The sequence below is a fragment of the Pan paniscus genome, chromosome 5 (assembly GCF_029289425.2).
Source record: "Pan paniscus chromosome 5, NHGRI_mPanPan1-v2.0_pri, whole genome shotgun sequence".
Taxonomy (NCBI): Eukaryota; Metazoa; Chordata; class Mammalia; order Primates; family Hominidae; genus Pan; species Pan paniscus.
In genome coordinates, this window is record NC_073254.2 from 45,624,796 (window position 1) to 45,740,545 (window position 115,750).

At 49.4% G+C, this 115,750-nt stretch overlaps 7 protein-coding genes and 2 non-coding genes across 18 annotated transcripts; 4 read left to right on the forward strand and 5 right to left on the reverse strand.

Annotated features, from left to right (window-relative positions):
- The first annotated feature begins 20,095 nt into the window (after positions 1-20,095).
- LOC112440193 (U6 spliceosomal RNA) lies at positions 20,096-20,197 on the forward strand. Its single transcript, XR_003028379.2, has one exon. It is a non-coding gene; the product is annotated as a U6 spliceosomal RNA (small nuclear RNA).
- Positions 20,198-48,261: 28,064 nt separating this feature from the next.
- Positions 48,262-49,680, reverse strand: C5H6orf15 (chromosome 5 C6orf15 homolog). 2 transcript variants are annotated; one of them, XM_063605070.1, is made up of 3 exons: positions 49,594-49,680; positions 48,689-49,396; positions 48,262-48,622 (listed from the first exon to the last, which is right to left on the reverse strand). In XM_063605070.1, exons 1-3 carry the CDS (start codon positions 49,658-49,660, stop codon positions 48,420-48,422), a joined length of 978 nt encoding a protein of 325 aa, XP_063461140.1. In that variant the 5' UTR covers positions 49,661-49,680; the 3' UTR covers positions 48,262-48,419. The 2 variants fall into 2 exon arrangements, with proteins under 2 accessions (XP_063461140.1, XP_063461139.1); XM_063605069.1 differs by having other exon boundaries at positions 48,420-49,396; positions 49,594-49,660.
- A 2,497-nt stretch (positions 49,681-52,177) lies between these two features.
- Positions 52,178-58,062, reverse strand: CDSN (corneodesmosin). The gene is made up of 2 exons (XM_003807332.7): positions 57,428-58,062; positions 52,178-54,617 (listed from the first exon to the last, which is right to left on the reverse strand). Exons 1-2 carry the CDS (start codon positions 57,786-57,788, stop codon positions 53,113-53,115), a joined length of 1,866 nt encoding a protein of 621 aa, XP_003807380.3. The 5' UTR covers positions 57,789-58,062; the 3' UTR covers positions 52,178-53,112.
- A 16,664-nt stretch (positions 58,063-74,726) lies between these two features.
- Positions 74,727-76,752, forward strand: LOC129397943 (uncharacterized). The gene is made up of 3 exons (XR_010112265.1): positions 74,727-74,760; positions 75,438-75,538; positions 76,720-76,752. It is a non-coding gene; the product is annotated as an uncharacterized LOC129397943 (transcript).
- Positions 74,758-76,145, reverse strand: PSORS1C2 (psoriasis susceptibility 1 candidate 2). The gene is made up of 2 exons (XM_003807335.4): positions 76,051-76,145; positions 74,758-75,385 (listed from the first exon to the last, which is right to left on the reverse strand). Exons 1-2 carry the CDS (start codon positions 76,103-76,105, stop codon positions 75,030-75,032), a joined length of 411 nt encoding a protein of 136 aa, XP_003807383.1. The 5' UTR covers positions 76,106-76,145; the 3' UTR covers positions 74,758-75,029.
- A 302-nt stretch (positions 76,753-77,054) lies between the features above and the next one.
- Positions 77,055-79,208, forward strand: LOC112440089 (RNA polymerase II, I and III subunit L). The gene is given in 2 exon segments (XM_063604785.1): positions 77,055-77,924; positions 77,926-79,208. Coding segments are annotated over 2 exon segments (240 nt in total). The 5' UTR covers positions 77,055-77,762; the 3' UTR covers positions 78,004-79,208.
- Positions 79,209-79,526: 318 nt separating this feature from the next.
- CCHCR1 (coiled-coil alpha-helical rod protein 1) lies at positions 79,527-95,367 on the reverse strand. 7 transcript variants are annotated; one of them, XM_055113369.3, is made up of 18 exons: positions 95,292-95,367; positions 94,144-94,276; positions 93,852-94,065; positions 91,607-91,910; positions 88,046-88,209; positions 87,812-87,947; positions 87,542-87,652; positions 87,153-87,302; positions 85,703-85,813; positions 85,490-85,596; positions 82,786-82,898; positions 82,538-82,583; positions 82,254-82,390; positions 81,973-82,161; positions 81,775-81,876; positions 80,350-80,501; positions 80,051-80,222; positions 79,527-79,804 (listed from the first exon to the last, which is right to left on the reverse strand). In XM_055113369.3, the coding sequence occupies exons 2-18, from the start codon at positions 94,157-94,159 to the stop codon at positions 79,680-79,682; spliced, it is 2,349 nt and encodes a 782-aa protein (XP_054969344.1). In that variant the 5' UTR covers positions 94,160-94,276; positions 95,292-95,367; the 3' UTR covers positions 79,527-79,679. The 7 variants fall into 7 exon arrangements, with proteins under 7 accessions (XP_054969344.1, XP_008957690.1, XP_054969345.1 ...); XM_008959442.7 differs by having other exon boundaries at positions 94,144-94,210; positions 95,292-95,357; XM_055113370.2 differs by having other exon boundaries at positions 95,296-95,342.
- Positions 95,368-95,471: 104 nt separating this feature from the next.
- On the forward strand, positions 95,472-100,905 carry TCF19 (transcription factor 19). 3 transcript variants are annotated; one of them, XM_063604784.1, is made up of 5 exons: positions 95,472-95,847; positions 96,022-96,160; positions 96,268-96,832; positions 98,570-99,128; positions 99,600-100,905. In XM_063604784.1, exons 3-5 carry the CDS (start codon positions 96,595-96,597, stop codon positions 99,838-99,840), a joined length of 1,038 nt encoding a protein of 345 aa, XP_063460854.1. In that variant the 5' UTR covers positions 95,472-95,847; positions 96,022-96,160; positions 96,268-96,594; the 3' UTR covers positions 99,841-100,905. The 3 variants fall into 3 exon arrangements, with proteins under 3 accessions (XP_063460854.1, XP_063460853.1, XP_063460852.1); XM_063604783.1 differs by having other exon boundaries at positions 96,022-96,832; XM_063604782.1 differs by lacking the exon at positions 96,022-96,160.
- A 512-nt stretch (positions 100,906-101,417) lies between these two features.
- Positions 101,418-107,468, reverse strand: POU5F1 (POU class 5 homeobox 1). Its single transcript, XM_003807331.5, has 5 exons — positions 107,001-107,468; positions 102,940-103,060; positions 102,576-102,706; positions 102,133-102,291; positions 101,418-101,948 (listed from the first exon to the last, which is right to left on the reverse strand). The coding sequence occupies exons 1-5, from the start codon at positions 107,403-107,405 to the stop codon at positions 101,682-101,684; spliced, it is 1,083 nt and encodes a 360-aa protein (XP_003807379.1). The 5' UTR covers positions 107,406-107,468; the 3' UTR covers positions 101,418-101,681.
- Between the last annotated feature and the right edge of the window lie 8,282 nt (positions 107,469-115,750).

Consider the following 115,750-nt stretch of genomic DNA (forward strand, 5'->3'; position numbering starts at 1 on the left):
AAAAAGAAAAAAAGAAAGAAAGAAAGAAAAAGGCTGGGCACAGTGGCTCACGCTTGTAATCCCAACACTTCGGGAGGCTGAGGCAGGAGGATTGCTTGAGGCCTGGAGTTCAAGACCAGCCTGGGCAACATAGTGAGACCTCGTCTCTACAAAAAAATAAAAAATTAGCTGGGTATGGTAGTGTATGCCTGTAGTCCCAGCTACTTGGGAGGCTGAGGTGAGAGGATTGCTTGAGCCCAGGAGGTCGAGGCAGCAGTGAGCTGTGATCATGTCACTGCCCTCCAGCTTGGGCAACAGAGAGAGACCTTGTCTCGAAAAGAAAAATAAAAGAAAGAAAATGTTAATTTCTGCTCCTGTCAGATTAGAGGGAAATTCAATCTCAGTCTTTTTGCTGCTCTCCAAAGATCCCAGAGTTTTACATAGGATCGAAGCATAAGGAACATCCTTAAAGTCAATAGCAACCGGCCTGTACTAATTATTCCCAGGATACGCATATCCCTTTGTGGCAGCAGTTCTGCCAGAGGCACAGAGGCTTTGCCCAGTCAGTCTCCTTCAACTTGCCACGTAGCTTTCTCCAGAATAAGTCCACCCCCTCAGGGTGCTACCGTGAAGGAGAGTATGGTTTTGGCATTTGAAAGCCCAGAGAGATATACATGAGGATCTGGTCTCTGGAGAGTATTGAAGGTAGAAAAGACAAGGAGAAGATGCTGCAGAACACCCAGAAGGGAAGAAAAAAAAAATGAAGCCTCAGTGAATAAGGGAAATACCTTTCTAACCACTCCTGGGACCCTGAACTACAAGATTTGGTAGTTGACTCTCAAACCATAATATACTCATATTCAGATGACACTTGTAAGTTGTCACACATATCTGTGCATTCCATGCCTTTGGTAAATGCATACAGTTAATCATACAGCTAATCCTCCTTTTCTCTTTATGAAGTCCAGTGTTTAAAGGACCTCTTCAGGTGTTATCAAGGTGTCATACCAGGTCCAGCTGAACCCAACTTGCACATGTCCAGATTGAGGACACCAGGCAAGTAAGCACAACCCTCTAGATTGTGCCTGAACAGGATTTATGCCTTTTGGGGAGTGTCAGCTCTCATTAAAACGTCTGCGAATGCACACTCTGGTCCAGTCCCCTGTCTTTCTAAACAAGAATGTTTGGTGAAGCAACAGTGATTCAACACTCTCCCTTAGCGAGGTATTGTTTGACACCTTAGAAAACACGTAGTTATTTTTCTGATCTATTCAGGACCTTTCTTGTGATTCATCTAAAACAAACCCCTCTCTTCAGTCTCTACAGATTACAATATTTATTTTCTTTATGGAGCTGATGACAAGCTGAACTTATGCTTATTTACGTGTTAACTTATTTGTTTTATGTCTGTCTCCTTCCACTAGAATGTCAGTTCCTTGAGAATAGGGGTTTTGAGGACAATATATGAGATAGATTAGATATTTAATAATCATATGCTTCATTGAGCCTCTGATGCACATCTTCCCCATTGGATCATAATCTAAAATGGAGATGTTGGATGGGCACAGTGGCTCACACCTGTAACCCCAGCACTTTGGGAGGCTGAGGCAGGTGGATCACTTGACGTCAGGAGTTGGAGACCAGCCTGGCCAACATAGTGAAACCCCGTCTCTACTAAAAATACAAAAATTAGCTGGGCGCTGGTGGCACACACCTGTAGTCCCAGCTACTCAGGAAGCTGAGGCAGGAGAATCACTTGAACCTGGGAGGCGGAGGTTGCAGTGAGCCGAGATTGCACCACTGCACTCGAGCCTGGGTGACAGAGTGAGATGCTGTCTCAAAAAAAAATAATAAAAATAAAACGGAGATGTCCACTGGCTGCAGTGGTTCAGGCCTGTAATCCCAGGCCTTTTGGAGGACAAGGTGGGAGGACTGCCCAGAGCTAGGAGTTATAGACCTGCCTGGGCAACATCGCAAGACACTGCCTAAAAAAAAAAAAGCCAAGAAACGTTTAAAAATGGAAAAGTGTCTTACACTTGATAGCACATCATGAACCAGTCGGTAGCACTCTTTCTTCCTTAGTGGGGCATAAGTAATGCTGCATCTTGCATTCAATGTCATCTTAGGTGGGATGAAATACACATTTTGGAATAAACGAATAAATGTATGCTTTCTTTTGGTGCTATTTCTTCTGTTTTGGTCTTATTTGTAAACATAAGGAAATTAGGATTCCTTTTTTTTTTTTTTTTTTTTGAGACAGAGTCTCACTCTGTCACCCAGGCTGGATTGCAATGGTGTGGTCTCAGCTCACTGCAACCTCCACCTCCCAGGCTCAAGCAATTCTGCCTCAGCCTCCTGAGTAGCTGGCGCGTGCCACCACACCCGGCTAATTTTTGTATTTTTAGGAGAGACAGGGTTTCACTATGATGGCTAGGCTGATCTCAAACTCCTGACCTTGTGATCCACTCACCTTGGCCTCCCAGAGTGCTGGGATTACAGGTATGAGCCACTGCACCTGGCCTAGGATTCCTTTAGTAACTGTCTAGTATGGTGCTGGGAATTCTTTGGGAACAGAGGCAGCCAACTAACAGAAGTGAATGACATAGTTCTTGCCCTCAAGGACAAGAAAACCAGCAATTACAGTGCAACATGCTAAGTGCTACAATAAAGGAATGCTTTCGGGCAGAGCCCAGAGAAGGGATCTCATTCAGGCTGTGCAGATCCTGGAAAGCTTCCCAAGGGATAGGGTAACTGACCGGAGACTTGTGACATATTTGTGGGGCACTTTGAGCTGCTGTCACATATGTGGATTCTTTTGATCTTCACATCACCTCTGTGAGGTAGGAGAACCATCCTGTCTTAGAAATGCAAAGACTGAAGTTCAGAGAAGTTAAATAAATTGTCCCCAAACCTGCTTAATGGTAAGTGGCAGGGAGGGGTGGGGGGTGAGGGAGTTAAACTCAGGTTTCCTGGCTCCAGGATTACTCACTTTTTATCTCATTTGGGCTGAATCTCAAGTGATGAACTGTTCTGCACTGTCTTTACAAAAATCACTCACAGGTATGAACACTTTTATCTTTCAGTCTTCTCTTCTTTAGGCTTGCAATGGCAGGCTCTCGGATCTTTCCTCCAATCTGTATTGGGTTTTGAGCCAAGCAAGAAAAACCAGACACAGTCCCAACTCTTGAGGAGGCCCCAGTCTGAAAACAAGTCGTGGATACACAGAAAAAACATTCTTGTGTGTGTGATGGATGGTAGGGAACGTGTCATCAATTGTGACATTTATGGCATTTATTTGCCTTTACTAGTGAGTTCTGCTTTTTAAGATGTTTGCGACTTCTCAGGCCTCACCCTCAAAAGAATTTGAAAATTGAACACAAGCAGAGATGTTTTGTTTTCAACTCAGGACCTCACCCAGAGTTTTTTAGGCAGCAGCCCTGAACCAAGTTGGCTTTGAGGTATTCGTGAGTTTCTATACCCAGAAGAATTTTTCAGCTTCTACCTTCTACCCATGAAAGGAGGTGGCATGGATGTTTCCTTTTTTTTTTTTTTTTTTTAGTATTTATTGATCATTCTTGGGTGTTTCTTGGAGAGGGGGATTTGGCAGGGTCATAGGACAATAGTAGAGGGAAGGTCAGCAGATAAACAAGTGAACAAGGGTCTCTGGTTTTCCTAGGCAGAGGACCCTGAGGCCTTCTGCAGTGTTTGTGTCCCTGGGTACTTGAGATTAGGGAGTGGTAATGACTCTTAACGAGCATGCTGCCTTCAAGCATCTGTTTAACAAAGCACATGGTGCACCGCCCTTAATCCATTTAACCCTGAGTGGACACAGCACAGGTCTCAGAGAGCAGGGGGTTGGGGGTAAGGTTATAGATTAACAGCATCCCAAGGCAGAAGAATTTTTCTTAGTACAGAACAAAATGGAGTCTCCTACGTCTACTTCCCTCTACACAGACACAGCAACAATCTGATTTCTCTATCTTTTCCCCACATTTCCCCCTTTCTATTCGACAAAACCGCCATCGTCATCATGGCCTGTTCTCAATGAGCTGTTGGGTACACCTCCCAGACGGGGTGGCTGCTGGGCAGAGGGGCTCCTCACTTCCCAGACGGGGCTGCCGGGCAGAGGCGCCCCCCACCTCCCGGTCGGGGCGGCGGCCGGGCGGAGGCGCCCCCCACCTCCCGGACGGGGCGGCTGGCCGGGCGGGGGCTGCCCACCACCTCCCGGACGGGGCGGCTGCGGGGCAGAGACGCTCCTCACTTCCCAGACGGGGCGGCTGCCAGGCAGAGGGGCTCCTCACTTCACAGACGGGGCGGCTGCCGGGTGGAGGGGCTCCTCACTTCACAGACGGGGCGGCTGCCGGGCGGAGGGGCTCTTCACTTCTCAGACGGGGCGGCCGGGCAGAGACGCTCCCCACCTCCTAGACGGGGTCGCGGCCGGGCAGAGGCGCTCCTCACATCTCAGATGATGGGCGGCCCAGCAGAGATGCTCCTCACTTCCTAGACGGGATGGCGGCCGGGAGGAGGCGCTCCTCACTTTCCAGACTGGGCGGCTGGGCAGAGGGGCTCCTCACATCCCAGACGATGGGCGGCCAGGCAGAGATGCTCCTCACTTCCCAGACGGGGTGGCGGCCCGGCAGAGGCTGCAATCTCGGCACTTTGGGAGGCCAAGGCAGGCGGCTGGAAGGTGGAGGTTGTAGCCAGCCGAGATCACGCCACTGCACTCCAGCCTGGGCAACACTGAGCACTGAGTGAGTGAGACTCCGTCTGCAATCCCGGCACCTCGGCAGGCCGAGGCTGGCAGATCACTCGTGGTTAGGAGCTGGAGACCAGCCCGGCCTACACAGCGAAACCCCGTCTCCACCAAAAAAATATGAAAACCAGTCAGGTGTGGCAGTGCACGCCTGCAATCCCAGGCACTCGGCAGGCTGAGGCAGGAGAATCAGGCAGGGAGGTTGCGGTGAGCCGAGATGGCAGCAGTACAGTCCAGCTTCAGCTCGGCATCAGAGGGAGACCGTGGGGAGGGGGAGGGGGAGAGGGGGAGAGGGAGAGGGAGAAGGGATGTTTCCTTCGATCATCTATCACATCTTTGCCGAGGACATATAAGCCTGTGCATGGCTATGAGGACACAGTGGAGAGCCATGTAAATAGCTTTTGCCTTCAAGGTGCCTGGCAGAAGCGAATGAATATTGCTGTCATGTACATGCAAACGTTGTGAAATGCTTCAATGTTCCACATCTTCTTTGGAGACCTTTAAGAAATTCATGGAGCTTTCAGCAGTGATATTTACCACCAACAATGTAATCAAATGGGGCAGCAAGCAAAATGAGCTACTACTAATGCACCATGGAGCAGAGGAATTTTCTCTTGCGCTGACACCACAACAGACCCATTCTTTCATTTGGATTAGTATTCACTACTTGTGCTTAGTTGCTTGCAGTGGATACCCAATTTGTGAAGTGAGCTGAGGTATAATGCAGTATTGTATACTGGAACACAGGGGCTGCAAAAGCAGAACTCACTAACAAAGTCAAATGCCATGAATGTCACAATTGATGAAAACTGGCCATTTGAAAAATCTAGAAATGATAAAATTGTTAAATTGATGAGGATGAAGATTGGATTATAGTATATATTCAGCATGCAAAAACAGATAATGAGGGGAAATGCAGTGACAGTCAAAGCAACTATGGAAACAATATCCATGGCAACAAATAGCCTGGTCGGAAGAGAGGCCCAAGGACTGCCTGTGTCTTCCTGATGAAATGTCTGGTAAGCCCCCTAGTGGCAATGACCGGGTAGTGGCCCTCTGTGAGATGGGCGCCTCTCTGGAGATTGAGCGCCACTTCTGAGGGCCTGGAGAAGTTGACTTGTTTTGCATCCCACGGGGTCACCCCCACCTCCCCCTTTCCTTGCACTCACTGACATGAGACACGACGTATGTCCACAGACAACTGCTGCTCCTCATTGCATCTAAAGCTCCGTTGCCGGAAAACATACCATTATTTCATGCGGCACTAAGAGAAAAACACAGCGGATTAAACTATGACACGCCATTGATTGTAAGACGCATCCCTATTCAAGAGATGATAAATGGGAAAATAAATATATGTCTTACAATCTATAAAATATAAATGACTTTCGGCATTTATATTATATTACAGGGTGAGGTGGCTCACACCTGTAATCCCAGCACTTTGGGAGGCCGAGGCGAGTGGTTTGTTTGAGCTCAGGAGTTGGAGACCAGCTCGGATAACATAGCGAGACTCTGTATTTAAAAAAAAATATATATATATATACACACACACACACACACATATATATAAATGACTTTCAGTGATTCATTTAACATTTTCAGATACTTGTTCCCTCACTTACAAACTAAACAACTAAACAATTAATTAATTAATTCACTCATTCTACTCACATTTATTAAGTGTGGATTATTGGACAAGCACACTGACGTCAACACTGAGGATACAGCAGTGAGCTGGTGTCCTGTCTTTAGGGGGCTTTTGTTACAGTGACTTGGTTTCTGATTATCTTTGTCACACTGAATCTGTGAGTCAGTGAGTCTGTGACCCTAAGTGAGTTTCAGAGTGAAAACAGACACCAGATAAGAAGCCAGAAAACCTGGGTTCTAGTCTAGTTCTTCCCCTTAATAGTTTATTTAATCTGTCTCAACCTTATTTTATCTACTTATAGTCTATCACGGTTAAATTGAGAAATAGTTATATTTTTCTTATAGCAGAGTCCTTCAAACAATACGCAATGACAATCAAAATAGCAAAGTAGCTGTGGAAACGGTGTCCATGGCAACCAATGGTCCCATCTTTTCTTTCTTTCTTTTTTTCTTTCTTTCTTTCTTTCTTCTTCTTTTTCTTTCTTTTTCAAGGTCTCTGAGTTTCAAGTCAAGGCTAAAAAAATTTTTTTTAAGTTTTTTTAATTTGCTGGAATGCAGTGGCATGATCATGGCTCATAGAAGCCTCAATCTCATTGGCTCAAGTAATCTTCCCACCTCAGCTTCCCAAATAGCTGGGATCATAGGTATGCACTACCATGCCCTGCTACGTTTTATTTTTATTTTTTCAATAAAGATTAGGTCTCACCATGTTGCCCAGGCTGGCCTTGAACTCCTGGACTCAAGGTATCTTCCAGCCTCAGCCTCCCAAAGTGCTGGGATTACAGGCATGAGCCACAGCACATGGACCTCATCTTTCTTTCATGTCACTAGATCAAGAAAGCTCCAGAGTTTTTCTTGTTCCCTTCAGGTGTCAAGCAATATCATTTTACGTATATAAACATCTAATTCAGAATAGTTTCACTCTTTTTTCCTATTGTCCTGCATAAAGCTTCCCCCTCCCCAGTGGACAGACTGCAATGGGCTGGCATCTGACATTTGTCTGCAGACCTCATGGTAGGAGACAGGCTGGTTTTCTGCCCTGGGAGTGGGAGTGTAGGAAAGGAGGAAGCACTGGGGACCTGTATCCCAGGTTTTCAGGGCAAGGCTGTGTAAGTGTTTCCAGCAGACTAGTGTGAGGCATGCTAGGAAGTGAGCTGATGTGGAGCCGAGCTAATCCTGTCTGATGTGGCCACCTACAGGCATCAACAGGCCTCAGCAGAGAGAAGCTGAAGTGATTACTGCATTCCTATGAGCTGTGGGAGGAATAAATCGTGGAAAGAAATCCTCATTTGCAACTGTATGGCATTAGGGGTGAGAGGTCTCGGAAGAAGCACCCAAGGAGGAGGAATCCCCTGTAAGCACCTACCAGTCCCAGAGAATGCAAAGCCCTCTTGCAAACCGTGCCTGCTCCACGCCCCAGACCACTCCTTCCCCCAACCCTTCCCCATTCTACTCAACCTTGGAGGGTTAGAAACCACCATTAGCAAGACAGGAGAAGAAGGATAGATGCAGAATGTTGAGGACCTGTTTCCCCATTTTTCATCTTCCCATCCTTGCAAAGCCCTTGCTGGAGGAAAGGAGACTTACCTTTGGAACTAGACGTTGAGTTTCTGAATTGGCATTGTGTTTGGTAATATAAAATAACTACAGGACCTAAGAAAGATCAGAACAGTCTTAGTACTGTCCATATTTTCATCTTGGAATGGGGAAAATTGGCTCCACTGAGCAAGTTAAGGACGTCATAGACTGATCTGTAGATGTTCAATGAAATCTGTAATTCAAGACTAAATAACGTATTCTTGGCTGGGCGCAGTGGCTCACGCCTGTAATCCCAGCACTTTGGGAGGCCGAGGAGGCGGGCAGAGGGCAGATCACCCGAGGGCAGGAGTTTGAGATCAGCCTGGCCAAAGTGGTGAAACCCCATCTCTATTAAAAATACAAAAATTAGCCAGGCGTGTTGGTGTGCACCTGTAATCTCAGCTACTCGGGAGGCTGAAGCAGGAGAATCACTTGAACCCAGGAAACAGAGGTTGCAGTGAGCCAAGATCATGCCACTGCACTCCAGCCTGGGCTACAAGAGCAAGACTCCGTCTCAAGGAAAAAAAACTAATAATAATAATAATAACGTATTCTTGAGACACATGTGATGCAAGACAAGTATTTATTGCTAGGCTCTCCTCAGGTAAGCTGTGCAGTAAGTCTGTGCTGTCCTACACGGTAGCCATTAGCCACATGTAGCAACTGAGCACATGAAGTGTGGCTAGTCCAAATACAAATGTGCTCTTAAGTGCAAGACACACGTGAGATTTCAAAGACTTAGTACAAAAACAGTAAAATATCTCACTAATAATTTTATATTTATTACTTGTCAAAATCACAATATTTTGGATATGCTGTGTTAAATAAAATTTACTATTAGAATTAATTTCACCTGTTGTTTTTTACCTTTTTGATGTGACTACTAGAACTTTGTAAATTACACGGAGCTCGCTTTCTGTGGACATGTAGTCTCTCTCACAGAGAAATACATGTATATTTCTGCTGGACATGTAGTCTCTCTCACAGGTCATAAGGCACTGAGGTCACAGGCCATAGGTTGGGACGTTTCTCCTCCAGAGAGTAGCTCATTCTCACTTTAAATCATCCTAAAGAACACAGGTACTGGTAGGTAGGTGGGCCGCAAGCTGGATTGAGTGGGGAAACTTCCTGCTGTCTTTGAACCAGAACAATGACAGAGTTGGGAGCCTGTATTTTGCATAGTGAAGGCACACTCAAGGGAGCCACCTATCTTGGGGAGTTATGCTGGCCCCCAAAACTCAGAGCATGCTAAAGGTGAGGCAGAGAAGCCTCCTGTAGGAGGTGCATACAGGGAGGGGCGTGGGCCTCTGAAATCTGAAAGCACCATGTCTCATTTCCAGTTTTAAGTGTACCTGGAATTCTCTTCTGTTATCCCTAAGTCTTTAGTGGAGCCTGATTAAACTTGAGGCTGAGGGCAGCTGTGGGAGCTGAGGGTGGATTCTGTGCCCACTCGTGGCCCCCCACTGGCCATGGGTTCCTCCCCAGCAGGCCTCGACAGCAGTCTTTGGAGTCTCTGGCCCAGCTTGCTGCGGGTCGCTGCTGTTCTGTTGGTGTCTCTTAGCCTGTGACTTCGATGCAGTCATCTCATTTCTGGGAATCTATCCAATTCTCAATTGTGTAAAAAGCTTTATAAACAAAAAAAGTCCATCACAATTTACTATCTTAACAAAATATTGGAAGCAGCAGAAACATTTAACGGGAAAAACTATAAATTATAGACTATGTACTTTGTGCATCACTGGGGAGCCACTTAAGTGACTTTTATTAAAACTTATATTAACAAAGAAGACAATAGTGTCATAATAATTTATTTAAAAAGAATTAAAGGCCAGGCACAGTGGCTCATGCTGTAATCTCAGCACTTCGGGAGGCCAAGGCTGGCAGATCACTTGAGGTCATGGTGAAACCCCATCTCTACTAAAAATACAAAAATTAGCCAGGCGTGGTGGCGGGTGCCTGTAATTCCAGCTACTTGGGAGGCTGAGGCAGGAGAATCTCTTGAACCCGGGAGGCAGAGGTTGCAGTGAACAGAGATCACGCCACTTTACTCTATCCGGGGTGACAGAACAAGACTGTTTAAAAAATAAATAAATAAATAAATATAAGGAATTAAGGAACACACAATTATATATGCAATTGGTGACAATAAAATACAACCCCTCAAAAAGAACAAAAACAAAAACCCTAACCAACAACCACCACCTAGGTATAAAGAAAAGACTAGAAAAAAATGTTTTAAAATGAAACCATAACTGTATTAGGGTTCTCCAGAGAAACAGAACTAAAACCTCTCTCTCTCTCTGTCTCTCTCTCTCTCTCATATAAATGAGAAGACACACTCAAAGGAGCTCATATAGGTGAGAGAGAGATTTTAAGGAATTGGCTCACATGATTGTGGAGATTGGCAAGTCCAAAATTTGCAGGGAAAACCGGCAGGCTTGGAGACAAGAGTTAATGTCTAACTGGAGGCAACCTGGCCTAAAGACAACCTGGAGGCAGAATTCCCTCTTCCTTGGGGGATGTCAGACCCACTCACATACGGGAGGGTAATTTGCTTTATTCAAAGTCCATCCATTTAAATGTTGATTTCATCTACAAAATACCTTAGTAGAAAACATCTACAATAATGTTTGACCAAATATTTGGGTACCATGGTTTAAGCATACTGACACATGAAATTAATCTTTGGCTGGGCACAGCAGCTCATCCCTGTAATCTCAGCACTTTGGGAGGTTTAGATGGGTGGATTGCTTGAGCCCAGGAGTTCAAGACCAGCCTGGGGAACATAGTGAGACTGTGTCCCTACAAAAAACAACGAGAAAAAATTAGCTAGGCATGGTGGCGAGTGCCTGTGGTCCCAGCTGCTCGGGAGGCTGAGGTGGGAGGATCTCTTGAGCCTGAGAAGTTGAGGCTGCAGTGAGCCGTGATTGTGCCACTGCATTCCAGCCCGAGTGACAGAGCAAGATCATGACTCAAAAAATTAATTAATTAAATTTAATAAATATTTTTAAAAATTAACTTTCACAATGATCTAAGGCTTACTACTTTAGGATTTGCTTTTGAAATACTTTTCTGTGTTTTCCAAAATACATAAAATAATAAAGATGTACTTATGATGGAAAAGGCCTGTGTAAACACATTTTAAAACACAGCCTCCTTGGGGTAGCCCCAGAGTCCCAGGGCTCTCCATGGCCCCTTCGACACCTTTCACAGCTCTCCTCACCTCTGTCTTCTACCATTATTATGCATGTCTGAATGTGTCTTCCTCTGCTAAACATCAGAGTTTTAGGACTGGGATTCTAGAAAGTGAGAGAAGGAAGGCGCGGAGGAGGCAGTGGGAGCCTGCCTGAGGGCATTAACGTCAGTCCTGGGCTATGTGCTGGCTCCTCAGGACCGCCCTTCTGAGGGGCACAGACATGTGAGTGGAGGGAGCTCATGTTCCAGTTTCTTTGCAAAAATCAACTTGATAAAGTTTTTCCTGTCTTGTTAAAATTGCCTAAACTTTTTTAGCAATACTTCATTTGATTTTCTCTAATGGTTTCTGTCATTTCTTTGAGTTTTAATTTATTGCTCATGCTTTAACATCCCAGTTTATGTCTTGCTTAATTTAATGTCCATATAGTTGACCCTTGAGCAACATGGATTTGAACTGCATAGGTCCACTTAGGTCCACTTATGCATGGGTTATTTTCAATCAAATGCAGATCACAAACACAGTAATGGTGACATGTGAAACCCATGTATACAAAGGGCCAACTTTACATATATTTGGGATCCAGAGGGTTGACTGTGGGACTTGAATATGTGTGGGTTTTGGTATACACAGGAGTCTTGGAACCAATCCCCCTCATATACCAAGGGACTACTGTATATCTGCTTTGTTTATTTCTTTTTTTTTTTTTGAGATGGAGTCTCACTCTGTTGCCCAGGCTGGAGTGCAGTGGCGCCATCTCGGCTCACTGCAACCTCCGGCTCCCAGGTTCAAGTGATTCTCCTGCCTCAGACTCTCAAGCATCTGGGACTACAGTCACCCGCCATGCCCAGCTAATTTTTTGTATTTTTAGTAGAGACGGGGATTCACCATGTTGGCCAGGTTGATCTCCAACTCCTGACCTCAAGTGATCCGCCAGCCTCAGCCTCCCAAAGTGCTGGGATTACAGTTGTGAGCCACGGCAGCCAGTCTCATTACCATTTGTTAAGAACTCATTTGGGCAGGCAACAGGTATACATCACCTCATGAAAACTGAGTCACTCAGCCTGTGCTCCCACCTGGACAGAACACCATGCAGCCTCTGCTTAGAGATGCTCCACAGGAGCCAGTGTGGAAACACCAGGGCCAGGCATCCTTTAGAAAACCATTTTGGGATTGCTCCAGCTCATGAACCAGCAGTTAACTGAGTCACCAGCCATATCATAAAGCATGACCACAACTACGCAGGCCTGGTCCCTAACCCCATGTTGTTACAGCAAAATATAACCCATTCTTATTTCAGAAAAAAAAAAAAAAGCTAGATGTGATGGCACATGCCTGTAGTCCCAGCTACTTGCGGGGCTGAGTCAGAGGATCACTTGAGCCCAGGAGTTCAAGGTCACAGTCAGCTGATTGCGCCACTGCATCCCAGCCTGGGCAACAGAGGGAGACCATCTCTAAATAAAATAAGACAAAAACAACAACAAAAAAAAAAAAAAGAAGAAGAAAATATACCAAAATGTTAACAATGTCTTCTATCTTTATTTATTGGGGTTAGAAATTACTTTTGTTTTCTTATATTATGTATATTTTATTTCAAACCCAATAATTTTTTTTTTTCCTTTTTGAGACAGGATCTCGCTCTGTTGCCCAGGCTGGAGGGCAGTGGTGCGATCTTGGCTCATTGCAGCCTCAGCCTCCCAGGCTCAGGCAATCCTCCCACCTCAGCTCCCTGAGTAGCTGGGGCTACAAGAACACACCACCATGCCTGGCTAATTTTGTTCGCTTTTTGTAGAGATGGAGATCTCACTACGTTGTCCAGGCTGGTTTCAAACTCCTGGACTCAAGCCCTCCTGCCTCGGCCTCCCAAAGTGCTGGGATTACAGGCGTGAGCCACCATGTCCAGCCAATGTTATTTAATTTATTTATTTTTATTTATTTGTTTTTTGAGACAGGGTCTCATTCTGTTGTCCAGACTAGAGTGCAGTGGTGCAATCATGGCTTATCGCAACCTCAACTTCCCTGGGCTGAGGTGATCCTCCTACCTTAGCCTCCCAAGCAGCTGGGACTACAGGTGTGAGCCACCACACCTGGCTAATTTTTGTATTTTTTGTAGAGATGGGGGTCTTACTATGTTGCTCAGGCTGGTCTTGAACTCCTGGACTCAAGTTATCCTCCCACCTCGGTGTCCCAAAGTGCCGGTATTACAGATGTGAGCCACCATGTCCAGCCTTATTTTTAAAAGAAGGAGAAAATTATTGAGCAAGAGAGTCTCTCTGCAGTTCTTAAGATGGCTGTCAGAACCACCTCAATACTCTTTCTGCAGTCTGTGCTTTGAGCAGCAATATAAAAATGCAGCATTTTATGAGCATTAATAGCAGGGAATGTAAATTAGCCTATTTGTTTTGGCTCTGCTTTGCTTCTGATCATTAGAGGCCAGCAAAAATAGAATGAGAACTGCAAACTCCCTCTTGTTCCCGGAAGATCTCTCCACAGCATGGCATATCAGTCAGATTTCTGGGCTGTCTCATCTCCGTCTCCATAAGAAAGGATCTTGTTGGAAATACATTGAGGCATACACTGAAGCAGAGGCCCCAGTGCCACCTGGGCAGAGGCAAGCCAGAGAAAACAGAGAGAAATGAAAAGAAAGACTTCCTGGTATTCACTTCTACATACTGCCAGCTAAGCTGCGCTGGGTACCCAGAGCCCACCCACCACATCTACACCACAAATTCAACTGGGACTTCGGGCTTTTTTTTTTTTTTTTGAGTCTGAGTTTCGCTCTTGGTTCCCAGGCTGGAGTACAGTGGCACGATCTTGGCTCACCACAACCTCCGCCTCCTGGGTTCAAGTGATTCTCCTGCCTCAGCCTTCCTGAGTAGCTGGGATTACAGGCATGCGCCACCACGGCTGGCTAAGTTTTTTTTTTTTTTTTTTTTAGTATAGACGGGGTTTCTCCATGTTGGTTAGGCTGGTCTTGAACTCCTAACCTCAGATGATCTGCCCACCTTGGCCTCCCAAAGTGCTGGGATTACAGGCCTGAGCCACTGTGCCTGGCCGGGCCTTCAGGCTTTATGTGGCTGATTGAACACAACCATCTCTGCTCCCAGCAGAAATCCCACCAAAATGTGATAAAGGGGTTTTAAAAGGCAAGGACTGACAAGAACAAAAAGGGGAGGGGGGGAGAGAGAGAGAGAGAAACTGACTACACAATCTAAATAAATAGAGAATAATGATCTAGATAACAAATAGACAAATGTCTTAGCAGTTAAGAGAAATTTAAAGGTAAAATGTCAGTGGGAGAATCCCAGAAGCAGGCTGATTTCACATAGCAGGACCACAGTAAGGAATGGAGAAACCAAGTATCCCAAACGTGAGTGTGCAAGAGGCCTGGAACCAGAGGCTGATGGTCTATGTAAGAAGCCACTAGAACCCTAGATCTCCTAACTCAACACACATGGCAGGGTGACCCCCTATATTCCACCCTAATGAGTGGTTTGCTGGCTGGAGGTGTTGAACCATGCCACATCCTGGGAACCACAATGAAAATCATTTAAGGCTGGGCGTGATAGCTCATGCTTATAATCCTAGCACTTTGGGAGGCCAAGGCAGGAGGATCACTTGAGTCCAGGAATTCAAGACCAGCCTAGGCAACAGAGCAAGATCCCCAGCTCTACCAAAAAAAAAAAAATTACATATATATATATATATATATATATATATATATATATATATATCCTATGGCCTTCTGGCTTTATGTGGCCAGAAGAAAAGAAAACAAAATGAAATAATAAAAAAAAAAGAAAATAAGTAATAATAAAAGAAATAAAATAAAAGAAGCAATAAAAGAAAAGAAAAAGTCATTTAGGTTTATGTAAAAGCCTGCCTATCGAACAGTAAGGCTTCCTGGTCCCCTCCATGAAGTTGGTTCTGAGAACTCCAGCAGCCAGACTTGCCCCAGGCGGATTAATAGAGAAACCTTCTCTGGAGAAACTGACCAGACAAGGAAAAACACCTAGGAACACAGGAGTAAGGGGGTTCTGATGGATATTAAGCTACTGTCACTTGACTTCAAAACCCTCTTCCACTCTCTCCTTCCCAGCTGGCTCCCTCTTAGGTGTAGAGGGAGGTGTCAGCACTGGAGGAAGAAGGGATCCCTTCCCTTGTTGGTCTCCCAATCCTGCCGGCATCACCACAGCCGAGGATCTTCAGCCCTGCAGCAACAGCTGGTCCAGCAGCAGTAGCAGGTCCCAAACTGTGGTTCTTCCCCACTCCCGGCAAAGGCCTCTTCCCGTGGCCTCAGGGATACCGGCTCACTGGCCAGGCTCCTCCTTAGGAAACAGTTCTAGCTCCGTGGGGCCATCCTCCCAGATTCTCCCATTGAATAATACTGACCTCTTCCCTCAGTTCCCCAACCCTGAGGGAGAGGCAGTTGCCCCATTCCTGATTCCCACTCGTTCTACCTCTGCGGTATCTCAGTGCTCTTTTTGTCTTTTTAGATCTCCATATGTGGTTAACAATCCTTTATATAAAATTACCTCTGTCTGGGCGCGGAGGCTCACGCTTGCAATCCCAGCACTTTGGGAGGCCGAGGCAGGTGGATCACCTGAGGTCAAGAGTTTGAGACCAGCCTGGCCAATATGGTGAAACCCTGTCTCTACTAAAAATACAAAACTTAGCTGGGTGTGGTGGCAGTTGCCTGTAATCCCACTACTTGGGAGGCTGAGGCAGAAGAATCATTTGAACCCGGGAGACCGAGGTTGCAGTGAGCCGAGATTGTGCCACTGCACTCCAGCCTGGGCAACAGAGTGAAACTCCTTTTCAAATAGAATAAAATAAAACAAAATTACCTCTGTTTAAATATTTGGATTTTTTTCTTTCACCTGACTAGACCCTAATACAAGGGTCTTCTGGAGAAACAGTTCAGCCCATTTGCACTATGGTGAAGCCCACTGAAACCTCCCCCCCCCCCCATCCCCACCACACACACCTGGAGTTTCCAAACAGCTTAAGATCTAACTAAGCCAAGGATTACTGTATCATTCACAAAGCCCAAGCCCCAATTTGAGCAGAGAAAGTTTATTATTAGAAAGAATTATTGGCTGTAACAGGCTAAAAAGACGTGCAGAGAACTCCAAAGAATGCTGTAGGGCCGCGGGAGAGTACCCAAAGAAGGACACACGTGGAAGCATCCCCACCCCAAAGCTGGATTCAGAACTCAAGGCAGAAAGGTGCATGTGCCCACCAGGTGCCATTTTATTTCCCTGGGATGCCCAGGGCAAAGCCTGTGCACAGTCATGAGCAAGCAGGAAACTGGGGGGGTTGCGGCATCGGGAGCCCACTCACTGCATGCAAGGCCTGGGGCATGCAGGGTCCACGTCAGGGCCAGCTCGCTGGGGGAACGCATGCTGTCAGCACGCAGCTAGGACAGAGACCACCGGATGTTCCCACCTGGCCACTGATGGGCCCTGCCGCAGGAGCAACAAGAATCACAAACCATAGCTCCCGGAACCAGAGATAAAAGAAATTCTTTCCTCTGGCAGTGTCCCTCTGGCGCCCTCTACTGAGAAAGCTTAATATTGTGCTGGCTGCGAAGGAGAACCGCTTAATTCAATACAGATCAGTTAAGAGGATGGATTTACGGTTGAGAGGCAATACATTGATAAGAAACTGGTCATTATGGGATGAAAACCACTGACATGAAAGACAGGTATTGAAAACACAAGAATTAAGGAATATAAAGCCAGGCGCGGTGGCTCACGCCTGTAATCTCAGTGCCTTCGCAAGCCAAGCTGGGCGGATCGCTTGAGCCCAAGAGTTCAAGAACAGCCTGAGCAAAATGGCGAGATTCTGTGTCTACAAAAAGTACAAAAATTAGCCGGGCGCGGTGGCGTGCACCTATAGTCTCAGCTGCTCGGGAGGGTGAGATGGGAGGATCACTTGAGTCCGAGAGGTCGAAGCTTCATTGAGCTGTGATTAAGCCATTGCCCTGGACCACAACAGAGAGACCCTGTCAAAAAAAAAAAAAAAAAAAAAGAAGAAGAAGAAGAATGGCCGGGCGTGGTGGCTCACGCCTGTAATCCCAGCACTTTGGGAGGCTGAGGCGGGCGGATCACGAGGTCAGGAGATCGAGACCAGCCTGGCTAACACGGTGAAACCCCGTCTGTACTAAAAAAAAAAATACAAAAAACTAGCCGGGCGTGGTGGCGGGCGCCTGTAGCCCCAGCTACTCGGGAGGCTGAGGCAGGGGAATGGCGTGAACCCAGGAGGCGGAGCTTGCAGTGAGCCTAGATCGCGCCACTGCACTCCAGCCTGGGCGACAGAGCAAGACTCCGTCTCAAAAAACAACAAAAACAAAAACAAAAAAAAGAAGAAGAAGAAGAGGAAATTTAGAGAATGCAAAGAGCCAAATAATAAAATCCACTGCAATTAATATTTTAATAAACATGAGACGATATTTTCTCCATGGTAAAAGAACACATTATTAAATAAAAAATTTAAAGTTGAAAAAAATCTTCTAAAAAGAAGCAAAGGATAAAGAAATGTAGATGGGACCGGGCACAGTAGCTCAGGCCTGTAATCCCAGCACTTTGAGATGCCGAAGTGGGTGGATCACTTGAGATTAGGAGTTCGAGACCAGCCTTGCCAACATAGTGAAACCCTGTCTCTACTAAAAATACAAAAATTAGCCAGGCGTGGTGGCATACGCCTGTAATCCCAGCTACTTGGGAGGCTAAGGCAGGAGAATCGCTGGAACCCGAGAGAGGTGGAGGTTGGAGTGAGCCGAGATAGTGCCACTACACTCCAACCTGGGTGACTCCGTCTCAAAAGAAAAAAAAAAGGAAAAGAAATGTAGATGGTATAGAAAATATATGAAAATTAGATCATCTGGATGAACAGGAGGATTTCTAGAAAGAATAGACAGAGGGAACAGAAGGGATGAAATTATCAAAGAACTAATTCAAGAACTTTTCTCAGAACTGAGAGATATGGTTCCAAAGTGAGATAGACCTCAAGTGTCTAACAGAAGTGTCTAACAAAAGGAATGAAATCCAAGGCATAGTACCATAATTTTAAAAATACTGAGGACAAAAAGAAAAATCCCAAAATTGGACAAAAAGAAAAAAACAGGTCACATAAAAAAGATCAAAACTCAAATGGTATAGGGCTTTCTCTTTTTTTTCTTTTTCTTTTCCTCTTTTTTTTTTTTTTTTTTTGAGACAGGATCTCACTCTGTCACCCAGGCTGGAGTGTAGTGATACAATCATGGCTCACTGCAGCCTTGAACTCCTGGGCTCAAGGGATCGTCCCCTCTCAGCCTTCTGAAAACTACAGACACGTACCACCATGCCCAGCTAATTTTTAAATTTAATTTTATTTTTTGTAGAGACGAAATCTTACTACGTTGCCCAGGCTGGTCTTGAACTCCTGGGCTCAAGCAATCCTCCCACTTTGGCTTCCCAAAGTGCTGGTATTACAGGTGTGTACCATAACACCTAGCTGAGGACTTTTCAACAGTAGCACTGGAAGCTGGAAGATAGTGGAGCAGTGCTTTCCTAATTTAGGTGTAAATTTTACAACTTGGAATTTTATTTTCGGTAAAACTATTAATCAGATGTAATAATAATATAAAAGACATTTTCAGACAAAATTTCAAAAATTGCCCTCCCTTGCCCCTTTCCTTAGGAAGTTCCATCAAAGTAAGGGATTAGATCAAGAGAGATAAAGATGTGGGATCCTCCAAAGAGTGAGGAGAATGAAAATCCCAGGAGGTTGCTGTGTAGGAGAACTAGGGATCCGCAGGTCCAGATTAAAATGGTTTGGAAGCCAGGCATGGTGGCTTCTGCTTATAATCCCAGCACTTTCTGAAGCCAAGGCGGGTGGATCACCTGAGGCTAGGAGTTTGAGACCAGGCCGGCCAACATAGTGAAACCCCGTCTCTACCAAAAACACACAAAAGAATTAGCTGGGCATGGTGGCACATGCCTGTAATTCCAACTACTCAAGAGGCGGAGGCAGAGAATTTCTTGAACCCAGAAGGCAGAGGTTGCAGTGAGCCAAGATTTCACCACTGCACTTCTGCCTGGGTGACAGAGTGGATCTCAAAAAGAAAAAAGAAAAAAGAAAAAAAAAAAAGGCTTGGGGCCAAAACCTCAGGGATTAAGAAAATTCCTTTACCTGGTTACAGAAAGATATTACCAAGAAAAAGAGGGAATTGATTAATTGTAATACATTAGACTGCAGAGAAAAAATAGACTTCTATAGAATCTGCTGACAAATTTGTGATAAATTCATAGACAAATGATCAAAAGAAAACCTAGTAGATCTGTATAGTTCTGGATATCATTCCATAAAGCCCAGCTTAGAACCTGTGCCCTCAGCCCTTATAAAGATTTCAAAAGCTCTTAATACCCTTTGTAAAACGTCTTCCTGTTAATTTACCTAGCGTAATCTCTAGTTGCTGCACTGAACCCTGACTGATATAACTTGTTATTAAGAAACAGGAAGATAAAAACTAATTGAGCATCGAAGTGCTTTTACTTCTAGGAAGAGAGAATTAGGGGTTGGTACCGGACTATAGCTTTTGTTCTGTCTTTGGCTTTTGAAATTACATATCTGTAATTTATATATATACACACACACATATATATTTGGCTTTTAAAATTACATATCTGTATAAATCTGATAAAAGTTTTAAATAGTTACATAAAAACTCATTTAGGAGATAATATATTAGAATACTAAGATGTGTGCTGAGTTTAAAAAACAAAGAGGCCAGGAGCGGTGGCTCACACCTGTAATCCCAGCATTTTGGGAGGCCAAGGTGGGTGGATCACCTGAGGTCAGGAGTTTGAGACCAGCCTGACCAACATGGTGAAACCCTGTCTCTACTAAAAATACAAAAAAATCAGCTGGGGATGGTGGCAGGTGCCTGGGTAACAGAGTGAGACTCCGTCTAAAAATGAAAGTGGCATCTGATACAGAGAAGATTAGCATGGCCCCTGCTCAAGGATGACACACAAATTTGTGAAGGGTTCCATTTAAAAAAAAAAAAAAGTCTGAGTGAGGTGGCTCAGTCCTGTAATCCCAGCACTTCGGGAGGCCAAGGCGGGAGGATCACTTGAGGTCAGGGGTTCAAGTCCAGCCTGGCCAACATGGCGAAACTCCGTCTGTACTAAAGTACAGAAAAATTAGCTGGGCATGGTGGTGCATGCCTGTAGTCCCAGCCCCAGCTACTCCGGAGGCTGAGGCAGCAGAATTGCTTGAACTCAGGAGGCGGAGGTTGCAGTGAGCTGAGATCATGCCATTGCACTCCAGCCTGGGCAAGAAGAGCAAAATTCCATCTCAAAAAAAAAAAGGGCATCTGAATATATACAATTACAATGTCAATAAAAATAGATAAATGAATAAATACAGTTAGCCTTTTTTTTTTTTAATGGCATCTGGACATTCCTACATTCTGGAAGATTTACAAATACATAGTGGGGATACCTCTCATAAATGTATAAGCCTCTCAGTTTTTCCTTCCAATGCATTGCAGATTGTCTTTATTTAGCCCTTTCCCCTGGGATCCTGAGACTGAGCGCAGTGCAAGCTATGCTTTTTTTGTAAACACAGCACCTCACATTTCTAGAAGACAACCCTAAGTAAACTTCAGGGCCCTACGTCGGTCACCATTCCATCTGCTCTTCTCTGCTCTGATTCTTCCTATCCCTCAGAAACCCAAGGCCTCCTTAGCCAAACGGAGCTGCTGTGGTCACAAATAGCCTTGTGCCCCTGGGAACCTGTGAGATGCAATATGTCATCAGTCTCCCTCAATCTTGGCCTGAGTCCAAGAGAAAGGCAGCTGCTCTGAGGTTCGAGACTTTCCAGTGACTCAGCTCTCTAATTCCCAGTACTCTGTGCATATGCCCTCCTCAATTCCATCTCCTAGACTTGCCAGATGTAGGTCGAGTCCTCAAAGATGAGATAACCAAGATGCAAAATCCTAAAATCCTCCATTAAGCACCTACCAGCTGCAGAGGCCCTGCTGGGGCCCTGAGGGAGATGTGTGTGGCAGACTGCAGGCCAAGTAAGTCCTTCTTTAAGGCTGGTGTCATGAGAATTACTCAATGCCGCCTCCTGCTGGGGAAGGACACTTCACCCCTTTTATGGAAACCCAACGGGAAGGACTCATGGGACAGGGCAGGCTGCCCTGTCTCTTTTTTAGGCAGTCACTGCAATCACACATGCTCACTAATCCAGTTCACTAAGGTAGGAAGCCACAATAAAGTTTGGAGCCAAAACTGTAGATATAAAGAGAGTTCCTTTATCTGGAATGGCCTCGATTTTTGAATAAGGAGTTTTTTGTTGTTGTTTTGTTTTGTTTTGTTTTTGAGACAGAGTTTCACTCTTTTGCCCAGGCCGGAGTGAAGTGGCAAGATCTCTGCTCACTGCAGCCTCCGCCTCCCGGGTTCAAGCAATTCTCCTGCCTCAGCCTCCTGAGTAGCTGGGATTACAGGCGCCTGCCACCACGCCTGGCTAATTTTTGTACTTTTAGTAGAGATGGGGTTTCGCCATGATGGCTAGGCTGGTCTCGAACTCCTGCCCTCACGTGATCCGCCGGCCTCGGCCTCCCAAAATGCTGGGATTACAGACGTGAGCCACCGAGCCCATCCATAAGGCTATATTTTTTAATGTCCTGCCTCCTCCTCTTTTTTTTTCTTCTTTTTTTGTTTTCAAATAATTAAAGATGCACAGAAAGTTGCAAAATTAGTACCGAGATGTCCTGTGCACTCTTCACGCAGCTTCCCCAGTGGTAAGCTCTTACATACTACAGTACATTATCAGAACAAGCAATTGATGCATATTTTCTCAATGCATTGCAGTAGGTGGATTTGGTACTTGAGACCCTCAACAATCTCTTTCCGCATATCATGACTAACAGTATAGGCTCATGGTTTTTAAAGGACTGCCCTTTGAAGGAACTGGATGGAATTTTGTTTGCAAAGAGCTGAGAATCACTGGAGAGGCAATAAATGGAAATGTTCCTGTAGATTGTCACTATAGAGAGCAGGGCTGATGGATGTCAAAGGATATCCAGGGATATAAGCCCTCAGCAGGGAGGAGAGCAAAAAGGCCAGTGTGTTTGGTTATTGGAGAAGTTATTTGGATAGTTTTTAATTAGAGACATCTCTTGCATGAATGGATTTCCTAATGAAATCAAATTTTGATTGTGGAAAGCATCATTAACATGTAGGAAACATCAGTATATTCTAGGACCTGAGAGTAAAGGATGAAGTCCCTTTTAGAGAGATACATTGTTCTCTTTTAGGAAGATGGGCATAGAAGTGCAGGAAGTCAACTAGACGTGTTAAAATATAAATTTTTGGCTGCTTGTAACAGAGACACAAATGCCACTGGTTTAAATTAGGTAGAAAATGTTTTCCCACCCTTGGATCCAAGCACATGAGGACCCTGCCCGGGCTCCATGATCTAGAGGGACCTGCTCTATCATTCCCCCAACTTACAGGACAAAAAGTCCGAGAAGCCAAAGGGATAGACCTACCCATGGAGGTTGCATCTCTTCTACAAGTACTACAGTCTAGGTACTTGGAACCCCTGAATTCCTGGCACTACTGGCCCCCAAGCCTGCTTCCAAGTTTGCATGGGCTTCCTCCTGGGGCCATCCTCCCGGGGGTTATGCCTCGCTGCTGTCGTGCATGCTCTGAGACCCCAAAATGTGGCTGTTTTCAGAGAAGGATATGGGTCTGGAGATTTTAGGGACTTGAATTTTCAGGAAAAGAAAGTAGGGCAGATAGATGCAGGTAGAGGACCCAGAGCTAGTTTTCCTCACTCAGCCATATTCTGCCATGGAACCTAGGGGAGTCTCAGAATTCTAAATTCCAGCCTGGCTGTCTTAGCCTGGATTCCCCAGAAAACAGATTCTCAGATAGATTTATCTGCAGAAGTTTTATTGGGGAACAATCTTGGGATAAACACCTTTAAAAGCTGAGAGAAACGGGACAGGGAAAGGGAGCAGTTGAACTGTAATGAAGCCGTAAAGAGGACTGAGCTGATCTCATGGGTTGTGGAGGCCTCTGGCACTGGAAAAGTCCTTTAAATTTGGCCAAACTCGGCCGGGCGCGGTGACTCACGCCTGTAATCCCAGCACTTTGGGAGGCCGAGTAGGGGAGGATTATCTGAGGTCAGCAGTTCAAGACCAGCCTAGTTAACATGGTGAAACCCCGTTTCTACTAAAAATACAAAAAATTAGCCGGGCATGGTGGCATGCGCCTGTAATCCCAGCTACTCAGGAGGCTGAGGCTGGAGAATCGCTTGAACCCAGGAGGCGGAGGTTGCAGTGAGCAGAGATTGTGCCATTGCACTCCAGCTCGGGCAACAAGAGCGAAAGTCCATCTCAAACAAACAAACAAACAAACAAAAAGATGGCCAAACTTGAAGCAAGGTAACCAGGACTTTGTATGTTCTTATCTTATCTATCAGTCATTGGATGTGGCTGCCCCCAGGGAGGGGAGGTATAACCTTGGGCAAGGCAGCTCTTTTCAGCTAAGGGCAATTCCCAGAGACAGAGCTGTCACAACCAACACCCCTGGCAGCTGGGGAATAAGTGACAATGTTGAAGGTAGGATTTGGGTGGCACACAACAGTATCTGCTACACTAGCCTTCAAGATCAGTATGAAGGTATATTTATCAAGACAAAAGCTGGAACATGTTTTATTCAATAATTCATTTGTTTGACTTATAACAATAAACCATCTCTAACACACATTTCCCTTCCTGATATCAGACAGCTGCTCTGAGGGATACCCGAGACCCACATTCAGGAAGTAAGATAGACATCAGCCTGGACTGCTGAATAGATGCCCTGTGATTTATCTTCAGACATGACTCAGTGGAAATGCAGTTGACTCCATTCTAAAACCTCTCTTGAGAATATTTCCAGGCCCAGTCAACTTATCTTGGTCTCACTATAAGGAAAGGAACTGAGATCAGCTGCACCCTGAGAGGCTAAGATCCTGACAGGGAGCAGGTGAAATCAGGTTGGAAAATAGACAAGACAAAGGCAGGCAGATGTAAGAGGTATTCAAAAGCCCAGTTGTGCTCTATTTTTGCCTTCCACGAGGAATCTTACGGGGAGCTTCCACATTACCCGGTTATTGGTCACGGCGGTGAGTTAAGGCTGTTTTATTGAATGAAATCATCAACCCCCCTCCTTTTCCTGCTAAAATGCAATCTGTTTCCAAGACTTTCCTAATGTAGAGTGATTTTATTGAGCCTAGACCATGGATTTCCCATCTGATAACTCTTTAAGAGGGATGAGATAGAACATAATGTGAGAAAATAACATTGTTCCAAGATTTGTAAATGCTAATAATTGTTGAAGTCCCATGGTAGGTAAATAGAGGTATTTTCTTTATTTTTGCGTAAGTTTGAAAATTTCCATAATAAAAAGTGTTATAAATTGTCTTAGCAGGTCACATAACTAATAATAAAGGTAAAATTTTTGTTGGTCTTAATGAGAGAGAATTTAGAAAGTGGAGATAAGCGGGGCTTTGGAGCTCCTAAACTATTCAGGCTGTGTTTTGACTCAGCGAGCTCAAAGTGGGAGGGCAGGAGAGCTCGCTTTTTAAAAGATCGACAGCGCCATCTACCGGTAAGAGCGCCCAACTCCCTTGCTAAGGATGATATCATTATGCTAGGGTGATACTAGCAAGCCTCATTGTTAGTCACCTAAGAAGTTAAGACAATAAGAAATCATTCAAAAAATAAAATGGTGGCAGGACGAGGTGGCTCACGCCTGTAATCCCAGCATTTTGGGAGGCCGAGAGGGGAGGATCGCTTGAGCCCAGGAGTTTGAGACCAGCCTGGGCAACATAGTGAGGTCCAAATCGCTACCAAAAAAAAAAAAAAGAGAGAGAGAGAAAAAAAAAAGAAAGGCGTTAAAATTAATTTAAAGATACACAATAATGAAAATATTACAAAGTACTATTATTCAGCCATAAAAAAGAAATTACATTCTATTTATTTATTTTATTTTATTTTATTTTATTTTGCAGACAGAGTCTTGCTCTGTCACCCAGGCTGGAGCGCAGTGGCGCAATCTTGGCTCACTGCAACGTCCGCCTCCCCGGTTCAAGGGTTTCTCCTGTCTCAGCCTCCTGAGTAGCTGGGATTACAGGCACGCGCCATCACGCCCAGCTAATTTTTGTATTTTTTTTTAGTAGAGACGGGGTTTCACCATGCTGGCCAGGCTGGTCTCCAACTCCTGACCTCAGGCGATCTGCCCGCCTCGGCCTCCCAAAGTGCTGGGATTACAGGCATGAGCCACCGCGCCCAGCAGAAATTACATTCTGATACATGCTACAACATGGATGAACACTGAAAAAATTATGTAAAATGAAATAAGCGAGACACAAAAGGACAAATATTGTATGATTTCGCTTACGTTAGATATTTAAAATGGGGGAATCTGGTTTGCCAGCACAGCAGGAAAAAAAATAAATAAAAGTAAAATACGAAAATCATAGAGGTGAAAAGTCAATTTGGCCAGGTGCCGTGGCTTATGCCTGTAATCCCAGCACTCTGAGAGGCTGGTTTGAGGCCAAGAGTTCGAGACCAACCTGGGCAACATGGTGAGACACCCACCCCCACCACCTCTAAAAAAAAAAAAAAAGAAAAGAAAAGAAGTCGATTAGAGGTTACCAGGGGCTGGGCGGAAAGGAGAATGGGGAGTTATTGCTTAATGGGTAATGAGTTTCTGTTTGGAGTAATGAAAAAAATTTGGAAACAGAGATAGTGGTTGACAGCTGCACAACAACATCAAATGTAATTAATGCCAATGAATTATACATTTAAAATGGTTAGGCTGGGTGCAGTGGCTCAGGCCTGTAATCCCAGCACTTTGGGAGGCCGAGGTGGGAGGATCACCTGAGGTCAGGAGTTCAAGACCAGCCTGGCCAACATGGTGAAACCCCATCTGTACTAAAAATACAAAAATTAGCCAGGCATAGTGGCAGGCACCTGTAATCCCAGCTACTCAGGAGTCTGAGGCAGAAGAATTGCTTGAACCTAGGAGGTGGAGGTTGCAGTGAGCCGAGATCGTGCCACTGCACTCAAGCGTGGGCAACAGAACAAGACTCCGTCTTGAGAAAATAAAATAAAATAAAATAAAATGGTTAAATGGGAAATCTTACCTTATATACATTTTCATATATATAACATACACACACACACACACACATATATATATACACACACCACACACACATACAAGTATGAGCCACCACACCTGGCTAAATTGACTTTTCACCTCTATGATTTTCCTATTTTATTTTTATTTATTTTTTTCCCTGCTGTGTTGACAAACCAGATTTCCCCATTTTAAATATCTGATGTAAGTGAAATCATGCAATATTTGTCCTTTTGTTTCTGGCTCATTTCATTTTGCATAATTTTTTTTCAATATTCATCCATGTTGTAGCATGTATCAGAATGTAATTCCTTGTTTATAGCTGAATTATATATATGTTTATTTTTACCACAGTAAAAGAAATTTTAGGCCAGGCATGGTGGCTCATGCCTATAATCCCAGCACTTTGGGAGGCCAAGGCAGGTGGATCACTTGAGCTCAGGAGTTTGAGACCAACCTGGGCAACATGGCGAAACCCTGTCTGTACTAAAAATACAAAAATTAGCCGGGCGTGTTGGTGCACGTATCCAGTTCAGCTACTTGGGAGGCTGAGGTGGGAGGATCATTTGAGCCAGCCAAGTCCAGGCTGCAGTGAGCTGTGATTGTGCCACTGCACTCCAGCCTGGGTGATAGAGCCAGACCTTGTCTCATAATAATAATAATAATGATTAATTAATTTAATTAATTATTTTTTTAAATTTTTTATTTTTTGAGGCGCAGTTTCAGTCTTGTTGCCCAGGCTGGAGTACAATGGCATGATCTCGGCTCACCGCAACCTCCGCCTCCCGGGTTCAAGTGGTTGTCCTGCCTCAGCCTCCCTAGTAGCTGGTATCACAGGCATGTGTCACCACACCCGGCTAATTTTTGTATTTTTAGTAGAGACAGGGTTTCTCCAGGTTAGTCAGGCTGGTCTCGAACTCCCGACCTCTGGTGATCTGCCCACCTCGGCCTCCCAAAGTGCTGGGATTACAGGTGTGAGCCACTGCACCTGGCTAAAAAAAGAAATTTGTAATGAAATTGACTTCAAAATAATTTAAAAGTTAAGAAAAAAACCACATTACACAAATATGATATAAACTTAAAAGAATGACATAAAAAAAAACCACACAAGAGCAAAAAAGGACGCAATGAAATATGGAAACTAGTGAATGGAAACAGTGAAATGACAAAATAACTAAATAAACTAGTAGCAAGATACCTGAAAGGAAAAGTTGACTGCCAATCAAAATACGTTGCTGGGTGACCAAGAAATCAAAGTTAAGAGAGGTAGATATTTTAGGAGTATTTCATCCAGGTCATAGTAAAACCCAGTCCAGGAATAAAACATTGTATGTATCTATACCAGCCTTGTTTTAAACAAAATCTAAAATAGCTTAAACACAATACAACAGAATTAAAAATTACAACTAAGGCTGAGCCTGGTGGTGCCTGCCTGTAACCCCACCTACTCTGGAGGCTGAGGCAGGAGGATTGCTTGAGGCCAGGAGTTTGAGACTGCCCAGCCTGGACAACATAGCCAGATCTCATCTCTAAAAAAGCAATAAAATGAATTAGCCAGGCTGTTGGGGCACATGCCTGTAGTCCTAGCTACTTCCTCAGAAGGCTGAGGCTGGAGGATCACTTGAGCCCAGGAGTTTGAAGCTGCAGTGAGCTATGAGTGAGACCCCAAAATCTCTAAGAAAAAGAAAAAAAAATACGAAGGCAAGTAAAGAGTTAGAAAAATCAGATAAAACCAGTAAGATTACTATAAACATCATGCTGTGCTGGGGGTGGGTGTCGCAGGTTTGGAACTGAGCTCTCTAGAAGCCAATTCAAAGAGGGAAACACAATCATCACATGGCTTCCAGGGTCCACAAGGTAGAGAGACCAAAGTCTCAGAAGTAGTGAGACAGCCAGGTGGGAGGGGCTCCCTGGAGAAATGCCAACCAGCCTGCCCACTGAGGTGGAGCCTCAGGAAGTTTGCGGCCTTTGCAGCAGGGAGCAGCCTGGCCCCTCTTCTTAGTGTGTGGATCCTGGGATTTGAATGGCGGGTGGGAAGCGCTCTAGCAGGGACTCTGGCCTAGCGACAGTCCCTGTTTCTCCGTTTTCTTCCTTTTCATCCAATAAAACCCGTCTCATTCACCATTCAAATTGTCTGCGAGCCTGAATTTTCGTGGCCGTGGGACAAAGAACCCGTCTTTAGCTGAACTAAGGAAAAGTCCCGCAACAGTAGCACAACTATTCCTTCCCTGAGACCAGGAAGCAGTTTTCTTCTGGTCTCCCTTGACCAGAAGGGGTGTGATAAAGTGAACAACATCTCAACCACACCACTGCCATAAATACAAGTTTTCATAGGATTTATTCATTTCTTCAGTGTTCCTGTTACAGCTGGTGGCACCACGTTCCGGCAGAATCAGTCAGATCAGTGCAGTCCCATGCTGTGTGTCCATGCCACTGGTCTGGCTTAATCCAGGGATGAATTCTAGTGTACATGAAATAGATGGCAGACATATTCTTCCATCAAACTGACAGAAGAAGTCTCTCTCCACCCATCTTTTGATATGTAGAGCATGACTGTGAGTTCAATGTTATTATACACTTGATGTCACAGCCATTTTGAAGCTGCTGATTAAAAGTAGGTTATGGCTGGGCGTGGTGGCTTATGCCTGCAATCTCTTAGGGAGGCTGAGGTGGGAGAATCGCTTGAGCCCAGGAGATCAGCCTGGGTAACATACCAGACCCTGTCTCTATTAAAGAAAATTAAGAAAATAAAATTAAAATAGGTTACAACAGAATACTCATGGCCAGAACATACCTGTCTGCATGTTCCCCTGCAGGGAACAATGACTAAACAGCTCACGATTCTTGTCCCTTGAGCCCCACTTTCCTAGATTCCATAAAGGCCACCCTCTTCTGCATCCACATTCTTCAGTTGGCGCCTAGTACCATGGATTTGATTTTTGCTTCCTTAGGTCTAGTCTTTATCCATGCATGCTTCCCCTGGGCTCCCTTTGATTGGATTTATTTACTCCCCAATTTCCTTAGCACTATCTACAGTGTCTTTTCTAGTTAGTGCCTCTCATTCACTGTGCACAGATTCCCCACAGCTTTCATTCGTAGGTGATTAACTTTCATGTAATGTCCCAGGAAACCCTTTACTAGCTGTGTGACTTTAGGCAAATTACTTAACCTCTCTGAGCCATATTTTCATCATTTATAAAGCTCATAATGCCTACCTTGGAAGGATGTTTGGAATTAAAGTAAGTTAGAGGCTGGGTGCAGTGGCTCACACCTGTAATCCCAGCACTTTTGGAGGCCAAGGTGGGCAGATCACCTGAGGTCAGGAGTTCTAGACCAGCCTGGTCAACATGGTGAGACCCCCGTCTCTTCTAAAAATACAAAAATTAGGCTGGGCACGGTGGCTCACACCTGTAATCCCAACACTTTGGGAGGCTGAGGTGGGCGGATCACCTGAAGTCAGGAGTTCAAGACCAGCCTGGCCAGCATGGTGAAACCCCATCTCTACTAAAAATACAAAAATTAGTTGGGCATGATGGCGGACGCCTGTAATCCCAGCTATTCGGGAGTCTGAGGCAGGAGAATCGCTTGAACTTGGGAGGCGTATGTTGCAGTGAGCCGAGATCGCACCACTGCACTCTAGGTGACAGAGCGAGTCTCAAAAAAAAAAAAAAAAAAAAAAAAAAAATTAACCGGGGGCGTATTCCCAGCTACTCAGGAGGCTAAGGCAGGAGAATCCTTTGAAGCCAGCAGGTGGAGGTTGCAGTCAGCCAAGATCGTGCCACTGCACTCTAGCCTGGGGGACAGAGTGACACTCTGTCACTCAAAAAATAACATAAAATAAATTATAATAATAATGGTAACAACAGCAAATTGTTATTGAGTTCTTATCGTGCCAGACACGATGCTAAGAATTTCATATACAAATATTTGGTTGAGTCATCTCAACAACCCTATCACATGGGAACTCTGACTATCCCCACTTTACAGATAAGGAAGATGAGGCTTAGAGAGCTTAGTGCTGGGCCCATTAGTTACAGTAGTTATAACTATAATTATTCAATGTCCTTCAATGTCATGAGAAAGTCACCACCAGCCTGGGAGTTCAGTGGGAGGGTCAGGAAAGACTTGAACAATGAGTTGTTTGCAGATGAATGGGCTTTTGTGTTTGTTTTGTTTTTATTATAAACCTAGTACTATACAGGTCTTTGTAAAAGTACAAAGTACAAAGTTGAAAAGTCCTGAAAAGCTTCTACCACCAAGGAATAACCGCCGAAATAACATCTCATCAGAACTTTCTCCATAAATACACTTTTTAAAAATTATCACCAGCAGTTTCATGGAACACAAACACTCTGTTTAAAAAAGAGATAAGCTTTTATGTCTATATTACTTTATTTTTTCTGAGTATTATTTTTTCCCCTGATTTTCACCGAAAGGGTTGCTCTCTATGTTATTGTTTCAGCCCTTCCAGTAGTTTAAAACATGCATCTTTAGTTCTAGTCTAATTCATGATTTCCCTTACATCTATTTAAAGCTATAATTTTATTTAACATCAAAGGTTATTCAGTAGCTTTAGTCTTTCCCCTGAACCAAACACACTTATTTATTTATTTATTTATTTTTGAAATTGGAGTCTCACTCTGTCACCCAGGCTAGAGTGCAGTAGTGCGATCTCAGCTCACTGCAACATCTGCCTCTGGGGTTCAAGTGATTCTCGTGCCTCAGCTTTCCGAGTAGCTAGGATTACAGTTGCCCGCCACTACGCCCAGCTAATTTTTATATTTTTAGTAGAGATGGGGTTTTGCCATGTTGACCAGGCTGGTCTTGAATTCCTGATCTCAAGTGATCCGCCCACCTCGGCCTCCCAAAGTGCTGGGATTACAGGCATGAGCCACTGCGTCTGGCCACCAAATACATTTTAACTTCTTTCCTCTTTCCGTTCCTCTTACTGTACCCTTCTAGGATTCCCTGGGTTTTGTTAAAAGCTTCTGGAACTGGAATGTAGCAAATGAATGTTCCATTTAACAGGCAGAGAAAGAGGAGGTGGGCAAATCACAGAACCAAAGTGCAGAGTGGTGAAGAGCTCCAGTTGCGTGCAGGGTGGGGTGGCTGCCAGGGCCCTGGTGCCTTCAGTCATTAGTTCTGCAAATGTTCATGAGTTCCACCAGTGGTGTCTGCCCGGCAGAGAGCAGGAGCAGGGGTGAGGGTGAGGACAAGAGACAGACAGAGCCTGGAGGGGCAGTCAGCTGCACAAGAACGACCTTCTGTGCAAGCTGCAGGCTCTGCACCCAGCCAGTACCTGAGCAGGGTAGAGGTCTGATGAGCTGACTTATAGGATGGGCTGGAGGATGCAGAGCCTGTGGGTATGAGGCCAATTAGGAGAGTGCTGTCACCACCCAGGCAGGAGGCCATGAGCATCCCCATATGAGAAAGAAGGGCATAAACAGGAAACAAATTTAACAATTAAATAAAAGCACCTCCCTCATGCAGGAAACTCGCCCTGTGCCAGGCCCTGCAGCACCATCTGCAGAGTCATTTCCTCTCTTGGCAACTTGGCAGCCCCTAGCAAACACAATGCATCTTGGCTTGCCATCAGTGCAACCCTAGTTCTTCAGATACAGATAAAACGCCAAATCCCTAAGAAGGCCTAGAAGGCTCTGCAGTGTCAGCACCAGCACCCCCACCCCTTGGCCCCTCTCTGTGGTCACTTTCTTGGGTCCTGCAGATGCTCCAGGCTCCACTCAAATTCTATTGGATTAAGGCTCACCCTAATGACCTCATTTTAACTTGATTAACTCTATAAAGACCCTATTTCCTAATCAGATCACATTCTGAGGTACCAGGGATTAAGATTTCAGCATATCTTTTGGGGGTGGGGGACACATGGTCACATCCTGAATGACTATAGCTCAAACAGGTCTTTGTTAGGTAAAAATAACAGGTGGAAAAATCACTGAGCACTTCACCTTATCTCAAACTTATGACTTCAAAATCTCTACAGTGGACTGGTTTCCCAGCTGACCTCACCTTATGTGGAGTGTTGCCCAATTCACACTCTCCAGCCTTCCCTACACTGACTTTAACTTCCACATGTTCCTTCACTTCATTCCTGCATAAACCTGGGTATGGTCCCTTCATTGTCTCTCAGTGATGTGGAAAGTTTTCATGATGAGTCTACCCTGCTTTCTCTAATACAAGTAGGATACAACAAACAGCATGTTAAGTTAGCAAATTTGACATTAACGTCTATCTTAAAAAGTGGCCAACTATGGGCCAGGCACAGTGGATCACACTTGTAATCCCAGCATTTTGGGAGGCTGAGATGGGCAGATGGCTTCAGCCCAGGAGTTTGAGACCAGCCTGGGCAACATGGCGAAACCCTGTCTCTATTTAAAAAAAAAAAAAAAAAAAAAAATTAGCCAGGCATGGTGGTGCACTTGTAGTCCTAGCTACTCGGGAGGCTGAGGTGGGAGGATTGCTTGAGCCTGGGAGGTTGAGGTTTCACTAAGCCAAGATGGCACCATTGCACTCCAGCCTGGCAACACAGCAAGACTCTGTCTTAAACAAACAAACAAACAAACAAACAAAAAAGTGGCCAACAGAGGAGGTAGTAGTTTTGTCACTAGCTGTCATGTGGAACCCCAGGACCTAGACTTTGGTTTCAAATACTGTTCTTCATTTATAGAAACTAGGACCCCTTAGAATGCAAGGCTTAGGTGACAACTGATTCCATGTCTCAGAGAAGGAAAGAATCAGGACAGGACTTGAATGTTCTGTTGTTGCCATAGAGCAAGGATGACTTCAAGAATGTGAAGGACAGGCTGGGCACGTGGCTCATGCCTGTAATCCCAGCACTTTGGGAGGCCGAGATGGACAGATAACTTGAGCACAGGGGTTCAAGACCAGCCTAGGCAACGTGGCGAAACCCCATCTCTACAAAAAATACAAAAAGTAGCTGGGCATGGTGATGCATGCCTGTAGTCCCAGCTATGTGGGAGGCTGAAATGAGAGGATCATCTGATGCTGGGAAGGTCAAGACTGCAGTGAGCTGTGACTGTGCCACTCCAACCTGGGCAACAGTGAGACCCTGTCTCAAAAAAGAAAGAAAAGAAAGAGAGAGAGAGAGAAGGAAGGAAGGAAAGAAGGAAGGAAGGAGGGAAGGAAGGAAAGAAAGTAAGTCAAGGACAGTGCTTAAAAAGACAAAGGAGCCAACTTCAAAGAGCTCCCATTGTTCAAGTTGACAGTCGGGCACGAAAGAAAGAAGATGGGGGGAGGAATGATAATTATGGTTAATTGAAGTAAATTGAATCTGTGGCAGGCCATGAAATCACGATAATAACAGATAAAAATTCACATAAAGGGCACAAAAGATGACTGTAATAGAGAAGAATTGAGTTTTAAAATTTTATTTTGATAAAAAGGGAACTATTCATTTTTGTCTCTTCTATTAATTATGTGTCTGTTTATAAAGCAAAGATAGGTGCTTGCTTTTGTCTGTGTAAGCAGAAAACCCACAGAGAATGCTGAGAAAGCCAAGTAGCCCTGTTATAGTAGGCAGCTAGTCAGGCACGAGCAGAGCAGGGGAGGGCTTCCTGCCACACACACCCACCAGGAATGTCAGGCGAGCATCAGGTGATGGCCAGGTGGTTATTAACTGTTTCTCTAAAATAATAACTGGTAGCAGCTGGCGCCAGGGACAGGCAGCTCCCAATACATAGAAAAAACCTGAAACTGGTGATCAGCAGCTTCCTGATAAGATCTCAGGAGTTGGGCGAGTGGACTCAAGCATGCTCACTAAGAGGCAAAACTGTGGAGTTTAACTGGTGTATGTCCTTCCTCTAGGAATTTTAGACTGGCAAGGGAAGAACGCCTCAAGTGAGCATGCGTACAACTCCAGTAAACACACTGTGCATGCAGACCTTTCCAAGGGCTGGCAGACCACTGCACATATGGACAGCCCAGCCCAAGGGAAGAATCAAGGGAGAAGGAACACCAAGACCCCCGAAGCATGCAATGTATAAAACCTCAAGTCAGGCCGGGTGCAGTGGCACACCTGTAATCCCAGCACTTTGGGAGGCCAAGGTTGGCAGATCACCTGAGATTAGGAGTTTGAGATCAGCCTGTCCAACATGGTGAAACCCCGTCTCTACTAAAAATACAAAAATTAGCCAGGCTTGGTGGTGCACACCTGTAATCCTAGCTACTTGGGAGGCTGAGGCAGGAGAATCGCTTGAACCCGGGAGGTGGAGGTTGCAGTGAGCCAAGATTGCACCACTGCACTCCAGCCTGGGTGACAGGGAGAGACTCCATCTCAAAAAAAAAAAACAAAAAACAAACAAAAAAAAACCCAAGTCAAAAGATCAAACCACACACTTGATCTCTAAAGTCGTCCACTTGGCCCTCTTCCAAATGTACTTTCCTTCCTGCTCTAAAGCCTTTTAATAAACTTTCACTCCTGCTCTAAAACTTGCCTCGTTGTCTCCTTCTGCCTTATGCCCCTCAGTCAAATTCTTTATTCTGAGGAGGTAAGAATTGAGGTTGCTGCAGACACCTACGGATTCACCGCCAGTAACAGCCCTGCTGTAAATATGAACGTTAGCAGAAATAAGAACGTCTGACATGAGATGATGTCAGAGGCAATAATGAAAGAGAAGGGAGTTTCAATAGTAGGTACCAAGACAATAAATTAACCAAAAATATCACTAAAAAGAAGAGCTAACCAAGTCAACCGAATTCTTCATCTTCTAGAATATTGAATATTTAAATTCCCCTACTAGTTATAATAGAATACAAATAAGATATGCATAAGATTTAATACTGCTAACAGATCAAGTCAGTATATCATAATGAGAGAAAAATTCATTATGTAATAATGGTCAAGAGAGATTATTGAAGTGTGTTATATTAGGGGGAGAAAATAATATGTTGTGAGATTCTTGGGGTTTTTTTTGTTTTTGTTTTTTGATACGAAGTCTCCCTCTGTCACCCAGGTTGGAGTGCAATGGCGTGATCTCGGCTCACTGCAACCTCCGCCTCCTGGGTTCAAGCGATTCTCATGCCTCAACCTTCCGACTAGCTGGGATTACAGGCATGTGCCACCATGCCCGGCTAATTTTTGTTTTTTCAGTAGAGACAGGGTTTTGCCATGTTGGCCAGACTGGTCTTGAACTCCTGACCTCAGGTGATCCATTCTCCTCAGCCTACCAAAGTGCTGGGATTACAGGTGTGAGCCACTGTGCTTGGCCCGCAAAATTCTAAAATTTATGTAAAAGATGTGTACCTAACTAAAAACAGTTATATTCCTCAGTGAGATATAATTTCACACCCACTAGGCTGGCTATAGTAAAAAGAGAGATAATAAGTGTTGGCAAGGGTGTGGAAAAATTGGCACTCTCATACACAGCTGTTGGACAGTGAAATGGTACAGCACTTTGGAAAACAGTCTGACCATTCCTCCAAAGGTTGAACATGGAGTTACTGTATGACTCAGCAATCCTACTTCTAGGTTTATAGACCAGAAAAATGAAAATCTATGTCTACACAAGAACTTGTTCACAAATGTTCATAGCAGCATTATTCATAATAGCCAAACAACAACAACAACAATAAAAAATGGAAATGGCCTAAATGTCCATCAACTGATGAATGGAAAATAAAATGTGATATATACAGCCATACACTAGAATAAAAATGAATTTGAAAATAAAAAGAAATAAAGTACTGATATGTGCTACAACATGGATGAACCTTGAACACGTTGTGCTAAATGAAAGAAGCCAGTCAAAACGACCTCATGTTGTATTATTCCATTTATATGAAATGTACAGAATAGGTAAGTCCTTAGAGACAAAAAGTAGATGAGTGGCTGCTTAGGGCTGGGGTGGAGTAGGGGAGGGTTGCGAGGAGATTGGGAGTGACTGCTCATGGGTTTGGGCTTTCTTTTGGGGTTGATGAAAATGTTCTGAAATTGATTATGGTGTTGGTTTTGTAACTCCATGAGTATACTAAAAACTACTCCCTGGTTTTGTACATTTATTTATTTTTATTTCATTTTATTATTATTTATTTATTTATTTATTTTGAGACAGAGTTTCTCTCTTGTCGCCCAGGCTGGAGTGCAATGGCGCAATCTTGGCTCACTGCAACCTTCCGCCTCCTGGCTTCAAGCGATTCTCCTGCCTCAGCCTCCCGAGTAGCTGGGACTATAGGCATGCACCACCACACCCGGCTAATTTTGTATTTTTAGTAGAGATGGGGTTTCTGCATGTTGGTCAGACTGGTCTTGAACTCCCAACCTCAGGTGATCCGCCTGCCTCGGCCTCCCAAAGTGCTGGGATTACAGGAGTGAGCCACCATGCCCAGCCTCATTTTATTATTTTATTAATGATTTTTAAATTTTGTGAGTACGTTGTAGGTATATATGTTTATGGGGTACATGAGATATTTTCGTGCAGGCATGCAGTGTGTCATAATCACATCATGGAAAATTGGGTATCCATCCTTTCAAGCATTTATCCTTTGTGTTACAAACAATGCAATTATACTCTTGTAGTTATTTTTAAATGTACAATTAAGTTATTATCAGCTGGGCACAGTGGCTCATGCCTATACTCCTAACACTTTGAGAGGCCGAGGCGGGCGGATCACCTGAGGCCCGGAGTTTGAGATTAGCCTGGCCAACATGGTGAAACCCCATCATTCCAAAAAATACAAAAATTAGCCAGGGGTGTTGGTGCGTGCCTGTAATCCCAGCTACCCGGGAGGCTGAGGCAGGAGAATCATTGGAGCCCAGGAGGTGGAGGCTGCAATGAGCTGAGAAGTTGCCACTATATTCCAGCCTGGGCAACAGAGGGAGATTCCATCCAAAAAAAAGAAAAAAAAAGTTATTATTGACTGTAGTCCTCCTATTGTGCTATCAAATACCAGGTCTTATTCATGCTTTCTAACTATTTTTTTTGTCCCATTAACCATCCCCACGTGTCCCCCATAGCCCCTCTACTCTTCCCAGCGTTTGGTAACCATCCTTCTACTGTCTCTGTCCATGAGTTCAATTGTTTTGATTTTAGATCCCACAAATAAGTGAGAACATGTGCTGTTTGTCTTTCTATGCCTGGCTTATTTCATCTAACATAATGACCTCCAATTCCATCCATATTGTTGCAAATGACAAGATACCATTCTTTTTATGGCTGAATAGTACTCCATTACGTATATGTACATTTTCTTTATCCATTCATCTGTTGATGGACACTTTAGTTGCTTCCAAATCTTGGCTATTGTGAACAGTGCTGCAGTAAACTATAGTTATTATTTTCTATTGGTTCATCATTTAGTCTTTCTACTTTAAGACAGGAGTAGTTTACCTACCACCATTAAATTGTTATACTATTCTGTGTTTTTCTGTATACTTGCTATTACCAGTGAGTTTTGTAATGAGATTTATTCTCATTCATTAACATCCTTTTCTTTCAGATTAAAGAGCTCCCTTTAGCATTTCTTGTCAGACAGGTCTGGTGTTGATGAAATCCCTCAGCTTTTGTTTGTCTGGAAAAGTCTTTATTTCTCCTTTATGCTTGAAGGATATTTTCACTGGATATACTATTGTAGGGTAAAAGTTTTTTTCCTTCAGCACTTGAAATACGTCATGCCACTGTCTCCTGGCCTGTAAGGCTTCCACTGAAAAATCTGCTGCCAGACTTATTGACGCTTTGGGAGTTTGATCATTAAATGCCTTGAGGTAGTCTTTGAGTTTAATCTGCCTGGCATTCTATAACCTTCTTGTATTTGAATGTTGATATCTTTCCATAGGTTTGGGAAATTCTGTTATTTCTCTGAATAAACTTTCTACCTCTATCTCTTCTGTACCTCCTCTTTAAAGCCAATAACTCTTAGATTTGCCCTTTTGAGGCTGTTTTCTAGATCTTTTAGGCATGCTTCATTGTTTTTTATTATTTTTTCTTTTGTCTCCTCTGACTCTGTATTTTCAAGGAGCCTGGCTTCAGGCTCACTAATTCTTCTGCTTGATTAATTCTACAATTCAGAGATTCTGTCTTTTCTGAAAGATTAAAACAAATACAATTTTAAAAAGGCTGGGCACAGTGGGTCACACCTGAAATCCAAGCACTTTGAAAGGCCAAGGCAGGCGGATCAACTGAGATCAGGAGTTTGAAATCAGCCTGGCCAACACAGCAAAACCCTATCTCTACTAAAAATACAAAAATTAGCCAGGCGTGGTGGTTGGCATCTGTAATCCCAGCTACTCGGGAGGCGGAGGCTGGAGAACCTCTTGAACCCAGGAGACGGAGGTTGCAGTGAACTGAAATTGTGCCACTGCACTCCAGCCTGGGTAACAGAGTAAGACTCTGTCCCCCCGACAAAAAAAAAGAAAGAAAGAAACGGAAAAAGGAAAAAGAAAAAAGAAAAAAAATTTTCAAAAGAGTCGAACATTCCTCAGCATGTCCATTGTATTTTTCAACTACAGAATTTCCGCCTGATTCTTTTTAATTATTTCAATCTCCTTGTTAAATTTATCTGATAGATTCTGAATTCTTTCTCTATGCTATCTTGAGTTTTTTTTTTTTTTTTTTTTTTTTGGGATGGAGTATCACTCTGTTACCCAAGCTGGAGTGCGGTGGCGTGATCTCGGCTCACTGCAACCCCCGCTTCCTGAGTTCAAGGGATTCTCCTGCCTCAGCCTCCTGAGTAGCTGGGACTGCAGGCATGTGCCACCATGCCCGGCTAATTTTTTGTATTTTTAGTAGAAATGGGGTTTTACCATGTTAGCCAGGATGGTCTCGATCCCCTGATCTCGCGATCCGCCCTCCTCGGCCTCCCAAAGTGCTGGGATTTCAGGCAGGAGCCACCGTACCTGGCCCTTGAATTTCTTTTAGTTTCATCAAAACATCTATTTTGAATATCTATCTGAAAGATCATATATCTCTTTTTCTCCAGGATTGGTCCCTGATAGCCTATCTAGTTCATTTGATGAGGTCATGATGGTATTGATGCTTATAGGCATTTGTCGGTATCTGGGCATTGAAGAGTTAGGTATTTATTGTAGTCTTCACAGCCCTGGGCTTGTTTGTGCCTGTCCTTCTTGGGAAACCCAATAATGCTGTGGTTTTGCAGACTCTTAGAAGTACTGCCTTGGTGGTCTTGGGTAAGAGCTGGAAGAACTTTCTGGATTATCAGGCATAGACTCTTGTTCTTTTTGCTTACTTTCTCCCAAACATACAGTCTCTCGCTCTCTCTTGCTGAGCCACCTGAAGCTGGGGGTGTGGTGACACAAGCACCCCTGTGGCCATCACTGGGACTGCACTGGGTCAGATTTGAAGCCAGCCCAGCACTGGGTCTTTGCCAGGGCCTTCCCTTCAGGGCAACAAGTTCCTCTAGGCTAAGAGCTTGTCCAGAGATGCTGTCTGGGAGCCAGGGATTGGAGTCAAAAACTTTGGTAATTTACCTGATGTTCTGTTCTACTGTGGCTAAGCGGGCGCTCACACCACAATACAAAGTCCCTACCACTCATCCCTCCCCTTTCCTTAGGCAGAGGAGCCTCTCCCTATGGCAACCACCACCACCAGTCCACAGCAATTCTGCCAGTCCACCACCAATGTTCACTTAAAGCCCAAAGGTGGCCGGCTGTGGTGGCTCACGCCTGTAATCCCAGCACTTTGGGAGGCCGAGGCAGGTGGATCACTTGAGGTCAGGAGGTCAAGATCAGCCTGACCAACATGGTGAAACACTGTCTCTACTAAAAATACAAAAATTAGCCAGGTGTGGTGGTGGGTGCCTGTAATCTCAGCTTCTTGGGAGGCTGAGGCAGGAGAACCTCTTGAACCCAGGAGACGGAGGTTACAGTGAGCCCAGTTGGTGCCACTGCACTCCAGTCTGGGTGACAGCAAGACTCCGTCTCGAAAAAATTAAAATTAAAATTAAAGCCCAAAGACTCTTCCATCAGCTTGTGGTGAATGTTGCCAAGCCTGGGACTTACCTTTCAGGGCAGCAGGCTCCCCTCTGGACCTGCCCTGAGCCAGAGGGGCAGGTCCAGGACAGAATCTACACCTAGACTTGGGGACTCCAAGAGACTGCTTGTTGCTCTGCCCTACCATGGTTGAGCTGGTGCCTAAGGTACAAGACAAAGTCCCCTTTACTTTTCCTTCTGCTTTTCTCAAACTGCAGGAGTCTTTCACCATAGCCACCATAGCTGGGAATGTGCTGGGTCACTGCTGAAGACAGCATGTCTCAGAGTCTTACCCAAGGCCCACAGTGTACTACCTGGTTATTGCTGCTAGTTATTCAGGGCCCAAGGGCTCTTTAGTCAGCAGGTGATGAATCCTGCAAGTACTGGGCCCTTCTCTTCAAGGCAGCAGCTTCCCTTTTGGCCCAGGTGTGTCTAAAAATGACATCTGGGAGTTAGGGCCTGGAATGGGGGCCTCATGACTCGGCCCAGTGCCCTATCCTACTGTGGCTGAGCTGGTATCCAAGATGCAAGACCAAGTCCTCTTTACCCGTTGCTCGTCTCTCCTTAAGCAGAGGGAAGGAGTCACTTTCGTTGCTAGGAGCTGCACTGCCTGGGATTGGAGAAGGGGTGGCACAAGCCCTCCCTTAGCCATACTGGCTGGTGTCTACCTAGGTCAAGTGCAACCCTAGTCCATTGGCTGTAAGTCCAGCCAAGCACTAGGAGTTGTCTAGGAATTGCAGTCCTTGTGTCCTAGACTGCCTTTTCTTTTTTTTCTTTTGTAGAAATATGGCCTCCTTATGTGGCCCAGGCTGGTCTCAGACTCCTGGGCTCAAGTGTCCCTCCTGCCTCAGCTTCCCCAAGTGCTGGGATTATAGGTGTGAGCCACCGCATCCAGCCTAGACTACCTTTCAAGTTTACCTAGGACACCAGAGCACTTTGGCCCATGGTGGTGAGGCTTGCCGAGAAACTCAAGTTCCAACCACTGGGACAGGTGATTTCCCTCTGGCTAGGGCTGGTCCAGATGCCCCCTCCACATGCAGGTGCCGGTCGATCCCAGCATGACTTTGCTCTCCGCTATGACAGTGCAGCAGTGAGTTCAATATAAAGTCCCCCACCCCATGCCCTCCCTCCCCAAAATGCAAAGACTCTCTTTCCACGCTGCAGGGACACTGCCAGGGAGGACGGAAGGGGCATCACAATTCAAGACTGTCTCTCCTGCCCTCCTCAATGTCTCCTTTAGTGATATGAAGTTAAATCCAGTTACTGTGATTTCTCACCTGATTTTTGGTTCTTGTGATGATGCTTCTCTGTGTGCAGATAGTTGTTAAATGTTAGTGTTCCAGGCTGGGCACAGTGGCTCATGCCTGTAATCCCAGCACTTTAGGAGGCTGAGGTGGGAGGATCATTTGAGGCCAGGAGTTCAAGATCAGTCTGAGCAACATAGTGGGACCCCATCTCTATAAAAATTTAAAAATTATCCAGGTGCAGTGGTGCAGACCTGTTGTCCCAGCTACTTGGAAGGCTGAGGTGGGAGGACTCCTTGAGCTCAGGAGGTTGAGGCTGCAGTGAGCCCTGATGGTGCCACTCCACTTCAGCCTGGGTGATAGAGGAAGACTCTGTCTCCAAAAAATAAAAATAAAACAATAATAATAATTGCATTCGTAGGCCAGGTGCAGTGGCTCACACCTGTAATCTCAGCAGTTTGGGAGGCCAAGGCGAGTGGATGACCTGAGGTCAGGAGTTCAAAACCAGCCTGACCAACATGGTGAAACCCCATCTCTACTAAAAATAAAAAATTAGCCGGGCATGGTAGTGCACACGTGTAATCCCAGCTACTTGGGAGGCTGAGGCAGGAGAATTGCTTGAACCTGGGAGGCAGAGGTTGCAGTGAGCTGACATCGCGCCATTGCACTACAGCCTGGGCAACGAGCGAAAATCCATCTCAAAAAAAAAAAAATGCATTTGCTTCTTAGGGGGTTTCAGACATTTAAGAGAATCCTATGTATTAAATGTAAGATTTTTTTTTTTTTTTTTAAGATGGAGTCTTGCTCTTGTCGCCCAGGCTGGAGTGCAATGGTGCGATTTCGGCTCACTGCAACCTCCGCCTCCTGGGTTCAAGCGATTCTGCTGCCTCAGTCTCCTGAGTAGCTGGGATTATAGGCGCTTGCCACCATGCCCAGCTAATTTGTATATTTTTAGTAGAGACAGGGTTTCACCATGTTGGTCAGCCTGGTCTCGAACTCCTGACCTCAGGTGATCCACCCGCCTCGGCCTCCTAAAGTGCTGGGATTACAGGTATGAGCCACTGTGCCCAGCTAAATGAAAGATTTTAATTAAATGCTTAAATGAGTTTAAGTCTAAAATCAATATTTAGGCCGGGCGCAGTGGCTCATGCCTGTAATCCCAGCACTTTGGGAGGCCGAGGTGGGTGGATCACAAGGTCAGGGGATCAAGACCATCCTGGCTAACACGGTGAAACCCCATCTCTGCTAAAAATACAGAAAAATTAGCCAGGTGTGGTGGTGGGCACCTGTAGTCCCAGCTACTCAGGAGGCTGAGGCAGGAGAATGGCGTGAACCTGGGAGGCAGAGGTTGCAGTGAGCCGAGATCGCACCACTGCACTCCAGCCTGGGTGACAGAGAAGACTCCGTCTCAAAAAAATGAATAAATAAATAAATAAATAAAATCAATAATGTGTTTTAATCAGTTTGGATTATTAAATCCATAAATGTCTATGTATTAGTTGTGTACATAGTGTACAAATAGAAGAATATATTTAATGCTTAAATGCTATTTGTTCAATAAATTCATAAGAGAAACAAAATTACATTAAGTAGAAATACCTTAACGACCTTTAGACACTGAGAGGGTGTCCCAGGAAAAGAGAGGGGCACCTGAGCTTGAAGGCTGGTGACAGATGTTTAAGGGGCCACTAACATACCAGATAGATTTTATCTTCCTAGACTCATCATCTTTGCACCTATTAATCATGAACACAGTTAGTTCTCCTGAATTCATCGTATGACAATGTCACAGTGGACAGAGAGACTCAAGAGAAGTGGGTTTTGACTGGGTGAGTCAAGAGGGATTATGGTCCTGAGTAGCCAGGGAGTGATTTAAGTACAGGATTCAGAGAAAGGAGGGACAGAGGAAGAGGTGCTAAAGAAACAACCCTCTGGCCGGGCGGGGTGGCTCACGCGTGTAATCCCAGCACTTTGGGAGGCTGAGGCGGGTGGATCATGAGGTCAGGAGATCAGACCATCCTGGCCAAAATGGGGAAACCCCGTCTCTACTGAAAAATACAAAAATTAGCTGGGCATGGTGGCACATGCCTGTAATCCCAGCTACTCGGGAGGCTGAGGCAGGGGAATCGCTTGAACCAGGGAGTCGGAGGTTGTGGTAAGCAGAGATCACGCCACTGCACTCCAGCCTGGCAACAGAGCGAGACTCCATCTCAAGAAAAAAAAAAAAAAGAAAGAGGAAAAAAAACACCTGCTGCGTCAGTCACAACTGCCATCCTGAGGCCAAGAAGAACTAAATGGTCTCAAAATTATTTCACAACTTGTTGCTACCACCTTTCCACAGTGGGGCTTGTCTAGCCAGAGAATCAAACATTAATTCACTTTAGGCTGGTCACGGTGGCTCATAACTGTAATCCCAGCACTTTGGAAGGCCAAGGCAGGAGGATCACTTGAGGCCAGGAGTTCAAGACCAACCTGGGCAACAAGCGAGAGCCCCATCTCTACAAACAAACAAACAAACAAAAGAGTAAGCACGTCATACACATCATAGAATTCTAAGAACTGAAGTAACCTTGTAACATTTAGTTCATGGTAAATACATAAAGGAAACTATTATTATTATCACCCAACAGTGTGTGTGTAAGTGAAAAATGTCTTTTTTACTGACAAATGGCTAAGTGAATGCAGTTTGTTTGAGGGATGAAATATTTAAATGAGAAGCCAACTCAACTCTTCCTCTTGATCTTGGAGTCATTCTCTCAAGTGTAACTCCCAGTGCAAAGCATCACATCAACTTATCAATCGACTGTGATGTCAACTACAGCCTCTGCAGCAGACCAGCCCTCCTCTGTGGGACTAAGAACTATCCTGTGGTCCTGCCAGGACTGCCTCACTGGGACAATGCACCGCATTAGGATCTATCCCTTATGATGGTTCAGGGTTTTCCAGTCTCTAAGGCACCTTATCATTATCTTACCTAAACTTCCTAATAATCATGTGAGGGAGGCTGGACATCTGCTTTCATCCCATGTTACAGATGAGAAAACGAAGGTCCACAGAGGTCAATGACTTGCCTAAGGTGACCTGGCACAGAAAGTTGTGTGGCAGAAGGGGAACCTCTGTTTCCTAACTTCTGGATAAGCGCCCTCCTAGGATAGGAGAAATGAATGACTTGCTACTCCAGCCACCACTTCCACTAATTAACCACTAATAAAAATGTAAAAATCAGTATGCCAGCAGTAGTCCCTGTTGCAAACATTAGGACCTTTCTCATATCACAGATTACTGAAAACCTTCCCTCTCTTTTTGTTGTAGTTGTTGTTGTTTGGTTTTTGGGTTTTGTTGTTGTTGTTGTTGTTGTTGTTTTTCTGAGATGGAGTTTCCCTCTTGTCACCCAGGCTGGAGTGCAATGGTGTGATCTCAGCTCACTGCAACCTCTGCCTCCCAGGTTCAAGCGATTCTCCTGCCTCAGTCTCCCGAGTAGCTGGGATTACAGGCGCCCACCACCACACCTGGCTAACTTTTTATTTTTAGTAGAGACGGGGTAGCACCATGTTGGCCAGGCTGGTCTTGAACTCCTAAGCTCAGGTGATCCACCCTCCTTAGCCTCCCAAAGTGCTGGGATTACAGGTGTGAGATGCCTTTCTTTTCTTTTCTTTTTTTTCTTTTTAGTCTTGCCCTGTCACCCAGGGTAGAGTGCGGTGGAATGATCATGGCTCACTGCAGCCTCAACATCCCAGGCTCGGGTGATCCTCCCACCTCAGCCTCCCAAGTAGCTGGTACCACAGGCATAACACCATGCCAAGCTAATATTTTATTTTTTTAATTTGTTTTTGCTCTTATGATGATGATTTTTTTTTTGAGACAGAGTCTCACTCTGTTGCCCAGGCTGGAGTGCAGTGGCACAATCTCGGCTCACTGCAACCTCCATCTCCCAAGTTCAAGCAATTCTTATACCTCAGCCTTCCCTCTAGCTGGGATTACAGGCGTGCAACACCATGCCTGGCTAATTTTTGTATTTTTAGTAGAGATGGGGTTTCACCACATTGACCAGGCTGGTCTCCGCCTGCCTTGGCCTCCCAAAGTGCTGGGATTACAGGTGTGAGCCACCATGCCCGGCCTACTCTTAATTTTTTTTTTAAGTGCTCAAGCTAATTTTTTAATTACTATTTGTAGAGATGAGGTCTCCCTATGTTGCCCAGGCTGGTCTAGAATTCCTGGGCTCAAGTAATCCTCCTGCCTCAGCTCCCAAAGTGCTGAAATTACAGACATGAGCCACCATGCCCAGTTCCACCACTTTTTAAGCAACAACTAACATTAATCCAAAGACCACCCTGAGGGGACTGGCCACATCCCCCTGGGACCCTCCACTGTTAAAGCCCATCTTCCCTGAGCCATCAGCACCAAGCATCAGACGAACTTCACTGCCCTGGCTCAGTGTTGCCTGTGTGTGAGCCTCAGCTCCCCATCCTCTCTGGGCCTCAGTGTCTTCCCTGTGCAGTGTGCCCCGCAGTGCCCACCCAATGGGGTTGTTGTGAGGATTTGCTGGAAGGGTGTGTGTGCAAGCACCTTGTCCAGGACCTGGCCTATATGTAAATATAATAAAAGTTCGTTGTTATTTCTGTTAATTGCATATTGTACTTGAATACTCCCTGGACAGATAATGAGAAAAATGAGGTTTGAGTCACCACCCCTGTCACTTGTAACCCTGTGCGAGTTGCTTAATCCCTCTAAATCTCAGTTCCTCCATCTGTAAAAATCTTTTCTTTTTTTTGAGACGGAGTCTCGCTCTGTCACCCAGGCTGGAGTGCAGTGGCGCGATCTCGGCTCACTACAACCTCCAACTCCCGGGTTCAAGCGATTCTCCAGCCTCAGCCTCCCAAGTAGCTGGCATTTCAGGCACCATGCCTGGCTAATTTTTGTGTTTTTAGTAGAGATGAGGTTTCACCATGTTCCCCATGTTGGACTAGGCTGTCTCGAACTCCTCAGGTGATCCGCCTGCCTCGTTCTCCCAAAGTGCTGGGATTACAGGTGTGAGCCACCGTGCCTGGCCGCAAAAATCTTATAATGCCTTCCTCACAGAGAATAATGAAGGTTAAATGATGAAACGCACAGAGCATTTTAATGCTGAGAAGGGCTTCATGAGGTTGTTGAAAAATGTCAGTGAGGCTCTGGGAGGGCTATAGCCGGAGTGTAGATTAGACTCTGGGTGTAGCCGCATGGCTCAGGAATTGAGTGGAAGAAGAGAGATGATGAGAGAAGGGGAGGGACAGAGAGAGAGGATCAGCCATTCCTTCGTGCCTGCTGAGTGCCTGCCCTGGTCCAGACCCTGTTCTTTGTGCTGGGGGTGCAGCAGTGAACTAAAGAGACAAAGCCCCTGTCCTCGTGGTGCTTATGCTCTAGTGAGTCTGGGGAACAGAGCAGGGGACTGTTGACACCAAATTTAAATGTGCGAATAGGAATGACTATGGAGAAGAGGCCACCAGGAAGAGGGACAGAGAGAAATGAGACTCCAGGCTTGATAGAATGACCTTAGGCTGGTGGAAGAGGCAGGTGCTGAAAACAGGCATGGAACCCCTTGCCCTAGGGCAGGGAGAAACCAAGAGAGTCCAAGCTGGGAAAAGAATCAGGTGAGGAGGTTGAGGTGTTGACGAAGGGAGTGTGCTTGGTGATGGGGAAGGTGGGCTCTGAGGAAGGTGTTCCAGGAAGGACTTCTTAGTGTAGGATGGAGCCTTATGGCAGACGCTGGGACCGGGCATCTTCTCCAGAAATGCCCATCTGCCACTCAGGCAGGCAGGCAGGCAGCTCCCTACCCCTTGAGTTCTGGTGTTTTTCCTACTCCTTTCTCCCCTCCCACAAGCTGCCCAATTCCCAGGGACCTGACTGGATGCAGAGTACATACACCTGGACCACTGCAGGCATGGCACAGGGAAGAGAGAATCCAGACCGAAATCACCTCCAACCCACACCTGCTGATTCTTCTGTGCTTTTGTAGCCTGACCCTTCGCTGCCCTCACTCCAACTCCTGTGTGAGGATGTTGAGCTCCTGGGAAAACCAAAGGGAGGGCAGGAGAGACAATACTGTGACCAAAGGCTGAGACTGTGTCATCACTTGGGAATGAAAGCATCAAATGCCACCCTAGGTGGGATTGTTGGCTTCAAGGTTTTTTTCTCCCTTTCCTTTCTCCTTTTTCTCTTTTCCTTTATCGAGGTCTGCTATTTACTCAGCAAATGTTCAAAGTCTGTGGTTCTCTGGGACACAATGTGCTAAATGATGCATGTAAGGGAGGAGATCAGTGTATCTCCACTTCCAAGAAGCTTGACTTTCCGGGGAAGAAAAGACAAGTGAAGCATAGACATTGCGACTTTTGGCTTCCTGTTTCTGTGAATTGCAAGGAATCCTGTCCACCTGGCCCTGGAGTCGCCTTCTGGGACCTCATCCTTGCCCCCTGCTGCAGGTGCCATCTCAATTAGTCCTGCTGTCCCTCCTCCCCCTTTCAGATTCCAGCACAATTCTGGAACAGCTCTCCCACCTGGCCGGGGTGAGACTGAGGCTCCACCCTCAAGCACTTGGGCATTGATCCTTTGCGAAGGATGGGGATAGCAAGACAGCGTCTGCAGGAGCCCCTAGAGGGCCATGGGGATGGCTGGAAAACAGGAAAGAACAGACTCACTTCAGCTTATGCCCAGAAACAAAGAAACCAAGGAGAAGCAAATTCCATAAGTGCTTTTATTTTATTGGAGATGAGCAGGGGAGGCACTGAAAAGTGGGGATAGTGCTGGAAACATGCTGACAGGGCCTGGATTGAGCCCACACAGCAAGGGGCGGGAGCAGGACTCTAACTCCCAATGTTGGGTTTCCCTCTATTGTGCTCTAGCCCCACTGCAACCTAGGGCTTGGAGGATTAGGGAAGCCAGCTGGGATGTTCCAAGAAGAGCCAGGAGGGCGGAGAACTCCGGGAGGAAATGGGTTATTGATACCTGGGTATAGATGAATATTCCCCCAGCTGCCTCCTGGATACCGATTAATATTCCCCCAGCTGCCTCCTGGATACCGATTAATATTTCCCCAGCTGCCTCCTGGATACCGATTATTATTCCCCCAGCTGTCTCCTGGATACCGATTAATATTTCCCCAGCTGCCTCCTGGATAGCGATTAATATTTCCCCAGCTGGTACCTGGGGGTTGATTATTGATACCCCAGATTCCCTCAGGGTGTGGCATGGGCCTCGTTCCCCAACCAGTCCCAGGGCCTCCACCTCCCCAGGACACACTGGGATTCAGGGTACCCCAAGGGTGATCAGGCAGAACCCTGTGGATGAGAGACCAGGGAGGGCGTTGGGAAAGGATTTTTCCCCCAGCTCCCAGTGAATTAGAACGGGGCAGTCGTCTGGACTCCGAGTCCTGGTGGAGGAGTGAAGCCTCGGGTGAGAGGCCTGTGGCATCGGGAGAAGACTCCCCAGGCAAAGGGCCACTGCCCGGAGCGAGGGCCACAGCACTGGAGAGGTAAGAGAGTTCTTCAGGCAGCGCTTCCCCCAGGCGGTCCTCAGCCGCAGCAGCCATCATCTGCCAAGGATCCTCAGGGGGCCAGGAATCCATGGCAGGCAGCCCCCACGATGGAGGCCACCTCTGCACTGCAGAACCTCCTGCAGGTGGGAAGCCATCTGATGGAGGCGCGCTGAGCTTCAGAGGAACCCTTGCCAAGTCATTAGACCTAGGGTCCAGAGCGGGCTGAGGATGTTCAGAGTTAGAGGGGCCAGTGGAGGAAGGTTGTCCGAGCTGAGGCAAGTTGGTCCCCAAGTTTTGGGAAACTTTCTCCTCCACAACACCGATGCTCCGGGCAAAGAGGCCTGAGGGAAAGGGAAGATAAAGCAACCAGTGGTCTCCCTTCCCCGAGTCCCCAGTTCCCTTTGCTTCCCCTGTGCCTATTCTTCCTTTTCCCTCAGGGACCTAAATGTGTACCCTCCTGCCTTTACCCCTTTCCTTAATTCCTGTTTCCTGGGGGACCGCCAGTCCCTCCTGCCCAAGGGCATCACGGCCTCCATACCTGGGAGATGAAGACAGACCAGGAGCAGGCCCAGAGGAGCGCAGCTCCCTGCCACGCGGCCCTGCATCCTGCTCAGCACCCGATCTCCCTCAGCCCCAAGACAGCCAGCCCTTTATCCTGGTAGTGGGGTGGGGGACAGCAGAAACAGGCTGGGCTAGTGGTTGTGGAGACAATAAACCTCCACATTCCACCCTCATTCCTAATGCGGTCTGTGGCAACAGGTGTCACTTGAATGAATGTCCCAGAGGAAGCTGGGTGTCTCCCGCCCTGGCTCCTTTCCTTGACCTCCCTGCCCCTTCTTGGCCCAGGTGTCCTGGCTCACAGCTCATCCCTGGTTGCCAGCCTCCCCAGCCCTGCTCCCCAGCCAGCCTCCTCCACCCTGGGGTCCCACTCTCTTAATTGCCTCTCTCAGCAACAGAAACACTTGTTTCTTTTTGGGAGCTGGATTGTTTCCTCCCAGCACCCCTTTCTCGTGCATCCTCATATCTCCTTCACCTTGGCCCCAACCTGAAGGAAGTTCTGGGGTGCAGAAGTGGCCCCATCTGAGGAGCTGCTCCTAGATGAGACCCTGGATCTAGCTAGGGAAATGGGCCTGGATGCCATCCTTATGAGATACTGACTAATTCCTGCGGCTGCAGTGACAAATTACCGTGAACCGAATAGCTTACAACAACATGGATTTATTACTTTACAGTTTTGGAGATCAGAAGTCCAAAACAGGTCTCAGTGGATTAAAATAAAGGTGTCAGCAGGGCTGTGATTCTTTCTGGGGGCCTCAGGGGAGAATCCCTTTCCCCGCTTTTTCACCTTCTAGAGGCATCCTGTGTTCTTTGGCTCATGGTCCCCTTCCTCCATCTCCAAAGCCAAAATCAGCCATTTCTTACACTGTATCACTCAGACTTCCTCTTCTGCCTCCCATGTCCACATTAAGGGACCTGGTGACTACACTGGACCCACCTGAATAATCCATGATAATCTCTGTAAAGTCAGCCGAATAGCAACCCTAATCCCATCTGGAATCTTAATTTCCCTCTGCCATGTAACCTAATTCCCACGTTCCAGGGATTAGGATGTGGACATCTTTGATGGTGTTGGGGTTGAAGACATCATTCTGCCTGCTACTGGTGGTCAGATGTGCCATAGAGTATAAGAAACCTTGGGAGAAAGTGGCTATTTCCAAGTAACAGTAGAGGAGGGCCTTTAAATGCTGTTGTCAAATGGCCAGGACTTGATCCTTGTTGAAGCTGGGCGATGAGAATGTAGAGATTCATTAACAGTTTGTTGGCTTTTAAATATGTTTGCAAATTTTATTATAAAAATGCAATGGCTTTGTTCTCTCCATGGCTTCCGGGAGGCCCCAGGAGTAGGCTTCCCTGGCTGCCCAAGGTCTAAACATGAGCTGTTGGCTGATTCTACTGCTGTGTCCTCCCCCACGCCCCTGCTGGCTTAACCACTGGAGGAGTGAAGAGCTCCTCTCCAGAACTGGCAGTGGATGGAGCCCAGAGGCCTTTTTGGATGACATGCATGAGTTTTACACAAGCTTTTAATTTGGAGCACAGCAGGAGACTCGAGGAAACACCACATCAGAGAGCCTTCTCTCCCTGCAATTCCCATTCATGAAGCATCTGAGGACCTCGATTCCTGCCATTGGCTGCAGATCAGGGGCCAGATGCTGGACCAAGGGTGATTCAATCCCTTTCTGGTCAATGTAATACATTTCTGCTGATTCCAGACTTGGAGTTTCAACAGTTCTAAATTCAGGACCAGACAGCACCACCCTGATAGGAGGGAATGGGTTAAGTGCTACAGTAGGGGTGAATTCCTTTGCAGCCAAGCAGAGGCTCTGAGAGGTGGCCTGGGGTGGGGGGTGGGGCTCCTACAGGGACAAGCACAATCCACTCTGCCCTCCTTGGGATGCGGGAACTTCGTCTGCCTCAGCCTCTCCCTGCCTGTCTCAGGACTTAAGTCGCATGGACCCCACCACACACTCCACTTTCTCTCTCTTCTCCAGTGGAGGCGACTCCTCTTTCCCACTGGGGCACTCTGCCTTCTCAGCCCTCACCTGAGAGCCATGTTGCTCACACTCTCACTCTGGACCCCAGCAGAGCAGGGAGTGTGAAGATGGAGAGACCACCGGCAGCTCTGTCCTGCCACAGGCTGGGCCTCTTGATCTAGGCCAGTGAGTCACCCTGCTTGGCTGCACTCCCTGCCCCGCTCCCATCCTCTCAGTCCTTTACTCTCTCCACCCCCAGCTCCAGGAACAACGCTCAGCTGGCCTCCTACTCAGCTGACAGGAATCTGGTTGGAGTTGTTGTGTCCCAGCCTTCCCAAGCTTCCAGGTGTCCCAGAAACCCAGGAAATCGAGACTCATGACTCCCAGAGAGGATGGCATCTAGAAGGTGAGGAATGCTAATGGTGGAAGAAGAGGAGTTTGGGTGGGGAGGGGAGGGAGAGGAAACACTGAGGGCCCTAAATAAGGGGAAGGGGGACCCCACGGTGAATGAGGAATGGGAAGAGAGTGGATTTCCTGGAGCAATGAGAGAGGAGGGAAATGGCGGAAGGATCTGGGAGGCCAGGCAATCTCTGCTTTCAGTTCAACAAATATTTATTGTCTTCCTCCTCTGTGGGAGGAGCTGGAAGGTAGAAGAGAAATACAGCCCGCTTTTGAAGGAAAATGAGGGACACAGAGACCTCTAGAGGCGTAGGAGGAGCACCACCCAGACTCTCAGAGGAGACCCAGGACTCCAAGAAGGCAAAAAGTCTGCACCTAGTCCCCACAGTTTACTGAGCCATCTGTCCAGGATCCAGGGACAGCAGGGAGCCTGCTCCAACCTCTGAGGGTGCCCCAGTGTCTCCCTCACCCAGGGAATCATCTGAGCACTGAGGGAAGTGGCCACAGGAAGGGGCTGAGATAAGGGCCTTGAGAGGCAATGGGTGTGTTGGGGATGGTGATCTAGGAGGGCGTGGTGAGCTCTGTAATGGAGGGTGGGGTGGAATTGGGAGCGAGAGCCCAGTGGCATATTGGGTGGGTTGACTAGATGTCGAAGAGAGGTCAGTGAAAAGTGGCCACTGTTTCCAGATGATGGTTTGACTTTGCTTTATTTGGTAAAGGGGAAGAGGAAGGTATAACTTCTTCAGGCGTCAGAGGTGCTCTGAGAGCATTTCAGGGGTTTCCCAGTTGAGAAGCTGATGGGGGTGTTACTCAATGGACCATTTCAACACAGTATAGGGAATTGTAAGGGGTGGTGATCTGGCTGAGGGGCACTGTGGTGGAATGGGAATTTAAACAGTAGGAGAGAATCAAGAGAGGAGCTTTGAATCTACCATTTTGAGAAGAGGAAGGAGGAAGGGGTGATAAGAGAGAGTCTGCAACCTTGGAGTAGTGGAGAAAGCAGAACCACTCTTTTGGGAAGGAGGGAAACTGAGCTAACCCTATGCCTGGGCACTGGACTTCTCCCATATGGGATATAGTGTATGTGCTTGTTTGTGCCCAAGGCATGCACACACACAACAGTTGACTTATGGACTGTCGAGTAACTCTCCTTGGGGTAGGAAAACTTCAGGGTCAGCTAGCTGGGGCCCCAGAGGCTTCACTTGGGCTAGGATATCCCGGATGGAGCGGCAGGGGATCTTTCCAGCACTGCTGGAGCCACAGGGCTTGGCACCAGCGGAGGGATCAGGATGGGGAGAGCCATCGGGGCCCCCAGTCAGTGTCAAGGAGGAGACAGACATGCAAGGGTGACCAGAAGAGCTGGACTTGCTGCCACAAGGCTGAAGGATGATTTTGCCACTGGATTGGGAACTGGAGCTGCTGCTGAAGGAGCCGGTGCCTGGTGGGGAGCAGGGGCTCTGGGAAGCACTGCCGCAGGGATGGTAGGGTAAACCGGAGCTGCTGGAAATGCTAGAACTGCTGGGGACTCGAGAACTGGAGGGAGAGCAGGGTCCCTTGGAGCCCGTGGAGCCGCCTCCACAGAGCTGGACCCCACCAGTCCCCACTGGCTGGAACGCAATGGCCGAGGAAGCTGCCGACTGGCTGGGGATGATGGGGTTGCTGGAGAAGTATTTGCCCTCAGAGATGGGGGGCCCAGCTGCAAAGGAAGGGACCCCTGGAGAGCCTTTCACAGGGTTCTCTTTGGTGAAGTAGCCCACAGGGTAGATTTTACCCTTACTGTAGGTCATGCCTGGAACCAGATAACTGTCAGAGGAGCCACCCACCACCTCGTAGCCACCATAGGATTTGTCTACAGAGGTGATTGGGGGACAGGGCTTGCCTGGAAGGCCACCATTGCTACAGGGGGGACCTTGAACCACTCCAGGGGCACCAGAACCATGCTGGTCCACCACCACCACCACAGGCCTCTGACCCCCTGACACAGAGTGGGAGCTGGGGATGTAGGGGCCGGAGTGCGAGACGATGGGCCCTCCACTGCAGGGAGAGTCGGGGATGTCCGAACTACAGGGACGCTGGTTGGAGCTGACGCTTTGGCCACTGCTGGATACCCCAAAGGTCTGGGAAGAGGAAGAGCTTTGTCCAGGCTGGGAAGGGTTTAGTATTCCGCGGTAAGAGTTGTCATTGGTTGGCAGAGCAGAGCCATTCCCTACTTGGAAGCTGCTGCTGCTGAACTGAAAGCTGCTGCTGCTGCTCGAATGAGAGCTGCTGCTTCCCGAGTGAGAGCCGCTGCTTCCTGAGTGAGAGCTGCTGCTCCCCAGCTGGGAGGAACCGGATGCACCTTGTAGACTAGAGCCAGATCCGGAGGAGTAGCTGACCTGGGAATACCCCGTTCCTGGCTTAAAAGATCCTGCAGAACCACCCTGGGCAATGCTGGATCCGCTGGAGCTACCACTGGAGCCACCACCAGAGCTTCTGGCACTGGAAATGGAGCTGCCAGAACTGCTGGAGCCACTGTAGCTACTGAAGCCGCTGGAGTCACCCTTCCCAGTGAGGCAGGGGTCGTTAGGGGAGGTGATACGCGTGGGGTCCTTACAGGGGTCTGAGAAGGTGCCAATGCTCTTAGCCAAGGTCCCTGTGGAGGAAAGCAGTGGTTAGTAAGGGCCAAGGAGGCTTGGCTTCCTCCCTCACCTTTCTGCCTTATCTCAGTCATCGGCCTCTCAGGTTTCTCCCAAGCAGAGCGCAGGGAGAGTTTAGGGATGGAGAAAGGAGGAAGAACTGGCTATTGTCTCTAAAGGATATTGAGGTGGCCGAATAAAGGCATTTCTTTGTTTGGGAAGGGTGGGCAAACACCAACCAGAAAAACAGAAAATTAGGTGCCAAAGTGAGTGGCCTCAAAGGAATACATTGAATATAAGAGGGGGCTGGGCACAGTGGCTCACACCGGTAATCCCAGCACTTTGGGAGGCCGAGGTGGGAGGATTGCATGCGCCCCAGAGTTCAAGACCAGCCTGGGCAACATAGACCCCGTCTGTATTTTGTTTTTTAATTAAAAATTTTTTTAAAAAGAAGAGGGAATGGAGAAGGGGCAGGAACAAGTAGGTCTAAAAGAAAGGACCCTGAAGAGACAGAGAATTGGGGAAACTGAGGCTCTGAGAGTCCAGGCGTAAATTCTTAGGGGAAAAATCCTGGGCCAGACAGTGGGACCAAAGGGAAGAAGACAAAAGGCAAAACAATGGAGGGCTGAGAAGTGGAGACACATATAGAAGGAGACACTGGAAAAAGACAAAGCTGGGGGCAGAGGGGCTGAAATAAAGGAAAGTGCACTCGAGGACTAAGATTTGGTCACCAGCTTCTTCGTGAGAGCCCAGGCTGGGGTCAGGAATGGAAACCCTATTTCCTATCTCAGCACTGGCCATGCCAGTAAAGCTGGGTGGGGGCCAGGATGTGGGGTCACTACCTGTTGCTTCAGAACCTGCTGGTACCAGTGTGTCAGGACGCCGCACCCTGAGCCAGCCCTGCTCTCGCTGGCCCAGCCCAGGGAACCAGGACGAAACCCCACGAACCTCCGAGGCTCCTGGCCACAGTCAGCTTCCCTCTCTGAGCACACCTGCCTCCGTCCAGCCCCTCATCTGACTTCTGCTGCCTTGACTTCCCTCAGGGATGTGGAGCCACATCTTTCCTTATCTTTCCTTTCCTTTGCTCAAAACCCCAGGCCCAACTTACCCCATGGTTCCTCCATGACTCTTTCACCTGTGTTCCTTCTGCCTCCCCTAGCCCCTCCAGGTCCCACGTGTCACAAACAGAGCCACATACTAGCAAGTTACTGAACCTCTCTGAGCTTTAGTTTATACATTCAGAGGGGCCAAATTTTCCCTGCCTTCCCACAGCATTACTATGAAGAAAACTAAATGAGATCATCCACCTGGAAGTTTTTTCTTATTCTTTTTTTTTTTTTTTTTTTTTTTTTTGTGAGATGGAGTTTCTTGTTGCCCAGGCTAAAGTGCAATAACACGGTCTCAGCTCACTGTAACCTCTGCCTCCTTGGTGCAAGCGATTCTCCTGCCTCAGCCTCCCAAGTAGCTGGGACCACAGGTGCCCGCCACCACACCCAGCTAATTTTTTGTATTTTTAGTAGAGAGGGGGTTTCACCATCTTGGCCAGGCTGGTCTTGAACTCCTGACCTCAGGTGATTCACCTGCCTTGGCCTCCTGAAGTGTTGGGATTACAGGCGCAAGCTATCATGTGCGGCCGGATGTTTTAGAAAGTGTAAAGCATTATATATTATGAATTATTACTGTCACTCATCCTGATCCCTCCACCAACAACCAGACTGCCTTCCTCTGTGATGTCCCTGTTCTCTCCTCAGAAAGAAATTCTCTGCATGCACCTCCACGCCAAACCCCAGCTGTGCCAATTCCCTTCAGTCCTCTGCACGAATCCACCATGCATTGCCTCTCTCTTTCACTATTCCCTCAGACACCAACCACCCACTAGACCATGGGAAGGTCGCAGAAATTCCTCAAGGGCTATAAGTACCCAGTGGTCAACAACACAGGTCCAGCAGTTGCCTGGCCTGGGGTTGAAATCTTGGCTTTGCTGCCTTCTAATGCATGATCTTGAGCTAGTTTCCTAACCTCTCCAAGCCTCAGTGTCCTCATCTGTAGAGTGGAAATAGCAAATCTCCTTTCATACCGTTCTTGTAATGATCAAAAGTGCTAATATAGGCCGGGTGTAGTGGCTCATGCCTGTAATCCCAGCACCTTGGGAGGCCGAGGCGAGCGGATCACTTGAGTCAGGAGTTCAAGACCAGCTTGACCAACATGGTGAAACCCTATTTCTACTAAAAATACAAAAAAAAAAAGAAAATTAGCCAGGTGTGGTGATGGGCACCTGTAGTCCCAGCTACTCTAGAGGCTGAGGCATGAGAGTCGCTTGAACCTGAGAGGTGGAAGTTGCAGTGAGCCGAGATTACGCCACTGCACTCCAGCCTTGGAGACAGAGTGGGACTCCATCTCACAAAAAAAAAAAAAATAAAAGTTCTAATATATAATCCAAATGTGCTTAAAACAGAGTCTAGCATATAAAAAGGCTCTAAAAATGATATTATTACTATTAAATGTCCAATCATTATCTTGTAGTGCTCCCATAATAAAAATCACCACCACCATTTATATAAACCTCTAGAATTTCCAAAGTACATATCACATACATTATTTAATTTGAGACACACAGACTAAGGTAGGTGTCATTAACCCCACTTCAGAGTTTCAGAAACTGGGGCTCAGGAAGTTTAAGAAACTTACCTGAGGCGACCATACAGTGAGGAGCAACCCCCAGACTCAAAAGGCAGATTCCAGAGCCCCTGCCCGTCCCCTTCGCTGGGTCCTCTCCCGGACTCTCCCTCACGCCTCCCTCCTGTTCCCAGGGCCCCCAGCCTCCTACCTGGCAGGAGGAGACCAGCCAGCAGCAGTGCCATCATCCCGTGCCCGCCCACACGCCCCATCCAGGGTGCCCGAGATGAGCCCATCTCGGACTGCACGGCCTCCTGACTGATGGCAGCTCGAGGACACCCGGGTCCTTTATGCCAGAGCTGGACATTCCCTGGGCAGGAGTCACTGTGGGGAGAGGAGGAGAGGTGGAGGGGGTGGGTGCCCCGGGGGAAGTTGGTGTGGCCGGGAGGAGCGTGGTAATCAGCCCGGTGCATCTGCCTACTCAGCAGTAGCAGTGGCTGCAGTGTGGGGTACCCATGGCCACGGGGCTCTAACGATCCTGCCACCTGACAGGCCTGGCCCCGGCTCCTCATTGCCTAACCCGGAACCAGGCGCTCTGCCCCACGGCCACCCACTCTGGGGCGGCCACTCTTGCCACGGGACCCAGCTGCCTGGCTCCTTAACTCTCCTGCCTACCGTGGCTTGGCCTGTCTCTCCATCTGCCCTCCACTCGCAGTCGTGGGTGTTTCAGCTTTTTCTTCCACACTTGGGTGCCTGCTCCAGCCCCACCCGCCGAACCCCAATGAGGTCCCATTCACAGCCCCTGATCTGCTCCTTCCTTAGGACCCCATCACTCCACCTCCACTTTCCTCCTTCAAATATGAGTTCTGCCCCCATCCCCCAGGCTCCCCCTCCCACCACTCCCCAAGTACCAGGCCAGCCACATACCTATTACGTGTTCCATCACCTGGGGAACCTTCTCCTTCTCAGAAATGGGGCACCACATTCCCAAAACCAACTCCCTGACCTGTCGCTTCTGGGGGCCTCTGGGGACGGCATGGTGGCGGGGGTTGGGGGGGGTGCTGGGAGCCAGGGCTCAGCCAGGGGAGGGGCCTGGGCTGATGACCTCTGTCAAAGCTGGGCCTTGGTTACTCACAGGCCACTCACAGCCCCTCCCCATGGCTGGTAACCCAGACCTCAAGGGTGAGCAAGAGGCTAAGAAGGCTAATTGGGAAGGTGGTGGCCCCGTAGCCCATCTGCTGGCCCTGGGCTGGATGAGCGAGCAGGAAGCAGCAGCCAGCTCTGGGCAGGTCAAGGAGGGCCAGGCAGGCTCCCAGGTCCTCAAAGGATGAAAGGAGGCCAGGAGAACCGGAGCCCTGCCATCTGCTGAGAGGGTGGTGGCTTCTCCTCCATTGCGTTCGCCTCCCTCCTGCTCTGGCCCCTGCCCCACCCCAGCCAATTAATTGCTCACTAGTATTGCGGGAGTATCAGTATCGGAGGGAGGTGCCTGGGAGTCCAGCAAGCTGCTCTCTCCTCCCCCAGGCCTCAGACACCCCTACTCCCCTCACCCAAACTCACTTCCAAAACCTCGTCTCCTCACAAAGGCAGCTCTGTCCCTGGGCCCCTTGGGCTGGTCTCTCCCATTCCCTCTACCTCCTGACCGCCCTTTAAGTTCAGACCAGCAAGAGGATGGAAATGTTTCCTGTCTGTGCTGTCCGATACGGTAGCCACTGGCCACATGGGGCAAGTATAACCACCAAAGATTTGGAGCTTTAATTTTAATTAATTGTAATGATGTGGTTGGCCACGTGCAGCTAGTGGCTACCATCTAGTCTTGCTCTTGACTGGCTGGTGACACTCAGAATGGGAGTGGGAGGAAAGAGGGGCTGAGGGAGCTGTGGAGAGAGGAAGGGATAGGACAGGGTCCCCTGAAGGGGGCTAATGCCTTGGGAAAAACAAACAAACAAAAAACACTGGCTTCAGAATGAAGATGACGTGGGTTCAAGTCCCAGCTAACCTCTTGGCTTTGGGCGGCTCTTCAAACCTTTCTGAACTTCCATCTCCTCATCTGTGAAATGGGGGTATTTTAAATAACACTTATTTTGCAAGGTTTTTGTGAACATCAAATGGGAAATTATCAAAAAGGTTAAATGGGACAAGGGGTGCAGTCCCCCAGTAGGAAGCCCAGCAAATGGAGCCCTGCAGGTGCTCCTGTCTTCATCCTTCCACTGGGGGAGACAAATAGGCCAGCTTCACCCCCACAGCCCCAGGCTCCCTTTCCTGAGTCTCCAGCCCAGCCAATGCTAGCAGAGTGTCTTCTGCTCCCTTCCTGCCTTGTATAGAGGTGCAGGCACAAATGTGAGACAGAGATACCATTTAAAGTGATGCTGCTCCGCTGGGCACGGTGGCTCATGCTTGTAATCCCAGCACTATGGGAGGCCGATGCGGGCGGATCACTTGAGGCCAGGAGTTCGAGATCAGCCTGGCCAACATGGCGAAACCCCATCTCTACCAAAAATACAAAAAAAATTAGCCAGGCGTGGTGGTGGGCGCCTGTAATCCCTGCTACTCGGGAGGCTGAGGCAGGAGAATCACTTGAATCCTGGAGGCAGAGGTTGCAGTGAGCCAAGATTGCACCATTGCACTCCAGCCTGGGTGACAAAAGGGAAACTCCATCTCAAAAAATAAAGTGATGCTGCTCTTTCCGAACATCATTTCCTCCTGCGGGCCTCCCTAGACTCTCAGGCTTGGCTCCCTGGAGGACCTGCGCAAGGAGGGAGGGGGCACTGGGGTAGCGAGGGGAGTGGCAGAGGGCAGGGAGGAGTAGACTAGAAGGTGCTGGGCAGTCCCCCAGGGTGTGAGGGGAGAAGGCAGCGGAACAGCGGAGTCTGTGGCTTCTTATTTTCCAACACAAACTTCCCCTGACCAGCCAGAGGTAGCAAAGTTTGTCTTGTTTTCTTTCTCACATTCCTCCTGGCTGCTGTCAGAACTTGGCCAAGACAGGCAGGCTGGAGGAGGCACAGTCTCTCCTGGCCTCCTGCCAGGTCTCCAGTCGCCCACGTGGACTGGTGTTGCAGCCACGTCCCTCCTCCTGGCTACTCTCTCCTGTCCACTCCTGTCCACCCCATCCTGCCACCCTGGGCTGCCCAGTTCCTCTACTGTCCTGCCCACCTGTGGGCCCTTGAGCTCTAATCCGCCGTGCTTTTGGTTTTTTACTGAAACCCTGCCTTCTGTGCTAGATTTTACTCTGGTGCTCACCATTAATCTTTCTCTCAGTGCAGGTGGTGAAGACCTAAAGCTAATGGGGCTTAGGAGGGAAGAAAAGGGCATCAGCTGAGTGCCCACACAGGCCAGGGTCACCTTCAGTGAAGCTGCCAGTTTGGTGACGTCCACAGTAGTGCAGGCAGCTCTGCTGTGTTCTACAGCAACAGATTCTGCCCCTGCCCCTGCCAGTGCCCGTGCATTGGACCGGGTGAGAAAGTGTGGGTGGCGTAGACACTCTACACCCGAGAAAATCAAGCTCAAAGCACATGCCTTCCATAGGCAAAAGGTGGGGCTCCCAGCCATGTATTATGAAGCAGGCAGGTCACTGTCCCCTCCAGTCCCCTCCACCCCTCCAGCAGCCCTGTGCTGCTGTGTTTTCTGTGCCAGCCTTGGCCCCCAGTGCACGCTCCTCTGCTGTGTTTTGGAAGTTGCACTGAGAAAGAAGAGAAATTGTTCCTTGCCCTGAGGAGCTGCCATCCAGCTGGGGACACACAGCGTAAGAGAGCAGCCTAGAGTGGAGAAGCGGGTAGGCACTTGGCTTCAGGGAGGTGGCAGGACTTTCCCCGGGCCTTGAGGAATGATGAGAGAAGCACAGAGCAGGCAGCCAGACGTGGGGCCTTGTGGTACTTCAGGTGTATTTAGAACCAGCAGATGGCATGGGTTGGTGTGGGACATGCATGTGGAGGACAGTGGTGTGGGAGAAGGGACAGGCTGCTTGGATCAGGATTGTAGATGACCTACAACACCAGGTTAAAAGAATTTGGATTCTATAGGAATTGCAGTAAATGTGAGAGGGGGCAGGGAACCAAACGGCTTTGAATGATCACAAAGGGGGCTGAAGCATGGCGTGCTGTAGTCCCAGCTACCCAGGAGGTGGAGGTGGGAGGAATCCGAGGCCAGCTGGGGCAACTTGAGGGACTCCATAAAGAGGAGGCTTGGGGCACGAGATCCACCATGTACTGACTGCCTGCTGCAGGCGGACACGGTGCCTGGGTATTTAACATGAGTTGTCTTGTTCAATCTTCACAACAGCCCTACAGGGTAAGTGCTTTTCCCCCGTTTCACAGATGAGAAAACTAAGTTGAAATTATTTGTCCAAACCAGCTGCTAACAAGCAAAAATGTTTGAAAAAGATTCAAACCCAGGCCTGTTGGACTTCCAGGCCCACATAGATCCTATTACTCTGCAGCTGACACCATGCTATAAATGAATGGCAGAGGTTCATGGACAGGCTTAAGAGGCTCCCTAAACCCTCTAAGGATGTGTGCAAAATTCCTTATGTATATGAATATTTCTAGAGAGAAGATTTCTGCTGTCAAAGCTGGCCAGGTATGGTGGCTCATGCCTGTAATCCCAGCACTCTGGGAGGCCAAGGCAGGTGGATCACTTGAGCTCAGGAGTTTGAGACCAGCCTGGCCAACATGGCAAAACCATCTTTACTAAAAATACAAAAATTAGCCGGGTGCGGGGGCAGGCACCTATAATCCCAGCTACTCAGGAGGCTGAGGCAGGAGAATCATTTGAACCAGCGAGGCGGAGGCTGCAGTGAGCCGATTTCGTGCCACTGCACTCCAGCCTGGGTGACAGAGTGAGACTCCGTCTCAAAAAAAAAAAAGTGAAGAATTCCTAAGTGAAGGTTACTGGCTCATGAGGTCCCTCCTCCACAGCTTTCCTCCTCTGGGGGCCTGAGAGTCAGGACAGAAGTTCTAGAACAAGTGATTCACATAAGGGTCCTTGGTAGACCAGGGCTTAGGCTTGGAAGAAGGAAAATGGAGTGAGCACGAGGAAGAGAAAAAGCCTGGAAAAGCAGCTTATTTTGTGCTGGGGAGAGAAGGAAAGGGGCCACCCAGAGCTGCTCTGGGGCTCCAGGGCCTGTGGGCTCCTCCCCTCCTTTGTTCTTCTCTGCTTGGCTCCAGCGAGAGGCTGTTTCCTCTCCTCCTCTCTCTTTCTCCATGACACCCACGCTTCCCTGTGGACTCACCTCTGCAGCCACAACAACACCCTCCTCTCCTTGGCGTGGAAGCCAGCGCTCCTGGCCCACTCCCAGTAGGGGATGTCCTCTGAGTTGTTTTTCCTGTGCGGGGAGGGGTGGACTGAGTCATCCACACTCTTCACCTGGTTCCTCTGGTGACCAAGAACATAGAAGGAGAGGGCACATCCCCAATCAGGCTTTCCGAACATCTCTGCCGGGACTGACCCTCCTCAGCCCAGGTGCTCCCATGGGACTGGCTACACTTCTTGACTGAGTTTTAATCTCTCCTTCTCTGCCTTCCTGTTGGGAATGCCCCCTCACTTCTGCGGCTTCTTTCCTGTAGTAGACGATCAAGAGTGGAATCTACAGTCCATGGGCCCTGACTTCTTGCCTTCCTCTCAAATAGACTCTGCAGCCAGCCATCTATGCAGCGCCCCAGTGGCTTTGAAATGCAACAGAAACCATCACCCCTGGACCATGGGCTCCATGCCAGTGGGCAAAGCACAGGTGCGTTCACTGAGTTCCCAGCACATAGCTGTGGCAGGCACTTGGTGATATTTTGAAATAAAAGAATGGAAGAATGTGTCCAGGCTGTGCTTCCCCTTTCTACCTTACTCAGGGACATGGTGCCCTCCTCTCTGGTTTCCTGCCCTGTGCCCCCCCCCCGCCCCCTGCAAGCACAGCTCTTATGTGCAAAGCCCCTGTAGGTGCTGGAGGGATTCACTGATGGCCTTGGCGGAGGTGGCAGTGGGCACGTGCACTTGGCTCTGACACAGCCACTCATGCAACACCCTGTGCAATCTCGGCCTGGGCCTGTTTGTCCTGCCCTCATTCCTCACGGGTGACTGTCTCCCCTGAGCCACTCTTCTTTCTATTGGATTAGCTCCTTTTATTTCCCCCTAGGGATGCAACACATTTTTATGAACAAACAGTAGTGTTCACATGGCTGTGATGAGGACGTACTGGGGTTTCCCCTGGACATAGCATTCATCTGATGCCAGGGGTGGGCAGGACCGTGCTGTATACTTTAAAAAAACCCTAGGGGGTTCTGTTAGGTGCCCCCACTGCAGCATAACGAGTTGCCCCTAGCTGAGAAGCCCTGTCCTGGGGCCTGTCCACACCATCCTCTTCCTGAGATTATTCCTGGTGTGGGCGGTGCTCGGCTCTACCTTTCCTTCCTTCTTCCCTGCTTGGCTCCTGGTCCATGGCTCTCTCCTCTATGGAATGGCCTCCTGGAGCTTGGCTGGGTCAGCCCCCACTTTCCACTCTTCCCATGCCTGTCCTCACCCTCCCAGCAGCCCTGCCAGCCTCCGACGGGCCCAGGGCACTGCAGCCGGCACTTGGGAGTGAAGACTGGGGCCAGAGCCAGGCGCACCTTTGGCCACTGAATCCTGAAAGAGGAAGAATTCGGCAAGTGGGGTTCTGCCCACCAAGCTTTCTTCCCCCCCGCTCCCCTGAGTCTTTTCCCTTCACCCCCACTTCCCAAAAGCGGCAGGGAGTCAGCTGCAGGGCAGTCACTCCCTGAGCCGAAGCCTTCCTGGCTGTTTCAGTCACACCCTGAGGCCACCCCTCTTATCTTGCGAGAAGGGAGGCACACAGAGGCTGTGATTAGCTCTCACAGTAGCAAGACTGTTCCCCTCTCTGTCCTGCGGAGTGAGTGTGAGGGAAAAGAGCGCTCCTTGTCTGCTCATTATGTGCACCTGTTAAATAGTCATTCTTTCCACTGGGGCTATTAGTGGTTTTTATTGTTACTGGTCGCCCAGAATTAGAGTCACAGCTTCCTCGACAGGGTGAAAGAGAGGGCCAGGGTGCAGTCGTCTGAACGTGCTCTCGGGAGAGGAGAGGCCGGAAAGACTTGTACCAGGAGGGACTTCTAGGCTGGGCTGGCCCTTGGAGCGCCTGGGAATGGGACTTGGTGGCCCATCTTCCCTCCTGTGTTCTGGGCTGTCTGAGTGCCTCTGGGTGAGAGTCCTCACAGGAGGGAGCTTCTCCTACTGCCCAGTGTCTCCCTGGCACCTGAGGCATCACCCAGCACACAGAGGTGACCAGGAAACACAGACTCCTGTTAGAGAGGCATCTCGTGTCCTGCTCTGTTCTCTTGGGCCCTGGGACTAGAACATCTTCACCAGAGACCGGCGCCGACTCCTTGGCAGTGTGTAACATTCAGCTTGGTGCCGACGTCTGCCCATGCAGGACTGATCTCCATTCTCTCAATGACCCTAGGAGACAGGAATTATTATTATTATTATTATTATTATTATTATTTTGAGATGGAGTTTTGCTCGTAGCCCAGCCTGGCCAACATGATGAAACCCCGTCTCTACTAAAAATACAAAAATTAGCTGGGTGTGGTGGTGAACACATGTAATCCTAGCTACCCGGGAGGCTGAGACAGGAGAATCACTTGAACCCGGGAGGTAGAGGTTGCAGTGAGCTGAGATCGCACCACTGCACTCCAGCCTGGGCGACAAGAGCGAAACTCTGTCTCAAAAACACACACACACACACACACATGTTTGGACCATCCCTATTTCCTCGCTCTGCCTAAGCTGCGTCACACCATTCATCACTAGGTGACATCCTACTACAGATACCTTGTAAGCATCTGTGTATCTCTCTCCTCCCTCACTGGAAGGCAGCTCCCTGAGGGCAGGGCCCTGATCCCTTTGACTGGCTGTGGTATCCTCTCCTGTAGACCACTGGCTCATGAAATAATCAGGGAGAGAATGTGTAAATGATGATCGTGAGGTCCACTTGGACAAGCAGCCTGTGCCTGAATTTTCCTGAGGGCTTCAGAGCCTGTCTCGCCTCGCCTCACATGCCTGGCTCACCTTAGAACGGTCACCTTGACGGCTAAGGGGACACCTGTGTGCCTTGATGGTGGACCCAGGGAGTGGATGACATTAGTGAGGGAAAGAGCAAAGGCTCTGGAGGAAAACACCTGAGAGGAGTCTCTAGGCTGCCCTCTGGTGGCAGTTCTTGGAACAAGACCTGAGAGCCGCTACCTTGGCTCTCAGCATGGCACGGGAGTTTAGAGGTTATTAAAGAAATCCCCCTAAAGTCCCATCCCAAGGTCACACAGAGAACGAATGGCTAAGTAGCGACAAGAACCCAAGTCACAGTCTGTTGATCTCACTACCATGCTATCCTGCCTGCCCCCATCACAGGAGTTGAGATTATACTGCAAAAGGAAAGGTGGGGATGGGGTGGGGACTGGGGATTTTGGGGAGGGAATTGATTACTGCCTCTGAGGATATTAGGGGAAAAAACCCACAGGAGGTGCATTTGGCTTAATTCAGCAAGTTTTTTGAGTTTTGATTCAGTGCCAGGCACCTGGTGGGCACTTAATTAAAGATTAGCAGGAGAAGAAAAATGTACAGTAAGAGAGCTTAAGTTTATAACAAAGCAAGTCTTGGGTCTAATGATTTTGAAACATGAAATTGGCAGAGAAGTTAGGAGTCCCTCCTGGGCTCCTGCATCAGGGTTTGCCCCCTCTCTAATTTAACTTTTTATCAAATTTTATTGTCATGATGTATATGTTTGTCCTCCCTAAACACAGAGCCCCTTGAGGGCAGGGAGGACTGAAACTGCTTCCTGGGACTGTCACCATCACATAGCACCCCACAGAGCAGATGCTCAATGAATGTTGATTGTGTGGGCAAATGGATGAACAAAGGAATGGTTTGGAGTTTCCCTGGCCAGAAAGCTTCAAAGCAGGGCAGACAACCATCTCTTCTATCTAGTCCAAAGACATCATTCGCTGCCCAAGGCTCAGGGCTGTGCCTGGTGCTTTCTCAAGGTAACTTAGCTTGTATAATTAGATTTTACCGTGATACTAGTTCTAGGTTCTTTTTTTTTCATTGGCCAAGCATTTAATAACTATCTGTCATGTCCAAGGTTCTGGGCTATTGTTCTGTAAATCTGTGATCCTATTCTGTTATTTAATTCCATGACTCTGTGTTGACATAGACGTGACGGTGTCCCTGCGGCATTTACTCCTAGGTGAGCTTAGCCAAGGCAGGTAGAGAGGAACCAGCATTGTCTAATCTGAATGGATAAGCCAGCACAATGGGTTTCCCTGTGCAAATACCTCCATACCATCCATGCCCACTCAGTCTCCTCCCCAGCTAATGAAGACAGCCTGTTTGAGTGCCAAAATCCACTGCCTATTAATAGGTACTAAAATCTCCAATTGCCTCATGCCTCCCCCTTCTCTTTCCCACTCATCTACCTGCCATGTCAGCCTGGGAAGAATTGGTTTGCAGCCAGGCAGTCCTGCATCCAGTCTTGACTTTGGCACTTGTGATATGACTTGCACAGGTGAGTTACCTCTCTCAGTGTTGGTTCCTCATCTGTGAAATGGGGCTAATCATTTGCTTTATTGAGTGCCTTCTGGGCCGGGTACTAAGAGAGAAGGAAGGGATACAAAGAAAGACAAGGCACAGTTGCTGTCTTCAAGAAGCTCATACTTTCCAAGGAAATAAAGGCATGGAAACCCACATAGTGCTGTGGAATTAAAGAAGGTAGCATGCTGTAAAGAGCCCCAACTTTTCCCCTAGACAACATCAGGGGCTCAGTTCCTTTCCCTCCTTTCTCTCTTCTTTAAGAATTTCTCTTAGCTGGATGTGGTGGCACATGCCTGTGGTCCCAGCTACTCAGGACGCTGTGGTAGGAGGATCCCTTGAGCCCAGGAGGTCAAGACTGCAGTGAGCTGTAATTGCACCACTGCACTATCCAGCCTGGGCAACAGAGCAAGACCCTGTCTCAAAAAATAAAAAAATTAATTAATTATTTTTTTTTCCTCCTAACTAACTCCACATTATTGGCTTGAGGGTCAGTTTGAGGGGTCCAGACCTCCTTCTTCCTTTCTATCCTTAGCTTCCTGACACAGTATACCCAGAGATGTATGTGTTTCTCCCCACCCTGGGCACAATTTTTTTTTTTTTTTCTGAGACAGCTCTGTCATCCAAGCTGGAGTGCAGTGGTGCAATCATATCTCACTCCAGCTTCAACCTCTCATGCTCAGGTGATCTTCCTGCTGAGTAGCTGGGACTACAGGCATGCACTACCATGACCTGGCTAATTGTTTTTTTTTTTGAGATGGAGTCTCGCTCTGTCGTCCAGGCTGGAGTGCAGTGGTGTGACCTCGGCTCACTGCAACGTCCGCCTCCCGGGTTCACGCCATTCTCCTGCCTCAGCCTCCCGAGTAGCTGGGACTACAGGCGCCTGCCACCACTCCTGGCTAATTTTTTTTGTATTTTTAGTAGAGACCGGGTTTCACCGTGGTCTCGATCTCCTGACCTCGCGATCTGCCCACCTCGGCCTCCCAAAGTGCTGGGATTACAAGCGTGAGCCACTGCGCCTGGCAACCTGGCTAAATGTTAAACATTTTTTTTGTAGAGGTGAGGTCACACTATGTTGCCCACACTGGTATCAAACTCCTGAGCTCAAGCGATCCTCCTGCCTTGGCCTCCCAAAGTGCTAGGATTACAGGTGTGAGCCACTGTGCCTGGCCCTTTTTTAATTTTAATTTTTTTTTTTAGAGATGGGGTCTTGCTGTGTTGCCCAGGCTGACTTTGACCTCCTGAGCTCAAGCAATCTTCCACCTCAGCCTCTGGAATAGCTGGGATTACAGGTGCGCCCTACCATGTTCAGCTAACTTATTTTGTTTGTTCAGAGACAGGGTCTTGTTATATTGTCCAGGCCCAGGCACAGTTCTAATAGAGGAGAGAGACTTTCAGATATGAGCTCCTGCACTTGGCACCAAGATCTTCCCTAATTTTCCCCCAACCTGTCTCTCCAACATGTCTCTCTCTTCTTCGGGTTATTTTACTCCAATCATTCTGATCTACTCTTTGTTAATTGGGCCCTTCATTAAATAATTTAGCCTTTCACAAAACACACATTAAGTGTGCATGACGGCCCAGGCACTGTATTCTGTGTCAGGGTTACACAGATGAATAAAGAGCTGGGATGGGCCAGGCGCGGTGGCTTATGCTTGTAATCCCAGCACTTTGGGAAGCCAAGGCTGGTGGATCACGAGGTCGGGAGTTCAAGACCAGCCTGGCCAACATGGTGAAACCCCGTCTCTACTAAAAAAAAACTACAAAAATTAGCCAGGTATGGTGGCGGGTGCCTGTAATCCCAGCCATGTGGGAGGCTAAGGCAGGAGAATTGCTTTAACCCAGGAGGCGGAGGTTGCAGTGAGCCAAGATCGTGCCATTGCACTCTAGCCTGGGTGAAAAGAACAAGACTCTGTCTCAAAAAAAAAAAAAAAAAAAAGAGCTGGGATGATGTAGTGGTTAAAATCAGTGCTGTTAGCATAGCACAGACCTAAATTCGAATCCCAGTTCTGCCATTTGTCCCCTGTGTGACCTTGCATGGGTCACTGTACCTCTCTAGGCCTGTTTCTGTCTTCTGTGAAGTGATCATGATAGCATTGTTATGCAAATTAAACGAGAGCTTAAGCTGTAGAGTGTGTACCAACAGTGCCCTATGGCACATGTGCAGTAGAGAGTAGTTGCAATAGTGTGTAGCAAATACTTTGCATCCTAGGTTGGATTCCCCAGAAGCAGGCCCTGAGACAAAGATTCAAGTAAAAGAGATTTATTTAAAACTAATGAGAAGTTGGGCACGGTGGCTCACGCCTATAATCCCAACACTTTGAGAGGCGGAGGCAGGAGGGTTTCTTGAGCTCAGGAGTTTGAGACCAGGTTGGGCAATATAGTAAGACCCAATCTCTACAAAAAATATTAGCCAGACGTGGTGGCGTGCGCCTGTGATCCAGCTACTTGGGAGGCTTAGGTGGGAGGATCGCTTGGGTCCAGGCTTCAGTGAGCTGTGATCGTGCCACTGTACTCCAGCCTGGGCAACAGAGTGAGAACTGTCTCAAAAATAAATAGGCCAGGCACAGTGGCTCACGCCTGTAATCCCAACACTTTGGGAGGCCAAGGCGGGCAGATCACCTGAGGTCAGGAGTTTGAGACCAGCCTGGCCAACATGGTGAAACCCTGTTTCTACTAAAAATACAAAAATTAGCTGGGCATAGTGGCGCATGCCTGTAATCCCAGCTACTCAGGAAGCAGAGGCAGGAGAATCGCTTGAACTCAGGAGGCGGAGATTGCAGTGGGCCGAGATCACACCACTGCATTCCAGTCTGGGCAACAAGAGGGAGACTCCGTCTCAAAAATTGAATAAATAAATAAAAGTAATGAGGGGACTGGGCATGATGGCTCACACCTGCAATCCCAGTGCTTTGGGAGGCCAAGGCAGGAGGATTGCTTGAGTCCAGGAGTTCCAGACCAGCCTGGGCAACATGGCAAGACATCATTTCTGCAAGAAATTAAAAAATTAGCCCAGTGAGTGGAGTGCATCTATAGTACCAGCTACTCAGAAGGCTGAGGCAGGAGGACCACTTGAGCCCAGGAGGTCGAGACTGCAATGAGTTATGATTGTGCCACTGCACTTTAGCCTGGGTGACAGAGTGAGACCCTGTCTTAAAAAAAAAAAAAAGTAATGAGGGTGGGGAGGAGTGGAAAGGGAGTGGGAAAGTGGGACCCAAGCACATGAGTGGAACCAAGCTAAGTCTCATGGAGGGCTGGGGTACTGACACCTTCATATTTGTCCACCATTGGTTAAGGCCTGGGGGCGGGCTGGGGGAGTGGGAGGGTGGTGGCATGTGAGGATGTGGGAGAGAAAAATTTCCAAGTGCTTCCAGCTCTCTGCCCCTGGAAAAGGTCCCGGCAGAGGCATAGGCGGGGCTGTTGGGAGTGATTTAGCACTCTGGGAGTCCGTAGGCACAAAAATGGTAAAGGGGTTCAAGAAGAAATGCGTAGAACACAGTCCCTGCCCCACAAGATTCATGGCCTGGGAAGGGAAGACAGACATGAATAAATCATTGCCATAGGGTGACTGGGGTGAAGGGCGTTGGGGGTCGGGTGGGGTGTGGGAAGGAGTGGTGTAGGCAGAGGCATCCCTGAGGAGAAATGCAGCTGGTTTGGGAGAGGACGGCCATTCCAGACATAGGGAACAGCACACATGAAGGCTGATGCACATACGCGCAAGGGCTGGTCCCCAGAGCTGGTGGTTCTGGCCACGAGAGCTCATCACCTGGGGGCAGCTTCTGTACCTGCACCCTGCATGAGGCTCCGGGTCTGCCCTTCCTGGTCCATCCTCCAGACACACTGCCTGTTCTTCTCTCAGGTCCCGCTCCGGGCCCTCCTCCCAGAAGCCTCCCCTGACTAGTCCAGCTCACCGTGACTCTTCTGAACTCACGGCGTTTACTGCCAAGGCTATTACGTTGGCGCTCGCTCATGTCATTATTAGGAAATATGCATTTTTACTGTCTTTGATGTTATTTAAACTTGCCTGTAAATTCTGTCTCTCTCAATTTTAAGTTCCGAGTAGAAACTACATATTTTTATTATTTATATTCTTATATTCTCCCATGGCACCCGGCATTCGTGGACACATTGAGGAAGTAAGATAATGAATGAATGAATGAATGGGTGAATCCAGTCCAGCTTGGGGCCTATTTAATTCTACTAGGCTCACCCTACAATTCTTATGTGTTCTCAGATTATTCCTAAACCCTAAGCTTAGTTTTGTTTCATTCGGGCCACATGTAGTTTTTTTTTGTTTTTTGTTTTCTGAGACGGGGTCTTGCTCTGTCGCCCAGGCTGCAGTGCAGTGGCACGATCTTGGCTCACCGCAACCTCTGCCTCCCAGGTTCAAGGGATTCTCCTGCCTCAGCCTCCCGAGAAGCTGGGATTACAGGCGCCCGCCACCATGCCCAGGTAATTTTTTTGTATTTTTAGTAGAGACAGGGATTCACCATGTTGGTGAGGCTGGTCTCGAACTCCTGACCTCAGGTAATCCACCCGCCTCAGCCTCCCAAAGTGCTAGGATTACAGGTGTGAGCCACCACGCCTGATCTCATGTGTAGTTTTTTGGTTTTTTATTTGTTTGTTTTTTTGAGATGGAGTCTCGCTCTGTCGCCCAGGCTAGAGTGCAGTGCCACGATCTCGGCTCACTGCAAGCTCCACCTCCCAGGTTCACGCCATTCTCCTGTCTCAGCCTCCCGAGTAGCTGGGACTACAGGCGCCAGCCACCATGCCCGGCTAATTTTTTTTGTATTTTTAGTAGAGACTGGGTTTCACCATGTTAGCCAGGATGGTCTCGATCTCCTGACTTCGTGATTCGCCCGCCTTGGCCTCCCGAAGTGCTGGGATTACGGGCGTGAGCCACCGCGCCCAGCCTCTCATATGTAGTTTTTAATGAGAGTTACCACATAAGCAAACTGGGTTCTAAGTGGTGAAATTTAAGGTTATGCAACCTCAGTTTCTTTTAACCCCTCTTCATCCCTAACCCTGGTCGGATACTTGATTGACAGTAGACCATTGGGATCTCTGAGCTCCTGTCCTTCTAACCTGACTGCCTCTTTAAAGGATTTTGAAAAACTATGTCCCTTGCACATTTGTATTGTTTTGAGACAGGGTCTCACTCTGTTGCCCAGACTGGAGTGCAGTGGTGCCATCTTGGCTCACTATAGCCTCAACCTCCCAGGGTCAAGCAATCTTCCCACCTCAGCCTCCTGAGTAGCTGGGACTACAGGCGTGGGCCACCACATCTGGCTAATTTCTTAAATTTTCTGTAGAAACAGTTTTGCCATGTTGCCTAGGCTGGTCTCAAACTCCTGGCCACAAGCAATCCACCCGATTCGGCCTCCCGAAGTGCTGGTATTACAGGCATGAGCCACCTCGCCCAGCCCCTTGCACATTTTTAAGTCAACATTTAACATTTGTAATAATTTAATAGCATTCCAAAGGGTATGCTTTTCAGGGAATTGCAAATACATGTTAAAAATCACATCACTATTTATGTATTTATTTATTTACTTATTATTTTTGAGATGGAGTCTCACTCTGTCTCCCAGGCTGGAGTGCAGTGGTGCGATCTCAGCTCACTGCAACCTCTGCCTCCCAGGTTCAAGCAATTCTCATGCCCTAGCTTCCCGAGTAGCTGGGATGCCCAGCTAAGTTTTTTGTATTTTTAGTAGAGACAGTTTCACCATTGTCCAGGCTGGTCTTGAATTGCTGACCTCAAGTGATCTGCCTACCTCGGCCTCCCAAATGCTGGGATTACAGGCGTGAGCCACCATGCCTGGCCATGTCAGTTTTTAAAATTAAAAACAATTTGTTGTGTTCAGTCTGTCGGAGACTGCACATCACTCTAAGTGTAGCAAATTGAATATAATGCCATAGAACTTTCATATCTGTTAGCATCCTTTTAAAAAATACGTGAACAAGCCCTTGAACAAGTGTTAGAAACAGTTATTCTATTTGTATTGCAATTATTGCAATTAATCAAAACTAGGAATATTCACAAGGATTAAACTTAAAAAGTTGGTCAGGCGCGGTGGCTCGTGCCTGTAATCTCAGCACTTTGGGAGGCCAAGATGGGCCGATCACTTGAGCTCAGGAGTTTGAGACAAGCCCGGGCAACATGGTAAAACCCCATCTCTAAAAACAAAACAAAACAAAACAAATACAAAAAATTAGTCAGGGGTGGTGCACCTGTAGTCTCAGCTACTCCAGAGGCTGAGATAGGAGGATTGCTTGAGCCCAGGAGGTTGAAGCTATATGAGCCATGATCGTGCCACTGCACTCCAGCCTGGATGACAGATGGAGACCCTGTCTCAAATAAACACACAAAAAGACATGAAAAGTAACTTATTGAAAATGCATCTCTTGGCCAGGCGTGGTGGTTTACACCTGTAATCCTAGCACTTTGGGAGGCCAGGGCAAGCAGATCCCATGAGATCAGGAATTCGAGACCAGCCTGGCCAACATGGCAAAATCCCATCTCTACTAAAAATAGAAAACTTATCTGGGTGTGGTGGCACACACCTGTAATCCCAGCTACTCGGGAGGTTGAGGCAGGAGAATCACTTGAATCCAGGAGGCGGAGGTTGCAGTGAGCTGATATCTGCCGTGCCACTGCACTCCAGCCTGGGCGACAGAGAGATAATACGTCTCAAAAAAAAAAAAGAAAAGAAAGAAAATGAATCTCTTAATGAGATGGGAAAGGTTGATTTGTTTCCTATTGACCTTTGGCGGCTCTGGGAAGGGCACTCTGGTCAGGCCCAGGACAAGCAGGAGATTCATTCTGGGGTGGGGGCACATATTAATCTGGAAACTGATTCCCTTAAAACTGGTCCTGCCGACACACCCCTGGGAAGGTTTGCATATACCACTAGGGGTATCCAAGCCATAGGCCATTAAACAGAGATGAAACTTGCCTTCCCATTCTTTAATATAGTGTTCTCAGAAAGGGAGAAATGTGGGCCCGAATGTTATTGTGACTTGCATAGTGACATTTCCAACCCTCCTCCTGCTGAGCCCCAGAGCCTTACATGCTGGACATGGGCAAGATAGGAACTCAAGTTACTTCCAGGTCTCCGTAAGTTTAGGACTGTGAAGAGGGCATCCTAATAGTCAAAAACATAAGTGTTGGCCGGGCACAGTGGCTCACGCCTGTAATCCCAGCACTTTGGGAGGCCGAGGCGGGCAGATCACGATGTCAGGAGTTCGAGACCAGCCTGGCCAACATGGTGAAACCCCATCTCTACTAAAATACAAAAATTAGCCGGGCATGGTGGTGCGCACCTGTAATCCCAGCTACTCAGAAGGCTGAGGCAGGAGAATGGCTTGAACCCGGGAGGCGGAGGTTGCAGTGAGCCGAGATCGTGCCATTGCACTCCAGCCTGGGCATAGAGTGAGACTCCGTCTAAAAAAAAAAAAAAAGAAAGAAAAAGAAGAAAGAGGCCGGGCGCTGTGGCTCACGCGTGTAATCCCAGCACTTTGGGAGGCCCAGGCAGGCAGATCACGAGGTCAGGAGATCGAGACCACCCTGGCTAACCCGGTGAAACCCCGCCTCTACTAAAAAATACAAAAAATTAGCCTGGCGTGGTGGCGGGCGCCTGTAGTCCCAGCTACTCGGGAGGCTGAGGCAGAATAGCATGAACCCGGGAGGCGGAGCTTGCAGTGAGCCGAGATCGTGCCACTGTACTTCAGCCTGGGCGACAGAGCGAGACTTCGTCTCAAAAAAGAAAAAAACAAATAAATAAAAATAAATAAAAAAGACCCTAAGTGTTAGTTAAAGCAGCAGCCTAGATTCAGAATTAAGAAAACATGATTTTTATTTTTCCGTTTCATGGAAGCAGCAGCTGTCTACTGATAGTTCCTGCCGCCGGCCACCAGGTGGCAGAAGGGAACACAGTACCATAGCCCTGCCCCAGCGATCGCGCGGGCAGGAAGACCGGGTGGGAGGTAGGTGGGGCCGAGGCCTGGAGGTGAGGTAGGAGAGTAGGCTTAGGCTGTCAGAGGGAAAAACGGGCGATGTGAGGACTAAGTATGGATCTCAGGAGGGGACAGGAAATATTGAGAACACCACCTTACGGGTTCAGAATAAAACCGAGGGAATGAGGAAGAGGTTTAAGGAGATAGGCTAAATTGGGAAGAATTCACGGGGAATCAGAGGGTGGAGAGGGCGTGGGTGCCTGGAGATGCCTGGGAGCAGAACGGCTGAGGGGACTCCATTATCTGTACTCTTCCCGGGGTGGGTCTAGGTCTGGCTCCTCCTGAGGTCGGTGGTCCACCTCAGGGGCAGGAGGCCAGGGGTTTTCTGGGGGCTGGGGTCCTGCCGGCCAAGGGTCATCAGGCCGGGGAGGTTGAGGAGGATCCGTTCTAGGCGGTTCAGGGGGCCAGACTCCAGTTTCAGGCAGGTCTCTCCAGGGAGGACTGGGGCGGGGAGGCGGAGGATCTTCAAAGAGAGGGGGTGCCCCTGGCCAAGGGTCACCGGGGACTGGGGGGCCCTGAGGCAATGTTGGGGAGCCTGCCTCCTCTCGGTCCTCTGCGGGTGGGTGAGAGGGGTGGTCCTCGCTGCCTGAGATGCCTGTAAAGGAGGAAGGAGGAAGGTAAGAGGTGGTGAGGGCTTCTCTCCCCAGCCCCACCCAGCCCCAGCCCCAGGAGGAGGAGCCTGTCTGGATGGACGCAGCCTCAACTGACCCATAAACAGACCAAAAAAGTCACTCTCAAAGAGCTCTTGGTAGGTTTGTAAATACTTAACTGATGGTAAAATGGCATGAACCCCTACCCCCGATGGATCTGAACCGTTCACTTGACCCACTTTAAACTGACCAGACTTCTCCAAATAAGCTCCATCCACCCCTGGTTGGGGTACCCCACTAGCTTTGTCCTCAGGCCAACCTGCAACCCAAAGTGGGTTACACCTTGGCCCCCAGGCACACAGACCCCAGCTTTACAAGGACCCCAGCTCCTTAACACAGATCCCAGCTCCGAGGAAACTCGTCCCCCCCACGTTTATCCTGACCGACTTTGCCACATGGAGCCAGCAAACCATTTCTGGTGAGAGCCAAATGCACCTTCTGCACCATGTCCCCCACCCAATGTGTCCAGAAAGCCATTTCTGGTGAGCCAGATGCACCTTCTGCATCCCCTGAATTCCTGTCCCCAGCCCCATGCGTCCAGTTCACCTCCGCCATCTTGAGTATCCCTCATCACCCCAAACTGCAGTCCCTGCCTCTGTTCCCACCTCACCTCTGGTGTGCAGGCAAAGGACCAGGATCCCCAGGAGCTTCCAGTTGAGGATCATGGCTATGTACTGGCCCCCAAAGCTGGGGTGGGCTGAGTCTGGGTGCCTGGGAACCCCAAGAGGCTTTATAGGGGAGGAGTGGAGGAGGGGCCAGCCCAGTGGCACAGGAATACCATCAGAACAGAACTGGTCAAACCCGTTGGGAAGGCCTGGGCTGATGTGTCACCCCTGAAGGTGGCGTCCCTTATTTTAGTCCTCCAGCCCAGGACCCAGCTGCCTGCTCTCCCTATCATGACCCAGAGCCTGCGTCACCCCACCCTGGTTTTCACACCCTCCATCCACACCCTGGAGCAGTCAATACCCACTTGGCATCTCCGTAATCACAGAGATGTCCACCTTCATCCCTTGCAACTATTGGAAGCCAAAGAATGGGAGCAAATCACGCGTTGGGCGTTGGGAAGCACCGTAATTACAGGGTTGGGAGGCAGGATGCCTGTGCTGGGGAAGGAGGTGCCTTTCAAACCTGGGATGCAGCTGGGACAGTGTCAGCTACTACCCCAGCCTCCCCACTCACCCCCGCACTGAAAGCTCCCCCTGGGGCTTCGTGCTTTCCTGGGCACTTCCCTTCCCCCATGGGATCCAGGCATCCTGCTCTCCACCATGTCCTTCTTCAGGCATGCAGGGGACCTCCAAGCAATGACATCCAAGGAATTCCATCTGGCAGCCACCCAGGATGACTGCAGAAAAGGAAGGACACAGGAGGATATCCTGGTTCCCTCTTCCCACCCAGAGCTGTTTGCATCAGTCCTGCCAATGGCTCTGGAAGAAGCTGCCAGGCTCCAGCAACCTCAGCCCCTTCCTCCTCCGTCAGGAATCCACCTATCCGCCTCTAGGACCTCGGCTCCAACTCTATTGTACTCGCCTCCCCCCTCCCATTCTCCTTTTGGTCTCAGCTCCTTGATCTAAGCCTCCCAGAGAGACCCCTAGAACGTTTCCCTCAAGGACCTTTCTGCCTGGAAGTCTGTTAGCCTTTCAGAAGTAACATGTCCAAAATAAAATTTGATTCCTCCCAGGTTGTTCCCTGCCTGGTCCGCTACCCCACAGTAAGGAACACCTTATTATGCAATGGCGTGATCTCGTCTGTTCCCTCCAGGGCTCACGCAGAAACCTTCGTTACACTCCTCCACTATCCACAGTCCATCCACCTGCAAGCCCCTCCACACCCTGTCCAAACCCAGCCCATCATCCTGAGCCACCACCTCCCCTGAGCCTCCCCAACACCCTTCTAATTGGCCCCCTTGCTCCCACTCTTTATCCCTCCCCCTCACACAAAGCCTGTCCTCCACCAGCAAAAGAGGTCTTAAAATATACATCAGGCGGGCCTGGTGTGGTGGCTCGCACCTGTAATCCCAGCACTTTGGGAGGCCGAAGCGGGCGGATCACCTGAGGTCGGGAGTTCAAGACCAGCCTGACCAACATGGAGAAACCCCGTCTCTACTAAAAATACAAAAATATTAGCCGGACATGGTGGCACATACCTGTAATCCCAGCTACTCAAGAGGCTGAGGCAGGAGAATCGCTTGAACCCAGGAGGCAGAGGTTGTGGTGAGCTGAGATCACACCATTGCACTCCAGCCTGGGCAACAAGAGTGAAATTCCATCTCAAAAAAAAAAAAACCATATATATATATATCTATCAGGCCAGGCGTAGTGGCTCATGCCAGCACTTTGGGAGGCTGACACCGGAGGACCACTTGGGCTCAGGAGTTGTGTGCGCTGCTTCACCTGCAGCAAGACTGTGGGCAACACGTGGGAGGCCTACCTGGGGCTGCTGCAGGCCAAGTACACTGATGGGGACGCCCTGGGCCTGAAGCGCCACAGCCACTGCCTGCCGCATGCTGCTGGCCCACGTGGACCTGATGCGGAAACTGCTCAATTATGCCCTCCTGGGGAAGTGACCTTGTTAGACCCACCCATCTGCTGTGCTGGGTGCCGGGAGCAATCGCTGACCACAGTGTGTGGATGTGTGTACCTCACTCTGGAAGGGACCATCCAGTAAGTCCCTCAGGAAAAAAAATGTACACCAAATCATGTTGCGTCTTCCCTTTGTTTGGAGAGTGAGGACAGGTTCTCGCTCTCTTAGGCTGGGGTGCAGTGGTGCGATCACAGCTCATTGCAGCCTCAACCTCTTGGGCTCAAACAATCCTCCGAACTCAGCCTCTGGAGTAACTAGGACCATGGGTGCATGCCACCATGCCCTCCAATGTTTTTTATTTTTATTTTTTATATAGATGGAGTCTCCCTATGTTGGCTGGTCTCAAACTCCTGGGCTCAAGCGATCTGCTCACCTCGGCCTCCCAAAAAAGTGCTGGGATTCAGCTACTCCGGAGGCTGAGGCAGGAGAATTGCTTGAACCTGGGAGGTGGAGGTTGCAGTGAGCTGAGATTGTGCCACTGCACTCCAGCCTGGCAACAAGAGCAAAACTGTCTCAAAAAAAAAAAGTGCTGGGATTACAGGCGGGAGCCACAGCACCAGGCCCCCTTCCCTGGTTTTTTTTTTTTTTTTTTTTTTTCTTCTTCTTCTTTTGAGGCTGAGTCTCGCTCTGTCACCCAGGCTGGAGTGCAGTGGCATGATCCCGGCTCACTGCAACCTCCACCTCCCGTGTCCAAGCAATTCTCCTGTCAGCCTCCTGAGTAGCTGGGACTACAGGCTCACACCACCACACCTGGCTAATTTTTTGTATTTTAGTAGAGACGAAGTTTCACCATGTTGCCCAGGCTGGTCTCAAACTCCTGAACTCAGGTGATCCGCCTGCCTCAGCCTCCCAAAGTGTCAGGATTACAGGCGTGAGCCACCACACCTGGCTTTCTTCCCCGTTTTTAAAGAAGTACTCCAATGGTTTTCTATTGACTTACAGTAAAATCCAGACTTGGCCACATCTCGGCCTTGCAGCAGCATCCTTGAGCATTCTCTACAGAGCCCTCCTGGCCACCACAGGAGCCCACTTCAGGCAGGCCTCTGCACAAGGTCCCCTGCTCAGAGGCCTCTCCCCAGAGTCAGTTTCTATCACATCATCGTACTGTACTTTCTCTTCAAGCACTTATTTGAAATGATCTCATTCATCTGTTTAGGTCCCATCTGCTCGCTCTCTCTCCCACTAGGATGTAGGCTCTCAGGGTCCAAGTGGCCCCCAGGCTAATACAGTGCCTGGCTCTGACATTCCTGTTGAACGAGTGAATGTTTCATCTTCCCCACTCCTAGCATTTATCATCTTCCAGAAGAAAAGAGTTTTAAAACAAAAGTTGAGAATAAAGAAAAGCAGGAGCTTCCCAAACATTTCCAAAGCTGCCTAGAAAAAGGATTTGAAAAGGTGCCACCCATAGAGAGAGCTATGGGTGGGACCACTTCTCACATCTCCAAGAGAGATGGCTGCAGGGAGAATTCCCACAGATTCCCAGAAATAACATTTCCAAACAATGGCTCCTTCTGTAGTCGTCTTTATTTAGAGCAGAATTCAGACTCAGCTGGTATCCCCCAGGGCAACCCCAGGATGGGGAAGGGCTGGTCTGTCCCCACCCACTTCTCCAGGATCCTCCCAGCCCCCAGGCTGGCTTTCCCTCCAACTGTCAGCTGCTTAGCTGCTCATCTGGGGATTGGAGCTGGAGCATCTGTCAAGGTTGTCTCCTTGACAAACAGCTTCCTCTTTGGAAATGGCTTCACTCAGGCCCTGCAGGTCATCGAGCAGGACAGAGAGGGACCCTGGGAAGGAAGACAGCAGATGAGCACCAGACAAGGGAAGGTGCTCGTGGTTACAGAGGAAACAGGGCTGGCACAGGAAATGAGGAATGGGAGACAGGATGCTCTTTGGTCCAAGCTGGGCATCGCTAAAAGAGGCTAAGGGCCTCGAAGGACCGCAGAGAACAACACTCATCATGCGAGAGTCTGAAGAGGAGATTCCTGAAGTGCGCGCATTTGTCCCTTGTCCCTTTGTGCTTGGCCCAAGACCTTTTATGGACTCCCTGGTGGGCACTGCTGCTGCTATAGGTGCAGATGCTGAACACTCTGGAGGCCTGGGGCTGGACACCACAGATTTCTTCTTATCCAGTAGGGAAGGAAGAACTGTCAACAGTCGCTGCTGCTTGTAACGGGAGAGGAGACCTTCCTGCTGCAAGGTGGCCTGGGAAGGAGAGGGTTAAACCTAGCCCGGATAGAGCCTCCCTCACCATCCTCTTTCCACACCTCTAGCCCAGGAACCAGCCCAGGATGGGCCCTAGTGTCTGCCTGTCTGCCCTCCTGTCTCCTACCAGCATGAGGTTCTTATCCCTCTCTAGCTCCTGCAAGCGCCGGGCCAGTCGCTGCCCCTCCTCCTTCCGGGCCTCCTCCTGCAGACGCCTGAGTTCCTGGCTCCGCTCCTTTTCCTGGGCGGCTCTGCGCTGAATCTGGCGCAAGGAGACCACTACAGAGAGGCCAAGGCACAGAGGAGGCAGGTGTGAGTCAGGCCAGAGGCAGCCAGGCACCATGAAGACAGGAACAAACGCTGGGTCACCAACTCTGTGACTTGGGGAGGCTGTTCTGCTCTGTGGATCTGTCTCTTCTGTACAGTTGGAGGGGTGGGCTGATGCTCTAGGAGCCTGGGAATCTGAACCTAAGTATCTTCCTCATCCCTGAACCATCCTGGAGTTCCTCAGGGGAAATCTGAATATGAACTGGGTTAGATTTTGTGCAATTAGTGTTCACTGTCTTAAAGTGTGATGATTGCAGCTGTATAGGAGAATTTACTGGCTTTGGGAGATGCGGCTGAACAACTTATGTTTACAACTTACTTGGGCGCGGTGGCTCAGGCCTATAATCCCAGCACTTTGGGAGGCCAAGGCGGGCGGATCACGAGGTCAGGAGCTCGAGGCCATCCTGGCCAACATGGTGTAATCCCGTCTCTATTAAAAATATAAAAACTAGCTGGGCATGGTGGTGGGCGCCTGTAATCCCAGCTACTTGGGAGGCTGAGCCAGGAGAATGGCTTCAACCCAGGAGGCAGAGGTCACAGTGAGCCAAGATCATGCCACTGCACTCCAGCTGGTGACAGAGGAAGACTCTGTCTCAAACAACAACAACAACAAAACATTAAATGATTACAACTTAAAGTGATTCAAAAGATGTACAAATATGCATGTATATAGATAAAAGGCCAAATGTGGCAAATGTTAACTGCTATATTTAGTTAGAGAAGATATATTCATTACACAATTCTTTTTTTGACACATGGTCTTTCTCTATCACCCAGGCTTGAGTGCAGTGGCACAATCTTGGCTCACTGCAGCCTCGACCTCCCGGGTTCATGTAATCTTCCCACATCAGCCTCACAAGTAAGCTTGGGGTACAGGTGCCCACCACCAGGCCTAGCTAATTTTTGTATTTTTAGTAGAGACAGGGTTTCTCCATGTTGTCCAGGCTGGCCTCAAACTCCTGACCTCAGGTGATACACCCCCCTCGGCCTCCCAAAGTGCTTGGATTACAGGCATAAGCCACCGCGACCGGCCATATGCTGTTTCTTAATCTGGTGCTGGCTACATGGGTGTGTTCACGATGTGATAATTCATCTGTGCTATTCCTGGATACCTTCATTACTTCCTGTAATGAAGCTTTGAACAAACTTTGAGGGGAAAATAATAACCTTATGTCTTAACACTTCCCTCTTCCTGGAAGGCCCTATCCACCCTGGCAAGGCTCACCGGCCTTGGCATGCTCCCTCCGAGCCTCGTTCAGCCTCCTCTCTGTGTCTGAGAGTTGCTCCCGCAGCCGAGTTTCCACTTCAGCCACCTTCTCTTGCAGGGCTGGGGTGAAAGTGCAGACGGGGCATATCAGCAGGAGCTTTGATTCGCAGTTCCCACCCCACCCTCCAAGGGAAGCACCCCTTTCCCTCTCGACACCTTGCCCGTAGAGTTCCTGCTGCTGGGTCAGCTCCTGCCGCAGACTGGCAGCCTCCTCTGTGCTCTCCTGCTGGCCCTGGCGTGCTACCTCCAGCTGCAGCCCCAAGCTAGCCAGGGACTCCTGGGTCTGCTGCAGCTCCCGCTCCAGCTGCTGGGCCACCTTGCTCAGCTGCTGCCGCTCTGCCTCCCCTAAAAGGAGGGGGTGCTGGGTCAGGCCTCTCCCAGCACCCTAGACACTGGGTTTTTCCTCATCCTCTCCACCCCCTGGCAACCAGGTGTACCTTGCTCCCGAGCCCGGCCCACCTCCTGCTGGATGAGGCGGGCACTCAGCTGCAGTTCTGCATCCAGGCGGTTCCGTTCTTCCCGCAGCTGCTGCAACTCAAGGCTCACGTCTGCGACCGGTGGTGGCAGGGGACAGCTGGGACGGGGAAGAGAAACAGAGTCAGGAGAAATCACCCAGCTGCCTGATCCCAAAGCCCCCATCCCGCCTCAGTCCTCATGGTTTTGGGGGTCCCAGCAGCCAATGCCCTAAAGCCCCATCCACCTCAAAGTGCCCAAACTTCACCTCTCCTGGCGCAGCTGAGCAAGGGCAAGCTTTCGAGCAATCAGGCCTGGGAGGGAAAAAGCAGGGAGAAAAAGAGATGAAGTTTGCATGGGAGAAAGTGGGGACAGGGAGTAAGGGAAAAAGAGATGCAAGGACTGGTGAAAGGAGGAAGGTGAATGGATGTGGGATCAGAGAGAGCTGGGTCAGGAAGAAGAAAGTCCGAGCTGGTGGGGTGGGGGCAGGACGTGGCTCGCAGTTGTCCTACGCACCCCGAATGGTGTGGACCTTGCGGACAGCATAGCTGAGTCGGTTGTTGAGGCTGGGAAGCTGGGCGGCAGCCTCTTCCACCTTAGCCATGGTGGTCTCGAGCCAGATCTGAGAGCTGGAGAGGGCACAAGTCACTGATCCTCCATGCCTCCCCTCATTCCCAAAGGACTTGCTGTGCCTTGTATAGACAACTCCCTCTAATCCTGTCCCATTATACAAGTACAGAACGCACAGCTTCCGTCAATTATCTAAAGGACCCTTGCCCCAAGAATGCATTAAATGACTATCTTTTTAAGCAACCTGTTAAGCTTGTTTCTCACAACTGTGTTTTGCTCACTATCGCGTATCAAAGAGTAAAGTTATCCTCTCTGGTCAGGGGCAGTGGCTCCTGCCTGTAATCCCAGCACTTTGGGAGGCCGAGGCGGGCGGATCACCTGAAGTCAGGAATTGGAGACTAGCCTGGCCAACATGGTGAAACTCTGTCTCTACTAAAAACACAAAAATTAGCCGGGCATGGTGGCTCATGCCTGTAATCCCAGCTACTCCAGAGGCTGAGGCACGAGAATCACTTGAACCTAGGAGATGGAGGTTCCAGTGAGCCAAGATCGCACCCCTGCCCTCAAGACTGGGTGACAGAGCGAGACTCCATCTCAAAAAAACAAAAGAAAACAAAGTTATCCTCTCCAAGCCCAGGAGTGTCGATCTAGCACCAATGACGGGCAGGTCCACATGCTTTACCAGCTGGCTGTGCCAAAAGTAGGACCAACCTGGCTCATGAAAACTGAGCAGCTTAAACAGGCCCCAGGAGGAAGCCAAGGAGTGTCTGGGGCCGGGCTGGGGTTTCCTCAGGAGAGTCCAGGTCTGCACCCACAGAAAAACACATGATGATGAAGGCTTGCAGCTGCATCCCCAGCAGCACAGCAAAGTTCACTTTGATCTGGAAATTGTTCCAGTAGATGCTTCCAACACCTACCACAGCTCTTATTAAAGTCTCCAATTACCTAGAGACAATCTAATAAACCCAGCAACAATCCGAATTTGGACTGCTTTAAGCCTGGAGGACTTTCGGCAAATGCATCATTACGCAGACCGTTTCTGTGATCGCCTGGTACCAAAGTCAAACCCTGTCCACAGTGCATCTTTCTGTTCTCCTGGAGGTAGGGGGCACCGCAATGGATTGAACCTGGTGGTAGGTCATTATAACTAGTTTAATTCCGTGCATGTTTGAAATTTTTCATAATTTTTAAAGCTGAATTAGTCCCTAAGGTACAAATCCAAGAGAAGGAAGTGGTGGGCAAGGACTCATCCTGCATCTTAATTTCGCTAAACCAAAAATTATCCTTATCTAAATTAACCCATCAAGAAGAGCCTCACGATAACAATAAACATTTACAAGCCAGAGACTGTGCTAAGAACTACCTGCCGGCCGGGCACGGTGGCTGAAGCCTGTAATCCCAGCACTTTGGGAGGCCGAGGCGGGCGGATCACGAGGTCAGAAGTTCGAGACCAGCCTGGCCAACATAGTGAAACCCTGTCTCTACTAAAAATACAAAAAAGTAGCCGGGTGTGGTGGTGTGCACCTGTAATCCCAGCTACTCAGGAGGCTGAGGCAGGAAAATCGTGTGAACCCGGGAGGCAGAGGTTGCAGTGAGCTGAGATCGTGCCATTGCACTCCAGCCTGGGTGACAGTGCGAGACTCCGTCTCAAAAAAAAAAAAAAAAAAAGAACTACCTGCCTTGGGTACCTCAGTGTCTAAGGCTGACGGGGAAGTCATCACCAGCACAAAGAAGCTTTGCTGTTTTCTTAGAGGTTTTTCTGAAGGTCATACAACAATTGTAGGTAATGAAACAACTAGGAAGTTGGTAGGAGAGACAAAGGCTGGCAATTGATTTAGAAGGAAACTAAGTGGCTTATATTTTAGATGGAATAGTAAGCAAGTTAAGTATATAATAAGCTAGTAAGTATATAGCTTTAAATAAATAGACTAGGCCAGGTGCAGTGGCTCACACCTGTAATTCCAGCACTTTGAGAGGCTGAGGTGGGTGGATCACCTGAGGTCAGGAGTTCAAGACCAGCCTGGCCAACATGGTGAAACCCCGTCCCTACTAAAAATGCAAAAATTAGCCGGGCGTAGTGGAGGACACTGGTGGAGGATGGCTGTAATCCAGCTACTCGGGAGGCTGAGGCAGGAGAATCACTTGAACCAGGGAGGTGAGGTTGCAGTGAGCCAAGATTGCGCCATTGCACTGCAGCCTGGGTGACAGAGCGAGACTTTGTCTCAAAATAAATAAATAAATAGACTAAATTTTTCTCCAGTGAAACGGATTGCCCGTAAAATTTTAGAAAAAAAAAGGAAGATGAAGTGTCTACACTCTCCATCCTTGAACAATACTGCAAGTGAAGATCCTCCCGGGTGCTCTATTTAGCTCAAGCCATTACTAGACTGAACTACAGGATGAAGCAAGTTCATCCTCCAGCCAAACATGCAACGGGAAATTCATAACAAGCAATCAGGTATGAATGCAGAAGGGGCTTCCCCAGGAAAAAAAACGAACACAGGAACATTGATAGAGCTAAATCTGCCCAGCCCTGTAGCCTCCAGTGGCCACTTTCCAGTCCCTCTTGCCTGAGGATCCTCAGCAACAAGGTGCCCAGGAACCTGAGGTGGCAGAAACACTACTCCACCCACCCCTCCATCCCTGATACCTGCTGACAGCATTGACCACAAGCCTCAGCTGCTCCTCGGCTGAGGCTGTCTGCTGCTGCCACCGACGCCTGGCCTCCTGAGCACGGCTCAGCTCCAACTGCAGGCCCTGGGGAGGATGCAGCAAAGGACAGGGTCCCTCCCTAAGTCCTGGCTGCAGCCCCGGAACAGGGACTCCCTTGCCCTCCCCGAGTCTCTAGTAGGCTGACACCAACCTTGGCACCCATCCGCTCCACCTCCACCTCTGCGGCTTTGTCCTGCAGGGATCGCTGCAGGATGGCCTGCTCCTGGCTCTGGGATGTCACTTTTTCCTGGAGTGAGGCCACCTGGGGGAGGAGAGAGAGCTGGGCAGGGCCCTCTAGAGCTAAAAGCTGAGGGGGGCACTGGAAGCAAAGTGGCAGGTGCAGAGATCTCTGTAAGAATGCCATGCAGGGGCTGGGGGGAGGGGGGGTGGGGGACGGGGGCGGGTCGCAGCACGGTGGCTCACACCTATAATCCCAGCACTTTGGGAGGCCGAGGCAGATGGATCACTTGAGGTCAGGGGTTCAAGATCAGCCTGGCCAACATGGTGAAAGCCTGTCTCTACTAAAAATACAAAAATTAGCTGAGCGTGGTGGCATGTGCCTGTAATCCCAGCTACTCGGGAGGCTGAGGCAGGAGAATCACTTGAACCTGGGAGGCGGAGGTTGCAGTGAGCTGAGATCAGGCCACTGCACTCCAGCCTGGGCGACAAGAACAAGACTCCTTCTCAAAAAAAAAAAAAAAAAAAGAAAGAAAAGAAAAGAAAAAGAATGAATACCACGCAGGGAGACATAAGCTTAGGTTCTGAGGATGGAATCTGAGCCCAGTGTTCCATGTTCCACGTTCCATGTGTCCACTCGAAGATGGGAATAGCCCTTGACCCACCCCACAAGACCCACCAACTGACCATGCCACTCTCCTCAGATGCTGTCACCTCCTCAGAGAGGCTGTCTCTGAGCATCCTACCTGAGGCTGACTCACCCCACAGTCTCTCCGTCACATTATCTTTTGAATTTTTCTTACTACTTTCTTTTTTTTTGAGAAAAGATCTCGCTTTGTCACCCAGGCTAGAGTGCAGTGATGGGATCACAGTTCACTGTGGCCTCGACCTCCCAGCCTCAGGTGATCCTCCCACCTCATCCTCCAGAGTAGCTGGGACTACAGGAATGAGCCACTATGCCCGGCTAATTTTTTGTATTTTTAGTAGAGACGGGATTTCACATGTTGCCCAGGCTGGTCTCGAACTCCTGACCTCCAGTGATCCACCTGCCTCGGTCTCCCAAACTGTTGGCATTACTTGACTGGGCACGGTGGCTCACACCTGTAATCCCATCACTTTGGGAGGCTGAGGCAGGTGAATCACCTGAGGTCAGGAGTTCGAGACCAAAGTGATCGCATTATAGGTGTGAGCCACTGCACCCGGCTTCAATCTTTCTATCGCACATATAATTACCCAACATTATCTGTTTACTTGCGTGTTCTGTGTCTCTGTTCTAGAATGCAAGCTCCACATTTCAGTTTTGTTCAGGGCTGTGTGCCCAGCATGTGGCAACCACTCAATAAACATTGGTTGAATGGATGCCACCTTCATGGAAGGAGCAAGGTGCTGGGAGGGAATACCGGGAGAAAAGAGAGTGCAGTGACCTGTCCCTTCAGCTGCTTAACAGAGTCACTGTGTTCCAGCTCCTGGGCCTTTAGCTGCACCATGAGGGCAAACACCTTCTCCCGCCAGCGGTTCAGCAGGGACTGGCACTTCCTGGTAAACTCAGGCTCCAGGGAATCTGAGGGTTGAACCTGAGGGAGAAGGAGTGGGAGAAAAGTGTGGGCTCCTGGGGGAGGAGAGGAAGGAGGTGGCATCTTTGTTTCTCCTCTGTCCTGCCTGGGCAACATGAGCTACAGCAAGAGGAGTTCACAGGAAGGAGATCTAAGCAGGTTCTGGGGCACATTGACCCCTCCTGCCCACAGGGAGGGAGGCAGGGGACAGTAGATGCAGGATGCGGCTGAGGGTGAGGGGTCTGGGGGTTGGGCTGTACCTTCCTGGTCAGCTCCTCCTCCTGCAGGGCGAGGATGTGTGTGAGGCTCTGCACCCGCACCTGCAGCAGCTCCACGGTGGCGTGCAGGCTGTCCCGGTCCTCCTGCAAGTGCTGCGGGCAGAGGGAAGCAGCCCCTCTGTAGGGCCTCCATGCCACCTTAGGTACCACCTTCTCTCCCGGAGGCTGTGCTCTACATGCTCCTCCAAGGGCCACGCTTGCCTCCCAACCTGATCCCCAAGTCTGCACACAGATACATTCCTGCACCCTCACCTGCATGGTTTCCAGAAGCTTCTGTCGCTCCAGTTCCCATGTCTGGCTGTGGACCTCAGAAGGGACTTGTTCCCCAACATATTTTCTTAGATTCTCAACCAGGGTCACCTGAGCCTCCAAGTCTTCCTGGGTCTTGCTAGGGTTGGGGTGGGAATGGGACAGCCATCAGTGGGGCGCCCTGCAGATCCACCACATCACTAATTGCTGGGCTCCCGTTGGCATCCGCCCACCTACCTCAGCTGCTTCCGAAGCAGCTCAGCCTCCCTCTGAGCCTCGGCCAGCTCCTTGGCTTCCCCTGCTCTTCTGGTTTCCAGACTACTCAGAGACTTCTCCAAGCCCTCAGCCTTGCTGGTCAAACTGGAAAGAGCCTCCTCGTGAGCCTGTGTCAAAGAGGACAGCTGCGGAAAGAAGAGGGGGTTCAGCAGAGGCTCGACCCCACATGGAGGCCTTCCTTGTTCCCTTCACTCCCACTTTCTGTGACCTTAGAGAATGACCCAACCAATCAGCCAATTGTGCACAGCAAATGGAGAGCTGGCAACTCACTCTCCGCAGCTGCCCCACAACCCATCAGGAGTTCTTGTCCGATCTCCCCCAAAACATATCTTCACTTCTCTGTCTCCGTCTCCACTGCCACCAACCCTCATCTTTTGCCTGGGCAACAGCGACCATCTCCTAACTAGTCTTTACAAACCCTCAGTGGCTTCTCACAGCATTCACAACAAAACCCAGGTGTCTCCACACCTGCAGGCCGGGGGACCCGGCCTCTACCTACCTCCTGAGCTCACCCTGGAGGCTCTCCCACTGCTCCCCGCTCCGGCCACGGGGAGTCTGCTGAGAACCAGACAGCGGCCCCTCCTTGCTCCACAGACCCCAGGCGATAGCCCCTCCTCAGGGTGGCTTCACTGGGCCCTCTAATACCGTCCCTCTCCACCCTACTCTGCCCCATCAGCTATTCACGTCCTCCTGAGCACTTAGCACTGACCCTATCTTGCTTATGTGTATGTGTTACTATCTGTCGGACCACACTGGAAGGAAAGCTCCAGGAAAGGAGGAATTTTGTGTCTTTTGCTCATGGCACCTCAAAGGGTTGCAGGGGTGTCAGAGCCACCAAGAGTCATGGAATGGACTGGAAAGGAGGGCAAAGTGCCCACCCTGCTTCCTGGTCTGCCTCCTCTAGCCCTGTCTCCATACAACAATAAAGTTAATTTGGGGGACATAAATGACAAAACTTTTTAGACATAAAATACAAATCTAATCATGTTATTTCCCTGCTTAAAACCTTTCAACAGGCCGGGTGCAGTGGCTCATTCCTGTAATTCCAGCACTTTGGGAGGCCGAGGTGGGTGGATCACAAGGTCAGGAGATCGAGACCATCCTGGCTAACACGGTGAAACCCCCGTCTCTATTAAAATACAAAAAATTAGCTGGGCGTGGTGGCGGACGCCTGTAGTCCCAGCTACTCGGAAGAATGGCATGAACCCGGGAGGCGGAGCTTGCAGTGAGCCGAGATCGCGCCACTGCACTCCAGCCTGGGCGACAGAGCGAGACTCCATCTCAAAAGAAAAAAAAAACCTTTCGACGGTTGCTTATTACTTGAAAAAACAATTTTTTTTGTTTTTGTTTTTTTGGAGATGGAGTTTCACTTTGTTGCCTAGACTGGAGTGCAATGGCACAATCTCAGCTCACTGCAAACGCTGCCTCCCAGGTTCAAGCAATTCTCCTGCCTCACCCTCCCGAGTAGAGATTACAGGCATGAGCCACCACGCCCAGCTAATTTTTGTATTTTTAGTAGAGATGAGGTTTTACCATGTTGGCCAGGCTGGTCTTGAACTCCTGACCTCAAGTGATCCACCCGCCTCAGCTTCCCAAAGTGCTAGGATTACACATGTGAGCAACCATGCCCAGCCCTAATTTCTTTAATAAAATAGAGATGGGGGTCTCGCTTTGTTGCCCAGGCTGGTCTCAAACTCCTGGGCTCAAATTCCTGGGCTCAAATGATCCTTCCACCTTGGCCTCCCAAAGTGCTAGGATTACAGGTATGAGCCACTGTGCCCAGCCTGCTCATTGCTCTTAAGGGAAAGTAGCAAGTTCTGAAGTGGCCAAGGCCTTGTGCCCTGGGTCCTGGGCTCTGCAGCACACTCAGTGCCCCTCATCTCTGTGCCCCTCATCTCTGTGCCCCAGCCTTCTGGCCTCCTGTCCCCGCCTTCACCTGTTGTCCCACCAAGTGGGTTCCAGCTACCACTGGACCTCACACACCTCTTCACTGGCCAACTCCTATTCAGCACAAACGGTAGCTTGTTGTTTTTTTAGTCTCGCTCTGCTGCCCAGGCTGGAGTGTGATGTCAGCTCACTGTAACCTCTGCCTCCCAGGTTCAAGCAATTCTCCTGCCTCAGCCTCCCAAGAAGCTGGGGGATTACAGGTGCCCACGACTATACCCGGCTAATTTTTGTATTTTTTTGTAGAGTTCTTCATGTTGGCCAGGTTGGTCTTGAACTCCTGGCCTCAAGTGATCCGCCCACCTTGGCCTCCCAAAGTGCTGGGATTACAGGCATGAGCCACTGTGCCTGGCCTAGCTTCTTGTTTCTAAGTTTCTTTCATGAATCTCCTTTGTCCATTTTCTGATTGGATTGCTGGTCTTTCCCTTACCAATTTCTAGGCACACATTTTATGTTAGGGATATTACCCTTTTCTTGTGATCTGAGCTATAAATATAGCTTTTTTTTTTTCTTTTTGGCTATTCCTAATGTTCATGTTATAAAGTCAATGGATCAATCTTTTCCTTTACGGCTTCTAGATTTTGGATTTTGACTCACAGGTAGAAAGGCCTTGCCCACTACAAGGTTATAAAGGAATTCTCCCTTGTTTTCTCCCAGTTCCTTTTTTATTTTATTTTATTTTTTGAGACAGAGTCTTGCTCTGTCGCCCGGGCTGGAGTGCAATGGCACAGTCTCGGCTCACTGCAACCTCCACTGCTCAGGTTCAAGTGATTCTCCTGCCTCGGCCTCCCAAGTAGCTGGGATTACAGGTGTGCACCACCATGCCTGGTGAATTTTTGTATTTTTAGTAGAGACAGGGTTTCGCCATGTTGGCCAGGCTGGTCTTGAACTCCTGACCTTGTGATCTGCCTGCTTCGGCCTCCCAAAATGCTGGGATTACAGGCGGGAGCCACTGCACCCAGCCCTATGGTTTCTTTCCTTGACATGTCAATTGGTTACAGTGGCCTTCCCTGAACCCCAGACTAAGTTAGTGCTTTCTAGTCCTTCTCCTTCAAGGCATTCCTCCTGATTGCAATTAATTATGATTAAATTAAATGTGGATGTGTATATCCCCCACGAGGCTGTCAGTTCCATCCACGAAGGCAGGACTCAGGCTAATTTGGTCACTGAGTCTTAGAGATGGCAAAGAGTAAGCACTGAGTTTGCAGACTGAATAATCTCTCCCAGTCCACCATAGCCCCCTTATACCCACCTTCCTCACTGGCCTCCACAATACCCCTGATGAATTGGTACCTGGAGTAAAGTAGGGAGGCAAACTATTTCCTACTAGAAAGGGAAGCAGGGCTTCAAGTGGTGGGAGGCCACCTGAGTCTTGGGGGAAAAGTGCAACCTGAATTAAGATAAAAGTACCCAAATTCTCCATCTTTCTAGGCCATGTGTGTTTATTTTCACCAAAGGTCTCATCACTCTACTACTCACTACTCATGGAGGGTCTTTTCTGCAATACCTGTTCTTTGCTTGGAAGCTACTGCCCAGCTCTCCGTTATGAATTTGAATCCTTTCTACCCCTGCGTTCACCTGCTCTTGGTGCAGCCTCTGAACCTCTTCCAGCTCCCGCTGGCTCCCCTCTTCCAAGTTCTTCCGGACAACCTCAGCCCCAGCCAAAGCAGCACGCAGGCCCTCAGCCTCAGCTCGGCCGGCCTTCTCCGCCCGTGCCAGAGCCTCTAGCTCCATGGCCTGGGCCTCTAGCCTCATCTTCTGCTGCAGCGAGGTCTCCCGCAGGAGCCGAACCTCCTCCTCCAGCCGCCGCAGCTCTTGCAGCTGCCGAGCGATCACCTCAGCCTGCTGGCTCAGGGCCTGTGACCCCTCCAGCCCCCAGGACCTTCAAAGACAGGTTAGTGCAGGTGAGACTTGTCTCCAGTGCTGGAAGGATAGTTGAGGGCATAAACATAGCCAGGAGAAGGAAAAGAGGACCCCTCTGCTTCCGTGTGGGGACGTGAAGGGGGTGCTGAAGCTGGGGTATGGGGATGTCTGCATTGACATCATCATCATTCATCAAAGCTCTATTGAGCATGTTGAGTCCAGTGCCTGGACTTACAGGACCTAAAGTCGGGCTGAGATCATGGAACATGATCTCCCTAGAGAGAGCTACATACAGGAGGATTCAACATCAAATGTGTATATCATTAGGCCACACATTCTTTTTGTTTTTTGGTGGTTTTTTTGTCTTATTTATTTTTTTATTTTTAGGCCACACATTTTAAGTGGAAAGGTTGGAAGAACACACAGGGACTTCTCAATTCTAATTTAAGGGCAAGAAGTTTGAGGGAGGAATGGGCATAGAGAGGTCGTGAGCTTCCAGTATCAATATGGTGAGGCCAGGTGCTAGTTAAAAGGCATTTATTGGCTGGGCGCAGTGGTTCATGCCTGTAATCCCAGCACTTTGGGAGGCGGAGGCGGGTGGATCACGAGGTCAGGAGATCGAGATCATCCTGGTTAACACGGTGAAACCCCGTCTCTACTAAAAATGTAAAAAACTAGCTGGGCGTGGCGGCAGGTGCCTGTAGTCCCAGCTGCTTGGGAGGCTGAGGCAGGAGAATGGCGTCAACCCGGGAGGCGGAGCTTGCAGTGAGCCAAGATCTCCCCAGTGCACTCCAGCCTGGGCGACACAGTGAGACTCCATCTCAAAAAAAAAAAAAAAGGCATTTATTGAGTGTTAGGTATACTTTATGAGGAGTCTGAGAGAACAGTACATAAATAACACAGTGCCAGCCTTTAGAGAAATCGTCTACCAATGTCACGTGAAGTTTAATCCAGCTTGGAACATGGCTCCTGAGGCAGCTCTCTGAGACCCAGGACTATGAGAGATTGTTGTTGCTGTTGTTGTTTTTAGAGAGAGGGTAGCACTGTGTCACCCAGGCCTCAATGCAGTGGCTGGATCATAGGTCACTGCAGTCTTCAACTTCTGAGCTCAAGGGGTCCTACCACCTTAGCCTCCTGAGTAGCTGGGACTACGAATGCATGCCACCACAGCCAGCTAATTATTTTCTGTGGAGACGGAGTCTCGCTTTGTTGCCCACGCTGGTCTTGAACTCCTGGGCTCAAGTGATCCTCCTGCCTCAGCTCCCAAAGTGCTAGGATTATAGGTGTGAGCTGCCATATCTGGCTCTTTCTTTCTTTCTTTTTTTAGTAGCAGGGATCTGTAGGCTAGGGAAATTAAGTGACTTGCCAAATGTCCTCTAGCTGGTAGCCAAACTAGAAATAGAGTCTCTGTCTCCTGACACCCAGTCTAGTATTCCTTCTTTATCATGCTGCTTCTTCTAATGTAATCCTACTCTGGAGCAAAATGGCAGAATGATATCCCAGTACATCTGGGAAAAGACACATGAAACAAGAATAAGAATGTTTACAGACAATACGACAGCATGGCCAGCTCCCACAGCACGTCCTCTGTAAAGGCTTTCTTCCATCAGAATGAACCCACACTGCCACAGTGCTGGGTCTCTACCTCTAGTTTGCACTTCTTCATCTTGCCTCATGCTATGCTTTACCATCAGCTGGTGGTCAATCTACCTCCCCTCTTAGGATTTTAGATTCCTTATTAATTACAAATTTAAGTCAGGATTTGTCTTATTCACTATTGTTATCCTCATCCCTAGCACTTAGCACACTGCTTTATTATTTATGCACTGTAGGAACTAATTGCTTACATAAAAATGAGTACGTTCTGGAAACTAGGGCCGAAATAGGGTAAGGAGTTTATTCCAGTGAGGAAGGGTCACTAGCAAGCAAGCCTGAGAAAACAGCGTGGATGGATCCCTACCTGCCTCTCCGCCCTGGCTCCTGCCTGTCACTGGAAACATCCCGTTCCCACATGGTCACTTGAGGTCTCTGGGTGTCTAGCCGCCTCTCTGAGACATCTTGATGGCCTGGGGGTTGGACCAGGGGAATGTCTGAGAGCCAGGTGGGAGCCATTCTTGGCAGAGTTGAAAGGGGCCGAGCTTGAAAGTGGGAGGGGGGAATCAGCCCAGTGGAACCTGAAGAATTACAAAAACAAAGATGGTCAGTTTCCCAGGCAGAGACAACCACCACTCCCCTTGTCTGGTCCCACTGACCTGAAGGTGGAAACATCTCCACATTATTTGAAGGCTCTAGATTCTGTCTCCAGCCATCTATGTTCCCCTGGACAAGAGGAGAAACAAAGACACTCCAATTCAATTTTCAGGCCACCTTCCAAAGAGAAAGCCCCTACAATAACAAAGTCATAATCCTTGAATTATAGCCAGGTCCACCCGATGCTCAGCTCTTTTCCTACTTCCCCAAAGTAGGAGATACCCCAAATTCACTTGCTTGTCTCAATCTGGTTCCTCATGGAACCCAAGCAACTAACTATCAAGTGGAGAGAATTTACTGAAAGAGACAGACTGAGAGGGACTCTGAGGCTTTACTCATACTTTCAGGATTCTGGGCAGTGCCTCTACCCTCCTCCTTAAGTTTCTATGGTCCCTGCTGCTCCTGGCCAGAGGTGAGAAAGGAGGTACACAGTGCAGGGGTCTTGAGCGCCATCTCCAGAGTTCTCTCCATGGCTCAGCAAGGCCTGAGGGAAGCCCATCCAGACACCACCAGGCCATAACTCTTGGGTCCTTCCCTGTTAAAGTGCTGGCCCAAGGCCTGGCCCCAGCTGAATGTGGCCACATGCAGGGCTAGACCCTCCCCAAGACCTTGGGAATCTAGGCAGCCTAGATCCCCAGGCAGAAAAGCCAGCGTCCTGACATCTTATTCAAATCTTTCCTGCGGCTGTTCTCTCAGCTTCTCTCTACTATCCCCTCAGCTTCCATGCCTGCAGCCCGCCTCCTCTTTCTCGAGTCCTAACACATAGTGGGCACTTTAAGATCTTCCTCCCACCCTCCCACCCTCATTAATCTATTTTTTACCCGAATCTGGGATCCCTACTCCCGTGCCTTTTTACAACCTAATCTACTTTTTTCTGAAGGAATTATTCTGGTCCTGACCCTCACCCCCATCTCTCAATAGCCTGCCCTCGCCCCCTGTACGCTAGCCGGCTCTACTCTCCCACCACTGCTCCCCTAGATACCCGAGGCTTCACCCAGTTAGCCCCTGAGCTCTAAGGCTGTTCTGATCTCCTCATCTGTCCCTTCACCTGGCCCCTGTACCCCCTTCCCCTTTGGACCCCTTGAACCCTCCCAGGACCCCCGCTCAGCCCCTTCCCGCCCCCAACCGACTCTTCCCGAACGTCCCTTACCAACCGCGAGAGCCCCCTACTGCGCTTTGGCCACACCCCCTACGCCTCGCTCCCGGCCCCGCCTCTGTCCCTGACTGCGCCTGCGCAAGGCGGGCGCCCTACAGTCCTATTTCACTCTGTTGGGAGGAGGGAGAAAGGTGTACGCAGGCGCAGTGGCGTCTAAATTTGGGCCCACTAAATGCGTCGGAGCATCTCCGCGCCCAGGCGGCTCCTCCTCACTGCGGCAACCCGGGAAAACTTGTGAACTAATCAGAAAAAGTGGAAGGCGGGAGATCTTGGGGCGCTGTCCAATGGCGCGGAAGAGAACAAATGAGCTGGCCAATCGGAAACGGCACAGGGGCGGGCTCGCTCGGCGCGAAGTTCGGGCCCGGGAATTCCGAAGGAGGGGTAGGCGCTGCCCGCGCGCAGAGGCCGCGCCCCTCCTGGCCCCGGCTTCTTGGCTGTCAAACAGATGCAGCAACGTCGGCTCCGGCCGAGGAGCCCAAGGGGTCCCGGGACCCGCCGCACAGGCTGGCACTGCTTGAAGAGGAGGCTACTCGGAGACTGCGCCGCGCGGGTAGATCCGAAACGGGGCTGGGGCGGAGTGGGAAAAGGCCGGGTATGCCTTGCATGATCGCGGGGAGCTCCTTCCTGTTTTTATCCCACCTAGAGAAGCCGGGAAGTAGGGGTTTAGGTCCAATTTGTTGGAGTACTTAAGGACTCGTTTGCACTTTCTTTTGGGGGATGACAGTGGATTCATTGCCCTCGGAGGTTCAACTAGTTATGAGTGAGGGATTGGCCAGAAGATCGGGGCGCAGGCAAGCAGGAGTGCTCTATTAGGATAAGCAAGTTTGACAGGAAGAAGCTGCTCTTCTCCGAATTACACAGAGGTGATATGTTCGTATTGCACGTAGACGTGTGTATAACAGGACCTCCTTCCCCGCGCCCCGCCACCCCGACACACACAGGAGCTGCCTAAAGTATCCTTGCCTTGCAGATTGGAGGCTCCCCAAATATTTTGCGATCTGAGGATCCAGCTCAAGTGAGGTGCCATAGGACGTGTTCCTGAGTTTGCATTGCACGGAGACCTTCCTGGAATTTTTCATTTGCAAGTCGGCTTAACCAATTTTGCATTGAGTCCTAGGCTGCTTGCACTCTGAATTTGGGCTATTCAGGTAGTGTGCTCAAAGTTGAAACCGCATACAGCACAACTCAAGTTTGCATCAGACTGGGAAGCGAACTTAAGCCAGCGGTGCGTGGCCCAGGAGTGGGAAAGGAAATGGATGCCTGAAGTGGAAGAGGTGGTGCAGAGGGGGCACCGCCCATGCTGCCCTGCTTCCAACTGCTGCGCATAGGGGGCGGCAGGGGCGGTGATCTCTACACCTTCCACCCCCCCGCCGGGGCTGGCTGCACCTATCGCTTGGGCCACAGGGCCGACCTGTGTGATGTGGCTCTGCGGCCCCAGCAGGAGCCTGGCCTGATCTCTGGGATCCACGCCGAACTGCATGCCGAGCCCCGGGGTGATGATTGGAGGGTCAGCCTGGAAGACCACAGCAGCCAAGGTGAGCATTAAGCAGGGCAGCTTTGCCCCTGGGTGGTTGAAGCGCCAGGCTGGAATGAGTAAGGTCTCCACAAGACCCTGCTGCCTGCCTCCCATACTCCCATCAGATCGGATGGATGGTCGTGGTCCAGACCTTCATCTTCCCACCAGAAGTGTGCACAGTCAGAAGCTCTCTGCCAGACTGACCCTTTTTGGTCCCGTTTAGCTCATACAGGACCTGGGGTATCATCAGAAAGATGTCACAGTGGGGATGTTCTGAGGCCACTAGAGGCCAAGTTTAGACTTGATTCAGTTTCCAGCTTTGCTGAGGCACTCTGTTCCTGGGTTAGGGCAGTTCTATGTTGAATAATGTTTTTAATAATCTGGGCATGTGTCTTTCTCCCTGACTTGAGGCAATTAGCCTCAGAAAGCCTAGATTCACATTTGAGTTCTGCCACTGCCTCTTGGTAAAGTCAGCTGTAGGAGTGTTGTGGTTATTAGACTATAGTAGCCAACATTCATCTAGTGCTTACTGTTATGAGCCAGGCACTATTTTAAGTGTATTGAATGTAGGTGGTACTAATATTATCCTCATTTACAGTAAAGGAAAATGAGGCACAAAGAGGTTAAGGAACTTGTCCAGGGCTGGGCATGGTGGTTTACACCTGTAATCCAGCACTTTGGGAGGCTAAGGCAGGGTGGATCACTTGAGCTCAGGAGTTCGAGACCAGCCTGGGCAACATGGTGAAAACCTGTCTCTACCAAAAAATTAATTAATTTTTTTAAAAAAGGCTGGGCGCGGTGGCTCACGCCTGTAATCCCAGCACTTTGGGAGGCCGAGATGGGCAGATCACGAGGTCAGGAGTTCGAGACCAGCCTGACCAACATGTTGAAACCCCATCTGTACTGAAAAAAAAAATACAAAAATTAGCCAGGTGTGGTGGCGTGCACCTGTAACCCCAGCTACTCAGGAGGCTGAAGCAGGAGAATCACTTGAACCCGGGAGGCGGAGGTTGCAGTGAGCTGAGATCGCACCACTGCACTCCAGCTTGGGCGACAGAGCGAGACTCCATCTCAAACAAACAAACAAAAAGCTTGCCCAGGGTCACATAACTGGTAAGTGGTAGAGCTAGGATCTGAACGAGCTGGAGCTGGGGGAGAGTGAGCATGTTTGAAAACTGGACCTTAGGGCGGGGCACGGTGGCTCACGCCTGTAATCCCAGCACTTTGGGAGGCTGAGGCGGGCAGATCAGGAGGTCAGGAGTATGAGACCAGCCTGGCCAACATGGTAAAACCCTGTCTCTGCTAAAAATAAAAAAATTAGCCAGACGTGGTGGCACATGCCTGTAATCCCAGCTACTCAGGAGGCTGAGGCAGGAGAATTGCTTGAACCTGGGAGGCGGAGTGCAGTGAGCTGAGATTGCACTACTGCACTCCAGCCTGGGCAATAGAGCAAAACTCTATCTCAAAAAAAAAAAGAAAGAAAGAAAGAAAAAAAAGAAGAAAGAAAGAAAATTGGACCTTAGGACAGTGAGCGCAGGGATCCTTTGTAGGAAAGCACAAGAAACACAGACTTGTTCCTAGCTGACAAGGAGCGTACTGCCTGGTACCTGTCACCTGCTGAGGGGCTTAGGATGTGAGGGAGAATCTGACTACAGTTTCATATTCTTCCCCAGAAATCATACAGATTTCTCCACTCCTGACTCTGGTCATTCCTGTTTTTGTCCTCCGTATTTGCCTGGTGCCCCACCATCAACAGGTACTTTGGTCAATAATGTCCGACTCCCAAGAGGTCACAGGCTGGAATTGAGTGATGGAGACCTCCTGACCTTTGGCCCTGAAGGGCCCCCAGGAACCAGCCCCTCGGAGTTCTACTTCATGTTCCAACAAGTACGAGTCAAGCCTCAGGACTTTGCTGCCATTACCATCCCACGGTCTAGGGGAGAAGCCCGGGTTGGGGCTGGTTTCCGGCCTATGCTGCCCTCGCAGGGGGCTCCACAGCGGCCTCTCAGCACCCTCTCCCCTGCCCCCAAGGCCACACTGATCCTGAACTCCATAGGCAGCCTCAGCAAGCTCCGGCCCCAGCCCCTCACCTTCTCCCCTAGTTGGGGTGGACCAAAGAGCCTGCCTGTTCCTGCCCCACCTGGGGAAGTGGGGACCACGCCTTCTGCTCCACCCCAACGCAATCGGAGGAAATCTGTTCACCGAGTGTTGGCGGAACTGGATGATGAGAGTGAGCCTCCTGAGAACCCGCCACCGGTCCTTATGGAGCGCAGGAAGAAACTCCGTGTAGACAAAGCCCCACTGACTCCCACTGGGTAAGTGGAGTCCTCACTTGGCCCTTTCAGTGTTTTACTGCTTTTCGATTCCTTGTATCCCTAGGCTGTGAGGAGGTCCCCCTGCCTGGGCGGATGGGCACCGGAGGAGGAATAGATGGAGTGGCAAGACCTGGGTTAGCTCTGATAGGAAAAGAAAAATATGTGCAGGAGAACATGAGAGGTGGGGTGGGTCAGTGCTTATAAAACAACCAGAGTGAGCATGTCCTGCTTTTTACATTCATATGGCTTTAACCCCATTCTTCTAGTGCCTAAGGATGGGGAACTTTCAGGCTCACACTAGAGGTTTTTAGGCCCACCCTATGTGTTTTTAAGGACAGAGTCCAGGCTCACCTTAGTTCTCAGACCACTGTGCCTCTGTGGCCTCACCCTATGACCAGCCATAGGGTGGCAAGGTCTAGGCCTTCTCCTACAGGTTTCCGGTGACCCTTGTGTCTGTGTCACTTCCTTCAGAAATCGACGTGGCCGTCCTCGGAAGTACCCAGTGAGCGCTCCCGTGGCTCCCCCTGCAGTTGGGGGCGGGGAGCCCTGTGCAGCTCCTTGTTGCTGCCTGCCCCAGGAAGAGACAGTGGCCTGGGTTCAGTGTGATGGCTGTGACGTCTGGTTCCATGTGGCCTGTGTTGGCTGCAGCATCCAGGCTGCCAGGGAGGCTGACTTCCGATGCCCAGGGTGCCGGGCTGGCATCCAGACCTAAGGTCCACCGCCAAGGCACCATCGGACACACCTGCCCATGAGTAGACACAGCAGCGAGCAAATGGGTCTGATAAATACCCCCCTTCCCTTCCCTCCCCAGGAGGGAATGACTACAGGGAAGAAGGGTGGATTGATGTGGACTCATTCAGGGCCTGGAGCAGACCCTGGTGGCCAAGGTGACAGAAGAGATGGTTTCCTGCCAAAGATATTGCCACCTCCAGGAAATTGCCAGTGAGCTGGAAGTTCCCACTATTACAAGCTATAAGGCCATGTTGCCATGGACACCAGAATATCTGTAGTCAGAGCACCTATCAGTTGCAAAAGCCATGCCTGCAACCGATGGAAAATGTAAGAGGGAGTTCTTAAGGTTCTTGGTGGCATCACCCAAGGCATTCTGGGAAAACCTAGGGCCTGGCCCCAAAACTTCCCTACTCTGTGGCTAGTCCTGCTGCCAACAAAATCGTAGTGACCTGGCTTTTCACAGCTTTGCTTTTATTTCCAAGTCAAGGACAAGCCGCTTCATTCACTCCTGGGCATTTACTCTTCTTATGGGTCTGTGATATTCCTTGCTTTCCAGGGAGAATGTGCTTGGCAAGGTCTGGAGAACTAATTCAGAATCTTAGGGGAAGGGGAGAGATGGAAATACAAACCTGCTTACTGGAAAGGTGCAAATATATGGGTTGAGCTGGAGGTAGGAATACAGGTAATTAAGGTTTCTAGTTTAAGGGAAAACAGATCTATTGCCATTTAAATAAGGTAACTGGGATTTGGTTAAGTTCACAAAGATAGCAGAAGATTTATTTACAGGCTTCACCTGTACCGTCAGGGCAAGAGAAAGCCTGGTAAACCAGCTACAGTTTACCAGTGTGATGGCTGTGACACAGCTCCACTCCACGGGTGGACACAGCAGAGGGCAACTGGGCTGGCCTGGTCCAGTGTGAATCAAACCGCTTAACCCACACATGGTACATGTGATTTTCTTTTGTGAGCCTTACACCAAGCCAAACTATTGTCAAAGCATCATTTCTATAGAAATAAAGACTTATCTTGACCTGTTCTATTAAAACCTGCCACATCCGCCCTTTCCTACCTAGATTTAATGAGCCCAAGTTTTTTTACATGGAAGAAATGACTCGGGCAAAGACCCCTAATGAACTAGTGGCAGAGCCAGGAATAAAACTTGAGTAACTAATGAGTCACTTATGGGCAGAGTATGCAAAAACCTTAAGTGGAAACCAAATAGACCCTGGTATCAAGAAAGCACAAAGTATTAGTAGAAGTTTCTGGTTGGGGTGATCTAGGTTCAACAGAAATAAGATGATTTCTAAGTTTAAAGCCATTTAAGAATTCCAGAGTAGGGTGGGAAAGCAAAAAGCCAGCTCTGAACAGGTAACAGCTACATGGTGACTGAGTCTATGGGCAAAACTAGCCTATCACAGGGCCCTGTACAAATAAACTTGGCTGCAATCCCAGCTCTCCCTCTTAAGGAGTGTAAATGGCACCTTAGTTTCAGGGTCACTTGGGTATGAGCATTGGATATTCCCATCCCCACCTCAGTAACTGAAGGACAAACCAAGATAAGTGTGTCTATCTACTGTGTCCCAGGCTTCTTTATTTAAGAAAAAAGTGATACATGATGTGGGATTAAAATCAAGAGCATCATTGAACTTCACCTTCCCTCCAACCAGTTGCCCCAAACTCCCCTGCCCCCACCCTTTGTGTTCCCAATTCCTTCCTTAGTGAATGAAGAACTTAATCCCAAAAACCCTGGCACAAACTCCAGGTTTTCTTTCCCTAGCTCCTCCCCTCCCCCTGTCCCCCATTCCTAGAAGGGCAGGCACCTCAGTTTGAATGCATGGGAGAGCCCAGAGTGGTGACGGAGACAGGGGGAAAGGCTTCCCCCTCAGGGAAAGGGACCGAGGAGTACAGTGCAGTGAAGTGAGGGCTCCCATAGCCTGGGGTACCAAAATGGGGCCCTGGGGCCAGAGGAAAGGACACTGGTCCCCCTGAGAAAGGAGACCCAGCAGCCTCAAAATCCTCTCGTTGTGCATAGTCACTGCTTGATCGCTTGCCCTTCTGGCGCCGGTTACAGAACCACACTCGGACCACCTGCAAGTGAATGACAGAAAGGAGAATGACATTAGACAATGAGCTGAGAGACGGGCCTGACTCTGCTTGGACATTCTGTCCAAAGCCAACAGCCCTAGAGCAGTTGGAGGAGGAGCCAGAGCTAGGGAAAGCGAGGTGGTGACAGGGGAAAGAGATGGAGCCCGCAAAGAGACATGGCACTCACATCCTTCTCGAGCCCAAGCTGCTGGGCGATGTGGCTGATCTGCTGCAGTGTGGGTTTCGGGCACTGCAGGAACAAATTCTCCAGGTTGCCTCTCACTCGGTTCTCGATACTGGTTCGCTTTCTCTTTCGGGCCTGCACGAGGGTTTCTGCTTTGCATATCTGTGCAGGTGGGAAGGGGGTGACAAGGGCAAGCTTTGGACTTGCTGAGTAACAGCATCACAGGGGTCTGTGACTAGATGTGTCAGCAGAGCCAGGTGGTGGTGTGAAAAGGCAGGATCCTGGAAGGGTTGGCTCTGGACCTTATCCCAGCAGAACTGAGGAATTTCACTCCATCCCACTGAGAACCACTGCACCAAAGACGGAGAGCTATGAGCCAGGGATGGAAGCAATGGAAATTAGGCCAAGAAAGGGAAGGTCCCCGGGTATCCCCCTCCCACCCTCACCTCCTGAAGATTTTCATTGTTGTCAGCTTCCTCCACCCACTTCTGCAGCAAGGGCCGCAGCTTACACATGTTCTTGAAGCTAAGCTGCAGAGCCTCAAAGCGGCAGATGGTCGTTTGGCTGAATACCTTCCCTGGGGGAGGCCAGTCAAAAGAGAAGCAAAGTGAGGGAGCACGCACGGCCCTTGTGACCCTGAGATCCAAGCTTCCCACCTCTTCCCAGAGGGAGCTCAAAGCCCAAGCATCTTCTCCCTCTCCCTACTCCTCTTCATGGGTGAGGGTAGAGTCTGCCCCTGCCCCTCCCCACTAGGTTCAGGGATACTCCTTAGAGGGGAGATGTGGTCAGAATCTGCAGAGGGGAACCCACCAAATAGAACCCCCAGGGTGAGCCCCACATCGGCCTGTGTATATCCCAGGGTGATCCTCTTCTGCTTCAGGAGCTTGGCAAATTGCTCGAGTTCTTTCTGCAGAGCTTTGATGTCCTGGGACTGGATTTTAAAAGGCAGAAGACTTGTAAGAACATAAACACACCAGTTATCAATCTCCCCTTTTCATTCGGGATTCAAGAACCTACGTGTGGCCCCAAGGAATAGTCTGTAGAAGTGCCTCTGCCTTCCAAGCTGCCCACCTAACTTCTAGAAATAACCTACCCACAAATGTCATTCACCCATTCCCTGTTCACTGACTCATGCATGTAACAAAGGACTGCTCTTCCCCCAGAAACTGGCACATCCAAGGGACGCAGAGCATCGTGAAAGGACAGAAAGAGAGACCCTGGCCTCGAGGAGAACACCTGTCAGGTTATGAAGGTTAGAAGCTCTTTGCTGGGCGCGGTGGCTCACGCCTATAATTCCAGCACTTTGGGAGGCCGAGGTGGGCAGATCACGAGGTCAGGAGTTCAAGACCAGCATGGCCAACATGGTGAAACCCCGTCTCTACTAAAAACACAAAAATTAGCTGGGCACGGTGGCACGCACCTGTAATCCCAGCTACTCAGGAGGCTGAGGCAGGAGAATCACTTGAACCCGGGAGGCGGAGGTTGCAGTGAGCTGAGATCACGCCACTGCACTCCAGCCTGGGTGACAGAGCAAGACTCTGTCTCAAAGAAAAAAAAAAAAAAAAAAGAAGATAGCTCATTTAATATCTGCAAAATTCTCTCACTCAAGTATCACCCCCAGTTTAAGGATGTTTTGAGATTAGAGAAATAGATAAGCTGCTAAGTTCTGGGTTAATTAAAAAGGAAGAGCATCATGTCTCAGAAGCTAAATTCAGTATATACTCTCCCCAGCTTGCTTTGAGGGTCCCACAAACTATAACATGGCATGCATACACACAAACACAGCAAAAAAGTAACAGGTGTCATAAGAATGGATAAAGTGCCTTGTGTGTACTTACTCCTCATTTTTTAAATTGATTATCCCTCATCTTTACTGTATCTTTTTCACTATAGAGGCATCCTAATTGATTTTTAAATTCAAGAGATTTATCGAGCACCTTCTATAAGCCAGCGGCTATAAAAAGTGGACAAAGAGCCCTGACATCCAGCATGACAGAAGTGCTATTTGGCACTTGTTCTTCAAGTTGCCCACTTGGATCTCTTCCAAGTGCACTTTCCTTTTTTCCCTGCCCTATAACTTTTTAATAATAAACTTCCACTCCTACTCTGAAAAATAAAAAAGTAAATAAAATAAAAAATGGCCAGGCACAGTGGCTTATGTCTGTAAATCCTAGCACTTTGGGAGGCCAAGGTGGGCAGACTGCTTGAGCCCAAGAGTTGGAAAGCAGCCTGGGTAACATAGTGAGACCCGTGCCGCCCCTTCTCCCACCCCTGCTGCCTCTATTAAAAAAAAAAAAATGTTATGGAAAAAAGTAAAGCAGTCCGGGCGCAGTGGTCACGCCTGTAATCCCTTCACTTTGGGAGGCCGAGGTGGGTAGATCACTTGAGGTCAGGAGTTCAAGACTAGCCTGGTCAACATGGTGAGACTCTGTCTCTACTAAAAATACAAAAATTAGCTGGGCATCATGGCGCTCCCCTATAATCCCAGCTACTCAGGAGGCTGAGGCAGGAGAATTGCTTGAACCTAGGAGGTGGAGGTTGCAGTGAGCCGAGATCGCACCACTGCACTCCAGCCTGAGGGACAGAGTGAGACTCCATCTCAAAAATTAAAAAAAAAAATAAAGCAGTCTATAGGAGTAGGGTAAAGGAGGGAAGGAGATTATGGAGGAGGGTGACACTTGGCTCACTGCAATCTCCGCCTTCTGGGTTCAAGCTATTCTGCCTCAGCCGCCTGAGTAGCTGGGACTACAGGCACCCACCACCATGCCCGGCTAATTTTTGTATTTTTAGTAGATATGGGGTTTCACCATGTTGGCCAGGCTGGTCAGGAGACCTCAAGTGATCTGTCCACCTTGGCCTCCCAAAGTGCTGGGATTACAGGTGTGAACCACCGCACCTAGCCTCACCTTTTTTTTTTTTTTTTTGAGAGTTTTGCTTTTGTTGCCCAGGCTGGAGTGCACTGGCGCGATCTCGGCTCACCGCAACCTCCACCTCCCAGGTTCAAGCGATTCTCCTGCCTCAGCTTCCTGAGTAGCTGAGATTACAGGCATGCGTCACCACGCCCAGCTAATTTTGTATTTTTAGTAGAGATGGGGTTTCTCCATGTTGGTCAGGCTGGACTCGAACTCCCGACCTCAGGTGATTCGCCTGCCTCGGCCTCCCAAAGTGCCTGGCCACACCTTTTAAAACACTGACTCTAGTTGACGTGTTGGCCACAGACAGTAGGAAGGAAGCAGTATAATTTGAGAAGCTACTGCGGTAATCCCAGCGGAGATGATGGTGGCTGAGGCCAGGGTTAGGTTGTGATTGATTCAGGATGTTTCTTAAGGATAGGATGTAGGACGTGAAAGAAACTGAGGATGACTGGGTTTGGCCTTGAGCAACTGGGTGATCAGGGTGGAGCAGTTCAGGGAGCCATCACAAGAGACAGAAAACGCAGTAGTCATCTGGTGTCTAAATGGCATTTAAGCCTTGAGGGTGGGTGAGAGGAAGGAAGGGTAGATAGAGCAGAGGTTGAAGGACTGAGCCCTGGGGCACGCCATATGAGGCTGCCGGGTGCACAGCTAGTGAGAAAAAAACAAGGCCTTTTTGTAGTCCTGAAGCCTCAAGGAAGTGTTTCAATGGTGCTTGATCATACCAATTTCAAATAGGCTGTTTTCATCCCCAACTTCTGCTCAGCCAATAACTCAAACTGATAAATGCCCTCTGCTATCTTGGATTTTCCAAATTCTGTTTTGGGGTTTTGGAATAAACACTGGTCCAAATCCTCATCATCATTTAGCAGTTAAAACCCGTTAAATAGGATAATAATACCTCCCCCTAGGAGATTTTGTGCTGGTTAATGAGATAATGATGTATAAACGGAGCACACAGCCAGGCACTTAGGAAGTGGACCACAATTGCCGCCATTATCATTCAAGGCTCAGCAGTGACCTCCTGCGAAGAGGTTGGGGCTTCTCGGTCACTCCAGAAACCAGTCACACCTTTCTGTGAGGTCTCAAGGCTTAGTATTTAATCTCTAATTGCTTACACTTGTCGCCTTGGAGGACTGGAAGATACATCTTTAATAGTCCTCAGCAGGGCTGGATGCCTTCAATCCCGCAGCAGCTCTATATTTGCAAATGGCCTGGAGAAATCTCTCACCGTTTTTCTTGTTTACAACTTTGGAACTGAGGCTGAAGTCAATCAAAATCCAGCTTTCTACAAGGGGTGCCAGGGTGTGCACCTTAACACAGTGGCCAGTCATTGGCCTGAGGCAGAGATCCGGGGAAGACAAGCCCTATACTTGACTGGAGGTAAACCCAGCTCACAACGCGCACACACACAGCCCAAACAGGAGATCCTATCAGAAACGAGTCACACCCTAGACTTTCAGGAACAATAATCCTGGAATGAGCACTGTTTTTGCCCTCAGGCTATGCTTAACCCTAAGGCCAAAATCTTGGGTCTGATAAGGGTCAAATTTTCAAGCAGGACTAAGGGTGGGAAAAGGGGCTCAAACCAACCCCAAGCTGGGTCTGGTGCTGGGCCAGTAATGAGTGACCAGACCCTGGGCAGGCCTAGGAGATGTGAGAGACCCTGACAAGGGCTGGGCCGGAGCAAAGGCCAGCCTGGGCCAGCTTCCGACTCTCCCAGGCTGCTCTGCCCTCACCTGCAGTTGTCTCTTCAAAATCCAGCTTCCAGTTCCCACCTGGCCCCTGCCTGCCAGGGCTGCCTTCAGTTGATACACACCCCTCCCTGGCCAGGGCAGCTGACCCTGCCTGCTCCTCTCCTGGGTGCCAGGTCTGGGCAGCTGCAGGTGACCACTTCCCCATCAGGCTGCCCTGTCATGACCACCTCCCCACACCCCAACCCCGTCGAAGCTCACTTGCCTCCTCCGGGTTTTGCTCCAGCTTCTCCTTCTCCAGCTTCACGGCACCAGGGGTGACGGTGCAGGGCTCCGGGGAGGCCCCATCGGAGTTGCTCTCCACCCCGACTCCTGCTTCGCCCTCAGGCTGAGAGGTCTCCAAGCCGCCTTGGGGCACTAGCCCCACTCCAACCTGGGGCCCACAGTACGCCATCCCCCCACAGAACTCATACGGCGGGGGGCATGGGGGAATCCCCCACACCTCAGAGCCTGGCCCAACCCCCGGCCCGATTCCTGGCCCTCCAGGAGGGCCTTGGAAGCTTAGCCAGGTCCGAGGATCAACCCAGCCCGGCTCCGGCCCCCCTGGCCCATCACCTCCACCACCTGGAGGGGGCGAGAAGGCGAAATCCGAAGCCAGGTGTCCCGCCATGGGGAAGGAAGGCGCCCCAAGCCGGGGGCCTGGTGAAATGAGGGCTTGCGAAGGGACTACTCAACCCCTCTCTCCCTCCCCAGTCCCACCCACTAGCCTTGACCTCTGGCCCCGCCCCCTGGATGGGTGGAGGAGAGGGAGGTGGGGGGAGAAACTGAGGCGAAGGATGTTTGCCTAATGGTGGTGGCAATGGTGTCTGTGGAAGGGGAAAACCGGGAGACACAACTGGCGCCCCTCCAGGACCTCAGTGCAGGTCCCCCACAGAAACTTTTTTTATTTTTATTTTTTAAGACAGGGTCTCACTTTGTTGCCCAGACTGGAGTGCAATGGAGTACAATGATGGCTCAATGTAGCCTCGATCTACTGGGCCGAAGCAATCCTTCTGCCCCAGCCTCCTAAGTGGCTGGGACTACAGGCTTGGACCACCATGCCCTGTTAATTTTTTTATTTTTAGTAGAGATGGGGTCTTGCTATGTTACCCAGGCTGGTCTTGAATTCCTGTCCTCAAGAAATCCTCCCGCCTCTGCCTCCCAGTGTCTTGATTAAAGGCGTGAGCCACCACACCCAACTTTCAACTCCCAACCCGCTCCCTGGCACTCTCTCAGGCTCTGCACATCCCAGCGGTCTGGAATCACTCCCACACCTCCATGTTCTTCAGGAACCCAGGTGCTTGACCCCCTCTCCACAGACCTCTGGCACTGTGCCTTCAGGGGCCAGTCACCCTCTCAGCTCCTCAAATTTATTGAATGTGTGTGTGGCGCTATCCCTCAATGCATCAACAGCCATAAGCACAATGGCCAGCTGCTCCCTTATGCCCTCTCCTGATCCATCCAGAATCCTAGGCATTCCCATCCCGATACTGGCCAAATCCAGCCACCCCGCAGCCTGGGTGCCTGGCACCATCTGCCCAGCCTGCCAAATTTCACCCCATCTTCAAGAGTAGACTGCCAGACAAGGCCTCCGTGCTATAGCCCCCCACCCCCCCATCCCCCCACCCCTCCGTCTTCCAGAATCAGACTCCAGACTCTCCTCATCTAACAGACTAAGGGGTTGGCCCCCACTTCCCCTTCAAGGGACCAGACTTTGGACTGACTGGGCCTCAGTTTCCCAACCTTTGCTGAAACAGAGTGATAAGACACCCGCTTTGGGCCCCCTCCACTATGGAACCTGCACATCAGGTTCCTTGCTCCCCTCTCAACCAAAACTCAGACATCTAATACCACAGTAGGCCCCGTTCTCCCTCCCCCACCTCCCTGGCCCAGGCCTCCAGCCCTAGGCCCTGGGTGGGGAAAACCAGGGGGTGGGGGGTGTGGAGAAAAAAATATCTGACTTCAGGTTCAAAGAAGCCTGGGAGGGACTGGGGGAAGGGGGCAGGACAATGGCCTTGGCTGGACAATCCCGGTCCCCAGAGGGGGCAGCTCTAACCCTAAACAAGTGCTCAACCCTTGAATGGGCCTGGATGGCTCCCCTGGGGACTGCTTCCTGCTCCCCAACCCCCCAGTCCCAATCCCCTCACACAGAATCCCCTTCAGAGACGCTAAAAGGAGCTCCAGCAACCCCCCTCTGCAATCCCCTCAAAGACTGAGCCTCAGACGGGCACCAAGGGCCCCCCACAGGGACCTAGGTATCTAGTTCCTCCTTCCTCTGGGGGACTCAGGCGTCCAGCTTCATCGTGCATCCCTCCCCCAGCCCGGCAGATTGAGGGATGTGCTTTGTTTAGTGGGGCTGGCTGGCAGAAAGACGCAGAGGAGGTGGAGAGTGACTTGTGGAGGGGTGCAGGAAGGCTGCCCTAAGCTCCCCTTCAGGGTCTGTTTTTCTGGGCCTGGCCTGAGTATCCTGAGGCTCATGCTGCTGGTCTAGTGCTTGATTCTGTTTGCAAGAGAATAGCCAACGGAATGCCTGTCTGTGAGGGATGATGTTTGTCTGTCTGCTCCCAAAACTTGATCTCAGTGGAGGGCCTGGGGTAAGTCTGGGGGCTCCAGAGGGGGCTCTGGGCCAGGGCTCCCCACAGCTTCGAAGGCCAGAAGGCCAGGTCTGGACTGGGCACGCTGACCTCTGTCGACTTAAGTAAGGCTTCTCATTGCAGGCTCCAGGCTCAGCCCTGCCTGGGCTTGTCTGCTGGGGTCAGTGGCTCTGTCTGCCTTCTAAGGGGATGGGTGTCCCGTGGCCAGCTGTCTTCATCTTGGTGGCATCCGTGAGTCTTTTGAGACTTTTCCCCACTCTTATGTTGCCTCTGTTCGTGTGCCCATCTCCTGTCTGTGTAGACTTTTTGAGCCTAATTGTATGCGTGCATTTCAATACCTGCCACAGGTCTGCCGGAAGGTCTACAAGGCAGTGGGGTTGGAGCTGTGTTCACTTCTCGGCCTTTAACTGCCCAAAAGGCAGGTAGATTATGGGGCCTGGTGGGGGTGGGAGGAACATGCTTCGGAACAGGAGGAGGCCCCTCCCCAGCCATCTCAATCCCCAGGACAGAACCATCACGGCACCTTTGTCATGCATCTCTCTGCTGTCTGCCAAGAAGACGGCCTCTCAGAGGAGGGGGAGGGGCAGGCCTGGGATTTGGCTGGAATCTCCACACCAGTGTTTCTCAGCTTGCCATCCTCCAGGTTCCCCAAAAGTGCTCTTCCCAAGCCAGTCCAGAGAGTCCCTGCTGCCCATTTTCCTAGTGGCTCCTAAAACACCTTCCCCAATTTCCCCACTCAACACCACCCTCTTGTTTTTAGATTATAATTTGTACTGTAGGTGGTGTATTTCTGGCCTGGGCAAGAGGCCCATTCCCGAGAGGGACGCAGACAAGGGGTGGGTGCCTGGGTCCCTGGCTGCCTTGTGGCTGGATATGAGCCCAGTCAGGGGTCAGCCTCCTGCATGCCTAGACTCCTAGCCGGCCCCCTTCTGGGGTGCTCAGGGCTGATGGGAGGTTGAGGCATGCTTTCCTTCCTTCTCACTGTCCTGTTATGCCTGAAGGGTAGGTGGCTTCACTTCAGCCAAGGCCAGCTCTCCCAGGCCCCAACCAGTGCTGGGGGCCACCGTTGGGCCTGGAGGAGACTGGAAGCCAGGCTGAGTCATCAGAACTGGTCCCATGATTCCCTGGGTTTTAGAAAGTCACCATAAAAAGATACTTCATACACACCTTTATTATTACAGTGCAATGTCAAGACCCTTCACAGAGCACTGCCAGGGGACCCAGGTGAGGCCCACCTCTCCCCACCAGGTGTGGCGGCTGGCATGGCTGGGTGGGGAGAGGTGAGATGAGCAGCCTTGCTGCTGTCAGCCCAGCCTTCCCTTCCCCTCACTGGGAGATGAGGTGCTGTTTGGTTGAAAAACCAGCTGAAAAAACTCAGTTGGGACCAATAGAGACTTGCTCTCGACCCGGTCTAGGAAACCACTTATTTTGACTTCCGAGGCCTGTCAATCTGAAGGCAAAAGAAAGGGAAGAAATGGAGGGCTGAGGGTTCAGGCTTGGCCCACCTTGGGAGATGATCTCCCTTAATAGCAATTTAGACAAATTCCTTTGCTCACTGTGGACCAAGTCCCCTCTTCTCAACAAAGGACCCTCTGATCTCCCCCATGAGACCTGCAAACTGAAGTCACCTTATCCCAAATCCAGACACTCTTACCTCAAATAGAGGAGTCAACTCTCTAGCTATAGCCTGTAGGGAGTCAGAGGTGAGAGCCAAAGGAGTGGGTGAGCTGGGAGGATTGGTCAGGAACAAACTAGGAGGCATGGACCAGGTTCTAAGTCCTGGCTCTGACTCCCTGGCTAATGGCACCTCCCCCTCCTGTGCCTCAGTTTCCTCACCTAGTAAAGAGGATTTGGACTCAATGAACTCTAAACTTCCTTCCAACTCAGACATAAAATTGCTGCCCCGCTCTCATATACCCTCCCATCTACCCACCCCACTTACTTGACATGGGAATGTAGACTTCTCTGCACACCTGTGAAGAGAAATGGGGGTAGGAAAGCTGGGAGTGGTGTTCAATGAGAAGTTGGCATAGGCCTTCCTGTACCCTGCCACCTACCTCCAAGCATCCTTCCTGGGGAATCTGGCAGGTTTTCCCCTGAAGTTTGATCAAGAGATATAGGAGGAGGCCGGGAGCGGTGGCTCATGCCTATAATCCCAGCACTTTAGGAGGCTGAGGTGGGCGGATCACTTCAGGTCAGCAGTTCGAGACCAGCCTGGCCAACATGGTGAAACCCTGTCTCTACTAAAAATACCAAAAGGTGGTTTTTTGTTGTTGTTGTTGTTGTTGTTGTTTTTTGCATGTGGTGGTGCATGCCTGTAATCCCAGCTACTCAGGAGGCTGAGAAACGAAAATCGCTTGAACCCAGGCAGCAGAGGGTGCAGTGAGCTGAGATCGAGCCACTGCACTCGGCAACTGCATTGCCTGGGCAGCAGAATGAGACAGCATCTCAAAAAAAAAAAAAAAAGAAAAAGAAAAGAAAAAGTAAAAGTAAAAAAGAGAGAGAGATAGGAGGAATTTGGGAGCCCAGTTTTGATTTGGTTTTCATTGCTTAGGTGTTTATAAGAAACATACCCGGGCACAGTGGCTCACGCCTGTAATCCCAGCACTTTGGGAGGCTGAGACGGGCAGATCACAAGGTCAGGAGATGGAGACAAGGCTGGCCAACATGGTGAAACCCCGTCTCTACTAAAAATACAAAAATTAGCCAGGCGTGGTGGCCGGTGCCTGTAATCCCAGCTACTTGGGAGGTTAAGGCAGGAGAATTGCTTGAACCGGGAGGTGGAGGTTGCAGTGAGCCAAGATCACACCATTGCACTCCAGCCTGGGCAACAAGAGTGAAATGAAACTCCATCTCAAAAAAAAAAAAAAAAGAGAAACATACTTCAGGAGATAAAACTTCTCATGGGTAAGATGGGGGAGGAAGGAGAGGGAGACAGAGAGAGACAAAGACAGAGAGATGGAGATAATATATGTGTATATTAGGAGAAGGCAACCTAGAGAGGAAACAGGACCCCTTACCCACTCCCCTCTCTTTTCATATTCCCTAGATTGCTCTTCTTGAAATTTCTTTTCTCAAGCCCCAGCCTCCTAGAGAGAGTGATGTCCAGTGATGCTTAAGATTGCTTCTAGCTCTAATATTCTGAGCATACCTGCTGTCCTGCCCTTTCTCCACTTTTTCCAGAGGAAGGCACCTGCAGCTCCCACAACGACCACTGCAGAAGCCAGGAGCCCACAGAAGATCCAAACTGGGGGGTGCTTCACGTGGGGAGGCTCTCAGAGGCAAGAGGGTATGTGGGTCTCTGTGAGACCAGCCGGGCTCCCTACCTTTGCTACATGCCTCCAAACCCCAGCTGCTCATCTGAGGTTGCACAGAGACTCAGCATCAGCCTGGTGCATCACCAGACAGGAGAGCCTATGCTCACGTCAAAGGGATCACAGCAGACTGCTGGCTCTGAGCATCTGAGCAGCGCCATGCAAGGGGGCAAGTGGCTTAGGGTTCCAGGGACTCAGGGGCTGGGGCAGCCCATCCCTCAGCTAAGTTAGCTGGACACTGGAGGATAGAAGTCAAGGGCCTAGCATGTTGGGATGGCTCCTCTCCAGGGGCTTTGCAGAGAGTCCCATGCATCAAGGGGGCTAGCGGGACAGGGAAAAGTGGTGGCAAAGACGTCCCAGACAAACTGGCTGCCTCTGGTCCTATCAAGCTGCCGTACATCCTCCACACCAGGGCTTTAGGCACCATTCCACTGTGTTCCCTGGTGACTGTAGGTGATGCCCCACCTTGAGAGCCCTTGGGTGCTCAGCCCTGGGTCAGAACTTGAACACCAAGTGGGAAAAGGGCTGACCAGGCACGGGAGAGGGAAGGAAAGCAGAGTGGCTAGGATGGTCAGCAACAGAGCTGTGTTCATTTAGGACATGGGTATTGAAATGGAGTTTTGAAGGCTGGCTGAGGGGCCTGCACTCCATCCCTCCCACAGTGCCCTCAGCTCCTCCACCTTCCCCACATGGACCAGTCCGCACCTATCACACCTACGGTGGGCCGTGGTCCCACCCCAGCTTTCAGGTATTTCCGGAGAGGGTAGACGCAGCTCTAGGTCAGGAAGGATTGTTTCCTTCCCTTCTCTCCTTCTGCAGCTCTGCTTGGTTCTGGCTGGCTTTTGCTGGAGTTGAAAGACTCAAGTGTGCTAAGAAGGAAGTCCTGGCCATCATAGTTGTAGTGCCAGTGTCCCCAGCTGCTCCGGTTCCCCAACAACTCACAGACAACCGTGGTCTGGAGGGTGTGTGACTCTGAAAAGCCAAAACCCCAGAACTCCAAAGTTACAAGAGGGCAAAACAGTGGCTCTCTCCACCTCCGCTCCTACCTCCTCCCAAAATGCCTGAAATTCCCTTCCTCTGACTGATAAACCCTCACTCATTCTCCAAGACATATCTTCTCTGTCAACCACATCCCCACCAAAGTCACACTGCACCCGCTCTCCCTCCCCTGCAGCAAGTGGCTCCCTCCCATGTACCCAGCATGCACTGTTCAGCCACATATACCCACCCACCCTCCTGAAGGCCCAGCATAGACAGCATTGTGTTTAAATCCCTGATCTACACATCAGCTACTGGCTATATGCCCACGGCAAATGTAATGGAACCTCTTCAAGCCTTGCTTTCCTCATTTGGCAACTGGACACAATTATAGTCTCTACCACACAAGTAAAGATAACATGAGATAATCCTTGCCAGTGTTAACGTAGGACCTACCAAGAAGAATTCAAGAACTAGTAGCTGCTATTGTAAGGTGTATTATTGGTAACAGCAAAATGAACAGCACTTACTAGGCTTAAATGTTTGCTAGATGAAAAAAAATGATATTGGTTAGAAATATATTTTGCTCAGGTCACCAGATTTCTTATTAACTACTGGTGGTGGCGAGAGGTGAATGTCAGAAAAAGGCCAGTTTTTCCCATTTCCTGGATTTGAGAAAGTTGAATAAGTTTTTTTCACCTGGCTGGGTGCGGTGGCTCACGCCTGTAATCCTAGCACTTTGGGAGGCCCAGGCAGGTGGATCACGAGGTCAGGAGTTTGAGACCAGCCTGGCCAATATGGTGAAACCCCATCTCTACTAAAAATATAAAAATTAGCCAGGCGTGGTGGCAGGCGCCTGTAATCCCAGCTACTCGGGAGGCTGAGGCAGGGGAATCGCTTGAACCTGGGAGGTGGAGTTTGCAGTGGGCTGAGATCGTGCCATTGCACTCCAGCCTGGGCAACAAGAGCAAAAAAAAAACAGACTTTTTCACCTGAAGGGAAGGCTTGGGAGCTTAAGGACAATGGCTTCTTTCTTAGAGACCTAGTCCTTGAATGAGGGAAAGGGTGAGGGTCTTATACTTCTTTTTTTTTTTTTTTTTTTTGAGACGGAGTCTTGCTCTGTCGCCCAGGCTGGAGTGCAGTGGCACGATCTCGGCTCACTGCAAGCTCCGCCTCCCGGGTTCATGCCATTCTCCTGCCTCAGCCTCCCGAGTAGCTGGGACTACAGGTGCCCACCAGCGCACCCGGCTAATTTTTTTTGTATTTTTAGTAGAGACAGGGTTTCACTGTGTTAGCTAGGATGGTCTCGATCTCCTGACCTTGTGATCCACCCGCCTCGGCCTCCCAAACTGCTGGGATTACAGGAGTGAGCCACCGCGCCCGGCCAGAGGGTCTTATACTTCTGTCCTACTCTTGCTAATACCTAAGACCCAGTCCTTTTGGCACCACTGGGTACATAAAACAAGGTTTGAGTCAGGGATGAACTCCCCCAGGCAGGAGGAGATAGCATCAGGATCTGTGAAGTGGGGTGGTATCTGAGTGCCTAGCACAGTGCCCCACGCAGAGCTCAATGCATCTTAGCTGAACAATAACGAATGCAGCTGCACATCTTCAGGCCTATGTTGAGCTCTTCTCTCTTTTCTGCCTCCTCCTGAGCCCCCAAGCCCAATCACCTTGGCTCTGGTTGTTGTGTGCCATGATGCTCCCCAGGATGGTGACAAGGTGCTGGGCTCTGGCCTTCAGTCTGAGAACCAGCTTCTCCCAAGCTCTTGGGTCCCTGGCCTGAGCCCAGGATGCACGGAGCTCTGCCCACCTGCCCTCCTTGCAGCATCATAAGAAAGGGTGGTCATCCAGGTAGCCTGAGACTTGGTAAGGGGCTTGCCCAGGGCTGGGCTGGGAAAGAGTAATGAAGTCATAGCACAGAGAGTGGGTTGCTGAGGAAAAGAGAATGATGGGAAAGGGTTATTTTCCAACAGGAGTCTTACCTGGGAGACACTGCACAAGGTGCCTGTGTGGTGAGGCTGTGTGACTATTTTTGAGGGCACCAAAGGAGTGGGTAAGGGGAATGCAGACTGAACAATGGGAAGGGA

Bases quoted from the DNA above. Each gene is read 5' to 3' on its own strand.
- TCF19 (XM_063604783.1), top strand. From the start codon at position 96,595: ATGCTGCCCTGCTTCCAACTGCTGCGCATAGGGGGCGGCAGGGGCGGT. The intron at 96,833-98,569 runs GTGAGCATTAAG...CACCATCAACAG, and splicing joins GGAAGACCACAGCAGCCAAG to GTACTTTGGTCAATAATGTC. The intron at 99,129-99,599 runs GTAAGTGGAGTC...CACTTCCTTCAG, and splicing joins GCCCCACTGACTCCCACTGG to AAATCGACGTGGCCGTCCTC.
- CDSN (XM_003807332.7), bottom strand. From the start codon at position 57,788: ATGAGGAGCCGGGGCCAGGCCTGTCAGGTGGCAGGATCGTTAGAGCCC. The intron at 54,618-57,427 runs GTAGGAGGCTGG...TTTCCTCCACAG, and splicing joins GGCTGGTCTCCTCCTGCCAG to GGACCTTGGCTAAGAGCATT.
- PSORS1C2 (XM_003807335.4), bottom strand. From the start codon at position 76,105: ATGATCCTCAACTGGAAGCTCCTGGGGATCCTGGTCCTTTGCCTGCAC. The intron at 75,386-76,050 runs GTGAGGTGGGAA...CCTCCTTTACAG, and splicing joins CCTTTGCCTGCACACCAGAG to GCATCTCAGGCAGCGAGGAC.
- C5H6orf15 (XM_063605069.1), bottom strand. From the start codon at position 49,660: ATGCAGGGCCGCGTGGCAGGGAGCTGCGCTCCTCTGGGCCTGCTCCTG. The intron at 49,397-49,593 runs GTATGGAGGCCG...CCTTTCCCTCAG, and splicing joins GGTCTGTCTTCATCTCCCAG to GCCTCTTTGCCCGGAGCATC.
- CCHCR1 (XM_008959435.4), bottom strand. From the start codon at position 94,725: ATGTGGCCACATTCAGCTGGGGCCAGGCCTTGGGCCAGCACTTTAACA. The intron at 82,391-82,537 runs GTGAAGTTTGGG...TCCCCGTCCCAG, and splicing joins GCTCAGCTGCGCCAGGAGAG to CTGTCCCCTGCCACCACCGG. The intron at 82,162-82,253 runs GTACACCTGGTT...CCCTCCTTTTAG, and splicing joins GGGCCGGGCTCGGGAGCAAG to GGGAGGCAGAGCGGCAGCAG.
- POU5F1 (XM_003807331.5), bottom strand. From the start codon at position 107,405: ATGGCGGGACACCTGGCTTCGGATTTCGCCTTCTCGCCCCCTCCAGGT. The intron at 103,061-107,000 runs GCAAGTGAGCTT...TTTAAAATCCAG, and splicing joins TGGAGCAAAACCCGGAGGAG to TCCCAGGACATCAAAGCTCT. The intron at 101,949-102,132 runs GTGAGTGCCATG...ATTCACTTGCAG, and splicing joins AGCTTGGGCTCGAGAAGGAT to GTGGTCCGAGTGTGGTTCTG.